Below are 125,698 nucleotides of genomic sequence, written 5' to 3' on the forward strand. Positions count from 1 at the left end.
CCCCATTGTTTCCTGTACTGAAGGCGGAGACCAGTAGTTCCGCACCCAAAGCCATTGTGCTGCAAGGGCTCCCTTTGCCCCAGCGGGGCACACCATGGCCTTGGGCTCCGTACTGTCGGTTCCCAGGGGTCCAGAATGCCTCATCTTGAAAGGGGGGTGTGGAGCTGCTGTGGTGAAAACAAAATTTACCTCTTTGCTCCTGACAACGAATGCCTGGAGCCTTCTGTGTTGTTCCGTGTCAAACAGCTCAGGTTAAACCACATTTTATCCCTAAGACAGAACTTTCAGTGTTATGGCATGTTAAAGGGAGTACGTAAGTGCAATATAAACAAACTGGATGTGAAGGAAACTTTATGTTTTAATTTGGTGGAGTGTTGTGTTTTATTTATTTATTTTTTTTTCAGTTTGGTTGACTCACAAACCTCAGTTATTTAGAAAAAGAACAAAAAGGAGCAGTTTCCTGATCCACTTGATAACAAATTCTGGGCCTCCACTCTCTTTCATGGTCCATGGGACTGGATTTAAATGCCAAAACACTAGGTTTAAAAATAAAAGAATGCATTTTTAAAAAGGCAAGGCAAGATTCTATTTTTTAAAAAAATGAAAGCCGAAAACTTGACTTGAAAGAGATTCCATGTGTAACGTTGCCTGAGGAAGTTTATCAAATTTTTATCCTTTGTTTTATTTTTGCTTTGGGCAAGAAGCAGTCCAGAATATGAATTTGATACCATCATTAGTTGGGACTTTGTATTCTCTTTCATCAACAAGCAATTTTGTTTTCTATGTAGTTATAACTTATTTATAAAGGGAAGTTTTATAGAGACCTTTGCTTACCAAGCATAGCTCGAGAGTACTTCACACTGTATTTCTGGAAACCTCTTGTTTTCTTATTAAGATCTGCCTAAGAAAGCTACATTGATGGATGTGAAAGACTTTAAACTTCATTATGGGTCATTTCCTTAGTGGGGAAAAAGAACTTTCTGTTGGAGTGATAATTTTACGTCAAAATCATCTTAACTATTTCTTTTTTTTTTTTTAAGATTTTATTTATTTATTTGACAGACAAGTAGGCAGAGAGGCAGGCAGAAAGAGAGGAGAAAGCAGGCTCCCTGCCGAGCAGAGAGCCCGATGCGGGGCTCAATCCCAGCACCCTAGGATCATGACCTGAGCCGAAGGCAGATGCTTAACAACTGAGCCACCCAGGTGCCCCTTATCTTAACTATTTCTAAGGGAATTATAGCTTAAAAGAGAGCAAACATCACATGAGTTGTCTTTATTAATATGGGGTTTCCTTTGTAAACATCTTACCACGTGATCTGTAAATAGTAGTGAAGTCATTTGTCTGTACCTGGCCCAGCAATATCGCATGGATGACATTTGCCTTTGTTGGCTTCCTAACATATTTTATAAACATTTTTCTCTGGTTGTCCGATTCTGTCAGGGAACCCCACCTTGGCGCCTCATTGCATCTGCTCAAGGCCATCAAAGCCTGTGACTTTTATGTGTATTTATTTGCTTCAGATTTGTTTAACCCTGACTTTTTAATCTCCTGATAAATATATGCTCATTAAAGAAAACATTAGAAAGTACAGACAAGCAAAATAAAAGCCACCTGGAAACCCATTCTTCAGCTGGGATGATGCGATAGGCAAGCCTTCAGCTGTGACGTGGTGAGGCTGAAGAAGTGGTTTGGCCGAGGGCAGGGTGGCAAGAGGGACTGTAGAGTCTCCCATCCCCCTCTGGTGACCATGGAAGCAGCTGTGTGTATGTGTGTGTGCGTGCGTGTGTGTGTGTGTGTGTGTGTGTGTGTGTGTGTGTACGTGTGTGTAGGGGGGATGCTTGGCTCCTAATAAGCTGGGGAAGCTCAACACTCGAAGGTAGAAAGAATCCTCAAGGAAGGGGTGTGTCCACCTGCCCAGAAGTAGAGCAATCAACTATACCCCTGTGACAGGATTATATTTGGGCCCCAAAGGGGAGAAGCCATGTTATGCTGTGTGTGATGGTGCCTGTATAGGTGTGTGTGGGGTTTTTTTTGGTTTTGTTTTTTAAGATATTTATTTATTTATTTATTTATTTGAGCGAGAGAGCTTGCAAAAAGAGAGGTCAGCAGGAGAAGCTGACTCCTTGCCTATTAGGGAGGCCGATGTGGGACTCGATTCCGGGACTCCAGGATCATGACCTGAGCAGAAGGCAGTCACTTAGCCAACTGAGTCACCCAGGTGCCCGGTGTATGTGATTTTTACTGAGGGTAGCCCATTAATTGGTGTCCAAGGCTATAGTTCAGGGAAACTTCACACATGAATGACAGCGCACAACAAAGTTTTGTTTTGTTTTATGAAATGGTTTTTCAACCGATTTCTCAAGTATTGAACTATTCTACTGATATGCCAGGCCCGTTCCATTCTGTCTCATAATTGTTTGGCAGGATAGAATGAGGAGAAAGGCCTATACACAGATATGCTGGAGAATTACTGAGAAAGGGAGCTCCTAGAGTCAGGGAAGTAATCAAGTTCCCAGAGCCACAAAGCCCCCAGTCTTTCCAGCCCAACCCCCGCCCTCCGCCATATGCTGTGGGCCTGGCCACCACTGCAGCCTCTCCTCGGCCACAGGCTGTTGTGTTTAGTTTTTCATTTGTGCTAAAATTTAAAAGCATTTCAAATGAAAACTTCCAAAGATAAACATAAGTAGAAAGAACAGTGTCATTAACTGCCAAGTACTCAGGTCCAAGAATGGTCAGTGTTTCATCTAGACCACCATCTGCTCCAAAAATTATTCTGAAGCAAATTCTAGACATCACATCATTAGATAGATGGCAGGTTGATCAGTTGATTGATAGATAGATATAGATCTTAAAAACAAGTCTGCTCAAGCTGTCATACAGTATGCTTATGGGACTGGGTGGCTTAAACCACAGAAATTATTTTCTCCTCATTCGGGAGGCTGAAAGTCCAAGATTAGGATGCTGGCTGGCTGGTTTCCAGTGAGACCTTTTCCTGACTGAGAGACAGCTGGCTTCTCACTGTGTCCTCGCATGACTTTCTCCTCTGGTGCACTCCTGTGTCTCTTCTTATAGAGACACCAGTCCTATTGGATTAGGACCCCACCCTATGACCTCACTGAATCCTAATTACCTCCTTAAAGGCTCCACCTCCAAATGCAGTCTCACAGAAGTTAGGGTTTCAACATATGGATTTGGGGGGACATAATTCAATCCAAACACAGAGATTTTTTTTAAAGACTTTTTAATTAATTAATTTATTTATTTGAGAGAGAGAGGCAGAGGGAGAATCGGGCTTTCCGATGAGCAGGGAGCCCTATTTAGGACTCGATCCCAGGACCCTGAGATCATGACCTGAGCAGGAGGCAGATGCTTAACTGACTGAGCCACCCAGGCGCCCCCAGAGAATTCTTTTAACATAAATATAACACAGGGCCAGTCAGTTGGGACTCCCAACTCTTGGTTTCTTCTCATGCTGTAATCTCATGGTCAGGAAATCAAGCCCTGCATCTACTTGAGGTTTTCTCCCTCGCCCTCTGACTCTGCCCCTCCTGCTCGTGCTCTTTCAGATAAATAAATAAATATTTATAAAAAATAACATAAATACAATACCATTGGGGCATCTGCGTGGTTCTGTCAGTTAAGCATCTGCCTCTGGCTCTGGTCATGATCTCAGGGTCCTGGGATAGAGCCCCGAGTTGGGCTCTTTGCTCAGCAGGGAGCCTGCTTCTCTCTCTCCCTCTCTCCTCCCCCTGCTCATGCTCTGTCTCTCTCGAATAAATAAAATCTTTAAAACAAATAAATAAAATAGATACTATACAATACCATTGTATTTACATTACATTATTTACAATGTATTGTAAATAGTAACAATAATCTCTTAAAATCAAATATTTAGTCAAAGTTAAATTTTTGCAATTATTCTTACAAGCATATTTCATAATGGCCTCAACGTTTCATGTTAATGATGATAGTCTGCGGGAACATCTTGTTCTTATCTTTAAAAATCCATCAGTGAGCGTGCATTTATTAAACACTTACTGTGTACTCAGCATTCGTTCTACTCATCATGAGATGCTAAATGCCCATGTCAGGAAAGGGTAAGTAATGAGTCAAGTAGTTAGATGGGGCCAGACAACAAATGATATTGAAAAGCATTAAAAAAAAAAAGCATTGGAAAATTTAAACTTGATTTGGTTAAAAATTGATAACCTTTGAAGATTTTTGAGCTTTGAGGTGACAGGAAGAACTTCCTCCTGAACTTCAGTATCTCCAGTGAATGACCACATGACAGTGACAATTTCCTTTATCTCTCATTATGCCTGACCCCTAGGCTGGTTGAAAGATCAAGTAAAATAATGAATGTTTTATATGAACTTCAGTTGTGATGATAAATGTAAAAAGGTCATATTTAGTTTACAGAAATTTGTCATTATAGTCAACTGATTAGAAAACAGATTATCTGCAAAGCAAGTCTGTAACTATGTATACAACTATATTTTAATATTCAATAAAAGATTTTAGTTAGCAGTTTTTAAATGATAAATAACCATATGAATAATATAAACAAAATCATTCTCAATGGCCAGGAGAGAGAGAATGAAAGAAATTATCTTTAAAGATATAGAAAATAAAATTTTCTGACATTTTCTAAATATGCATTTAAATTTTTTCATTGTATGAGTCTTAACCAATACTGTAAGAGCTAAGTACGTGTACAGGCAAATGCTATGTAAAGGAAATTTAACTCTAGTTATTTTTAGCTAAATGCATAATAAAATAAACCTAAGACCTCATTACAAGCTAAGTTTTTGCAAAGATATAAAAATGGAGCTATGGTTGGCAGGGATGCATGTGATAGAGTTTTGAAACGCTTGTAATCTATGAGTTAGTACCTCTGGAATGTTGGAGAAAAAAGAATGGCAGTAATCAATCCAAGAGGACACAAAGGCATGTGCTCTGTGAGCTGTTCCAAGTCTATTTTAGCAAGTGCACTTGTCTCCAAAATGAAAGATCCTCTCCAAATGGTGAAATGGCATCTGGATCATACAAGGGGATTTTTATTGTTGTTGTTGTTGTTGTTTGGTTGTTTTTCTTTTTTTTTTTTTCTTTCTTCTTTTTTTTTTTTTTTTAGTCATTTCAAATCCAAAGAGATTCTCCAAATTTCAGTAAAAGGAACAATTTTCAGCCTTTAGACTAGAGTTTATCATTAAAATACTGTCATTATTTGATTTTAGTATTATTAAATGAGGATATTCCACAAAAGCACATAATTCTGATTACTAAAAAAGCAGAAAATAGCACATTTGGGGCTTGTGTTTGAGGTTTGTGTAAGACTATTTTGTCTGGTGATTTGCCAAAAGAACTCAAAAGACTCAATGGCGGGTTATACTTAGGGCTAAAATTTATTACAGCAAAGTATCCTGAGCAAAAGCAGAAAGAAATAGATGTGCATCGGGGGAGTCCCAAGAGGTTCAGCACAGGCTTCCAATGTCCTTCTCCATCTGAGAACATACAGGAGCACATTCTCTCTGGCAGATCTATCTGGGGCATAGGTGAAATGTCTCTGCCTAGGGGAGTCCATCCGAGTGTCAGAATCCAAGGCCTTTACCGGGGACCGTCACGTAGGTAAAATCTACTACACAACCAGCCGTGGCAACCAAAAGCAAGACTCATCATCATTCTTGAGATTTTCAAGACATAACCTGACAAACCAGCACAGCATGGTCCATGGCTCCAAATGTATACAACAAAATGATCAATCATTAACATAAAAAAGATCCCAGGGACCACATTGGCCAGTTGGCCAAGGATCAATTACGGCTCATTTGGAGACCTGGAAGGAATAAGCATACAGACCTGCTGGTATTTGGTATGAGCCAAAGGGAGTAAGCTTGCAAGATAGTGTTACTTCTGAGAGCATGCCGTATACGCTCCAGCACTCTTCCTTTCCTGAAGTTTCCCCCCAAGCAAGACTGTCTTCCACATCCTCTCCTGTCTTCATTTCCAAATCCCAAGGCACTGGGACACCCACAGATACCCTTGCCGAGCTGGTAGCAAACATCCGTGCCATTGGTACCAGCTACAGAATTTGCAAAGCCTAGTGGAAAATGAAAATACTGGACCGGGGTGCCTGGGTGGCTCAGTCTGCCTTCTGCTCAGGTCATGATTCTGGAGTCCCAGGATGAATCCCGCATCAGGCTCCCTGCTCAGGAGGGAGTCTGCTTCTCCATCACCCTACTTGTGCTCTCTCTCACTTCTCTCTCTCTCTAAGTAAATAAATAAATAAAATCTTGGAAAAAGAGAGAAAATACTGGGCCACTTGTTCAAAAATTATTTGAAATTTCAAGACAGTGACAGGAAAGCTTTAAACCAAGAGAGAGAGCTGGCACAGAGCGCCCAGTAGAGCTCCACAGGTCGCACATCCATGAAACTCGTCCTGAGTGCAACAATTATCTTCCGGAATGTGTCTCTTCCCAGAGGTCAAATTACTGATCAAAAGATGACTTGATGATACCCTCTAGGTCCATCCATTTGTCATAAATGGCAAGATCTCATTTGTTTTTAAGGCAGAGAAAGGTAGATACTATATGATTTCACTTAAACATGGAATCCAAAAAACTAAGCAAATGCAAACAAAAAAGCAGAAACAGTTCTTAAATACAGAGAACTGGTGGTTGCCAGAGGGAAGGGGGAATGGGGGATGGGCAAAATAGGTGCAGGAGATCAAGAGGTACAAACCTCCAGTTATGAAATAAGGAAGTCACAGAATTGAAACATACAGTGGAGGGAGAACGATCAATAATACTGTAATAATGTTGTATGGTGACGGATGAACACTACACTTATCATGGTGAGCACTGAGTAATGCGTAGAATTGTCAGATCAACGTGTTGTACACCTGAAACTAATGTAACATTGTATGTCAATTACATTTGTAATTTAAAAAAAAAAAGACAAATAAAGGAAAGTGACTGCTGCCGAGAAGCTCTTCGGGCCCCCTAAACTCAGCGTGGTGGGTTTTCTACTGGTATTAGACAGCTAAGGAAAGTATGCTCACTTTCAAATCAGATCACTCAGTCCTTCTTGGCAGTGGGACATGGAAGTCACTTAGCCTCCCAGACTCTATTTCTTCAGGAATGACAATGACCCTGAGTCTATGCAGCGGCCCAGAACATTGAAAGAGATAATGTCCAGGGAGGGACTTTGTAAACCAAAGTGCTATGCAAATGTTATTAGCCTTCTCTCTGAGGTATCTCCTTCTAGATGATGAGTATTGGTTATTTCCTATTCCCTGGACAATACTCGAGACACACTGGGCAGTACATTTTTTTTCCAATCTTTTTTCCCAGACACTAATATTTCTCTTGTAACAGCCTTACAACATAACCTCATAAGGTGTTTCCCCAAGTCATAAAATACAGTGATCGCTGATCTGTCAGGAGACACAGATACATTTGTATCATCCAAGTTGAGTATCTTCTGTGGATACCTAATCTGCTTTACTTTATGTTTTGTTCCAATGAACTTCAAATTCAGAGAGTGTCATTTTCAAAACTCGTCCTAAAATGTGGGTCCATCACACTATACAATACCTGCAGTGGCCTATGTACAGACTACATGTGGCTCTTATAATCTCTGAGCTTCTTAATGACTGCTCTGTATGCATGAAGATCTTGATAAATATTGTGCTAAATGAATGAATTAATAAAGGAATGAATAAAGGGAAGAGAAGCTCAAAGTGTGGAGATACCAAAGGAATTAAATGCTGAAATCTGTTCATGATCACCAACATGATTTCTTCGATATCAGAAATAATTATTTTCCTAGTTGCTACCTAAAGACATCCAACACACGGAAATTCGTCATGGATAGTCACAGTCCTTGATCCCAGGAAAGATGCAGTCCTGCTGGGAGCAGGTGTCTGGGCTGATACGGAATGGAATGAAGTGAGATGAGTCACAGATCAGTCAGTTACACACCGGCCTATCCTGGATGGGAGCAGAGCTCCTGCTTTGGGGTTCTGAGTCTGTTTCAAAGTTGTCAAAGGGATCATCCTAGAAGCAGATATGGAAGTCTATGGTGCTATTACTCCCTAATTTTCCTCCTTCCTCCCCATTTCCCCACACTTCTTCCCCCACCATAGAACAAACACAGAATCATGGCCACTGTTGAAGTCTCTTAGGCCAGATTCAAACCATGAATCATCTCTAGGACTGTCCCTATTCCCATGGAATGCAGGAGTTGAACAGGTCTTCTTAGAAGAAGTATAGCGTGGGACTGAATCCTTGGCTCTGAAAAGACTAGACTAGCTTTTGGAAGCAGCTTAAAGGAAAGAAACAAATGGTTTTCCTTCCAAAGTTCTATTTTTTGTATGTCTTTGAGTGGAGTGTCTTGATAAAAACTCAATTAATGTGGGTGGTCATACTGAGTAGAACACCCGCTCCAGTCAGCTCACAGAATTGGAGCACACAAGTCCAGAATGAGACTGGGATCTCTCAGATAAGTCGCTTTGCCTGAGGATTTGGAGACTACCCAAAAAATTCCAATAAAAGTAAACTGCTTGCTCTGAAAATGGAGGTGTTCAATTTTTCATGTTATGAAGGAAACAATTGAATGACTCAGAGCATTTTTTAGGATGATTTAGAAACCCAAATTGGGGCGCCTGGGTGGCTCAGCCGATTGGGCATCTGTCTTCAGCTCAGGTCATGGTCTCGGGGTCCTCGGGTCAGCCCCATATTGGGGAGTCTGCTTCTTCCTCTCCCTCTGCTTGTGTGCTTCCTCTGTCTCTGTCAAATAAATGGATGGAGTCTTTAAAAACAAAACAAAACCAAAAAACCCAAAACCCAATATGGTTACAACACCAGCCCTAAATGAAGCAGAATCTTCTGTGAGCAAGTTAAAAAATCTTTGTTGCTTGTGCTCCCAGGGTCCCAAGAAAACAGAGTGAAAATGATTAAAGCATGGTTTTTGCAACGTGGGCAGCACTCATGATTTGGGAGGTGATCCTCAGCCTCAGAGAGCTCCAAAGCTTCAGCTATGTACCAGTTTCCTTAAATAGAATAATAAGTCAAAACGGGTTACTTTGGAGGAGTTAATGTTTCCTAGGGGCGGATTTAGTGAACAGAATTTTTAGCAGTTAGAACGAGATTTTTCCTTCTGGCTGTAAGGAGTGGGTTTTCTCAGCTAGACGATGATAGAAGTCCCTGCTATAGGAAAAGGAGGGTAGAGTAGTCACATACTATGTTAAAATGGAAGAATCAGAATGAACTCTGAGTTTAAAAAAAAAAAAAAAGACACATTTTCTAGCTCTAGCACTCTTACCTTTGCTCTCACCACCACGACAAGAGCAGTGGACTTACTCATCACAACTTTTGGTCCCTGATACTATTCTCCACTGAAACGAGAAAGGACTCATGCAGGGTATCTCATTCCACGTCTTGGGGCAAGAAAAATCAGTATGATTTTGGAACATCACATCTTGCCAAAAAGCAAGAATGCCTCTAAGGATTCCAGAAGCAGGCATAAAGGGCAACGAAACTTGACTAGTCTCCTGACATGAAATAGAGCCTCAGTGAACAATAACTGTTATTGTTAATATAATTAGGACAAGTTGAATCTATGAAAGGTCACGAATTTATAATACCCTAAAAGAAATATTAACATGTATTATACAAAAGGTGATTGTAGTACAGAAACAAGGAAGCAGAAGAGGATATGATTTATTTGTATCAATTTTAATAAATGAAAGTGTGTGAGTTTTCTTTCTTCCATTAAATTTGTGCATATTTATAAAGAATGGATATACACTTGCTTCTATCTGTGTGGGTAAAAACAGTGAATACAAGCAACTGTGAAAAGTCCCAGAAATTGTGGAGGCTATACAAGGACAGGAAGGGTTACTCATTTCTAGTGGTCACACATAAAAATGGGGGAAAAGGGGGCTTAACATCAAACCACTGCAGAAAAAAGGTTCAACAGTGATAAATGAGCCAAATGTCCTAAAGGGAAGGTACCTATGCCTCTTGCTGGTCCTACTAGTTATAATGAAATACCAGAAAGGAATTAATATCGTTTTAATAATGGTAACAGATGGGGCGCCTGGGTGGTTCAGTGGGTTAAAGCCTTTGCCTTCGGTTCAGGTCATGATCCCAGGGTCCTGGGATCAAGTCCCACATCGGGCTCTCTGCTCAGTGGGGAGTCTGCTTCCCCCTCTGTCTCTGCCTGTTTCTCTGCCTACTTGTGATCTCTGTTTGTCAAATAAATAAATAAAATCTTAAAAAAAAAATAATGGTAACAGACAAGGGGGATATATCATCATGGAAAAACATGTTATTTAACATTAGCCAAGCAGGGCTTTAAAAGTAAACCATTTTGCAGGAAGATACCAAGTTGTAAAAAAAACTAAAACATATGCTAAAAATGATCTTGAAAAGTTTTACTAGTAAGTGGAGCTGATCAGTGGAGCTTGACTGCAAGCAAGGACCTCTGTCCTGTTGCCCAGGGGCTCAGAGGGAACTCCCATGCTCTGACCAAGAATGAGATGATAAGCCCCATCTTACAAATGGTCTGGTTTGGGGAATATGCTTTTGGGTCTGCTAAGATCACTGCAATCCTGGGAAAGTGTCCAAACGACAAAATGAAAACCCTAGAAAGATATTGAAATAAAAATAGCTATAGCCCGAAAATAGTATAAAAACAAGCAGAGGGAAAAAATGAAGAACTAGGAGAGGGCCATTTTGTCAATGTCTCAGAAATAATTTCAGTGTGGGTGGCTCAGTGGTTTAAGCTGCTGCCTTCGGCTCAGGTCGTGATCTCAGGGTCCTGGGATCGAGTCCCACATCGGGCTCTCTGCTCAGCGGGGAGCCTGCTTCCCTCTCACTCTCTCTGTCTGCCTCTCTGCCTACTTACGATCTCTCTGTCAAATAAATAAATAAATAAAATCTTTAAAAAAAAAAAGGATTTGAAATGTTTTTTAAAAATCATCAATGCTAATACATAGGTCTGTAATTGTTTGAGAGAATTAATTAAATTGATCTTTAAAAAGATTTATTTAGGGGCGCCTGGGTGGCTCAGTGGATTAAGCCGCTGCCTTCAGCTCAGGTCGTGATCTCAGGGTCCTGGGATCGAGCCCCGCATCGGGCTCTCTGCTCCGCGGGGGGCCTGCTTCCTCCTCTCTCTCTGCCTGCCTCTCTGCCTACTTGTGATCTCTCTCTCTGTCGAATAAATAAAATAAAATCTTAAAAAAAAGATTTATTTATCTTAGGAGGGGACAGAGAGGGAGAAAGAGAGAACATGAGCAGGGGAGGGGCAGAAGAGAGGAAGAGAGAACCTCAAGTCAACTCTGTGCTGAGCAGGAAGCCTGATGGAGGGATCGATCTCATTACCCTGAGATCCTGACCTGAGCCAAAACCAAGAAAATCTGGATGCTTAACTGACTGTGCCTCCCAGACACCCTTAAATTGATTTTTAAATGCTCAAAAAATTTAGTTTTCAGTGATAGTTAAGTAGATATAGGCATTTAACAATCTGAGCATTAAACAAAATTTAAATAGTTCTGAGTATTCCTTTTCATGTCCCAAATCTCCTGGGCATTAAAGAACATAAGGATTGGGAGGGGTGATGTGTGGTAGCAATCACTTAGACCGATGGCAGTGCTCAGTGGGCAGAGGGCACTGGGATGGGGAGGGGGACAGGAGGCCTTCCTTGTACTACATTTACTACTTCAACTGGGCTTGTGGGCAAAGAGGAGTTTACAACATTATATTCCATACATTCTTCTGTGCTGAAATATTTCATAAAAAGCAAATTTATAATTATACTTGAAGGAAGAGAAACTCTCATAGGAAAGATGGTCTTAATCCAAAATGAATGGCTAGATTGGTTCAAATTACACTGAAAAATGTTCACACCTTGTAATCTTAACCCCGGAGGCAGAATTTTACAAGTCCAAAGCTATTTTAAGATATTGTAATAGCTATGCATGGTGAACAGATGGTAGTTCCACTTGTAGTGAGCCCCATGTAAGGTATAAACTTGTCAAAAAACTATGTTGTGCACCCGAAACTAATGTAATACTATGTGTCAACTATACTCCCCCCCCCCCCCCCCGGAAAAGGCCGTTTTAACAACTGGTCAATTTAGATGACTGCATTACATTTAGCTGTATCATTTGATTCTAATGGCATTAACCATTACATTTTTGTTAACCCATTACATGTCTTAGGTTTTCATGAGTTTGTTAATATATTTCCCAGGAATTAAGTCACAGTGCCTCTGCAAACTCTCGGCTCAAAAACTACATCTACTCTGTGGGAAAACATTTGCTGCACAATGTTTCATTTGTTGGCTTCAGCAAGCAAGTTGCCAATAAATTATTTTTAACTTCTAAAATTCCAGTATAGTTAATGTCCAGCGTTATATTAGTTTCAGGTGTACAATATAGTGATTCAACGATTCTGCACGTTACTCAGTGCTCACATCATGCTAAGTGTACTCTTAATCCCCTCTGTCTATTTCACCCATCCCTCCCCGCCACTCCCCTCCCCTCTGGCCAACACCAGTTTGTTCTCTATAGTTAAGAGTCTGGTTTCTTGTTCGACTCTTTTTTTTCCATGCTCATTTGTTTTGTTTCTTAAATTCCACTATGGTATTTGTCTTTCTCTGACTGACTTATTTCACTTAGCATTATACTGTCTAGATCCAACCACGTTGTTGCAAAATGGCAAGATTTCATTCTTTTTTATGGCCGAGTAATATCCCATTGTGTGTGTGTGTATATATATACACACACACACACACATACATATATATATATATATATATATATATATATATATAAACATTTTCTTTCTCCATACCTCTGTCAATGGACACCAGGGTTGCTTTCATATCTTAGCTATTGTTAATAATGCTGCAATAAACATAGGGGTGCATATATCTTTTCAAATGAAACAAATAGGTCTAGAGACAATCTGTACCTTTACACAGAACTTTACAGGGGGCCAAAGCTATCATATTCACAGGCTCAAAATTGTGGTCCACCTAGGTCACAGAGTGGGCTAATGGCAGCACCGGGAGTTTTGATACTAAAAGCTACTTAAAATGGGTTCTTCCGTAGTGGCCTTCAGAGGGAAACTCTGCCTAGAAGACATTGGCAGGGCTCATGCCTGAACCAAGAACTCAAAATCTCTGGGATTTTCTCACGTCTGGAATCAAGAACCCCAAATCTCTACCTTTAGGAAAGATTACATTGTTTCCTTAGTTGCCCCTGAGGTTTAGTGGCAAGGTAGAACCTGAGAGAATTCTTCACTCATTCCAATTGGATTGATTCCAAGTGACTATCCTTAATGCATGTGTATTGAAACTTTTGGATCATCATTTCAGTTAATCAATTCTGTATTTGCTGATTCCACACTTTCAGAAACTTCAAGATTTGATGTTTGTTATTTGATCCACACTGGCTCTTAAATATTTTCTTTTTTCTTGGTAACTTGTAGTATTACCTCTCTGTTTTACCTTGTAATAATCCTCCTACCTTTTTTTATTGCTAAACTCAATGATGGGGCTTGGGGACATTTCTCCTTATGGACATAGTCACTATTTGCTAAAAGTGAAAGCAAATAAAGGAAAACAGCACAGGTGTTTACAGCATCCCCCCAGGATGTCTCAGCTCTGCAAGGGTCCTGTGGTAGACAGGAGGCACCACCATGTAATCCAACACAAGCTGGGCTGGGCCTCTGGCTTCTGGCACTTGCTGGCTTTGTGACCTTCAGTTAACTATTTTCCTCCTCTGGGTTGTAGTTTTCTCAGTGAAAATGCTTAACAATACCTTTGTTAGTAGGGGTGTTGTATTCAGGGCCAGGATTAGGGGGAGGTGAGTACAAAGTACAGAGTGAGAGCCTTTCTTTACCTAAAAATGTTGATATTGGGGGGTGCCTGGGTGACTCAGTTGGTTAAGTGGCCAACTCAATTTTGGCTCAGGTCATGGTGTCAGGGCTGTAGGATCAAGCCCAGCATCAGGTTCTTCACTCAGTAGGGAATGGAGTCTGAGATTCTCTCTCTTCCTCTCCAACTGCCCTTCCCCTACCCCTCCCACCCTGCTCACACCCTCACTCCTTCCCTCTCTTTTTAAAAATAGATAAATCTTTTTTTTTTTTTAAGTTGATATTTGGTTCATCATGGACTTCTTCGCATTAATTTTGATTTTTAAAATAGTGCATTAAGGGGCACCTGGGTGGCTCAGTGGGTTAAAGCCTCTGCCTTCGGCTCAGGTCATGATCCCAGGGTCCTGGGATCGAGCCCCACATCGGGCTCTCTGCTCTGCAGGGAACCTGCTTCCTCCTCTCTCTCTGCCTGCCTCTCTGCCTAGTTGTGATTTCTCTCTGTCAAATAAATAAAATATTTTAAAAAAAATAGTGCATTAAAATGTATTATTATTTATTTGATTACTGAGTTTTTGTGAATCCCCCTTCATTTATGCCTGACAAGTGCCTCACTTCCTCACGCTGGTCTCGGCACTGGTTGCATTTGCTCTCTCTATAATTTGCACTGTCATCCAAGGCAGAATCCTGGGAATAATCCTAGATCCCTCATTCTGAATGCCCTCCTGCATCTAAAAATTTCCAAACTTCAGAGATTCTACTCTTCCTCTCTCTCATTGCTCCTGTTTTGTGTGTCATCACTTCCCTCCAAGATAATTGCAAGAGATTCTTAACGAGTCTGTCCCAACTAGCCTGTCTTCCCTCCACTGCACACCCCCAATCACGGCCAGTAATATCTTCACAGAAGGCAAATCTGATCACAGCACTCTCCTGCTTTAAAGCTTTCAAAGATTTCCTCCAGCTTTTAGAATAGCTTGAGCTCATTCATAGCCTGGACCCTGCCTAGTTCCGCAGCTCCCTTCCTGCCGTCGCCTACGTGTGCGACCCGTGCATTGTGCTGTCGTTTGTTGCCATGCATACTGTTTATACCTACTGTTTTCCCTCTCTAGAATGCCCTTACCGCGTCTTTATCCAGCTGACTTCAGATGTTTCAAATTTCACCTCAAGAATATTTACTCTGGAAAGATTTGGCTGCCAACATCATTGAATTTATTTACCTAGTTTCTGTGTTTCCAAAGCACTTAATGTGCCCATCTACTATCCCCTCCATCGTGCTATGCTGAATTCATTGATGTACTCGCCGTAATGACACTGTTAGGTCCTTACGAACAAGAACAATGGCTTTTTATCTGTTTCCCGTCTTCTAGCAGAGTACTGATGGCACCCAGTAAATATCTGTTGAAAGAATGAATGGATGAATGAATGAATGAGTGAATGAATGAATGAATTAAATAAAAGACATAATAATGCGTGGTATACAGTAGGTACTCAAAAGTGATGTTCTCCCTTTTTTTGTTTTTGCACCCAACTACCCTAATAATAAATTTATAGTTGTCATTCTCAATAATCATACTTTTTAAGAACAGATACTTTTCTTAAATAAAGAGTTCCAACGCATTTGTTGATTCCATCACCACTGGTTGGAGGCTCTGTTTGAAGTTATTCAACCTAACTGAAGAAGCTGGTAATGAGGGGTGCTGGTCCCTGTACCCTAAAGTTTGGATAAGAAATGATTCCTGATCAGAAAGTGTTCAATCTAATATAACCGAGTATGACAAATCCTCACATTATGCTACTAGAAGGTAAAGTGTCACGGAGAGCCATGCAGATACTACGGCAGTCACGTAACTCGTAGAATGCCCCATCCCACAGTGAAATGCTGGGAGAGGGCATTACATGGACATGCTGAGGTGGGAGGCCACAGCACATGTGGAAACAGAAAGCAGGCCCATTGGGCCACACGTAGGAGAGCTGAGGGAGCAAAACGTACAAAGGTGGTTGGGAATAAATTGCAGAGGGTCTCAAATACCGCAGTGAGGGATTTGTGCTTGACCTAAGGCAACAAGAAACCACAGAAGGTAGTTGAGCAGAATGTCATAACCAGAGACTTGCTTAAGGCAGGTTGTTTGGGTAGTAATACTATCATGGATGTTCGCTATCTAAAAGGGATCAAGCCACTGTGAATTACTTAAAAAAAAAACCCAAAACTTACAGGGGTACCTGGGTGGCTCAGTGGGTTAAGCCTCTGTCTTGGCTCAGGTCATGATCTCAGGGTCCTGGGATTGAGCCCCTCATTAGATTCTCTGCTCGGTGGGGAGTCGCTTCCCCCTTCTCTCTGCCTGCCTCTCTGGCTGCTTGTGATCTCTGTCAAATAAATAAATAAAATCCTTTAAAAAAAAATACAACTTACAAATACACTGAAAACAGTACCCCCAATGAAAAACTAAATTAATGTGAGAGCTCACACTTTAAGAAAAGGAACTATACACACTATATTTGAGTAATCCAAAAGCTTTTAAATTTAGGAATATTTGTTGTGCAAAATACTAGTTTTCTCAAGTTAGAAGGAAAGGTTGGTGGAAAACTGTTGCTCCTTGTTTACTGAGTTGGTGAATTTCCATTCCTCCTCCTCAGAAAGTGTGTGGTCTGGAGCCCTTATCAGTTATCCACCGAGATCTAACAGTCATCACGGAAACTGGCTAGAACTTGTCTCTTCTTTTCCACTGCTATTAAGACCCTAAATGTGGCAATCTCTGAAAAAATGAGAAGACCAAGTCAATTTCTAGAACCCAGAGTAACCGTTTTTTAGAATGTGATGTGTCCAAAGTACAGCACCAGTGTTGTGCATGAACTATTTGAAAATACATGTGTGTGGGTGTCACCTTAGGAAAATCTGACATAGAAATCTGAAGACAGAGTTAAATAAAGATGTGATTCTTCATCCTTATTTACCTTTGCATTTAAGACAGTTAGATGTAGCTATAGCTTTTTGAGAACAAATGAGTCATGAAAAAACAAGTCTTTTCATACTTCAGCTGTCTTAAAAATCTCAGGTTACAGGGGTGCCTGGGTGGCTCAGTGGGTTAAGCCGCTGCCTTCGGCTTGGGTTATGATCTCAGGGTCCTGGGATCGAGTCCCGCATCGGGCTCTCTGCTCAGCGGGGAGCCTGCTTCCCTCTCTCTCTCTCTCTGCCTGCCTCTCTGCCTTGTTGTGATTTCTCTCTGTCAAATAAATAAATAAAATCTTTAAAAAAATAAAAAAAATCTTAAAAAAAAAATTCTGTAAAAAGTGCATATTCCTGGGCCCCATCTCTGGAGACTGTCTCCATAGATCTTGAGGAGTGGAGGAGAGAAGTCAGTTATTTGCATTAAATACAAACACACGTCATTTTGATACCAATATAATATGGGAACCACTAAAAATAGGACTACTCATATCCGTGTTTCCCAAATCTCTAAGCACCCAGCTGTCTTTTTATATTTGTCTTTTTAAAAATATTTGTCTTTTTATATTTGTATTGTGTTTTCTAATGAGAATGCTTGCTTCAATCCTTTATGATTAGAGTAAAATTCTTCCAGATGGTTGAAATTCCAATATCTTCACATTCTTTCCACATTTTCTAATGGGCTGACATAGGCTCATGGAAAACTAAGAGAATAGAAATGAGAATAGAAATAGAACTGCCGTTTGGAAGATGTGTCAGTCCAGATGCACTGAGCAGCAGATACCAAGATGGGATGAAATATGTGAGGTTTTTATTAAGAAAAATGCTGCTGTGCAGTAAGTGGGGAGGGCTTCAAGGAAATCTGGAGAGCATTCAGCAGACATGCAACTCTGACCCCAAGTGAAGGAGAGAGAGAGTAAATTTTGCACAGAGGAATCTACCCCACTGTATAGTGCAAGGAAGGTTCAGCAGAGCTGCCAGGGAGTTCTCAAGGCAAAATAGATCCAAGTTTTGTTTTGTTTTGTTTTGTTTTTTTTCAAGATTTTTCTTATTTATTTGACACAGAGAGAAAGCACAAGCAAGGGGAGAAGCAGTCAGAGGGCGAGGGAGAAACAAATGGCTTCCTTGCTGAGCAGGGAGACTGATGAGATGCTCAATCTCAGGACCCTGAGATCACGACCTAAGCTGAAGGCAGACGCTTAACGGACTGAGCCACCCAGGTGCCCCAGACCCAAGTTTTTGAAAAAGGACTTCGATTTTATTTATAGATTCTTTCTACCTGTGTGAAACTCAGAATCTTCCCAGAAAAGGACCTTGAGAAATTAGTGGCTTTTGGGGCACCTGGGTGGCTCAGTGGGTCAAAGCCTCTGCCTTTGGCTCGGGTCATGGTCCCAGGGTCCTGGGATCGAGCCCCATATCGGGCTCTCTGCTCGGTGGTGAGCCTGCTTTCCTGCCCCGCCCTCTGCCTGCCTCTCTGCCTACTTGTGATCTCTGTCTGTCAGATAAATGGGTAAAGTCTTAAAAAAAAAAAAAATTAGTGGCTTTTAAGTTAATTGTATCTCCTAAAGAAAATTTCCAATTAACACCGATATCTTGCAGTATTAATTGTATCTCCTAAAGAAAATTTCCAATTAACACCGAGATCATCCCTGGAGGAGGGAGAATTATCATCATTCCATTAGAGATGCATACTCATTAAATTAACAGAGCAAACAAGGTTCTAGAAATGGCTCCTTAAATGCAGAGTGTTTTGATGTTAAGCGCTTTCCACTCTTCTGGCTATTACTGCTCTCTTAGATATTTCTGAGTTCATCATAGCCTTTGATTCTCGGGCAAATCCGAAAAGGACAGGCAGTGTCAATATCAGTGACTACTGGTCTCAATTCCACAGAGTTGACCTGTCTTGTTGTTTCAATTGTTTCCTGAGCACTCAGCAACATACCAGGATCTGCCTAATCCCTATGGTTTTTTTACAGCTTCCTTTCCCTATATGGCATCTATTTGTCCTCCACTGACATGGTGCTTAGCATTTCAGTCCGATGTTTCCAAAGCACTCTAGAAAGTGGCTAAACATAACTTGCATGTAAGTGGAAGGCTTTCTGCTCACCGTCTATACAAGCAGCTCCCACTTTGTACAGTTTCTGCGTGCGTGAATTTCGGTTACCATGGTTTAGGTAAGTACCACCAATTCTCCAACAACATAATTCACATTTCAGTCACCATACTTCACGGTGCGGAGTAACTGCATACACTGATGGCTACTAGGTCCTCAGTCCACAAATCTCTATGCACATAACAGATGGGGATACAATCGGTGGCCACAACAACACTTCTCTCCAAGTCTATCAGTTGTCCGTCGTTGCACATTCACTGTTCAGTTTTTGTACAAACAGCAAAGTGTGGAGCTGTGTAGCCTTTTTGTCTCCCAGCAATTAAACTCACATGACATTCTACAAAAATGGGTAATAAAGGGGTACCTGGTGGCTCAGTCAGTTAAGCCCTCGACTCTTGATTTTGGCTCAGGTCATGATCTCAGGGTCGTGAGATCGAGCTCTGTGCTGGACTCTGTCCTCAGTGGGGAGTCTGCTTGAGCTTCTCTCCCTCTTCCCCTGTCCCTCCCCTCCCCCAGCACATGCGTGCTCTCTCTTCTCTCTCAATAAATTAATAAACACTTTAAAAAAGTGAATAATAGAAGGAATCAGCAGAACAAGAGGAAAGTGCAGCGAAGAAGCAAAAAGAGATAAGGTAAAAGTGAAATTTAGAGCACCTAAGTTCTAGAAGAAGAGCTAACAGTGGGAACAGTGACCTTCCTCTCGGGGTCGCCTCTGGAGGTGCAGCCAGAGGAATGCAGTGAAGACAGCGTATCAACATAAATGGGGAAAGTGGTCGTGACGAAAAGAATGAAGAGGTACCAGAGGAAGTGAGGCTGGCAAAAAATTCACACTGAAGGAATTCACGGAGACACCACACCACACTGAAAGCACAAAGGATACAGTGTTGGAACCTGATTAGAACTTAGAAATGTGGCAATTTACCCAGGCATAGAAGAGTCGCTTGCTCCATATTGCAAGTTACGTGACACAAAGAAGGCAAGCATTTTCAAATTATTATTTTTTAAAAAAAGAGAGATTTTATTGGGTGCCTGGGTAGCTCAGTTGGTTAAGCGACTGACTTCAGCTCAATCATGATTCCAGAGTCCTAGGATCAAGTACCGAGTCAGGTTCCCAGCTCCGCGGGGGAGTCTCCTTCTCCCTCTGACCTTCTCCCCTCTCATGCTCTCTTTCATTCTCTCACTCTCTGTCAAATAAATAAATAAAAATATTTTATTTAAAAAGAGAGAGAGAGCACAAGCAGGGGGAATGGCAGGCAAAGGGAGAGGGAGAACCAGGCTCCCCAGTGAGCAAGAACCCTGATGTGGAGCTCAATCCCAGGACCCTGGGGTCATGACCTGAGCAGAAGGCAGACACTTAACCCACTGAGCCACCCAGGTGCTCCTATCTGAATTATTCTTGATTAATTGTTTACAAAGAAATAAAACACTTTAATCTTAATGTTTCTAATGTGCTAACTTACAATGTACTAAATGTTAGTTTCACTGATTTTTTTTTTAATTTTATATTTTTTTAAGTAGGCTCTTTGCCCAGTGTGGGGCATGAACTCACAACCCTGAGATGGAGAGTCATATGTTCTACCAACTGAGGCAGCCAAGCACCCCAGTTTCATTATTCGTTTTGTTTTCCTATACCTTTATAACTGATGGAGGTTTTTTTTTTAAGATTTTATTTATTTATTTATTTATTTATTTATTTATTTATTTGTCAGAAAGAGAGAGAGAGCACAAGCAGGCAGAGAGGCAGGCAAAGAGAGAGAGGAAGGGAAGCAGGCTCCCCGCTGAGCAAGGAACCCGATGTGGGACTCGATCCTAGAACCCTAGGATCATGACCTGAGCCAAAGGCAGCGGCTTAATCAACAGAGTCAACCAGGCCTCCCAGTTGATGGAGTTTTTAATGTTTTGACAAAGTTGCTTGGAGGTCTGGGTAGGGAGAAGGAATCACCTGTAAAGGAACAGTTGGTGGGAGGCAGAGGGACTATAGTGGTCATGGTTACAGGACTGCACACAATCACCAAAATTCATCAAACACTTTAAAATGTGTGAACGTCATTGTATGTAAATAATACCTCATAAAAGAGAAAAAGGTAATGGGAAGATGTTGAAAGTCTCTTAAGTTGTTGTGTAAGTGGTTGTGGAAAATCGTTTTAGCAGCAGGATAGAGAATGGTTTGGGGATGAGATCAGCACAGAGACGATTGCAGAAGTCCAGGCAAGAACAGGCCAGAGTCTGAACAAAGAGCTAGTGGGTTGACAGGAGGGATTTCAAACTACACTGGAGAAAGACAATGACAACTTAAATAGCTGGTGCTCACACCCATCCTCTCTTTTAATTCTCCAGTCCCTGAGAAGGAGAGGATATTGTCCTTTCTTTACGGAGAACAACTGACTTAGAGAAGTTAAGAAAACCCTAGGAGGGGCACTTGGGTGGCTCAGGTAATTAAGCACCTGCCTTGGGCTCAGGTCACAATCCCAGGATCCTGGGATCCAGCCGGGAGTCGGGTTCCTTGCTCAGAGAGGAGTCTGCTTCTCCCCCTCCCTCTGCCCTGCCCCCTGCTCATGTGCTCTCTCTCAAATAAATAAAATCTTTTAAAGAAAGAAAGGAAGGGAGAAAGAAAGAAAGAAAACCTTCGAAGCCTGGAGAGATGCCACAAATGGGCTGCTGGTGGGTATCAGGACACTTCTCTTCCTGTTAGAATTCATTCCAACTGATTTTCAGGTTTAAGATCATCCTTGGTTACAATATTTGTTTATGTTGTGAAGGGTGATAGTTACATAAGATAGAACAGTATTAGTTATCATGTAGTCTTCCACTGTAAAATTTAGAGACCGCAAATCTCCATAGCACCGTGCACATCAACCTCCAGATCTATAACACACCTCATACCCACATCCAGGGAAAAGAAAACCAAAACATGCCCAAGTCAGATATTGATAACAGGTTATTTAAAAAAAACACCTGATAAATGAAGATCTTAGATCTCATGCTTCTTTGTATCCCCCATAGTGTGCAGCACTGTGCATTATTCTTACTTGAAGTACAATAATTATTTCTTGCGATCAAGAAAATTTGCCTTGACTAGAGTCTTATTTATTTGATTTGGGGGTAAATGAAGGCATTTTCCTCACTGGAGCCCACTTTAATAATAACCACTTAAGTTATTTTGTTTTTAAAGATTTATGTATTTGAGAGAGAGAGGGAGAGCGAGAGAACACCTGAACTGGGGGAGGGCAGAGGGAGAGAATCTTCAAGCAGAACCCCCTTCCACTGCGGCTGAGCATGAAACCCAACTTAGGGTTCGATCTCATGACCCATGAGATCATGACCTCAACCAAAACCAAAGGTCAGAAGCCCAACTGACTGAGACACTCAGGTGCCCTGAAGTTATTTTTTTTTAGTAGACAAAGTTACTTTTTTTCAATAGATGCCACTGTAAGAATGAAACATCTCAAGGGAAATGGAACTTATTCTCATTCACATGAGTCAACAAATAAAATGTATCTGTGCACACACATGACTGAGTGGACTGCTTATTATATGAATCCAGAATAGCTCTAATATTTATGGGATGTCTATTTATCTAACTATTTCTTTTAAAGCCTGTATTCCTCACTGGAAGGGGAAATGTCTGTGTTATTTACTGTGGTTACAGACAGGTTTAGGAATCAATAAACAGCCACTGATTAAATGTGCTTGGTATTTCCTAATGAGGCAGGCATTTTCTGTGTTCTCTCACTGAATCTTCTCAACAGCCTAAAGGGTAAAGAATCATTCTCATTGGACAGATGAGTAAATTGCTGAGCTTCGGGGACTTGCTCAAGACTCTACAACAAGTAAGCGGCTACACCCAATAGGGATTTGAAACCAGAGCTACACGGTCTTGCAAACGTGGGCTTTTTCCATTGATTAAAAGTAGGGAGCCACCTAGGTACTGTATGTGTACCTGGAAAAACTATTAAACCCTTTGCTTCTTCTACCCTTTCCCTCCTTCCCTCTTTAAAAAGCCCCACATGCATACTATTTTCAGCCTCCCACTGGATAATAATTGTAATTTCACATTTAGATTTTAACTCATGAGCTATAAGCCAGCAGGTTGCAGACTGAATCTGATCCTTCAACAGGCTTTGTTTGGCAAATAATTTTTTAAAAACCTGAATTTTTCGCAGCTCCCACCAGACCCTGTGGCCCAGGACTAGGCCATTTGGCTCATTTATGTCACCTGCTTAGCCCCCTGTAGGCAGCCTAGAGGGGTTAAATGAAAACTGAGCCCAGTTAAAATGCTAATAACCCTGACAGAGGTAATCCTTCCAACTGTCTAAGATTATAGTTTGTGCCTTACTGTGACTACATTCAAAACCTCTACCGAGGAGAGATTTTTGGAAAGCTAGATCATCTAAGTGATGAAAGCAGAGGAGATACATGGGAGGTAGAAGAGAGAGAAATCAGAGGTTTTCCATATTTTCCCCATAATCCTCTGTCCACCTCTCAAAGCTTTCCTTTGTTTTAGCCTCAAGTAGGAATCCCTAACCAATAATTTCCTGCTAGTTAGTGTTCATTTAATAACCACAATAATTACCAAAGCAACAATGTTCTGTGGTAATCCATAACTCAGATATGCCTAATGTCTCAGCCTTGCAGGAGCTCACTCCCTTTTATGTCAAAATATGAATAGTCTGAGCCTCCATCCTGTTTGACTGATGGATGGCCAGTATTTTTATTAATAATAATTAACTTTTATTGAATACTTATTATATGCCAGGTACTTTGATCTTAGTTTAAGCAAGAACGCACGCACGTTGTTTATATATATCTGCATGAATAATCAATAATTTTCAAGGACAGAAGAAGCAAATCCATATTTAAGAAGGAAGGAAACATTATCCTAAAGAAATAATAATTTGCAGGGACATAACTCCTGCAGTGTAGACAAATGTTGGAAATACCTGTGAGAACAGTATTTCTTCTCATTTTCTTGGATCTTTTTTACTACAAAATAAAATCTTTACCAAAAATCCCATCAACATATTTTTTCTAAAAACAGGGAACAAGGGAATCATCTGCTCTCAGAGATGTTTAAACTTTCTCCTCACAACATGAAGCTAAATCTTTGACGTTATAAGTCTCTCACAGTTTTAAAGATCCCAGAACCCAGATAATTAGGGTGAAGTTATCCAAGCGCCCCTCCTTCGATTGGTCAAGAATTAAGAGCCCAGCCTTGAGAGGGTCATAAGCTCTTTATCCCTGGCTAAGCAAGTCTTCAAGGTTCTTTTTCATCATTTTAATAGGAAATTATTTTAAAATATCAAAATTCTTGAGATACACAATTGAAAATTTCAGTTGTGATAACAGTGAAACTATATATTTACTGTATAATTATGATTTTTTAAAAAATGTGTTTGACAGAGAGAGAAACAGAGAGTGAGGAAACACAAGAAGGGGGAGTGGGAGAGGAGAAGCAGGCTTCCCGGTGAGCAGGAAGCCTAATGTGGGGCTGGATCCCACAATCCTGGGATCATGACCTGAGCCAAAGGCAGACGTTTAAAGACTGAGCCACCCAGCCACCTCTAGTTAAAAATAATCTTAAAGGACAGTGTTGTACTTAGGTAAAAGTGTACTGATATCTGCAATTTAATTGGAAATGCACCAAAAAGATGGATTAATGGATAGAGTAATGGATACTGAATGGATACATGATAAAGTATAGTGAAATGTTAATGAATGTGGAATCTAGATGATAGGTAAACAGAAGTTTGCTACGAAATTCTTTTGACTTTGCTGTAAGTTTAAATATTTTTATTTTTTATATTTTCTGTAAATTTAAAAATTGAAGGTGAAGGAATACACAAATAGATCAATAGAATCCTTAATCATAGAGAGCCCAGAAACATACCTGTGGCGGTATAGGATCTCTAAATGGAAGTAGTAATATAAAGTAGTGGGGAATGATTAACCATTTAATAAATAGTGCTGGGAAAAGAAGTTGTCCGTAAAAAAAATTGATTCTTACCTCAGTTAATTCTATAGCCTTTTCTAGTGAACTAATCTATCTCTATTTTTTCTTTCTATTTCTATTTCTTTCTATTGTAACTTCTACTGTAAACTGATGTTTACTAGGTGGTCAATAAATATTTGTCACATGAAGAATAAAGGAATGAGGGCCTCAGACCTGGAAGATAATACTGTGGGTTGTAGGATTCCTGTAAGCTGTGCTGTGGCCAAGGGTTGGCCGTAGAAACCAGAGAGCTGAGTCTTGGGCCTGTTTCTCATCAGCTGAGCTAAAACAACTGTCATACCAACTCCTGACTGCAAATAAGCAAGCTCAAGGATGAGTTCTGAGGTTGCCCTAGACTTCATTCAGTGACTGGTAGAGCTCCCTTCAAGACCTGCAGGAACAGAATTTGTCTCTATTTATCGTTCCTAAGGCTATAACAAGTGGGACAGGGGAGTAGGATTTGGCTTGAGGAGAATGAGGAGGAAATAATAATGTAGACATAAATGACTTAATATAAAAATTAATAAATGACTTAATATCAAAGTTATAGATTATATATACATAAAATATATATCACAGATATGTGTATTATAGATGTATGTACCTGTGTTGCATGTACCTGTGTGAATGTGTGTGTGTGTAAAGAGACAGCAAAGAATTCTATCATGAGCTTAGCCAGATCTTACCTTTTCCTTAAAGTCCTGAAAAAGGACAGTGAGTTATTTTACAGTGAGTCAAATTTGGCAAAAGATACTTTAAACTACTTTCCTATATTGACTTGAAGATGTTGTAGTCAGGACACACATTGTACTCTGATGCTGGTAAGTCATGTACTTATTGTCAGCACACCAACGACAAAATGGAAAACCTGCATGTGAATTATAGATACCCTACTTAGAGTTTCCATTTGACTTGCTAAATCAATCAAAGTGTATTTTATTCCATTTTATCAAAAACATTAGTATTTATATTTTAGTATAGTTTAACATTTTTGTAAGTTGACTAGATCTTGAAAGTCAAAGAAATAACCCAAATAAAAGTGCTCTATAGATCTGCAGTTTTTCTTAATTATAACAACACATTTTCTTTCTAGTGGTTTCCTCACTCATCAATAGTAAAGACAGCTCTTTATTTTCATGAGCATTAGAACCACCAACCTCAAATGTGCTGAGTACAAACGACTTTTAGAAACAACGAACAAATACATCCATTCTAGTGTGAATAAGAGGTTTGGTGCCTAACAGTTTCATCTAGCAGATAAGCTATTATAACAGTATTTCACTGCCAGCATGACTTAATTACTCCCCATAAATGATATATTTACAGTTCCAGGGTCTCGAAAAAAGACCACAACCCTTACTAAGATTGTGTTTACACAGCTTTGCCATAGTAAGCAATTGATTATGTTGCATATTTGTACAGCTGAATCCCAAAGGTGAGGCTGCCATTGTCCGGATTAAAGCAGAAGGATTACCTGGAACAGACATGTTACGACATGATTAGGATGAGGATGACAGAAAGTTCACCTTCTTGACTGGAAGAGTCTTCTGCTTCCAGCCTGTCTATAACTGAGGCCTGTGATAAATCATCAGACTATATTATTAACAATTATATTATCGATAATACCTCAGGTCCTCCAAAATAAGAGAATTTTTCATTACCTTTCTAAATAAGCTTTGTCCTGCCTTTAAATCTTATGGAGTGATAGTAATGGACAGAGCTGAGAGGTGAGTGGGCAGTGGTGATACACGTCAAGGTTCAAGCTTTCAAAGGTTCGACATTAAGAAACACATTTAGAAGGAGTTTATTCTGCCTGCAAGTTAGAAAAGCTGGAAGTGCCTGAACTCTGGGAAGGTGTTCACTGAAAATGAATTTTAAGTTGCTTACCTTTCAATTCAGCTCTTAAGACTTTGGATTTTTGTTTTGTTTTTGGTAAAGAAAACAGCAGTGGATGAAAGGTCATAGGCTTACAGTTCTTAGTCTATTAAAAATCAAGGGGTGCCTGTGTGACTCAGTCAGTTATGCATCTGCCTTCGGCTTGGGTCATGATCTCAGAATCCTGGGCTTGAGTCCCGCATTGGGCTCTCTGCTCAGCTGGGAGCCTGCTTCTCCTTCTTCCTCTGTGCTCTCTCTCAAATAAATAAATAAAATCTTTAAAAAAAATCAAGTTTGTGGCACCTGGGTGGTTCAGTCATTAAGCATCTACCTTTGGTTCAGGTCATGATCCCAGGGTCCCAGGATGGAGCCCTGCATTGGGCTCCCTGCTAGATGGGAGGTCTGCTTCTCCCCCTCCCACTCCTCCTCCTTGTCTTCCCTCTCTTCCTTTGTCTCTCTCTGTCGAATGGATAAATAAAATCTTTTTTTATAAAAAATCAAGTCTTTGCAGAGATACACAATATAAAGACTTCTTAAGTGACCTCCAATATTGGTCTAGCCGATTTTGTGACATGCCACTCAACCCCCAAATCCCCCATTTATGATGAAGGCTGGTGGTGACCCCCAGCCTCCCTGGGAATTGCCCTTCATGGAAAAGAACTGTCTTCCTGAAGATCATGTCCCTTCACCAGTGATAGCCAACATCCAATGACTAGTCTTTTCTCTCAATTAGAACAACTCTAATAGGTCATCCTGCTCTGGAGCTTTCCCATAAAATCATTTGAGGCTACAACTTCATCACGGTTCAACTTCTCTGCTTAATGCTGCTTTGCACATTTTCCTGCAGGCGGTGTTGCCAAGAGCACACTCCAATTAACCTTCTGCAAGCAAATTTCAGCCTTAAAGACTTTCCCATCAAACCCAACCCAAGACATATGGCAAAAATTTTTGGCAGACTTAAAAAGAACTATTTTTATGTCATTGTAGGTTATTGCTCTATTAATTTGGTTTGAGCAAATGGACTGGCTGCAGTAAAATTCTAACTGCTCTTCTTGTGGATCACCCTACTTATTCTTAGGGATAGAGAACTGGTTGCATATATATATATATATATTTTTAATATTTTCTTTATTTATTTGACAGACCGAGATCACAAGTAGGCAGAGTGGCAGGCAGAGAGAGAGAGGAGGAAGCAGGCTCCCCGCTGAGCAGAGAGCCCGATGCGGGGCTGGATCGCAGGACTCTGAGATCATGACCAGAGCAGAAGGCAGAGGCTTTAACCCACTGAGCCACGCAGGCGCCCCCCCTTTTTTTCTAATTTTTTTAAAAATATTTTATTTATTTATTTGACAGACAGAGATCACAAATAGGCAGAGTGGCAGGCAGAGAGAGAGGAAGGGAAGCAGGCTCCCCGCTGAGCAGAGAGTTCCATGTGGGGCTGGATCCCAGGACCCTGGGATCATGACCTGAGCCGAAGGCGAGGTTTAACCCGCCGAGCCACCCAGGCCCCTCATGGTTGCATATACGTTTATTTAAAAGGAGTCTGGGGGCGTCTGGGTGGCTCAGTGGGCTAAAGCCTCTGCCTTCGGCTTGGGTCATGATTCCAAGGTCCTGGGAGGTAGCCCCACATTGGGTTCTCTGCTCAGCGGGGAGCCTGCTTCCTCCCCTCTCTCTGCCTGCCTCTTTGCCTACTTGTGATCTCTATCTGTCAAATAAATAAAATCTTAAAAAAAAAATAAAAAAATAAAAGGAGTCTGAAAAAATTTAAAAATTGTAGAAAATACACGTCTGGTTTTAAAAAAAAAAAAAAAAATTGGGGCGCCTGGGTGGCTCAGTGGTTTAAGCCGCTGCCTTCGGCTCAGGTCATGATCTCAGGGTCCTGGGATCAAGCCCCACATCAGGCTCTCTGCTCAGCAGGGAGCCTGCTTCCCTCTCACTCTCTCTGCCTACCTCTCTGCCTACTTATGATCTCTCTCTGTCAAATAAATAAATAAAATCTTTAAAAAAAAAATAAAAAATAAAAAATAAATTAACAAGCTTGCCAAATCACAGTAAATACATGAATAAATAAGAAACTCTTTGAGTTTCTACTTTCTCAGTTATGTGCTGTCTCCTTATAATTGTGATGGTTATATATGATATATATTATTTTATGTATTAAATATATATTATTATATATAATAGTGGATCTTCGCTGAATAAGAATGAAACCTTGGGCATTGGAGACATGACCAGGATAGACCTGGTCAAACCACAGTACATCCAACCCAGTGTTCTGTATATGAGCGACAGATTTTGGATAAGATCTTGACTGTCATCCCTGATTTCACTTTTAAAAGGTCAGGGAGTTTCTCCAAAACATCCATTTTTTGTGCTCTCATGGAACTGCTTTTATAGAATCTATCCCTGTGATTTATACTTATTTTAACTCTTCCACTAGAGTAGGACTTCCTCAATGAGAAATTACCCACATTTGTATCCCACCACCTCTTGAGCAGAGCACCATAATTAATAGTCACTCACTGAATTCCAATTTCAAACAGTACAGAATTTATTAGCACTTATGAGATCTTGGACACTGAGCTAAACATTGTTGGAGAAAATGAGTTACACTTACTGCTTTGGAGGAATTTATTATATTCTTGGGGTTAAACATACTTAAACAGCTAGAGTAGCCTTTTAAGTTTGGCAGGTTGAATATTAACATTTACCTTTGGTCCCCCTAATGCTCCATTAAAATAATAGTAAAGAAATACAAAAGTCCTAAAGCCACAACTGAAAAGAAAACTTGAAAGAAAATCATCAGCAAACAGGATTTCAGCAAAGTGTTAAAAATGTGTAACTGCCTAGGGGCGCATGGGTGGCTCAGTTGGTTGAGCATTTGCCTTCTGCTTAGGTCATGATCCCAGGGTTCTGGGATTGAGACCCGCATCACTGTACAGGTCTGCCGGCTTAGCAGGGAGTCTGCTTTTCCCTCTCCCTCTATCCCCTTCCTCCTACCCCCTCCCCCCCACTCATGGTCTCTCTCTTTCTCAAATAAATAAATAAGATTTAAAAAAAAAAAAGTGTAACTGCCTAAATAGGCTGGGGAATGCTAAAACCTAAGCTTGCAGGGCAGAAAGCCGGAAAGTAAGACTGTTCTTCATAGAGAATACAGAAAGCCTCAGGAATTGTAGACACCAGGAGGGAGGGGTAGAGCTGAAAAATAGAAATATTTAGTTGAAAGATTATACAGGCGGTGTTAAAATGCAATTGCCCCCCTACTAAAGTGCCAGAAGATTGCCTCCCCTGCCCCCAGCACAACAGAAGGAAGAAAACTTACTCCCCAAAGAAGCTGAATGGGAGAGGCTGTGGATTCACGAACACCAGACACAGCTGATGTTTAAGGTGAGTTGCCTTACTGAAAACAGGGAGATGAAAGTGTACAAAATGAAGGCTGAGATCAGCCAGCCAGTCCTATTCATTTCAAAGAAAACTGGCCACCAGACTAACGTTCATTTTGCAAAAACTTGGACAATGCCTCTGTGGGGAAACTGACCAGTCCAAAAGAGATGTTTGTGCAAAAGACATTTATAATTTCCCTAAGGAGGTTGCTAGATCCTGCCTGATCACAGGGCAGTGAGACCCATTAACCTACAAATACAACCTACATGCACAGAGCTTCCAATAAGTGTTTTAGTTTTCTACTCAAAGATGTTAGAACACCCCAGGTCACCACACATTTGAGGAGATGCTCTAACATGAGTGAGAGAGATCAAAACGAACCACAGAGAAAATTTACAAAACAGAAAAAAACTAAAATATAAACAAAATAGTTCCTCAGAATGATGAGAAGATATTGTTCTATGAAGCAAGAACAAATTTAAAACATTCATTTAGAGAATACAAATTCAGAAAAACATACACACACGCTAACACATATACACATATGTATACACACACACATAAATTTCAGTTTGGGATCAACATACCAAAAACATTAGCATATCCAAGAAATTTTATCACATATATGTGTACATGTGCACATAAAATAACCAAGATAAGACTTAAAAATAAACATGAGGGGTGCCTGGGTGGCTCAGTGGGTTAAGCCTCTGCCTTGGCTCAGGTCATGGTCTCAGGGTCCTGGAAGCGAGCCCTGCATTGGGCTCTCTGCTCAGTGGCGAGCCTGCTTCCCCATCTCTCTGCCTGCCTCTCTGCCTACTTGTGATCTCTCTGTCAAATAAATAAAATCTTTAAAAAAAAAATAAAAAATAAACATGAAAGAATCTTCCAAAAAGAAGAACAAATCCCAAAGATGTCAAATAAGAAAGACAAGAGAAGTATAGATAAAAAGAAACTAAAAGCTGCCTGGAAGAAAAATGCAGATCACATACAGATGATCAGGACCAGAGGGAATCAAACTTTTCAACAACAATAAGAGAAGTGAGAAGACAGTTTAAAAAAAAAAAAAAAGTTGCAAAAGAAAGGCAATGTAATTATAATGCACAATTTAGCTAAGCTGTGAATAATAATTGCTTAGAATATAAACACTGGGGGTGCCCAGCTGGCTCAGTCAGTGAAGTGAACAACGGAACACGGAACACCAACTCTTGATTTCAGCTCATGGTCTCAGGGTCATGGGATGGAGCCCTGCATAGGGGATTTTTCTCCCTCTCCCTGCTCCAGCTCTCTCTCAAAATAAAGAAATAAAATTAAAAAAAAAAAAAAGAGGAATGTAATTGCATGCTAATTAACTAACAATGGTGATGGAAATATATTGGAAAGATAAGGGGAAGAAAATTGTGTTTAGTCAGATGAGGGGCAGTATAAAAGAGTTATAATTTTATTTAAGAAGAATAATAAATCAAAAAGTAGTAGTAAAAAAATGTCATTTAGGGCATGGAGATAAATATCAGAAAAACTGCTACAAGAGTTAAAGTGATTGCTCTGAAGAATAGAAATGAGGACTAGAGCAGGGGAGCAAGAACTTCTGTTTTTCATTGTTGTAATTTTATTTTTAAAACATGGATGTGTGTTATTTTGATTAAAAACATTTTACAAGTATGTTCTAAAGAATTAAAATATGGTAACAAATAGAGTGCACAGGTTTTCTATCTGATTTGTGAAAGAATTCTAGTCTGGGAAACCAACTGCTGCAAGGTGAGATTTGAGGAAAAATAATAGGATTTGGATGGACTTAAGGTAAAGAAGTTCAGGGTGGGATCACAGGACCTTGAAATTAGCAAAATAAAAGGGGCAGTGAAAGGGCCAGTTGCCTGGTGTCAAGAAAGTAAGATATTCAACAGTGTGAAAATCCTACTTAAGTAAGGGAAAGTCAGACGATAAAAGGCATCAAATTCTTCTAAGCAGAAGAATTTGAACTTCTTTAAGTAAGAAAAAGGTTCTTCTGTAGGTTCTTGAGTAATGAAATGATGTAATAAAAGCAAGGTTTTAGGAAATTTAATGTGAAAATTATTGTACATGAAATAGTGGACAGGGCGGGAATTGTCTGGTTTCTTTCACTATTGTATCCCCAGCACATATCTCAGTGCGTGGCTCGAAGTAGGAGCTTAATCCATACATACTGAATGGTCAAATGGGAAAGAGGCTGGGCACTGTTATAGTTATCCATGAACGTAGTAGTAAAGGCTGGGACTAAGAAGGGGTAACAGAAATGGAAAGGAACAAGTGTCTCTTGTGCACATTTTTTTTCTTTTTTCAGAGAGAGAGTGTACATGCTTGTATGTGTGCTTGCACATGAGCCAGGGGGAGGGGCAGGCGTAGAGGGTGAGGGAGAAAGAATCTTAAGCAGGCTTTATGGCCAGCACAAACTCATGGTGGGGCTTGATCTCATGACCCTGAGATCATGACCTGAGCAGAAAGCGAGTCGGTCGCTTGCACATTTCAAAAAACAAGACTATAATTTCCCATTCTAAATGCCCATTTAAAAAGTCATTTCACATTAAATTAAAAACAAATTTTCTTATAATAATAATGTAATAAACAAGGGTTATATTCTTAGGCCCCCTCCAACTATAATTAATCTAAAATATAGTCTCATCTAAGTATATATACTATGTATAAGTAACATTCTATAGAGTCATTTCCAGGAGATAAATTTTTAGCTCTAAGTTGTGGGTTATTATGCCAGTTGTCTATTGCCATGTAGCAAATTTCAAAACTGAGTTTCTTTAAACAATAACCATTTTATGACATCTCGTGATTTTATGGGTGAGGAATTTGGGCAGGCCTCAGCTGGGTGATTCTTCTGTTCAAGGTTGTCAGTTGAGATTACTCACTGATATTCATCTGTTGGGTGTGCTGGTTTGGATAGTTCAAGGTGGCCTCCCTTACAAGTCCGGTGCCTGGGTAGAGATGGTTGAAAAGCTGCGATAAGCTGGGACTATGGGTTAGAGGACCTACATAAGTATGGCCTCTCTAGCATGGCATTCTCAGGGGAGCTGGTCTTTTTATGTTGTGGCTTAGACCTCCCTGAAAGAGTGTTTCAGGAGACCTAAGTGGAAGTTATTAAGACTTCTTCTCACCTTATCTAAGATAGCATGCAGTGTGTCACACTTCTGTCACATTATATGGTTATAAGTAAGTGAAAAGGCCAGTCTTCAAGGAGAGAGGTCTGAACCCAGACATGCATGGTATACTGGAGGACCATTTTTGGTGGCTATCTTCCACAACTGAGATTCAGTGTTTGAAATCTGTATAGGATCTTAATTTCTATTCTTCTCAAACTATTCCAAAAAATACAAGAGGAAGGAAAACTTCCAAATTCATTCTATGAGGCCAGTATCACATCGATACCCAAACCAGATAAAGACGCCTCAAAAAAAGAACTACAGGCCAATTATTTCTCATGAATATAGATGGGAAAATCCTCAACAAGATAGTAGCAAACCAAATCCAACAATACATTAAAAAAATCATACACCATGATCACCTGGGATGCAAGGTGGTTCAATATCCCCAAAACAATCAATTTGATACATCACATCAATAAAAGGAAGGCTAAAAACCATATGATCACTTCAAAAGATGTAGAAAAAATAATTTAACAAAGTTCAACATCCATCATGATAAAAATCCTCTGCAAAGTAGGTTGAGAAGGAATATACCTCAGTATAATAATGGCCTTATATGAAAAACCTATAGCAAACATCATACTCAAACCTCAAACTGAGTTTTTTCCCCTAAGGTCAGGAATAAGACAAGGATATCCACGCTAACCACTTTTTTTTTTTTTTAAGATTTATTTATTTTTGAGAGAGAGAGTGCATGTGCTTTCTCATATGTGCGGGGTCGGGGGAGGAGCAGGGGGAGAGGTAGAGAATCTAAAGCAGACTCTCTAATGATCCCGAAGTCAGGCTCAATACCATGACCCTGGGATCACAACCTGAGCTGAAATCAAGAGTTGGACACTCAGCCAATTGAGCCATCCAGGCGCCCCTCTTACCACTTTCATTTAACATAGCACTCGAAGTCCTAGCCATAGCAATCAGACAACAACAAGAAAAAAAAATAATTAAAAGGCATCCAATTGACAAGGAAGAAGTAAAACTCTATTTGCAGGTAACATGATACTATATAGAGAAAATCTGAAAGACTACTAGAACTAAAAAACTACTAGAAAAACTACCAGAACTGATACTTGAATTCAGTAAAGTTATAAAATACGAAATCAATGCACAGAAGAAATCTGTTGCAGGACACCTGGGTGGTTCAGTCAGTTAAGCATCTGCCTTTGACTCAGGTCATGATCCCAGGGTCCTGGGATCGAGTCTTGTGTTGGGCTCCTTGCTCAGTTGGGGAGCCTGCTTCTCCTTCTGCCTGTCATTCTCCCTGCTTGCGTACACGTGCGCTCTCTCTCTTTCTCTGACAAATAAATAAAATCTTAGGAGGGGAAGGAGGAGGGGGAGGTAAGAGGGAGGAGGGAAGGGGGAAGAGGAGGAGGAGAAAGAATCTGTTACATTCCTGGGCATCTGGTTGGCTCAGCTGGAAGAGCATATGACCCTTGGTCTCAGGGTTATGAGTTAGAGCACCACATTGGGTATAGAGATTATTTGAAAATAAAATCTTAAGTAAAAAAGAAAAGAAAAAAGATCTGTTGTGTTCCTATACCAACAACGAAGCAGCAGAAAGTGAAATTAAAAAAACAATCCATTTACAATTGCATCAAAAACAACAAAAACAATTTGTTATTTGTTATTAACAAATAACAAGTTAATCTAGAAATAAGTTTAACCAAAGAGGATGACTTTCTTTCTTCAGTGTTTTATAGAAGAAATTCACCATGCTGTAAATAAATGGAAAGACATTCCATGCTTATGGGTTGGAAGAGCAAATATTGTTAAAATGTCTATACTACCCACAGCAATCTACAGATTTAATGCAACCCCTATCAAAATACCAATGTACATTTTCAGAACTAGAAGAAACAATCTCAAAGTTTACATGGAACCATAAAGAACTTGACCAAAGCCAATCTTAAAAAAGAAAAACAAAACTGGAGGTATCACAACTCCAGACTTTAAGTTATATTACAAAGCAGTAGTAATTAAAACAGCATGGTACTGGCATAAAAATAAACACATAGATCAATGTAATACAACAGTAAACCCAGAAATAAACTTACAATTTTATGGCCAATTAATCTTCAACAAAGGAGGAATGAATATACAATGGGAAAATGACAGTCCCTTCAACAAAAGGTGTTGGGAAGATTAGACTGGATACTTTCTTTCACCATACATAAAAATAAACTCAAAATGGATTAAGGACCTAAATGTGACACATGTAACCATAAAAATCAGAGAGACTGGCCATACCAAAAATTTTTCTAGATGTGTCTCCTGAGGCAAAGGAAATAAAAGCAAAAATAAACTATTGTCAGTACATCAAAATAAAAAGTTTCTGCATAGTGAAGGAACCAATCAACAAAACTAAAAGGCAACCTACTGAATGGGAGAAGATATTTGCAAATGACATGACAAATGCAAATGATAAAGGGTTAGTATCCAAAATATTTAGAGAACTTATACAACTCAACACCCAAAATACAAACAATCCAATTTAAAAATGGGCCAAAGATAACAACAGACATTTCTTCAAAGAAGACATACAGATGACCAACAGACACATGAAAAGATGTTCAACATCACTTATCATCAGGGAAATGCCAATCAAAACTACAATGAGATATCATCTCATAACTGTCAGAATGGCTAAAATCAAATATACAAGAAATAACAAGTATTGGTGAGGATGTGGAGAAAAAAGAACCCTTGTGCTCTGCTGGTGGAAATGCAAACTGGTACAGCCACTGTGGAAAACAGCGTGGAGTTTCCTCAAAAAGCTAGGATCATACAGATGTAGTGATCCGAAGGGGCATGTGCACCTGAATGTTTATAGCAGCAATGTCCACAATAGCCAAACTATGGAAAGAACCTAGCTGTCCATCAACAGATGAACGGATAAAGAAGATGTGGTATATATATACAATGGAATATTACGCAGTCATCAAAAGAAATGAAATCTTGCCATTTGCAACTCATGGGTGGAACTAAAAGGTATTATGTTGAGCAAAGTAAGTCAGTCAGAGAAAGACAATTATCATATAATCTCCCTGATATGAGGAATTTGAGAGGTAGAGTGGGGGGGGGTTGGGAGATAGGGAAGGAAAAAATGAAATAAGATGGGATTGGGAGGGAGACAAACCATAACAGACTCTTAATCTCATGAAACAAACTGAGGGTTGCTGGGAGGAAGTGGGTATGGAGAGGGTGGTTGGGTTATGGACACTGGGGATAGTTTGGGATATGGTGAATGCTGTGAAGTGTGTAAGCCTGATGATTCACAGACCTGTACCCCTGGGGCAAATAATACATTACATGCTAATAAAAATATTTTTTAAAAAAGAAAAAAAAAAAAAGCTGGGGTGATGACCTGATCTGACAGCAGCCACTTAACTGACTAAGTCACCCAGGGGACCCTATGAAAATAATTCTTAAAGCCTATTGTTTAAAACCACTATTCCTCACTAATGTGACAGGACAATTTTTAGAAATATTTTGTTTTTCACATAGTATTTTTTTCCTTCTTGGTCCTGTGCAGGGTCAGGATCTTTATGCTTCCTTGCCCAGAAAAAGTTATGTATGTTAAAAGACACTTCCCTTTCTGGATTTTGTTTTCATAAAGTCTGAGCTTCCATATCTGCTGTGAGGAAGGAAGGAAGAGGCTAGAGTTGCAACTGAAGTGCCTTGCACAGCAGATATTTCCAGAGCCTAATTCCTTGGCCCTTCCATCAATCTCCTTTCCTTCCCCATATCATGAAATCCCGAGTTACCTTTTTTTGAATCCTTACTCCACGGAGAATTTGAAAATCACTGTTCTGGACCAATAATTCCCCAGATCTTCTGAGGTGAAGACAGATGGACAATGCTGGAATCGAAGCTGAGGAACTTTAGAGACAGACTACCATATTTCTGTTCTTCATGTATAGAAGACGAAGTAATAGTGGAGTGATAGGTGACTGGAACTGCTTTAACCTGGAAGTATAGAAGAATGCTGATGCTGATAATCAAACTGGAAAGTTGAACTGAGTATTGGCAGGAAGAAGTTTGGTCTCTGGAATGTCAAATTTGACATTAAGGTAATGCATCCTAAACAAGGTAGCCTGTAAGCAGCTAGAGAGATGGCAATGTCAGGTCTGTAGATAAGAAGATAAGAGAGTCAAGCAATTGTTGAAGAAATGGGCTCAGAGAAAAGAGCAGAGGGAAGAGGAGAGGGTGTTCAAGAGATCCTGCAGCAAAGGTAGAAAACTAGCGGCCCACGTGCCACGACCTCCTTCTTGAGTGACTGCTATTCTCTTGTTCACTCAAAACTTTGTCCTCTAAAATTATAGACTCTCAGAATATAGTTTATATTCTGATATAGTTTATAGAATAAAGTTTGAAACTTTATCAGTATAAATAAAACATCCTACTCTTGCTTGGAGGATCTAAGACCTAGAGAAGCAGCCTTGACTGACTTTCAAGCCAGGTGCAGAGCTTTGGGACAGAGGTTTCAGAAGACAACATTCCACATCTACCTTAACTTTGTAGCTCCCAGGGAAACAGGACCTAAGATCCACTTGTAGTCTAGACATGATGTCAACACTCTGCTTTATTTAGAGCCTACTGAAACACAACTTCATCAATCTTTTACCCTAACTCCACACTTCCTCCAGAGCTGTGTAACTCCATCTTTTCCTTTGGTGAGCTGCCCCCCAGTTCCTCAGTTGTGAGCTCTTTATTGCTGTGGATCAACAAACCTCTATCTGTTGAGCTATGGGTTAATTTCTGGAGGTATGTCTTGGGTGAAGACAGAGAGTCCTGGAGGTTTTTACAATGCAATCATTCTTTCTACAAACTATAAATGAGACCCAGACGAAGGGTTCCTGATTGTCTTTGCAGTTCTCCTTTCACAGTACCTCAGAGCGACTTCCAGTTGAGAGCCATTGTGGTATCCACCGTTCTAAAAAACCACTTCAGCGGCTGAGTGGTTTCCCTTAGACACGTAATCCACAAATTTATCCAGGCCTTTTATCCAGGAATGACTCAGGTCAGTCATTCCTCCGGGGTTGAGTTCCATATATTTATTACCAGAGAAGTGGGACCTCTGAATGACTGAGGGCCTTCTCCCCGCTCACCTTACTTTTCACCTTTGTTTAGTGATCTTCTTCATTCCTTAGGATAAACTTCCTTTTTTCTTTCTTGACTCGCCAGTCCACTCTCTCAGGAAATAGTAACCGCTTCAACTGGAGAGCCATGCGTCACCCTTCATTCAAATCTTTTCTCTGGCAAGGCACTCTAATAAGGTGGACTAGGAACCAATTTTATCTCCAGACCAAATAGAAAGCAAACACTTCCTTATTAGGAATATAGTTCTGTATTTAAATAAACTATAACGTAAGTTTTAACAAATCCCTTGGCCCCTGAAGAAAAGAAAGCTAAGCGCGTCTGCCTTCGTTCTGGGAAATTCTGCGGTCAGGTCAGGCAGCAGGGTAACCGAAGGCACCTCTGGCAGTGAGCGTCCGGTAAAACTTGAATCCGCGACCCCTGGGCGAAGAGTGGCGGCAGGGCGGTGGCGCGGCCGGGCGAGGACGCGGATTGGTTGTCAGGGAGCCGGGACCCGCCGCGCTTGCGCCATGCTCCTCGCGGACCGCCCATCCCGACGCCCAGTCGCCGGTCTGCGGCCTCGGGAGTGATCGGACGGCTGCCGGCGAGCCGGCGAGCGGACAGCCGGGCGGGTAAAAGGTGTGCCCGGCCTGCTGTCTCCGAAGAAGTAGGGGGCGACTTTCCGGGGGTCTGGAATTCTCTTGAGCCCCTGTAGTTTGCCCAGGCCGAAGAGAGAAGCCGAGGAGCTGTGGACTCTCCACCCGTGCCGCCGCCGCCATGGCTGCCATGATGGATCGGAAGTGAGCTTCAGGGCGACGGCTACCGGCGCCGGTGCTTCGAGTCCGGGTTTCCCGGCCACTCCCGCCGGGGGAAGCGCGGCGCTGCAGACTGCTGACTCTCTCGGCCTTCGCGACCCTTACTTTCAGCTCGGGCCCGCTTCCTTCCAGACCGAGCGGCGGGGAGTGGCTCCCGGCCTCCGGCCCCAGCAGCGAGGAAGATGGCGGACCCGGCCGAGTGCAACATCAAAGTGATGTGTCGCTTCAGACCTCTCAACGAGTCTGAGGTGAACCGCGGCGATAAGTACATCGCCAAGTTTCAGGGAGAAGACACGGTCATGATTGCGGTGAGTGACCCCAGTCCCCACTCTCCGTCCCGCTCCTTTGCGCCTGGCTGGGCCCGGAGTTCTGGGAAGTGGCGGGGTGCAGAATTGAGAACGGGCAGTGGTGTCCCCAACCCCGCCTCCCGGTAGAGTTTGCCGGTTCAAATAACCCTGGGGAGGGAGACTGCGCAGCTCCACGGGTGTTCCTGGATCGCCCTCACCCGGTCTTAAGTGCGGAGAGAAGGGAGGCGCCTGGTCTCCGTCTGGGACACTCCCCCACCTGGGGCGCTGGAGGAACTTTCTGTGGAGAGTTTAGTGCATATTTGCGTGTGTTTCTGCTTGTGTGTGCGCACTTGCTGTTGGTGTTTTGGACTGCCCCCAAGTTTACCATTTGTAACACGTGCAGGATTAAAGTTCAGCTAGGAATGTTGAGGTTCAGGACCAGCCCTACTGTGCCTTAAGTAGTAAACATACCTAGTTGTTTAGAAACAGAAGACACAACTACATGATGAGCCATATTTCTCTTTCGGGAGGAGGAAAAATTATCGAGCGACAAATATACCTGTATCTCTTGCGTTCACCCACCCGTCCTTTGAGTGATGAATGAATGCTCATGTTAACTATTACAAACTGCAATCGACGACTGTAAAAAGACAGTTCTCTTTTGAAATAGGAGTGATCAATTTTCTTCAGTTTTCTAGCTGATCTGGCCAACTCAGACTGGGTCAAATAGGTGCCCAGAATGACCTGTATATACTCTTACTGGGTTTTATGGGGTAGCAGTATAGCAGAGAGTGTTAACTTTGTATCAGGGTATTACAAACGCAAGCTTTAAAAAGAAAATAAATTTGATCAGTAAATTGGATTTCTTGTTAGTACTGGATCCCTACTTCTACCTTGAAGAAAAATTGTTTTTGATAAATCTCAAGGATGGAGAAATAGTGTCCTTTGTGGTATAAAACATGACCAGAGTTGATTGATTATTGTCAGGGAAACTAGAATGTAAGGTTGATTTTTTTTTTTTTAACTTATTTTATTTTAGGTCTGATCTCTGGTATTGAAAGGTGTCTGCAAATATTTTACAACCCCAGTTCAGGAAGCTTAAAATGGGTAGTAGGACACTGCTTACAGAACAGTGAATTGTGACTAAAATAATTAAATTTATCTTTTTTGGTAACGCCATTGTGGCAGAATTTTTTCTACGTTGCTATCATGGTACAAAAATCTAAATGTTAGTTTTTTTTTCTCTGATGGCATTCCATATTTAGCATATTGTTTGCACAGTTTAGTTTGGAAAAATGACAAAGGGGGGTCATAGGAGATGGGACATTGATGGTGAAGAGCATTGACATACAAGACAGGATTGAAGTTCTTTTAAGAATTTTTATGTGAAAGTTTGCAAAGTTCAGCTTTAGAAATTGAATGTCATAGCTCTTTGTTGCTCTGTAGGCTTTTGGCAAAGAAGTCATTAGATTACCAACAACTGCCAGCTACTACTGTGTGAAGACTGTGGGCTGGATTTTTTGTTAACAAGTTCATGAGAAAAACGATAAATGACATTGGTAACACTACAAAGTTAAGTGCAGTAGTCATCCTTTTCCTTTAGGATATCTCTGACGTGGAATCAGAGGAAGCTTGCAAGGCCTGGGTTAGTTGGCGAACTGGCTACTAGTTTCTCATAGTTTTTGTGATTATTCAGCTGCTCAACAGTGATTGATACATCAAAACAATTTTCCTTTTAGACTTGTATAAGGAATATCTTATTTTTGCAGATTTTTGTGTGCGTTTAGGCAAATCTATAAGTATTACCAAGATTCATTTGTTGGCATGATAGGATTCACAAAATACATTGAGAAGGCAGCTTTCTGCCCAAATAAGACATAGGAGGAAAGAGTTCAAAGAAGACAGTTACCACAGTAAGCACACTTGTATTCTAGGTTGTTTCCTTTGGATAAAGTTCTTAAAAGTTCTTATTTAAGTTTCCTGAACAATGTAAATAAATGTAAATGGTAATAGAAATAATGGATAAGTGATTGAGTTGTGAATCTATAATGAACAGCTGGCCTTTAGGTAAACTGGTAAGCATTTTTATTTATTTATTTTTTTAAGTTTAAGCAGAAATACAGCAGAATCACATAGCCTTAAGAAATGTAAGGTAGCATGTTTACCTCATTATTTTCAAAAGCTAATCTTCTGCACATGCTAAGTTATTGGTTACAAGACGTCTCAATTTTTTTAATGAATTTTTTCAAAGGCTGCTGAAAATTTATGAGGGATAGCTGGGAGAGTAAAATTTTAAAATTTTAAAAATCTCTAGATTTGTTTTGTTCATTTTATTGGCTCCTGATTCAAAATGAACAGTTTTAAGAAAGAATTGCTGCAATGCGGCATTTAAAACTAAATTATTTTAAACGTGATCTTAAAACATTTTGTGTACGATCTTCTGGTTAAATCAAAATGTAAAAGGGTAAGTATTTTAGTTTGTAATGTGATTGAATTATAGATATAGTCTGTGCTCCTGTAGAAAATAATTTCTAAGGATTCTCATTTTCATCTAAGTTCTTTTGTCCAAACTTTTTATTCCTGTTACATCAGTGACTTTAATATAATATGATATTTATATTTATAAAGTATATATACTTTAATATAATATGATCCTGTGGCAGGCAAATCTTGTAATCCTGTAGTGTTTCTCTATGTTTTATACACATTTATATCTTTATACACATTTTTTGAGTATTTAAGTCCTTGTTGAAAAAGTATAAATACCACATCACAAAAATGAAATAAGTGAATTATTTAAGGAAAACCTTTACTTGATAAAAATAGAGTTTGCTTTAAATAAGAGAACTTGAGGGGCGCCTGGGGCGCCTGGGTGGCTCAGTGGGTTAAAGCCTCTGCCTTCGGCTCAGGTCATGATCCCAGGGTCCTGGGATCGAGCCCCGCATCGGGCTCTCTGCTCCGCAGGGAGCCTGCTTCCTCCTCTCTCTCTGCCTGCCTCTCTGCCTAGTTGTGATTTCTCTCTGTCAAATTAAAAAAAAAAAAAATTTTAAATAAGAGAACTTGTTATCCACAAAAGAGGACAAGGGTAACACCTTATGTAGTTGAAATAAGCCTGCTGCAAACTCCAGAAAAAAAAGCCAATAGAAAAAGTTACTCTTTTATGCATTGTAAAAGTGGAATGTGCATATTTGTATTGTTAAGTATCTTGACCAATCATGGTTCATTATATGGTATACCGTAGAGACTGTCAGAACCAACAACAGGCTGTTGCAGTTCATTGAAATTAAAGGAAAGTAAAACCTAATTAGATCATCTTGTCTAGTTCCTTGCCTATAGCTCAACAGGATTTCTCTTTTCAAATGAATGATGTTATGGTGTTTGATCCTCATTTCCAGAAGAGTGAAAATTAAAAGAGAAGAAGCCAGTCTAGCTGGCTCTTGTTTTCAGCTCAGGTCATGATCTCCTGGGTCCCAAGATTGAGCTCTGCCTCAGGCTCCACAAGGTTCTCTGCCCCTACCCCTCCCTCAGGTTGCATGAGCATTCGCACATGTGCATGCATGCACAGGAGGGCTCTCTCTCTCTCTCTCTCAAATAAATCTTAGAGAAGAAGCCCTCATCACATACCTGTACAACTGGGGTATGTTAACTAACAATCATTGTCAGACTAAGCACAGTCTTGTAAGATACAATCCCATGTGATTTGAGGGTCACTATTCAGAATTCCAGAGAAAGGTATATTCCTGCTAGGAGGGTGACCTTTATAACCAGATTTGGTGTTCAGCCTGGTCTCTCCAGATGTAGACAGGAACCACTTCACTTAAGAAATCTAAGATATAGCGTCCCTGGCTGGCTCAGTCAGTGGATCTTGTGACTCTTAACCTCAGGGTTGTGAGTTCAAGCCCTATGTTGGGCATAGAGACTACTTTAAAATAAAATCTTAAAAAGAAAAAAAAAAAAAACTAAGTTATGGTTGCAGTTCAAATAAGCTTATTCCTATTTGGTTTTGTCCCTTTGAAGTCTGTCAGATGTGAATGTATTTTATGAGTTGGAGTATCTTTGAAGGTTAATAGAAATAAGACTACATAATATACATTTCAAGGCCGAGAACCAGGTTTTTAAGATATGGATGTCCAGATCATGAGTTTTCCTTCTTTAATTTATTTGAAAAGTTTTGGTTAAGAGATGTCCCTTAATTGTAGACTATTAGAAGTAATTTTTATATTTCATAAGTCTTGTTTTTTATTCCAGAAAGCTATTATCAGTTAGTAATTTCATGACTAGATCTCTAATTAAACATTTATCTTACATAACAAAATTATAGTTTAGTTTTGGAATTAAAAGATTTTTGTGAACTTAATGCATAGCACTTAATTTTTGATTCAATAGTGATAACACTTAATCCCAGCTTAGTTATTTTTTAGTTTGCATATTTGCTGTAAGGAATGCCATAGTAAACATCTGCATAAAGTACTTTTTAGGCAAGTTTTACTGTTTTTTTTTTATTTTATTTATTTCTTAAGAGAATGTGCACAAGCAGGGAGTACCTCAGGCTGAGGGAGAAGCAGGCTCCCCGCTGAGCAAGGAGCCAGATGTGGGACTCTATCCCAGGATCCTGAGATCATGACCTGAACTGAAGGCAGATGCTTAATTGACTGAACTACCTGGGTGTCCCTATTACCAATTATTTTTGGTATATTTTTTTCTAAATGGTTTGCAACCACTCTTTTTACTGATGTAATAATGGGATAACTTCAAGCTCAGTAGTGTTTGTTCTTTATATTTTTTAAATGTTTATTTTAGTATGTTATTAGTTCTTTTGGAAGGATACAGTTGTCTTCATGCTATTGCCTATTTTCTATTGATTAATTTGCTTCTTGCAAGCACAGTTTGAGTTAATAATTTTTTAATTTTTGTTTTCATAGTATATTTTTATACATTTTTATTAAATGTGTATTTTGGCTAGTTGCAGTCTGTTCTTGACTCTGCCAGATTGTGAGTTCCTTAATGCTAGAGGTTGTTTCCATTTCAGTTCTGTTAACATTACTCAACCACTTGTATTCGATCCTATATTATACAGTTTCTTAGTTTTATATTCAAGATTTTTTTCTTTTTTAAGATTTTATTTATTTATTTGAGAGAGAGAAAGCACAAGCAGGGGGAAGGGTAGAGGAAGAAGCAGACTTCCTTTCGAGCAGGGAGTCTGATGTAGGGCTTGATTCCGGGGATACAGGACTGGATTCCAGGACCCTGGGATCATGACCTGAGCCAAAGGCAGATGCTTAACTGACTGAGCCACCCAGGAGCCATATATTCCAGGATTCTACCCAGTCTTATTTTCTGTTCTTTGAACCCTATAATCTGTCCTAATTAAATAACATTTCTAAAATTCTTTTACTCATTTACAATGTCTGATACCTTACAGGTGCTAAATAAATGTTTGCTGGATACATGAAAAGGAAAATTTATTTTCTTTTCACATAGAAAAAATTAGCGTGGTTTATCTCTGGCTGGTGATTGTTATTTTGAATGTACTTGTGTTTTAAAAAACACACAAATACGTCGCAAATACGTCTTGTATAATCACTAAAAGAATAGATTGTCTCTTTTTTAGTTGTACCTATAAAATTGAAGGTTAATGTCTTTGTAGAATTTAGCAAAAGGACACTTTTAGGGGTGCCTGGGTGGCTCAGTCGTTAAGCAGCTGCCTTCGGTTCGGGTCATGATCCCAGGGTTCTGGGATTGAGTCCCACATTGGGCTCCCCACTTGGTGGGGAGTCTGCTTCTCCTCTCTGGCGCCTCCTGCTTGTGTTCTCTGTGTGTCTGTCTGTCTCTCTCTGCCAAATAAATAAATCTATCTTTTTATTAAAAACACTTTTGTGTTTGTCTCACAGGCAAAGAACAGTCAGACATTAAGATGCCAACTTTTAATTGATGCCAAAGTGAAGTCATCATAGTATAGCCTTTTTTTTTTTTTTCTAGATTTTATTTATTTGACAGACAGAGATCACAAGTAGGCAGAGAGGCAGGCAGAGAGAGAGGGGGAAGCAGGATCCCCGCTGAGCAGAGAGCCCGATGTGGGGCTCGATCCCAGGACCCTGAGATCATGACCTGAGCTGAAGGCAGAGGCTTTAACCCACTGAGCTACCCAGGTGCCCCATCATAGTATATCCTTTAAGAATGATTTCTGCTGCAGAGGGCAAACAAACAACAAATAGTGGTTTAAATAAGAAATTATTATTCACACATGTTAAAAGTCTGGAGAAAAGCCACTAGTGCTGCTGCTTACTGACTCTGTTATCTATTGTCATCCTTAAGCTATTGATACTTCTTCATGTTTTTAAGACGGATGCTACAGCTCCATCATTCCAGAAAGGAGAAAGGGCAGCTACAGCTGAGATGGTCCTTTTTATAAAAAAAAAAAACCAAAACCCTTTCCCAAGACCCCTCAGCAGACCATCACTTACTTTATAGTATCCAGTAATGGGTCATGTGGCCACTGGTTGCAAGGAGACTAGGCTATCAGGTAGTTAGCTTCCCAGCCTATGTAATGGGAAAGCTGCAAGGGGAAAGAGAATTATTAATGATTTTGGATAGCCATTTAGGAGTATCTGTTTCATTGTACTTTTCATTGTAACTGTTATTTCAAGTTTTGGGGAAGGAGATTGTGAAGCATAATTCCTAAAAAGTAAGGTCTTTTTTAGCAGAGGCGTAGGAAGTATTCTGTAAAGTTAAGGATTTTTTGGATGGTCATGATTGTTTTGTATATAAGGTCCAGCTTCCTTCCTTTCCTTTAAGAAAGGGTAGAGAGCAAGCTTATACTTTGAAATACTAGACCTCCTTGCTCTCCTCTTACATCTGTATATGTTATTTTTTCTTTTAGTTTACTAGGTTGTTCTGGCCAACATTTAAACTTGCTCAGATCTTGTCCTTTAAAAAAAAAAAAAGGAAAATGAAAATCTTTAGACCCACAGCCAGATATCTCTACTTAGTTACGTCCCATTTTTTTAAGGATTTTATTGATTTACTTGTCAGAGAGAGACACAGCAAGAAAGGAAACACAAGCAGGGGGACTGGGAGAGGGAGAAGGAGGCTTCCCTCTGAGCAGGGAGCCCAATGGGGCTTGATCCCAGGACTCTGGGATCATGACCTGAGGTGAAGGCAGATGCTTAAGGACTGAGCCACCCAGGTGCCCCTATTTCCCATTCTTTTTTAATCTCTTTACACTCTAACCTTTTTTTTAAAAAAGATTTTATTTATTTATTTTGACAGAGAGAGATCACAAGTAGGCAGAGAGGCAGTCAGAGAGAGAGAGAGAGAGAGAGAGGAGGAAGCAGGCTCCCTGCCGATCAGAGAGCCCGATGTGGGACTCGATCCCAGGACCCTGAGATCATGACCTGAGCCAAAGGCAGCGGCTTAAACCACTGAGCCACCCAGGCGCCCCTACACTCTAACCTTTTTTAATGGGTATTTTTCAGTTTTGCCTTGGCCTCACAGCTATATTTGACACAATCACTCCCTCAATTTTTCCTTGACTTGCATGGATGCTATACTCTTTTCATTCCATCCCTCTGGCTCATCTTCAGACTGTGTCAGTTCTCTAAATGAGTCCCCGGGATCCTTTCAGGGGACCCACAAGGTCAGAACTTTTCAAAATAATATTAAGATGTTATTTGCCTTTTCACCGTGTTGTCACATTGGAGCTTTGCTCCATAACTTCCAACTTAACTTTTGGTTTATTGCATTCTGCAGCCTCATTTCTGCCTTAGGATCTTTTTTTTTTTTTTTTTTAAGGTTTTATTTATTTATTTGACAGAGAGCGTGCACAAGTAGGGGGAGCAGCAGGCAGAGGGAGAGGGAGAAGCAGGCTCCCCGGTGAGCAGGGAGCCTGATCCTGGGATCATGACCTGAGCAGAAGCAGCCGCTTAACCAACTGAGCCACCCAGGCGCCCTCTGCCTTAGGATTTATGCGTCCAATACCTAGGGTACTTCCTACACTCACCCTCCCATGACTAGTATTAAAGAGGCAAGCAGTGAGCTAGGTGCTACTCTTTTTTTCAGTTCTTAAATATCCCTTCTCCAGAGTGGTTCCCTGGCATTCTTCTGCCTTCTCCCAGATTCAGCTTCTTCTCTTATATGCTCTCATAGCATTCTGTTGCACGAGTCAGAATTCTAGTAACTTAATTATTTGTCTAATGTCTGTCCCACTATTACTTAACCTCCACTAAAGCATGTCTCTGTCTTGGTCATCATTCTAGTGAGATGTATGTCTAGTATATCGGGCATCCCATAAATATTTGTTAAGTGAATGAAATGATTGAAAAGCTATTGCAGTAAAATGAAAAGCCTAATGGGAGTAGTGGAGAGAGCTCTGAATTGGTGGGAGATTTGAATTTAAATTTTAATTTTGTCATTAACACCTTTTTTACAGTTCAGGATTCTAGTTTCTTTATCAGCAAAATGATATTGTTATTAAAAATATAGTCTTAGTACTTGCCAGAGTAGACAGTCATTAAATAAAATTCACTCAGCAATATATGAGTGCCTTTTACAGTAGTGGTAAGCCCTGGAAATAGAACAAAGACAAAAATAGACATTTTTGGTTTTGTGGATGGAGTTCATTCTAGTGGATTTGTACTTTGTGATCCATAAGGTCCTTTCCACAAGATTCCGTGACACGAAGTAATATATATAGTAGGTACCCTATTTAGAAGGTTAAATATATGATGACATCTTTAAAGGAACTTAGAAGTGTCCATTCACCTTTACTTTGTGTAGTTGAAATCTTTGTTTCTGTTTTTCAGTCCAAGCCGTATGCATTTGACCGAGTGTTCCAGTCAAACACTTCTCAAGAGCAAGTGTATAATGACTGTGCAAAGAAGATTGTTAAAGGTAAATATATTTAACATGCTATTGTCTCAACAATAAGTAAAATTTTGTGATCTTTTCCATTACCCAATTTTTTCATTTTTAATGCACTCCTTTTTTTAGTTAATTGTAGAAGACAGTTGTTTAAATAATGAAAAGATCAGATACAATTAGTAAACACATTATTGTTCAAATTCCATCATCTAATTTTTTTTTTTTTTTTTAAGATTTTATCTATTTGACAGAGCACAAGTAGGCAGAGCTGCAGACAGAGGGAGAGGGAGAAGCAGGGTCTTCTCTGGGCAGGGAGCCCGACGTGGGGCTTCATCCCAGGACCCTGGGATCGTGACCTGAGCCGAAGGCAGCTGATTAACTGACTGAGCCACCCAGGCATCCCTCCATGATGTAATTTATACACAATACTTAGTGAAAGGTAGTATAAGAATATTAGCATTACAGGGGTGCCTGGGTGGCTCAGTGGGTTGAAGCCTCTGCCTTCCGCTCAGGTCATGGTCTTGGGGTCCTGGGATCAAGCCCCGCATCGGGCTCTCTGCTCAGCAGGAGCCTGCTTCCTCCTCTCTCTCTGCCTGCCTCTCTGCCTACTTGTGATCTCTGTCTGTCAAATAAATGAACAAAATCTTTAAAAAAAAAAAAAGGAATATTAGCATTACACACTTGTTCTTGGAAGATGCAGTTCTATTAGATATTCCCAAGAGAGTTTTTAAGGTAGCAGTTCTGGAAATGCAGCAGTTTGAGAATGATTACAAAATGGTTAGATGGGTTTCTAAAAAGTAGTAGAAAATGGTAGCAGTTGGTCATTCTTCCATTCCATTGTTCTTTCTTCCCCAAAGACTCCTCTTGTGTTCAACAGAAAAACACTTGAAGAATTTAACAGAGGTTACCAAGGTTGAGAAAAGTACGTACGTTCCAGTTAATACTATTAATTTATCCTAAGCTTTTTCAAGTTTATACTTTCTAAAACCATAGAACCCTGGAGCTGAGAGGGTGTGAGTGATTATCTGGACTTCCAATTACTACATAAATCCCTTTTGTCAAAGGGATCTTAGAGTTAAATAGCCATTACTTTGTGATATAATTTATTCTACTTTTTGTCAGCTCTAATTGTTAGAAAGTACTTCTTAGAGTGTGGCAAAAACCTGTCTTGTAGCATTGCTTAGAGTGGAGGGGATGGAATTCAGTATAAGGGTGGACAGGTTAGGGTTAAGTAGGGGCACAAACAGTTCATCCAGAAAGAGGAGAAAAGGTAGAGTTTTTGGGTAGAACTAAGTCTATAGGTGTGATGGAAGAAAATACAGATATTCTCTTCATATTCCATTTTGTCTGTGATTACGGGTACAAAGTTAGCCCAGAATGAAGATGGGGTAGGCAGTTGTAGGAGAAGGAATGAAGTTGTCTGGCAGTAGAAGGGAATGGATTAAAGAAATGTGGCAGTATTGCCAGGCAGCATTGCCAAGGGCCCACTTGAGGTTAGCTGCCAGAAGAACTGAATTTACCGAGTTGGGGTTTTGCCAGGCGATTATAAAAGAGGGGGAGAAGGGCAAAAGAATTGAGGATGAATCAAGAGAATGATGATAATAGTGAACCGTGGAATCTAAGGTGAATGAGAGGAAGGAGAATACAGGTGGGGGGAATGGGTTTGAGGGACAGTGAAAAGAAGTGGTAAGATTAGTTTGTTACAGTCTTTGTGGGCGCGAATGTTTTTTGAACTCAGGGTACTAGAAGGAATAATAGGAGGTAGGTACTTAATTAACAGGAAGGCAGTGTAGGTAGTAATGAAAAGGTCTAGAAGTTAGTTGGCATCTGGAGAAAACTAGGTATTTTAGTAGGATCATCTGCTACATGGACACTGGAACCATCAAGAATTAGAACAGGAATGGCATTAGTGAAAGACAGTAGACTGGATGTTGAAAAACTCATAGAAGCTGTTGGAGAGTTAACTTGATTCTATAAATGATTGCAACAAAGAGGAACAGGCAGTGTCATCTTTTGTTTCTAGGCATCAAATAGTTTTCCAAGTGGCTCTGTTACGGAACACAATTATATTACATTCTTCGTATTTCGATGTACTTTTTTCATCACTACAGGCTAAGATTTTAATATTACTTTTTTAAAAATACTAAGGTATTGATTCATGAGCTCAAGAGCAATTTTAAGTGTTTAAGGTCTTTTTCACATCTGCTGGAGCCAACATTAAACCCCATTCTATACTTGAATATTGGAGTTTTTTAAATTTGACTGTAAGCTTTTATTTATTTTTTTTTTTAATTTTATTTATTTGTTTGACAGAGAGACAGTGAGAGAGGGAAACAGGCAGGGGGAGTGGGAGAGGGAGAAGCAGGCTTCCCACAGCAGGGAGCCCAATGTGGGGCTCAATCCCAGGAACCTGGGATCATGACCTGAGCTGAAAGCAGGCGTTTAACAGCTGAGCCACCCAGGCGCCCTTGACTGTAAGCTTTTAAAGTGTGGATTCCCTGTTGTTCATTTTAGCTCTTGATTATATTTTGAGTTTTGTTTTTATGGTTATCTTATTAGGGATATGTGTTGGCTCTAGCATATTTGGATTATTGAAATTAATCCGAATCCAGCAGGATTTTGAAATTCTGCTAAACTCCTTATTTATAGACATTGTTGTTTGAAAAATATTACTCTAAATCATTTATAAGATGCTTAATGGGCTGTGGCCCTTAACCTAGTCTTATAAAAACTCAGTAAAGTTTTTGGGAGTTAATTAAGTCGCACTGGGTAGTCAGCCAACTTCAGATTCTCTTGTACAGTTCTCTGGTTTTTAGTTTTGTCAACACGTCAACAAGAATATGATGAAAAACTTGGGTCCTTTTATGAAGTCATGGTACAGGAAATGAGGTTAGTTCAACTGTAGGTTTTCTTCAGTGAAATTTTGGTGTACCAAAAATAATCTATCATTTTTCCTTTTTGAAAATGAGTGTAACATTTACAAGTTAGTCATCTTCTGTTGCTTTTGTTCTCCGTGGCTTTTAAAAATCAGCTATGGTAGGGCGCCTGGGTGGCTCAGTGGGTTAAGCCGCTGCCTTCGGCTCAGGTCATGATCTCAGGGTCCTGGGATCGAGTCCTGCATCGGGCTCTCTGCTCAGCAGCGAGCCTGCTTCCCTCTCTCTCTCTCTGCCTGCCTCTCTGTCTACTTGTGATCTCTCTCTGTCAAATAAATAAATAAAATCTTTTTTAAAAAAAATCAGCTATGGTAGCTGGGAAATTTTTATCTATGAAATATTTCTTATAACTAGAAACTTGAACTCACTTAAAACCGTTCTTTTCATTGTCTTACCCACCTTAGCCTTAAAGTCTCTCTTGACAGTGTTTATTCTGTTGTTTCATTTTCAGGATAATATTGTAGAAGGTGTTAATAAAATGGGAATACCCTCTGTCTTATATTGTCTGTTAACATTTCATTTTCTGGGCAGTATAGGTCTACTCAGATATTAGTCTTTTTCTGAATATTTTATAAGCTTGTGCCCCATAGTCTCTTAATAATGGTCTCATATCTTCCTTTCTTAGAACTCTTTGAAATCTGTTGACGTTATTCATTTAGTGAAATTTCCCTCCTCAAAATTCAGTTCCTTTTACTTCACAGCAAATTCCTGCTTTACTGTTTGGAACTGAATTCTGAAGAGCAGTTCCCTTTTTTTTTTTAATTTTATTTATTTGACAGACTTGTACCCACATTTACTCCCTCTCCCTCTGCCTGCTGCTCCCCCTACTTGTGCACGCTCTCTTGTCAAATAAATAAATAAAACCTTAAAAAAAAAAAAAAAAAAAAGATCCTAAGGCAGAAATGAGGCTGCAGAATGCAATAAACCAAAAGTTAAGTTGGAAGTTGTGGAGCAAAGCTCCAATGTGACAACACAGTGAAAAGGCAAATAACATCTTAATATTATTTTGAAAAGTTCTGACCTTGTGGGTCCCCTGAAAGGATCCCGGGGACTCATTTAGAGAACTGACACAGTCTGAAGATGAGCCAGAGGGATGGAATGAAAAAAAGAGTATAGCATCCATGCAAGTCAAGGAAAAATTATTGAGCGAGTGATTGTGTCAAATATAGCTGTGAGGCCAAGGCAAAATTGAAAAATACCCATTAAAAAAGGTTAGAATGTAAAGAGATTAAAAAAGAATGGGAAATAGGGGCACCTGGGTGGCTCAGTCCTTAAGCATCTGCCTTCACCTCAGGTCATGATCCCAGAGTCCTGGGATCAAGCCCCATTGGGCTCCCTGCTCAGAGGGAAGCCTCCTTCTCCCTCTCCCAGTCCCCCTGCTTGTGTTTCCTTTCTTGCTGTGTCTCTCTCTGACAAATAAATCAATAAAATCCTTAAAAAAATGGGAAGTAACTAAGTAGAGATATCTGGCTGTGGGTCTAAAGATTTTCCTTTTTTTTTTTTTTTTTTAAAGGACAAGATCTGAGCAAGTTTAAATGTTGGCCGGAACAACTTAGTAAACTAAAAGAAAAAATAACATATACGGATGTAAGAGGAGAGCAAGGAGGTCTAGTATTTGAAAGTATAAGCTTGCTCTCTACCCTTTCTTAAAGGAAAGGAAGGAAGCTAGACCTTAAGAGATCACAAGTAGACAGAGAGGCAGGCTGAGAGAGAAGAGGAGGCAGGCTCCCTCCTGAGCAGAGAGTGATGCAGGGCTCCATCCCAGGACCCTGGGATCATGACCTGAGCCGAAGGCAGAGGCTTAGCCCACTGAGCCACCCAGGCGCCCCAATGAATAGCAGTTCCTTTATTTGCTATGTGAAATCAGATAAACCTAGATTGGAATTTAGGTTCTGCCACTTCTTAGCTCTGTGACTTTTGGGAAGTTATTTAACCTTTCTATGTCTGTGTTTCTTGTTTTGCAAAATAAGGGTCTGTGAAGATTTAAAAAGAGGATTCATGAAAAAGAACTTTACCCAGGGCCTGGTATGAAGAAGCAAGCACAACAGATACCAATTGCTGCTTGTTTCCTCTCTTCTGGGAGAAGAAATTACTTTTGTGATTTAATCAACAATAATTGTGCTTGGGATAATTCATAGCCTACAGTGTTTTCACTCTACAAAATTAGACTTCAAGGAACTATTGTAGTAGAAAGCTCTGTCACTGTCTCCAGCTTCTGTGGCAGCTTTGCAAGTTATATTAGAAAAGTATCACCTGACTTACTCCTTTTGTCTCCATCCAAATGCTCTCTACCACTTTGGAGGAGACTGGATGTAGTAGGTAGTGGGACTTGTCCAGGACAAGATTATGAATGTGGAGGAGTTACCAGTAAATAAACATAGATTTAAGGAAAGAAATGAGGTAAGTGGTGGGTTCCTGGTGAGGTCTGAGGATGGGAAACCAATTAAATACATGGCAGGATGGAGTTGGGGCAGTCATTGGCAAACAAACCTGTTGGAAGACCGAGGTTAGAAACTTCTGGTAGGCAGCGAACAGCAAAATGATGGGTGAGTAGGTGTTTCTTCTGAGATGTAGATTTGATGAGCAAGCTGCCAAGGGTGACCTAAAGCAACTGGTACTGTCTGGGCTCCTCTGTCAGTTGGCTGAAGGACTGTTTCATAAATTTCTGTAAAAGTTTGTGTGTGTGTGAATATATATATATATATGTTCACACACACACACACAACTTTATTTTGTACAAAGCTATTCCTTTTTCCTTTCTGTAGCTTCATTAGATAAGTTTTCTTTGTTTTGAATGAGGCTAACCCACTGGTATTCTCTAGTGAACTCCAAATCTGAGTGATATCTTTTTATGTCCATGTATGAAGTAGTTGTCACTTACTCAGTACTTGCTGATGCTACCCATCATACCAGGCCTTCATAGATTCCCCATCATACCAGGTCTTCATAGATTTCCTACCATAGCTTCCTGACCTGAACTGGCTGCCACAGCATTTACTTTTAATTTTTACAGATGTGGCCTGCCATATATTTATTTTAGTTCCTGTGTTCCTTGATAGTACAGTGCAGTGGTTACGAGTATGTCCTTAAAACCAGGATTGTCTAGGTTTGCATCCCACCTCCATCTTGCTAGCTGTGGAAGTAGAGCAAATTAATATCTCTTTTCTCAGTTTCATCACCCATAAAGTGGGACTGCAAATAGTATCTTTCATAGAGTTGTGAGGATTTAATACATTAATATATGAAAAATTATAAGAACCTGGCACATTGTATGCTCTCAAGTGTTAGCAGTAATAATTTTATATGAGGACTTCTAATTTTCGTAGCCTTCTCTTAATTAAGCCTTCCCCTTTGCTGATGAGGACGTTTCCTCATGAGGAAGTTCAGAGAGAGAGGTGACTTTTCGAAGGTGTTATGCTGTTGTCTTGCTTACTAAATGTTTTTCTTTTTTACAAAGTATGAGAGAAGTAATACATACCCATAGTTGTCCATCTCTCTTTCTCACAAGAACAGCAAAAGTGTATTTTAAAGAGGGAGGGAGGCTTTAGAAAGATGCTCTGTGTTAGTAATGCAGTAATCATTCAGCAAGCATTTGAGTTCCTCCTAAGTGCCAGGCACTGTGCTAGGAGTTAAGCACAGTCCTGGCCTCAAGGAGTTTAAAAGCTGGTGAAGAAGGCAGATAAGTAAATTGATAGTTGCAATATGCAACTATAAGTATAATGTTTAAATGTAGATGCTGTAAGAACACATAGAATGAGATGACTGGTTTATATAGTTGGGTTGGAGGAAAAAGCAAAGCCTAAGCTATCTTAAAGGATGCACAGAGTAAGAAGGAAAGGAAGTTGCCTTCCAGGTAGAGATGACACATGGACCAAAGCATACCCACATGAGAAGAGTATCACAATATGGGAACAGCATACATTATGGTGTAACTGAAGTTGAATGTGAAATTGTCAGATTTGATCATTTTGACCAACACAAAACAGCAGTGTGAGAGGAAGGATGGTGGGAGGTGGCAAACGAGAGCCAGGACAAAAAGTGTCTAATTTTACCTGATTACAGATGTATGCTCTCTAGGATTTTCAAATAGATGAATATAATTTTTTTTCAAGATTCATGCTTAAGATAGGTACATTTCATTGTATATAAATTTTACCTCAGGAATAAAACTGGAAAATGAATCCTAGTTAAAGATACCTGCATGGCGAAGTATTTAGGGGAAAGTGTACTGAAGTCTAGTTTACTTTGAAATACATTAAAACATGAGATGAATGAATAGATACATGATTAAACAGTAAAATTATAAAATGTTAATGGTAGAGTCTTGGTGGAGGTTATAGGAATGTACACTGTAAAATGTATTCCCTTTATCTGTATGTTTAGATTTGTTGGGAATAAGTCAGTGTAGAAAGTAAAGTCAGGGATGGATTTGAAGGTAGGCAAAAATTATTTTCCTAATTGATAAAAGTGTTTGTCAAACTACTTTAGTGATAATGTGGCATTAGGAAATCACCTGATCTGTTGTTGTTAATATCTCTTGCACCGAGAGCAGAGTGTAGATCATGGCAGGTGCTCAGTAAGTATTTGAATGTTGAATATTCCATAATCTCTGTAATCATGTTTAAGGTTATGCTTGAAGTTCCCAGAACAAATGTATGCATTTGCTGTCCTTGGTGCCCTCATATAATATAGTTTAACATAACCATAGGTATACTGTAATATCCTAACTGTAAATATAGTATACTATAAGGCCCTCATATAATATAGTTTCACATAACTATAGGTATACTGTAATATCCTATACTATAATATAGGTATATGCTACTAAATGTTGATCTTGAGAGAGTCACTTGTTAATTCACCCACCAGTATTTTATGGATATAAAAAAAAATTGGATTTTTTTCCTTAGGTTTTATTTGGTTGATAAAAACATCCTTAAGCAGAAGGTATGACATTGATACACTGAGAACAATTATGTGTAAGGGAGTGAATTGGAAAGGGTCTATACTTCGTTCTCCAGATGATTTCTTGTTCAGAAATACTGCAGTTTTTTTTTTAAGAGATTTTATTTATTTATTTGAGGGGGGGAGAGAGAGAGTATGAGAGAGAGCATGAGTGGAGAAAGGTCAGTGGGAGAAGCAGACTCCCTGCCAAGCAGGGAGCCCTATGTGGGACTTGATCCCGGGACTCAAAAATCGTGACCAGAGGGGCGCCTGGGTGGCTCAGGTCATGATCCCAGCATCCTGGGATCGAGCCCCACATCAGGCTCTCTGCTCAGCAGGGAGCCTGCTTCGCTTCCTCTCTCTCTCTCTCTCTCTCTCTCTGCCTACTTGTGATCTCTGTCAAATAAATAAAAATAAAATCTTTAAAAAAAAAAAAAAATCGCGACCAGAACTGAGGCAGTTGCCCAACCAACTGAGTCACCCAGGAGCCCTATTTTTTTTTTTTTTTTATGTGAGTTGGGGGAGGGGTTAGAGGTGGAGAGAAGAGTCTTAAGCTGACGTGGGGCTCAGTCTCAAAACCCTGAGATCATGACCTGAGCCCAGTCAAGTCGGATGCTTAACCTATTGAGCCACCCATGTACCCCCCAATGCCTCCTATTTTAAATGTGATTTGAGTTCTCTTAAATTTTCCCAGGGAAATAAGTACCTTCTTTTTCTCATTAATAAATGTGCCTGTAGGAAATTTGTTAATATCTAGTTAGTTGTGCCCAGTGTTGAGATCCTTCTTTTTCTTTTTTAAATAATGAGTTTTAAAAAAGGATTGGCCTGCTTACTAATTTACTTAGCATGTGCTATTTCCAACAGAGGTTTCTCTTTTTACTTTGGCTTCCTCTGGAATACAATGTAATTTCATAGTACCTTTTTGTCAACAAAACCAAAACAGAACAAACCAAATCCCTATAAACTGAGAATCAGAAGGTCACCTTGTTACGCATTTTTTTTCCCTTCAGCCTAGTAAAGGAAGATAATTAAAGATAGATCTTGGAGTACATACAAGGACTAGAACAGTTTTATTTTTAATTTCACAGGTATTTTGAAAATTTATTTTTGAGGTACAGCTGGGCTTGATGCTTGTATAAGGAGGACTATTGTGTGGGTTTGTGAGCTTTAACTACCAGTTTACCACTAATCAGCAATCCTGTTTGTAAAGATGAATTCATATCTGTATGTAAATTTGCAGAAAATTTTTCCTTTGAGATCACATAAAGCTTTGGAATACAACGTAAAGACATTTGAGATGTGCACTTATGTAAGAGATGATCATAAACAATGGAATTTAAAATTTGTGTTTCATTGACCACAGAAAGTAATCTGGGCTGGAGAGAAAGTAATTGCTTAGGTGGATCATCTCTAAGAAAATTACTGTTAGCTTTTTCGCAACGGGTTTGCCGCCAGAACACAGGTGTCGTGAAAACCACCGCTCAACCTAAACCAGAATGGGGAAGGAAAAGACTCATATCAACATTGTTGTCATCGGACACGTAGATTCGGGCAAGTCTACCACTACTGGTCATCTGATCTACAAATGTGGTGGAATCGACAAAAGAACTATCGAAAAATTCGAGAAGGAGGCTGCTGAGATGGGAAAAGGCTCCTTCAAGTATGCCTGGGTCTTGGATAAACTGAAAGCTGAACGTGAACGTGGTATCACCATTGATATCTCCCTGTGGAAATTCGAGACCAGCAAGTATTATGTGACCATCATTGATGCTCCAGGACACAGAGACTTTATCAAAAACATGATTACAGGCACATCTCAGGCTGACTGTGCTGTCCTGATTGTTGCTGCTGGTGTTGGTGAATTTGAAGCAGGTATTTCCAAGAATGGGCAGACCCGTGAGCATGCCCTTCTGGCTTACACACTGGGTGTAAAACAACTAATTGTTGGTGTTAACAAAATGGATTCCACTGAGCCACCCCACAGCCAGAAGAGATACGAGGAAATCGTTAAGGAAATCAGCACCTACATTAAGAAAATTGGCTACAACCCCGACACAGTAGCATTTGTGCCAATTTCTGGTTGGAATGGTGACAACATGCTGGAGCCAAGTACTAAATAACATGCCTTGGTTCAAGGGATGGAAAGTCACCCGTAAAGATGGGAATGCCAGTGGAACCACACTGCTTGAAGCCCTGGATTGCATTCTGCCACCAATTCGTCCAACTGACAAGCCCTTGCGTCTGCCTCTCCAGGACGTCTACAAAATTGGTGGTATTGGTACTGTTCCTGTGGGCTGAGTGGAGACTGGTGTTCTTAAACCTGGCATGGTGGTCACCTTTGCTCCAGTCAATGTTACAACTGAAGTCAAGTCTGTTGAAATGCACCATGAAGCTTTGAGTGAGGCTCTTCCTGGGAACAATGTGGGCTTCAATGTCAAGAATGTATCTGTCAAAGATGTTCGTGGTGGCAATGTGGCTGGTGACAGCAAAAATGACCCACCAATGGAAGCAGCTGGCTTTACAGCTCAGGTGATTATCCTCAACCATCCAGGCCAAATTAGTGCTGGATATGCACCTGTGCTGGATTGTCACACAGCTCACATTGCTTGCAAGTTTGCTGAGCTGAAGGAGAAGATAGATCGTCGTTCTGGAAAAAAGCTGGAAGATGGTCCCAAGTTCTTGAAATCTGGTGACGCTGCCATTGTTGATATGGTTCCTGGCAAGCCTATGTGTGTTGAGACCTTCTCTGACTATCCTCCTCTGGGCCGTTTTGCTGTTCGTGACATGAAACAGACGGTTGCTGTGGGTGTCATCAAAGCAGTGGACAAGAAGGCAGCTGGAGCTGGCAAGGTCACCAAGTCTGCCCAGAAAAGCTCAGAAGGCTAAATGAATATTATCCCCAATACCTGCCACCCCAGTCTTAATCAGTGGTGGAAGAACGGTCTCAGAACTGTTTGTGTCAATTGGCCATTTAAGTTTAATAGTGAAAGACTGGTTAATGATAACAATGCATCGTAAAACCTTCAGAAGGAAAGGAGAATGTTTTGTGGACCATTTGTTTTTTTGTGTGTGTGTGGCAGTTGTAAGTTATTAGTTTTTAAAATCAGTACTTTTTAATGGAAACAACTTGACCAAAAATCTGTCACAGAATTTTGAGACCCATTAAAACAAAGTTTAATGAAAAAAAAAATTACTATTAATATATTCTATTTCTCTTCAGTCTTTATAAATCTTTCATGAACTAAACTTCAACTTTTATGGTGTCTTTCATATTCATATAAAGAAAATCTGAATCTTCTTCATCATTCTTCCCACAGATATTTTCTTTTCTTTTCTTTTTTTTTTTTTTTAAGATTTTATTTATTTATTTGACAGACAGAGATCACAAATAGGCAGAGAGAGAGGAGGAAGCAGAGAGCCCAATGCGGGGCTCGATCCCAGGACACTGGGATCATGACCTGAGCCAAAGGCAGAGGCTTTAACCCACCTGAGCCACCCAGGCGCTCCCCCACAGATATTTTCTTGTGCATATTTTATTATGCATGGGTGAGAAATAGAGTTAATATCTATGTGAATTTTTTCAGTGTTTTCTAAGACTCTTAAGTAATTTCTTACGACACTTTTTTAGAGGAAAAAAAAAAATCCCCTGAGGTATAAAACCTCTTATTTTCTCATAGATGTACTTGAAGGATACAATGGAACAATATTTGCATATGGACAGACGTCCTCTGGGAAGACACACACAATGGAGGTAACATTTTATAATCTGTCTTGCATGTAGTTTGCAGAATAGAGTGTGCATTCATTCATTATTTATGAAATTATTTCATCATGCTTAAACATATTTACTCTTTATTGGATTCTCTGGTACATATAATATATAGATAACCTCATTGTTGCAATCTAATCAGTCCTGGAGTTGAAATAATGACATTATGTACTTGAAGTCCTATCTTAACTTTGTTTTATTAGCATAACCACAAAAAATGAGCATTTTAGAATTAATGGAAATTTCCTGTTACTTTATAATGGAAATTTAAAATTTTAAATGTTTCGTATGTTTTCATTTCTATTCAGAGCAATTAATTCTCTCCAAATATCTGCACCTCTTTAATAAGAATGTCTCCACAGTTTTTGGTGCTGTTATTAGTAAGATGTGGTCCTGCCTAAACTTTCATCTAGAAAACAGCCTATTTGTTATCTTACGCTGCTGCTACAAAGCATCTGCTTTTATCATTTATCTGAGCATTCTAAAATGACTGCTTATTTTAGTGTAATTCATATTACTTATTCCATAAAGTTACAGAGAACAAAAACATTTCTAGCATATATGTTGATTTGACTTGAAGGAACAATAAAGACATGTGGAAGAAACAGACTAAAACCTCTTTCGAAAATTTTATTGCACAAGCATGGAAAATCTAAATCCAAAATAAAAGGCTTAGAACCACTGGTAACCCTTATCGTTGACATGCAGTATTTATGCATAAATTACCAATGCGTAATAGTTGAGTTGGATTTTTTGGGGGTATTTGTAGAGCTGTTTTCACCAAAAAATGGCCACAATTACAATTACTGTCCCTTGTTTACTGCAAATTGTAGATTGAAAATTTTTACTTTTAATTCATATTTCTTGAGTCTCATTTCGTTTTCTGTTTAGGGAAAACTTCATGATCCAGAAGGCATGGGGATTATTCCAAGAATAGTGCAAGATATTTTTAATTACATTTACTCCATGGATGAAAATTTGGAATTTCATATTAAGGTATAAGACTTGGGGAAAGATTGAGTTCTGTTTTACACCTAGAATAATTTTACTCTGAGAAATAATAAATGTTCTTTTTAAAAAATATTTTAAAAGTTCTTTGGACAGTTACAGTGGAAAGATAATTAGGGTTAGTAAGCTGGGGTTCTTCATACCATTAGATGATCTTGAACAGGGTCACAGAGTCTCTTTTTTGTCTTCACCTCCTCTATAAAAGTGAAGGAGTTTGTTACTAAACTCAGAGGTTCTTGTTGTTGTTGTTCTGGTAAAGGGTTTATTTTTAAGAGAGAGAGTAAGAGACCACAAGTGGGGATGGGGCAGGGAAGCAGAGGTAGAAACAGACACCACCCTGCTGAGGCCCTGGGATCATGTATGACCTGAGCCAAAGGCAGCTGCTTAACTGACTGAGCCACCCAGGTGCCCTAAACTCAAAGGTTCTTACTGTTCTCATGAGTCTAATTCATTTTAGATGAAGATACATAATGGAAATTGCTATTTAGTTACATGAGCAGTTTAGAGAATTCATATCTTCCTGGTAGAACATGAGCTATGGCTGAGTTGTTGATAACTCTGCCCCCTAGTCTGGATCCCAATAACTTTAATGAACAAGTGAATAAATTATTTTAAAATTTTAATCTTTTTTCCTTCATTTCTTTACCTTCAGGTTTCATACTTTGAAATTTATTTGGATAAGATAAGGGACCTGTTAGATGGTAAGTTACAGTTTTGCTCTTAGCATTTTAAAATAGCATGTTACCTTTTTTTAATAGTAGATATGAAATCATTTCTAAGAGACCTATATGAAATTGACTTAAATTGTAGGAAACAGGTATATTTTAAAGTTCTTTTAAAGTTAGTTGAATGCTTTTGACTTGTTGAATAACTTACTTAAAGCACATATTTATGGGTGTTTGTGTTTCTTAGGTAGTAATTAGAGAATTGAATTACAGTTAGAGGTCATGAGTCCTTGTCTTCTGTCAGCTGTCAGTTAGATTCACTGCCCTCAGACAGACTATTAAACCACTCTGGGTTATTGTTATTTTCAAATGTGTGTGGTAGAGGTTGCATTGGACTAAAATTCTATATTGCTCAATTAGTTTGTATTTAAATCTACTGTTTCTGCAGTCTTTTTTTAATAGCGATATGTTGTATTCTTAAAATTTACCTATTATTAGGTCACTTGGGAAAGGAAACAATCAATTGAATAAGCTATTTCATAGCTAGTTTTCGAGTTGAGGAGAATGTTGCTGATACTCTTCATTTTTCTTTTTCAGTTTCAAAGACCAACCTTTCAGTTCATGAAGATAAAAATCGAGTTCCCTATGTAAAGGTACTTATAAAATAATAGAGAATGCTTGTTTAGAAAAGCCCTGTGATAAACAATTTTAAGGCTATTGACATACTTCAAAAACTATTTTGTAGGGGTGCACAGAGCGTTTTGTATGCAGTCCAGATGAAGTTATGGATACCATTGACGAAGGAAAGTCCAACAGACATGTAGCAGTTACAAGTAAGTAGGATGTTTATTAACACTAGTTAAGGTACAAAGCCGCCTTAAAATGTCTTTATGAAGTTGATTAACTTCATTAGATTTCTTTGTAAAGTAATGCTTTAGAAATTATTAGTAAGGGAAAACCATGTTTGCTTACAGTTGTTTGTGTTATTTCATTGCAGATATGAATGAACATAGCTCTAGGAGTCACAGTATATTTCTTATTAATGTGAAACAAGAGAACACGCAAACAGAACAAAAACTGAGTGGAAAACTTTATCTGGTTGATTTAGCTGGTAGTGAAAAGGTAAAATCTTTATATTTTGGTATATACTTAAGCATTTTTAAAAACTTTTGCTTGAATTTGGACTTTGACATTATTTGTTGTTAACATGTTAAAAACTATAAAATTGGATTTGCTAATATTTCTGAGAGTTAAAAGCTTTGATGACCATGCTTAACCAGTTCCAAATTACTGTCATTTGGGCCATAGTCCAGTTCAGTCAATAGGTGTTACCTTTGACTTAAGGTGTATGATTTTATTGAGGATTTTGTTTAGCATATATTGTTATAAATTTTATTAGGTATCCTTTTCCTTAATTTTGTTACCTGTTACCATACTGGCTGTGGGCTCCCTGTGAAAACTGGTAACTATCCATTAGTCTTCTCTGGTTTGGTTGTACCCCTTTCTTTCCTTGGTTGATTATTTAATAATTACAGACTATACCATATAACAGTCTGATTCTAGTTTATGCGAAGATTAAAATAAGTTCAAATATTTTAATAATTGATCTCTGTACCCATTTTGGCCGTTTTGCTAATTTTTCTTCTGATTAAAATGACATGGCTGTTCCCTTTTACTTAAGTCTTAAACACATCCTTCAAAGCCTGTCTTTGATTTTTGCGAATTCTGAGAGGTGTTTCTTCGGCCAATATTGTTAACATACTATTTTATTCTATCTTTAATATATGTATTTCACATCTTTTAAAAAGAAGTTTGCTTTTATATTTAAATACAGTCTGTAATAGTTACAGTATCCACATTATACTTTAGCAAATGTTAAAAGCTTCCCCTTTTTTAATGAAGCAAAGGGGGTTAACAAATAGTAAATGGCAAATGTACATATAAATTTGTTATTTTCAAGAGCACAAATTTGAAATAAAATTTGTTAACTACTTACTGACATTCTTGTCATGCACCTAGTTACTTGACCAAGTTCTCAGAAGTCTAATGCTCAAGAAATAGTGATAGTTTAGAATAAATACTTGGCAAATAAAATCATGAAGGTTTTCGTGTTGTTGTTTGTTGGCTATTGATGACCTGAACTTTTTAGAAAATTTGAAGAGCTTAAAATTTTGTTTCATTCTTTTGAAATCATATATGTAGGTTAGTAAAACTGGAGCTGAAGGCGCTGTGCTGGATGAAGCAAAGAACATCAACAAGTCCCTTTCTGCTCTTGGCAATGTCATTTCTGCTCTGGCTGAGGGGAGTGTGAGTGCACATTCTTCTCTTTCCTTGTCGTTGTCTTCTGGGGATCCATATGGTAGATGCACGGATGTTTGAGTGAAAGATTCGGTGTGTTTGAATCAGTGTGTGTGAATTAGTTGTCTTACAGGAATTTATAGTATTAGTATGTAGATCTTAGTTCTCCTCTTAATATTAATCTGTTAAAATAACCAAAATCCCTTTGTAACTTACTTAAAGTGTAACATATTTCTGTAACAAATTTTATTCCTTAGAAACCCATTGGTCTTCTATGTTTTTTATGTTCATAGACATATGTTCCATATCGAGATAGTAAAATGACAAGAATCCTTCAAGACTCATTAGGTGGCAACTGTAGAACCACTATTGTAATTTGCTGCTCTCCATCATCGTACAATGAATCTGAAACAAAATCTACACTCCTGTTTGGTCAAAGGTTAGTTGTTAAAATACAAAGTGTAAATGACAGGTCTTTTGTTTATTAAGTCTAGGAAAATGCGGGTAGGTATTACTCAAATCAGTGCATTTTGTAATATGCTAGACAACTTTTTAATTGAGAGATAATATAAACAAGGTCCAATTTTAAAGCTGCTTGGATTTGAATTAAGTTTTAGTATATATCAAAGGCAAATGTTAACTTCAGTCAAATTTATATGAGAAGCAGGGCACCTGGGTGGCTCAGCGGGTTAAGCCACTGCCTTTGGCTCAGGTCATAATCCCAGTGTTCTGGGATCGAGTCCCACATCGGGCTGCTTGCTCAGCAGGGAGCCTTTTTCTCTCTCTGCCTCTCCCTGCCACTCTGCCTGCTTGTGTGTTCTCTCTCTCTGACCAAAGAAAAAAATTTATATGAGAAGCTTTAATTTAGCATTAGAGAAAATAAGCATTTAAATCAGATAATAAAGAAAAGCTTGACAAATATAATCCTGTATTAGCCTGTTGACATACGTGATAGGTTCACATAACGAGATAGCCAAATATGAATTGCTTAACCTAGGAAAGTCGGTAGTGGTGTTTTATCTTTGACCTTCAACAGTAATTTTTTTATTATTATTAATTTATCCTTGCAAATGAATTGGGAAAATAGGGGCCCTTGTTTTTTTATCCTCATCAGGTTTTTTTGGTTTTGTTCGTTGTTTTTTTTTTAAGTTATTCACAAATTTGAGAACTGACACAAATTTATTTAGCTTGTGAATAAGCACTATAGTAATTACAGTTCTTTGTATTTAGTTATAAAGATAATTAACAAGAATAGTCAAATTGCATAGCCAAAAATACATATATATGCACACACACCCCCCTTCATATATATGTAACACGTATGGATATCAATTGAAAATATTTAATTCTAATTACATTTTTTTTTTCCTGCAATTACTTCTCTTAGGGCCAAAACAATTAAGAACACAGTTTGTGTAAATGTAGAATTAACTGCAGAACAGTGGAAAAAGAAGTATGAAAGAGAAAAGGAAAAAAATAAGACCCTGCGGAATACCATTCAGTGGCTTGAAAATGAACTCAACCGATGGCGTAATGGTAATAATTTATGAATATGTCATTTGGAGTTTGTTGAATATGAATGTAAAGCTATTTTATAAAATTTGAGGCTAATAACAAATATAAATAAAAATTATAAACCATATCCATTTTTAGTTTTTAAGAATTAGGGATCATCAATTAAAAATTAATAAAATCTTTTAAATCCTAATTTTATCTGTAATGATAAATAGAGGTACAGAGGCCATTTTGGAAGCTATAGTAGTCACAGATGGCAAGGTTCCTACAGTAGGGTGGAAGCAATAAAATTTATAAGATTTAGTGACTGGATTTAGAAGATGGAGGTGAGTCGAAAGTAATTGCAGCTTCTCAAATCTCAGACTGAGCTGCTAAGAAAGTTGGTGAGAGCTGTTGAAATTGAATAAAATTGTAATTCATTTTAGACAGGTGGATAGTTTATTAATTATGCTTTCTCTTATTTTAGGAGAGACTGTGCCTATTGATGAGCAGTTTGACAAAGAGAAAGCCAACTTGGAAGCTTTTGCAGTAGATAAGGATATTACTATTACCAATGATAAGCCAGCAGCTACAATTGGAGTTACTGGAAACTTTACTGATGCTGAAAGAAGAAAGTGTGAAGAAGAAATTGCTAAATTGTACAAACAGCTTGATGACAAGGTAGGTATTGTTCATGTTTTAGTTTGTTTTAGAATGTTATGGCATAGGTATTTTTATTTTTAATTTTAATTTTAATGTATATAGGTCCCTTGGACCTATATACATCTTCTTTGGTTTCTGTTAACCTTGTGAAAATCATTGTAAAGTTGACCCTCAGATAACACTTGTTTGAAATGCATGGATCCACTTAGATACGGATTTTTACAATAAATACAGTAATATACATAAATTTTTCTTATGATTTTAATAACATTTCTTTTCTCTAGCTTGCTATATTAAAAATATGAATTATATTTAAATATAAAATAAAAATTTTATATAAGATATATAATTAACTGTAAATACAAAATATAAATATAAAATTAAAATATAAATAATTTAAAAATATAAATATATATAATACATTAACAAAAAATATGTATTAGTTGTTCATTGGTAAGCTTTCCATTCAGCAGCAGGCTAGTAAGAGTTAAAAAAGTTTTTGGTAAGTCTGAAGTTATATGTGGATCTTTAACTCTGTTGTGGGGGGGCGTAGTCAGCATCACTAACCCTCAGGTTATTCAAGGGTCATCTGTATTAATAAAAATACAAAATTACAGTTTCTGTTTTAGTGCAGAAACTGTGAGACATAATTATTTTTTCCCTTTAGAAGAATTTTCAAGAGGAAATTCGGCATTGGGTCATTGGAGAGCCTAAATGAAACGATTTCTTAGAATCAGGGATCTAAAGACTCAAAGGTGATGCAGGAGATTAGAGAGGGAACAAAATAAAGTGGAAATAATGTTTTCCTGTTTTGATTATGTCCGTTAGTAGTGTGAAAAATAAATTATGAACCAGAAAAAGAAGGGGAAAACAAGAGCAGTGGAGAGATTGGAAGTAAATAGTTCTGGTTTTGGTTTTAGGTGATATTTTATATGTATTTTAAACAGATACGGCAGTTTTGGAATAGCTGCCTGGCCATAATTTTCAGTAATAGATTTAAACGTTTTTTGTTTTTGCATTTAAGCTATTTTTTTATAAACAAGCCTTTTTAAATTGGGTGATGTTACAATTATTAATTGAAAGAAATTCCATCTATTTCAACTTTTTTCTAGGAGATTGAAATAAGCTATGCTGAATTTAGAGAAACAGTTTTGAAATATTTTGGTCGGGGGGATAATAATCTTACTATTTGTATTAGAAAATAGAATTTGGTTGTGAGCTACTTTGTTAATTTATTACTACTTTAAAACTCTAGGATGAAGAAATTAATCAACAGAGCCAGTTGGTAGAGAAACTGAAGACACAAATGTTGGATCAAGAAGAAGTAAGTTGAATACCTTACATACTGCTTTCAGAAAAACTTTATAGTTTGTCACTGTTATTTAAACATAAAAGGACCTACAGAGCTTAGAATATACTGGATTACATCAACAAGTTTTTTTAATATTCCTGTGCTTCACTGAGCATATGATACATCATTGGATTAAAGCAAAGATTCACTTCCTCTTAAGGTTTTTCTGTTTTTTCAGTTTGAGTTCTAACTGGAGGGGAGAGGAAACTTTTTTCAGTATTCTATTCATATAGTTCTACTGGAGTTTTTAACTCTGTCTTCTACTTTCCTTGCTTGACATACAGTGCTGTTTTACGTCCTTATTCTCCCCCAAAACATGTCTTACTAATTCTTGAGAAAGACTTATTACACTGAGCTGGGATAACTTGAGACTGTTCCTCCCTTTATGGAGAGTATTTCCACATGTAAATGAAGGAAGAAATATTAAAAACACAATGTTGTATTGTCATTCCTCACTTAAACACACATACAGGTTTAAAGGGATAATTAAAGAAAGAAAATAACTGATCTCTGAATTGCTTGGACCTGTCTCTAATAATTGTATAATTTAAGGTATGACTTACTATGGGATTGAGAATGTCATTGAATGAAACATTTTTTATTCCTCTCTTACCATGTCTACCTTCATCATACCTGTTCATTTTTGCCTTCTTTACTTTGATAATAGTCCTTTCAAGTTCCTCTTTAGTTTGTCACCTAGTTCAGACCCTCAGTTTATCTTATCTGGCAGAGCAGGAGGATAATTAAAAAATGGTACTTCATTCAAGGTTTGTTTTGGAGATGGGGGCAAAGATTATATAGCTTCAATAAAGAAGAGATAGCCACCATCAGTCAACTTAGTCCTGGTCACATCATCTTTGTACTTCAGTTATGGCATGTTTTCTCAGAAAGGTCACTAGTAAACATCTTACACAATTCTTCATTATAATATTCTGTGCTGTGTGTTATAGTACATTTAGCATGCCTGGCCCCGCTTCTAAGTGCCATTAGCATTCTGCACCATTAGAAAAAGTCCTACAAATTTCCAGATGCCTCTCCCTGCTTAAAAGCCACTGACCATAGACGTTTGCAGTATTCTGCTAACTAGCCTCTTGGCTTCTCTGCAGTTCAAAATTTGTATGTTGATGCTAAGTTTTCCTGAGGCATAGCTCAGGTGCTACCCCTTTTTGACCAAAGAAAATCTAAACTTTAAAGCGTGTCTTCTAAACATCTACTAATTTCTTTTTCTATCTTCATTATTCATGAACCTAGTATGCCTTTTCCTTTCCATTAAATTAATTTGTACATGACTAAAATTGGCCAATTCTTGCCACCTTCTTCATGAATAATCTACAGAAATACTCTGTTTTAAATACTACCAAGCATAAATAAATACATACATACGTACTGCCAAGCACTTTGTCACGTCCTCTCCCTCCTTTATGGCTCTTAGTTAACATTCCGTCATGTATTGCATCTATTTATGTACCTTTTTTTCTTCTACTAGATTCTTCAAAGACAAAGTCTTTTTAATTTTCTTGCTGTCTCCCACAGTGTCTATCACAGTGCCTGCATGTAGTAGTCAGTAAATCTGTTGAATGAATAAGTGTTCACACAGTTAATAGCATCCACATTTTATTCTTTGTTAAACTTGTATACCTTTTTAAAACCTGTATACTTTTACTCTTTCACGTAGCTTTTGGCATCTACGAGAAGAGATCAAGATAACATGCAAGCTGAACTGAATCGCCTGCAAGCAGAAAATGATGCCTCTAAAGAAGAAGTAAAAGAAGTTTTGCAAGCCTTAGAGGAGCTTGCTGTCAATTATGATCAGAAATCTCAGGAAGTTGAAGATAAAACTAAGGAATATGAATTGCTTAGTGATGAACTAAATCAGAAATCGGTAGGTTATAATTCTGTTTTCTTAATATTTTAATAAAAGTATTCTTAATTGAAATTAACTAGCTTCTTTCTAGTAAGCTTAATACTGATAGTATCTGTTCTTAAGGCATTCCAAGCCTCAACTTCAGTTCCTCCTTTATATAAAACCTTAGAGGTGAAGGAAGAGAGTTATCTTTTAGTTCCTGAAGATCTGTTAAAAGGTAGTTAAAATGCCATTTGAAGGGCACCTGGGTGGCTCAGTTGGTTAAGCGACTGCCTTCGGCTCAGGTCATGATCCTGGAGTTCCAGGATCGAGTCCCCACATCAGGCTCCCAGCTCCACGGGGAGTCTGCTTCTCCTTCTGACCTTCTCCCCTCTCATTCTCTCTCTCTCTTTCTCTCTTTCAAATAAATAAAGAAATATAAATTAGAATATATAATTATATATTGTTTTTTATATATATAAATATATATTATATATTTATATCAATATGTAATATAATATATTATTATATTATATGTTATATAATATATTGATATAAGTATATGTATATATAAATATATAATTTATATTTATACCTAATTTCTTAATATTTTATGTATTTATATTTTATATATAAAATAAAATATATTTTCTATATTATGTATAATATATACAAATATATATAAAATAAATATAAATTAGAAACAAAATATATATTTAAAAATGCCATTTGAAGACTTGTTGGCTGTTCCTAATAGTCTTATGTTAAAGGAAAAATAAGTTTAACTTCTAATTGTTCAGTAATGTTATTAGATGACTGTTAAGTAAGAAATGTGCACATAAAAATAAGAGAAGGAGACACAACTTCTGTAACCTGGGTTTTGTTTACTGTTACATTCCCAGCGCCTGGTGTAGAGCCTACCTAGCACAGTGAAGGCTCTTCCTTGCAATTCTGCAATAAATAAGCATCTTTATTTGTTATCATTGCTATAAGACAGGATTTGCCACCCTCCTAGAGTGATCCCAAAGGTAGTATATAACTGTGATTGTGACTACTGTACTTGCAGTAGCATCATGGAAGAGCTCTCTTACTAATATTTTATTACTATCAATACCAACTTCTTGTCCAGAAACCACATTTAGAGTTGAACTCAGTGTCAGTGCACTACTTATTTCCCTATTCGTGTTCACCTATTTAAAGAAAAGCAGTCAATACTATTTTTAAATGTTTTCATGCCCCTGATGAGAAATTCATTTTTCCCTGTTAATCTCCAAAGTAACAATTTAATAGCATGGAGGTCAAGGTGCCCCTATAACTCTTACTGAGTTCACATTATTAGCACATCAAATTACCGTTTGGAAGAACAGCAGGAATTTCTTACAACTCTAAGCTGTAAGTTGGTCTTCAGTCACCAATTTCAGTCTTTATGACAGTTCTGTCTGTGTCTCAGTTACAAAGCTGAATCTGTCAGCACTACATTGTAGTAGAAGTTAGAAATCTTACAGTGTTCTGTATCTTTTTATATGTGTACAACATTGCTACTCATTTGTTAGAGAAAGTATCTGGTGATTTAGATATTAATTCTCGCTACCTTATGAGACTTAAGATATGCCTGGTATTTTAGATTAAACTGGGTGGGCACACTACTGGTACTCAGAAACTTAGGGAAATGTCCGGAAGAAACAACAAACCGAAATAGTGGCATCTTTATTAAAAGCAACTGCATTTTTTAAAAAAGATCTTATTTATTTATTTCACAGATAGAGATCACAAGTAGGCAGAGAGGCAGGCAGAGAGAAAGAGGAGGAAGCAGGCTCCCCACTGAGCAGAGAGCCCAATGCAGGCTCGATCCCAGGACGCTGGGATCATGACCTGAGCCAAAGGCAGAGGCTTTAACCCACTGAGCCACCCAGGCACCCCAAGCACTGCAGTTTTTAATTCAACTTACTGACTTTTACTATCTGACATGTGGTATAATGATTAGTTTTAATGTGGCCAAATTGGGTTGGACTTTTCAAAATTATGGTGACTTTGTTGCTGCTAAAGCAGCTGTTATTTTAAACTTAATTAAATTCAGTAATGCTGCTTCATCACTATCTCCTAGATATTTGCTTATGTCATAGTATCAAAGAAGCAGTAATTATCAAGTGGACTTTTCCAGTGACTATGTATATAGAAAATAGATAAAAACATACAAACCATCTAGAAAGTTCAGTACTATTCTAACATTATTTTGCTCAGACTCTGTTTTCAAAGATAAGACATACTATGGTAATAAAAGAAAATTCAATCTAATTATTTTGGAAGTTTCTCACTTCTAGGTAGAAAACATAACCCAGTCTCAAAAATTAGTGAAATGGGGGGATGCTTGGGTGGCTCGGTTGGTTGGGCGACTGCCTTCAGCTCTGGGGTGGAGCCCCATGTTGGGTTCCTCCCTCTGCTTCAGCCGCTCCCCCTTCCTGTGTTCTGCTCTTTCATTCTCAAATAAATAAATAAAATCTTAAAAAATATATATAGTGAAATGGTACAAACTATCTGGTTTTCAAAGAGCATAATCTGGCTACTTTATAAAGTCTGTTAGGTCTAAAATATTTTCTAAGTTTAAACTGGGAGCTATCCCAGAACTCAGTAGATCAGTTAGTTCAAAAAATTGAAAGTAGAAAATAATGCTTTTGTGAGTCCTGGGTGAACTGAAATACCTGTCAATATTTGAAGTAATCTTTCACTTACTAGGTTTAACTGTGCCTTTTGTCTTGGGTTCTGTTAGGCAACCTTAGCAAGTATAGATGCTGAACTTCAGAAACTTAAGGAAATGACCAACCACCAGAAGAAACGAGCTGCTGAGATGATGGCATCTTTACTAAAAGACCTTGCAGAAATCGGAATTGCTGTAGGAAATAATGACGTAAAGGTAAGTATACTAACCAAATACTAAGTATGGTTATCAGTAGAGAACTCATACTTCTGTTTACTGCTTAACTTTTACAAGGTTCTTTTCATACCCATTATCTTATTCAAAATAACAATGTGTGGTAGATGTAGGTATTAATTTCATTTTAAATAGGTGAGGAAAGAGGAAGAGAGTAAGAGATGCTCAAAAGCAGTATCATTTATTTGGATCCCATGTTTGGTTCTTTTCTCTACCATGTAAAGATTTTTCGTTTAGAGATTATGTTAAATTACTGTACATCAAAGTGTGTAACTGGGGCAACAGTGAAGATTAGCTCAGGGAGTTAATTTGTAAATGAATTGGCCTGTGGTTGCTTTTAAATGTTTGAAAAGATAAAAAAGATGAGCACTACTAATTTTAAAGTTCTACTATGAAAAATTTCAGACATGTGACAGTAGAGAGAATAATACCTTGAACTTCAGAGTTACTAGTAATCAAAATGTTGCAGTACCTATATGCCTTTTATTCTTTCTAATCTTTTTTAGGGTACTAACATTGGTTATGTTAGCACTAGGCATGTGATAAGAAGAAAAGATTAGTGACCTAGTAAATTTTTAAACTTAGAGCAAAAAAAGCAAACTAAAACTCTTAACTGCAAACACATGTATATAATATGAAAGATTTGTATGTTGCAGTAGGTATTTGTTTGGACTTTTTCTTCTGGATTAAAGTTTAATTAGTAACAAAGAACAAACTTACGCTAGGGTTTATTGTGACAGCCTACTAAGAATAAGATGCCCAGTTTAACAAGATTTGAAAATGAAATAAAAGTTTCCAATATGGAGTACACGTTACTAATGTTAGTTGTTATTTAAAGCTGCTGTGTGTTGATGGAGACAAGGATTCGTCTCCTAATACATCATTTTTTAATGTTGTCTCATGCCGTTGAGACAAAAGAAAAATGGTAAATACTGGGTGACTTGACGTACTCTTTCTTCTCTCCAGAATGTTCCATCTGAACATTGAGGGTGAACTAATGTGATAGAGCTATATGGGACTCCTCGGGGATGGAAAAGTAAATTTACTTCATATCATTAAACATGAGATAGGTGTTCAAAATTTGTTCTATAGATTTGTGTCTTCTTTTTATTTTTTTATTTTATTTTTTTAAGATTTTATTTCATTTGAGGGACAGAGAGAATGAGCAGGGCAAAGGGGAGAAGCAGGCTCCCCGCTGAGCCAGGAGCCTGACAAGGGGCTCATTCCCAGAACCAGGGATATGACCTCAACCAAAGGCAGATGTTTAGCTTTCTGAACCACTGATGCGCCCCAGAGGTTCTTTTTAGAAAAGTCTTTCCATTTTATGTTCAACTAAGTCTTAATTTAAGTGAAAAAGTGGTAAAGAGAAAAGAGAAGGAATTGTTTATTTTCGGTAGCAGTGCCATTGATAAAATACAGTTTCCTTGACTCCCTAGACTGGTTTTTTTTTGTTTTTTTTTTTTTAAAGATTTTATTTATTTATTTGACAGAGAGAGATCATAAGTAGGCAGAGAGGCAGACAGAGAGAGTGAGAGGGAAGCAGGCTCCCTGCTGAGCAGAGAGCCCTATATGGGACTCGATCCCAGGACTCTGAGACCATGACCCGAGCTGAAGGCAGCAGCTTAAACCACTGAGCCACCCAGGCACCCCCCTAGACTGTTTTTTTCACTATACCATTATAGCATTTTGATCCAAGTCAGCCTTGCAAATAGGTTCTTAAAAAAAAAATGGATTCTCAGTATTTTTTGTCATTTTTATGTAATTCTTTTTCTCTTAACATGATCATTAAGCATTGCTTGAGCTTTATTAACTTTGTGGTTTTTACATTATGATTCACTCTTTGCGTCGTACGGTTAATGGATTTTGACAGATGCATGATACAGAACCACCATTACAGTATAGTTATATATATAGAACAGTTTTACCTCCTTTACAAATCTCTTGTGCTTTTTGCCCTATTAACCCCTCTCCCCTGAACAACAGCCAGTGTGATCTTTTCAGTATAGTTTTGCCTTTTTCAAAATACCATATAGTTGGAATCATACAGTATTTTTCATTTTCAACTGGCTTTTCTTAGCAACATGCAGTTAAGTTATTTCATGGCTTGATAGCTCATTTCTTTTATCACCAGATACTCCACTATGTGGATATACCAGTTTATCCATTCCTCTATCAAGGGCCATCTTGGTTACTTGAGGTCTTTGGCAGTTACACATAAAGCTGCTATAAACATTCGTATGCAAATTTTCCTGTGGACATAACTTTTCAATTCAGTTGGGATAAAAATAGCTAGGAGCGTAATTGCTAGAACATATGTTAAGAGTTGGCTTTATAAGAAACCCCCAAAGTGGCTGTAGCATTTTGTATTCCAGTCAGCAGTGAATGAGCACTCTTGTTACTTCACATGCTGACAAGGATTTGATGTCATCAGTTTTTTGGTTTGAGATGTATAGTGTTATCTTATTGTTTTAATTTGCAGTGGGATTGTTTGTTTTCTTATCTTGAGTTTTAAAGAGATCTCTGTATGTTTTGGGTAGCAGTCCTTTATAGGTAAGTGTTTTGCACATATTCCTCCCAATCTGTGGCTTATCTTTTCATTCTCTTAACAGTGTCTTTTACAGAGCAGAAGTTTTTAATTTTAATAAAGTTTAGCTTACAGATTTTTTCTTTCAGGATTGAGTTTTTGGCATTGTATCTAAAACTTATGTCCAAACCCAAGGTCATGTAGATTTTCTCCTGTTTTAGAGATTTTTGGTTTTATGTAATTTACATTTAGGTCTATGATCCATTTGGAGTTTTCTTTCTTCTGTAAGGTATAAGGTCTGTCAAGCTTTGTTATTTTATGTCTGGATTGATAGTTTTTCTGTGACAGCTCATTGAAAAAACTGTCCTTTGTCCACTGAATTGCCTTTGCCCCTTTGTCAGAGATCAAATGACCATATTTGTGTGTGTCTGTTCCTGGGCTCTATTCTGTTCCAATTACCATCTGTTATTTTGCCAGTCCCACACCATCTTGATTACTCTAGCTTTATAGTAAGTCTTGAAGTTGAGTAGTATCAATCCTCTGACTTTGTTCTTTAGTAGTGTTTGGCTATTCAGGTTTTTTGCCTTTCCGTTTAAACTTTAGTGTCTGTTGATAAACTTGCAGGGATTGTTATTAAGATTATGTTAAATCCATAGATCAAGTTGGGAAGAACTGACATCTTAATATTGAGTCTTTCTATCCATGAATATGGATTATCTCCCATTTTGTTTAGTTCTTCATTGATTTGTCATACTGATTTTATACTTGCTATGTTACATCTATGCCTAAGTATTACTTTTTTCTTTTCATTCTAATGTCTGTGCCACTGTTTTTAATTTCACATTCCTTTCTTCATTGCTGGTATAAGAATGTGACTTTCGTAAGTTAATCTTGTATTCTGCAATATTAACTATAATGGCTTACTATTTCTAGACGTTGTTTGTTTTTTTTTTTTTTTTTAACGTTGTTGTTTTTTAAACAATCCTATCCTCTGCAAACAAAGGCAGTCTTATTTCTTCTCAAACTCCACTTAATTTTGACACTGAATACTGTACTGAAATTTTTAATGAAACTTAGGGAATGTACAGTCACCACGGTTCTTCTTTATTGAAATTAAAAGTCATCCTGTCTCTGTCCCTAAACATCATTACTAAGTTTTATACTGGGCTTACATATGATTATCAATGAAGAGGAAATCTAAAAATTGAAAGAGGCAGTGTCTTCAGTTTGTTTTTAGGTTGCATTTGTTTTCCTTTGTAAGCATGTATTAACATTAAGTTTTAGAAAACAAGGAAAGTAGAAATTAAGCTAAGTTTACTTGCCCTTTATTAAAAACAATATTTAATGAAAGAAAAGCTCTATACTTTTTATGAATATTGGGTAATACTTATTTTGTTAAAAGATTTTGGAGTCTAATTAGGTAACCACAAACTGGACATTTTTGTTTTTAATTTTTTATTTTATTTTTTTCTTACAGCAGCCTGAAGGAACTGGCATGATAGATGAAGAGTTCACTGTTGCAAGGCTGTACATTAGCAAAATGAAGTCAGAAGTAAAAACAATGGTTAAACGCTGCAAACAGTTAGAAAGCACACAAACTGAGAGCAACAAAAAAATGGAAGAAAATGAAAAGGAATTAGCAGCATGCCAGCTTCGTATCTCTCAAGTATGTATAACAGAACAAAGTTTCTTCACTTTGAACAGCTATGTATACATTTTATTGATTATAAAAATTTTAAGGAAAATGACCTATGGGTTATTTTGGGTAACAATAAAAAGGTCAATTGGTTTTTCCTATGTTCACTGCAGTATATGAGTGAATTTAACTGGGTTATATTTAGTGACATGTATATGTTATATATAGAAGTTTGCTAGAAAATGTGACTGATGTGGCTTTTGAAAAATCTAAAAGAATTCTGGGGTAGACAACTGCAGAACCAGTTTTCTGGCTTTGGCAACTGAATGGATGAGGCCATTCACCAAGATAGGAGTTGTAGAAGTAGGGAAAAAGAGAGTAATGTTAGAGATACTAGTAAGGATATCGCATATTTCAGCCTTCAGTACCATAGTTTGCAAGTGTTGTAAGCTATACAGGGGACCATTTCCTTAATTAAATTATCATTGTAATATTACATGTTTAGATATACAGAGAAAACCTGCTAACTTTCAGATTATCCCTAAGAACAAAATGTGTGCATGAGATTTTATTTTTTGGCACTTCATATCAGTATATTTTTCCCAAAAGCATGAAGCCAAAATTAAATCATTGACTGAATACCTTCAAAACGTGGAGCAAAAGAAAAGACAGCTAGAGGAATCGGTGGATTCCCTCAGTGAAGAACTAGTCCAGCTTCGAGCACAAGGTATTAACTTTTGACTTTTTTATGAGTTCTACGTATATTCTTTCTTTAGTATTAACTGTAGTAAATTAAATTTACACTGAAAATAGTGGGAATATGGATAACTTAGAACAGAAATAATATATTTTAAAATGGTTTTGAAACCTATTTTTAAAATTGTGTTTGAATATGGAAGTGGCCAATCTAGGAATTTCCCACAAAGTTATGAGGGGTGTGTGTGGCGGGGGATGGGGCGGTGTATAAATCTTAACACAGGGGATAGAGAAAGCTATCTTAGCCCCTATCATGCCCTAACCCATCTGTTCCAGGATTAGGCAAAGAAAATAAACTATAATATCAACATAAAGGATATAACTATATTATTAGTAAACATGTTCTGAGGCCGGAGAGCAAGATTTACTATGTAGCATTTAGATAATTTAAAGTCAGGTACTGCCAAGCAACAGATCCTTGATAAAACCTTTGGCTCCTTGGTTTATAGGAAGAATTTTAAGGCTTATTTCTTCCCTGTTTTCTCTCTACCCAAACAGAGAAAGTACATGAGATGGAAAAGGAGCACTTAAATAAGGTTCAGACTGCAAATGAAGTTAAGGCAAGTTTGCTGTAACGTTGGATTCTAATTACTTTAATCCACTGTTCTTATTCTTAATCTTGATTAATCTGATTTAAATCCTTTTCTCCTAATAACTTCAGCAAGCAGTTGAACAGCAGATCCAAAGCCACAGAGAAACACATCAAAAACAGATTAGTAGTTTGAGAGATGAAGTTGAGGCAAAAGAAAAACTCATCACTGATCTTCAAGAGTAAGTATACTTTTCTTCCCTCTGAGATAGTAGAAGCTAACTCAGAAAGATTGACTGTTTAGCAAGAGGAAATAATATCTTTTCAGAAGTCTCCATTTTTCATTGAAAATTTTCGTTTTGCCTTGCACGTAAAGAATCTTTTTAGTTAAGAGCATATCTTCTAAGTTCCGGGTGAAATTTTTAAAAATTGTATACCTGGTTGGCTCAGTTTGACTCAGGTCATGATCCCAGGGTTGTGGGATTGAGCCCCATGTCAAGGCTCCCTGCTCAGTGGGGAGTCTGCTTCTTCCTCTCATTCTCCCTCTCAAATAAATAAAATCTTAAAAAAGAAAAAAGAATTTTAAAAATTAACTTCCTTCTTAAAAATTTCCTAACAGAGAAAAACTTTTGGAAATGTGGATTTTAGAAGGTTGGGTTTTTTTTTTTTAAGTTTTTATTTTATTTTAATTCAAGAACTTTTAAAAAAAATAATTGTATTCTTGGTTTTTCATTTTCTCTGTTTCCATAGCTGTATGTATACATAGCCTAGAATTTATCAAAATTGGAGGTCTGCAACTAAATCATGATTTGAATAGGAACCAGAGGAGAGTAACAAAAAATGACAAATTTTGATATGTGGGTCTTAATGTTAATGCCTTAATGATAAATACAGAATGAGATTCATAGCTTTAAACCAAAATATGAGAAATATTTCATGACTGAAAGTAGCCAGGTCCTCTTCCTTCCCCTGTGGGGGACAGGATAACAGGTGGTCTTGAGTATTTCAGTAGCGAAATGATGGAATTTAAGAATTTGAGAGAATTTTAATGGTGCCATTCAGAAAATTGATACTGTTTTTTTGATATTGATATTGTGCTACGTTTTTTCTTTTGTCAGCCAAAACCAGAAAATGATGTTAGAACAGGAACGTCTAAGAGTAGAGCATGAGAAGTTGAAAGCTACAGATCAGGAAAAGAGCAGAAAACTACATGAACTTACGTGAGTAAATGTTTTAATTCAAATTTAAAAACTAACAACAGGGGATATGTGATTGGTTCAGTCAGTTAAGTGTCTGTCTTCATCTTAAGTCGTTACTGTGCTTGAGCCCTGTGCCAGGCTCCCTCTGCTCAGCCAGGAGTCTGCTACTTGCTCTCGCATGCTTTCTCTCTCCTCTCACTATCTCTCTCTCTCAAATAAGTAAATAAATAAAATCTTAAAAAAAAAAAACAAAATCAAAAGTAAATTAGAGGACTGTAGGCATTGCTCTTGGATATATCCAGTGGACACATTTTTAAGTTTTTATCGGCTAAAGGATATTTTTCTTAAACCTTCTGAGTTTTAATATATACCTTAAAATTTGCAAGGTCCTATATTCTTCACTGATGGCAGGCTCAGACTTCTGTCAGGATTTTATTATAAAAATACACCTTAAATATCATTAAGTCATTTAGAAGATTTCAGGATCTGCCACAAAAGCCTTCTGTGAAATTTAAAAAGAAGTGTCCCTCATTTACTTTACCTGGTGTACTGAGAGTATACTCAGTACTCAGTTTTCTAGAATCTCCGCAGGTAGAAAACTCATGACTATAACTTCTCACTTCTTGAATTTATGACAGATGATTTATAAATGGAACTGCTCTTATTAGTACCGTCACATGTCAGGACCAGCTTTCAGAGTTGGTGTTACACAAACTGCCGAATCTCAACCATGGTTCTGTTTAGAATAATTTTAGTATGAAATACATAAAATGTTTTAGTCTTCAATAATTTATAATTCCCAGTTTAATCAGAATTATTTTGGATAAATAGTAATTAGTGTGTTCTATGTGGTATATTCTAAAATATAAGAACCATTCCTTCCTAATTCTTTGAATTCTGCTACATTTTATTTCATCTCTACACTGCTGTAGTAGTAGTTTTTTTTTCCTAATAAACTATAGATTTAGAAGGAGATTGTAAGGCATGTAAAATTTATTTAAAAATAAAACTAACTTCATGGAATCAGAGTTGAAAATATGTATATTCTGCTGTTTAGAGTCATGCAAGATAGACGAGAACAAGCAAGACAAGATTTGAAGGGTTTGGAAGAGACAGTGGTAAGAAAAGCTCGAAAATAAATAAGACGGTGGGATGTTTAATGGGTTTCCCCCTGGTTATACTAAATATTTAAAGACCAAATTCCAAAAACATTGCTGTTCTTAACTCAAGGCAAAAGAACTTCAGACTTTACACAACCTGCGGAAACTCTTTGTTCAGGACCTGGCCACCAGAGTTAAAAAGGTAATAAGATAATACTGAGGTGGGTATTTATATAAATGGTGCTTACTATGTCTAATTATTTATATCTGTAAGTGAGGTAGTTTTACATTTTCATAACAGTTTTTGCATAGTTAGGGTTAGAACTTTTTAACTTTTAATGTTTTCATAGTATTCATTGACCTTCTTTTCTTAGAGTGCCGAGATCGATTCTGATGACACTGGAGGCAGTGCTGCTCAAAAGCAAAAGATCTCCTTTCTTGAAAATAACCTTGAACAACTCACTAAAGTGCACAAACAGGTAACAAAGAATCTATTTTGTAGGTAACTGCAAAATTATAAGAAAAAAATTGAGGAATGGCAAGTGTTTGAGTATTTCCAACGCCTAAGGAATTTTCATGCCCTGAGCTGTTCTTTTGCTTTATCTAGCAATTATATAAATAAATCACTAGCAATTTTTAGGGAAGTTAATGTTTTTAACAACCCTACTATCAAGAGGCCAATGAAAATGGGTAATATTTATTTTCTAGGATTTCAGGCATGTCAGTTTTTCGCACTTATTCATGATAATTTTTAAATCTTTAGTAGATAGGACTTTACAGTTAAAATATAATATTATTTGTCTGTCATTTAATGCCCCAGAGTGTGAACTATATGAAATAATGAGGCAGTTCATTTTTTTTTAAAATTGTGCTTATCGTGTGGGTCTTTGTTTTTGTTGTTTTGCTTTTTTGTGGCTTGGTATGTGATTTAATTATTTTTAAAGTTTCTTAGCATACGTAATTGCACATCTTTGTTCATATAAGTGTGATGTTTGTACTAGAGTAAAGGGAATTTTAGCCGTTTTGCTTTCCACACTTATTTTAACACTTAAAATGGTATTTACCAGATTAGTACCTTATTGAAGAGGCCTAACACTGTTACACCTTATTGTCATTGCCTAGTGAGGAGACAGAATAATTTCCCCTTGCCCCCCCCCAAATTGAGTGAAATTATATCTGTGAGAAATGCATATATAGATGATATGCATGGATGTATGTATTCTTTTCATGTTGCTGCCTAAGTTAAATTAGCTAAATGGAAAATGTTAATATAAAATGTAGTTTTACTTTTTTTTTCTAAAGAGAAATTATGAAATGTTTGTATTTTCTCAAATCATCTTGTTAAAGCTAAACTACTTATTTTCTTTATGTACCCGTAGTTGGTACGTGATAATGCAGATCTTCGCTGTGAACTTCCTAAGTTGGAAAAGCGACTTAGAGCTACAGCCGAAAGAGTGAAAGCTTTGGAATCAGCACTGAAAGAAGCCAAAGAAAATGCATCTCGTGATCGCAAACGCTATCAGCAAGAAGTAGATCGTATAAAGGAAGCCGTCAGGTCAAAGAATATGGCCAGAAGAGGACATTCTGCACAAATTGGTTAGTAGAACACATTAAAACCTTTTAAACTTTGCTTGCTTTGAATGTTTTTATTTACTTGAAAACATAATCTGATTGATTATGTGTCATGGAGGTATTTGTATTTCTAATTTACCAAAGAGTGGCATTGTTGGGCATGAAGAGCAGATTGAGGGATAGCTACATTCACAGGACAAGAAAATAAATAAGAACTAGATGGGCATGCAAGAGTGGTCAGAAGAAGTGAAACTATATAGAGAGCATTCCTAAAGCAAAGAGAGACTTGCAAGAAAATAAGTTGTCGGTAATAATATTACATATTTTAGAGTAATCATTCATATAGGAATAAGGTTTTTAAGAGGCTGGGGACTATATAGGTCCTGGTGAAAAGTTTATAACCAAAAAGAAAATTTTCTGAGGAACAGAATGGGAAAGAAAAACCACATTTGGGAATTGTGAATGAAGAGAAGAGACCTAAACTGTCACTACAGTCATGTAAGATGTTATTCTAAAGTCAGTTCTTCTTTTTCATATTAGCTAAGCCTATTCGTCCCGGGCAACATCCAGCAGCTTCTCCAACTCATCCAAGTGCAATTCGTGGAGGAGGTGCATTTGTTCAGAACAGCCAGCCAGTAGCAGTTCGAGGTGGAGGAGGCAAACAAGTGTAATCTTTACACATTACTACAGGTGTGTAGTTTAAATCTGGCTTTTAAATTATAGCTCTAAATGGAAATGTTCAGCCATTGATTATTAAATACTACTTTTTTTGTATTTTCATACTAGTTGGGTTTTTTTTTTTAATGTGTAAGATACTAAGATACTGGATTATTTTTAAAAGCTCTTATATTCTGTCTAATGGATATACCATGGTTTATAACTATTCCCTTTTATTGGACATTTAAATAAGTTGATATTTTTCTATATTTTCAAATGTCTCATATTTCAAATTTCATATATGGAAATTTCTATTTGGAAAATTTCAAGTGTGAAATACCTTTTTGTGTCCCCTCACCTTTTAGATTATTTTCAGAAGATTCCCAGAAGTGGAATTACAAGGAAGTGTGAACTTTTTTTTTTTTTAAGATTTTATTTATTTGACAGTGAGAGAGATCACAAGTAGACAGAGAGGCAGGCAGAGAGAGAGGGAGAAGCAGGCTCCCTGCTGAGCAGAGAGCCCAATGGAGGGCTTGATCCCAGGACCCTGAGATCAAGACCTGATCTGAAGGCTGAGGCTTAACCCACTGAGCCACCCAGGCATCCCAAGAACGTGTGAACCTTTTTAAGGCTCTCAATACATTTTAATACATGGCTCGCCAGAAAGATTAGGCCAAATTGCATCTTAGCCCAGGATACTGTCCATTTTGTTGCATCTTCGCCAGCATGAAATATTAATAGTTTTTTTTTTAATGATTTTATTTATTTATTTAAGAGAGAAATGGGAGAGGGAGAGAGAGTGCACACACATGAGTGGTGGGAAGGGGCAGAAGGAGAAGGAGAAGCAGGCTGAGCAAGGAGCCGGATGTGGGGCTCAATCCCAGAACCATGGGATCATGACTGGAGCCGAAGGCAGATGCTTAACCAACAGAGCCACCCAGGTGCCCCTGAATATTAATAGTTTTTAAGCTTCTGTTTTCATAGTACAAAATAAACATCTTGTTGATTTATTAAGAACTCAGATTGTTTTAGGGGTGCCTGAGTGGCTCAGTGGGTTAAACCTCTGCCTTTGGCTCAGGTCACCATCTCAGGGTCCTCTGCTCAGCAGGGAGCCTACTTCCCTACTCTTTCTGCCTGCCTCTCTGCCTATTTGTGATCTCTCTCTGTCTGTCAAATAAAATCTTTAAAAAAAAATAAGAATTTGGATTTTTTTAGTATATTTATTGGTTCATTTATATTTTCTTTTTTTTTTTTAAGTTATTTCTTTGTCCTTTCTATTTATCTGTTGCAAATGATTTTCCTAACAGATTTGTCTTAATCTGTTTCTGATCACATGAGTGATTGTTCCTGGTAGGAGGATAAAGACTTACTGCAAAGTAGGATATATATATATATTATCCAGAGATACTATCCAATACATTGTATCTTTCTGGTGCTTTCTTTGCATATTAGAATATTTAAATTAATTTTAAGGGACACCTGGGTAGCTCGGGTGGGGAGCCTGCTTCTGCCTCTCCCTCTGCCTACTGCTCCCCTGCTTGTGCTCTCTCTCTCTCACAAATAAATAAGATCTTTTAAAAATTAATTTTAAACTGTTGATGAATACTCTTCTACTACTCCTAATACATATGTTTCTTTGTAACCTGCTCTTTTAATTTTTATTTATTTTTTTAAGGATTTTATTTTTGTGACAGAGAGAGACACAATGAGAAAGGGAACACAAGAAGGGGGAGTGGGAGAGGGAGAAGCAGGCTCCCCACTGAGCAGGGAGCCTGATGTGGGGCTCAATCCCAGGACCCTGGGATCATGACCTGAGCTGAAGGCAGACACGTAACGACTGAGCCACCCAGATGCCCTTGTAACCTGCTTTTTTAACTTAGTAATATGTTCTGAACATTTTCTTGAACAACACAACTAGGTAATAAGCTGCTAGTATTCCATCGTATAGCAGAAACTCTGATTTTTTGTTTAGAAAAGTCACAGTTTGAAGCCCAACTTTCCTATTTTTATGAACTTCAGCATATTACTTTTTATAGTATTTAATTCTTTTTTTTTACTCCTTTAAATTTCTTAAGCATGAAAATAAATTATGTATTTATTGTCTAAAACTAATGTACCTATAAAACATTTTTTCCATAACCACAATAACATTGCATGCAACAAAATATTTTTAATATTATCTAATGCCAGTCCATATTCAGATTTCTCTAATTGTTCCCCCCCCCCCAAGTCCTTTATAGCTGGTTTATCTAAACCACGGTATAATCATGACCACTGTTTACATTCAGTTAGACCTCTGAAGTCTCTTTTAATCTAGAAAAATCCCCCCTTTTTAATGACATTGGTTTACTGAGGAGACTAGGCCAGTTATCTTGAGCATATGCTTCCTCTGGGTGTGTTTCTATGTGTGATAGCCTTATTTCTCTATTCCCTATATAATGAAAGCATTTACGAGGTGGGGCATAAGCATCTTTAACAAGACTACCAAATAAAGTAATATGTGTTTAATATTGGGTCACATCCGTAGACATCCAGTAGCTTGCTTTCCTGCCAATTAGAGACAGCCTCTGGTTTTTCCCTGTTTGGAGTAATGACTTGCTGAGCCCCTTTGTTAGTGAAATGAAAGTCACTTTTGAGAATTATGCAAGTTAAAATGTTGTTACCTAGTACAGAGCAGCTGTTCAGTAATAGGCAGGCTGCCTTTTCTGGAAGCGTAGGTGGGCAAAGGGATTTTCACAGTATAAATAGAGATACAGATAAAAGTTTATTCCTTTTGGATATTGTCCTTACTTTAGAATTCACGTGTAAACTCTGAACTTCTGTCTTGCTTGCAGAGAGGATAGACCAGGGCCTTTGTTAAATATAACTTGAGTTTTAGCTAGAAAGTAGAATGCTGATCCCAATGTAATGACAGCAGTTTAGCACATGAGGGAGATAGCTAACCTAGCCAGACTAGGTTTTGAAGACTTGAAGTAGTAATTAAAGAAGTATAGTTGATTACAGGATTGTTTCATTGCTGGTCCAAAAGGATAGTGGTTTTTATTTTTTAAAGCCTTGGATCATTCAGTCTTAAACCATGATTTTGGAGTATATGAGCTTCATAAGTGATAAACTGTTGAAAAGTTGAATAATATGTAGAGAAATTTTAAAATTATTTTTACTTATTAAGCAAAACATTTCAAAACACTGGGTTTATTTCTGGGGAAGACAACAATGTGTTAATAATACCTATTCTGTTAGAACCCAGGTTTACATGTCTGGTTGTCTATCTTTCATAATACTGTCAACAAGTTGAGTTTTCCTAAACACACAGGTAAATAGGTGGCTTAATACAAGAATGCCTCCTGGTGACAACAGCTGGAATTGTTTATTTCACTGCTTCTTTTCCTACTGTATCTATCTTGTTTTTACCTATCCCTCTCTCCAACCCACACTTTTGGGTTTTTTTTGTTTTTTTTTTTTTTACAGCTACCATGAATATGGTCTTTGGCTTAAGAATGTCACTGACGGGCGCCTGGGTGGCTCAGTGGTTAAAGCCTCTGCCTTCGGCTCAGGTCATGATCCCAGGGTCCTGGGATGGAGCCCCGCCATCAGGCTCTCTGCTCAGCAGGGAGCCTGCTTCCCTTCCTCTCTCTCTGGCTGCCTCTCTGCCTACCTGTGATATCTGTCTGTCAAATAAATAAATAAAATCTTTAAAAAAAAAAAAAGTCACTGACACTGTCCACTGACTTCCATTTTATTAACTCATCTTTTTTTTTTTTTTTTTTAATGTAATTCCTACATATGCTTACTCATAACTCTCTTGGGGAGGTAAAAACAAAGAGCTTCCAAGCAGAAGCTAAATAAAAAGAAAAGCAATCAAATCATTTAATTATTGCCATCTTTTTAATTGGGGGGAAGTGGTCTAAGCTATGGCTAAAATGTTTTTAAATATATTGGTATGTTTTATTTACTTGTCTCATTCTTTTCATGATTATTTTAAACTAATTTTATATAAATAATTTTTTTGCATCTATTTTCAGGTGTTGAAAATAATTGAAGAATGAAGAGGACATAATATCAAGCAAAGTCATTCAGTGACTATAACCTCTACCCCCTGGGAATTGTACAATTATAACCCTTTTTTAATGTATAAATTATACCTGGCCTGTACAGCCGTTTCCTACCCACTCTTCTTGTAAACTCTGCTGCTTCCCAACACAACTAGAGTGCAATTTTGGCGTCTTAGGAGGGGAAAAGATGACAGTTTACAACTGTGGTTCTATTTATTACACAGTTTGTCTTTTGTGTCTTAAATTTAGTCTTCACTGTGCCAAGCTAATTGTACCATATAGGATTGTGCTTTTTGTACTTTTGTTTGTTTGTTTGTTTGTGTTTGTTTTTTAATCTCAGTTTAAGTTACCTAGCTGCTACTGCTTCTTACTTTTCTTAATAAAATGTCTTCCTTACTTTAGGGAAAATGGAACATTTAGATTAAATGTCTTTAATTTCACCACCTAAAACACTACATGCCCACAAAATATATCAGGTCAGTACTGTACTTTAAAATCCCTTGAAACGATTTCAGAGATAAAATTATTTGGACTGTGTCTGAAGTTTGCTTCTGAAAACTACTGTTTGAGCACTGAAACCTTAAAACTAAGTAACAAGGCATTTGAGACTGAGCACGGCTAATTAATTGTCTTCATGAAATGCCTGTTGCTGAATTATCTTGAATAGAAATATTTTATAATATCAAAAGCAAATCTCCATTTAAGAAAGAGGATTTGGAAAAGGAATTCTATTTCTCTTCCCAGTTCTATAATCAACATGGCATGGTGGAATGAAAATACTCTACTTCATTCTGGTGAGCCTGCTAATTAATATAAGAATTGGACAGATATGATTTGTCATCTTCATATAGTGAAATGAAGTAAGATACTACAGGATTAAACAGCATTTATATTCTTAACTACTGTATTGGTTGATCTAAATTTATAGCCAATGGAAATTGAGAAAAATTGTGGAGAACTTAATGGTGAGCTTATAAATCTGTAGGTGAATTTTGGTTTGAAATCCCTGAGGTATTTTTAACCTGCTACATTAAGTCATATACTCTAATTTCTTATATAGTTAGTCTAGAAATAGCAAAGTGCAAGTCACTAATAATCCTCAAAGAAATTTTGTTGGCTATAGCCCATAATTTGGTAATTTGTACTAAGTGTATCCGTTTTTGCCACTTCTTCCTCAGCTTATCAAACGACGTCAAAAGTTTATTTTCAGAAGTTCAAAATGTAGTAGGGAGGGAGATTTAAATATTTGCTTCATCTGTGTGTGTGGGGTGACTACACCTGTATTAGCAGAAATTTGCAGATAATGATGATTTAAGGTGATTCATTCAATAGAGAAAGTCGGAAAATTCTGTGTTAGGATCTGGCTGGCAGAATTAACTTTTTGAAAAAGTTTTATACACAGATATTTGTATTAAATTTGGAGCCATAGTCAGAAGACTCAGATCATAATTGGCTTATTTTTCTATTTAACTATTGTAATTTCCACTTTTATAATAGTTTTGATTTAAAAGATAAATTTATTTATTTATTTTTTTAACAGTCAAAAGTCCTTGCTGTTGTAGTCTGCAACCTTCAAAATGATGGTGTTGCTTTTCAGATTGGTCAAAAGAAACACTCCAGAAATTGAGATGAAAACTTGGTGTGCAGCAAGATTGAAGTAAGACAGTTAACTTTAAAAAAAAAAAAAAAAAAGTGCTATAGCCATTTATGGTGATAATTTTCTAAATGGAGAACTGTTGGGCTGCATTTACATAGACATTTGTATTTGGTTTCAAAAGAAAGCTTGCTTCTTTGGCAGTATTCTTAAATGAAGCAGAATTTTTTTTCTCTTTTATCTGAACATTATGGTAGTTTCATTCTTGTAAGATGTATCATGGGTATTGGTGCTGTGTAACAAACAATTGTAATTAGCATGTGGTTCAGAATTCACAATGTTAAGGTTTTTTAAAATATCGAAATGATTCTTTTCTATTTATAATTTCAGACTTTCACAAAGTGTACAAAGAATTTCATAAATTAGTTTTCAGTGAACTGCTCTTTTTGCTATGGTAGATCATTAAATAATATTTACTCTTATAAAATTTCTGATCATCTAGAACATTGACACTTGTTTCAATTTGCGGTGTCTTTTTTTTTTTTTTTTTTTTTGACTGACTATTAACGTTCCTCTGAATGGTTTTGATAAATGGTTCAGAAGAGAAACTCAATGAAATAAAAGAGTAATATTTATTCATGGTGATCAATTAAATTATTTGTCTAATTTAAGCAAGCTACTGTTCATAACTTTCAATTTGATATAAGGTGACAGAAAAGAATCTGAATATACCTGTGGAATATGTTGGTTTATTTTCAGTGCTTGAAGATACACTCAAAGATAATTGGTTTGGGAAGACGCCATATAATCTTTTAAGTTTTAAGTTAACCTGCATGCTGTAAATGTGTTTTATGTTTAAATAAAGAGGAAAAATTTTTTGAAATGTAGTAACTTTCTTAAAACTTACTTGGTGAAGTATTAGCTTGATTTCATATGACTGAGTGGCCTTTGTCTTGCAGGTGGTCACTAAAATGTTATATTCGTGTATATTTTGTTTCCTAATGTATTGCATATTCTTTGGACAGTGGGTATTAAGTATGTAGGATAAAAAATAAGAACCAGAAATGAATCCTCAATCTCACCTGTTACTTTACTGTAGCCTTACCTGTTACTTTAGTGTAACCTTCCTGCATGGTTCTGTTCATCTGAGCCCGATTGTTTTATTAACCTGTTTAAGAAGTGTTTGTTTTTCAATACTTACTCAGTGGTCCCTAATGGTCATTCAGGCCTAGCTGGAGAAAACTAAAGAAAGACTATTCATGAATTCTAGTGGTGATTTGGCTTTTTGTTGGGGGTGGGGGAGAGGGATAATAATCTTAAATTTTTTGTTATAGAAATGTTTAATCACATATAAAAGCATATAGTAAATGATGAAGATCCAAGTACCTATCACTCCATTTCAACAGTTAATGGGCTCGTGGCTAATCTTGTTCCATCCATAACCGCACTTGTGTGTCCCCTCCCCCCTTATTTTGACGCAATCCCAAATGTCATATGCATTTATTCAGAAGTATTTCAGCATATATATTAAAATACGTACTCCTTAAAACACACACACAAAAATTTGCTAAACAAAAGTTCAATGTTTATAAGCTGAATCAAGACCCAATTATAATCCATATACTAGAGTAGTGTCCCCTCCATTTCTCTTTCTCATTTTTCCCCCTTGTAATTCCCCCTGTTCAGATTCAGATTGTTGTTTTTGTTGGCGTAGGGGGCAGCATTATTTCATAGGTGGTGGTATTCCATCAGGTGGCACAGCATGTCTAGTCTCTTGCTGGATTAACTGCCATTGATGATCAATCCCTTTATCAATTTATTAGGGGTTACAGAACAGCAGTATTCTAATTTGATAATTATTTGTTGTCATAGAGAACTTTGCCTTCATCTACTATTTGGTTAATCAGTGGTATAGTTTGTATAGGAAAAATGGGGTAAATGATTGATTCTTTTCCTTTACTTGAAAGTTTCAAAATTAGCATTTCATTATCATCTTGATAGTGGTGACCAGTTGTGCCTTTTTTCCTTGTTTTTTGTACGTTATTTGGTTATTATCTTTTAAGAGTATTCTATGAGCCTCAAGTCATTTTTCCCTTTCATGGAGAGATTTAAATGGAATCAGATTCTTAATAAGGTTTATCTCCCACACTGGTCGCACTGATGCAGTCTGTCTTATCAGGGCCTCTGTGTGCTAGCCACTTCTGTCTCATCCAGCTCAATAAGCTTAACAGTGTCGATGTGATGTTCTGTGGAATGACCAGATACTCAGATTGCTTCAAACTTAGAAGGTAGGAGAGTTAACATGGGCCTGGAGCAAAATTGTACATGTACATTGTCTGCTACATGTGAATGTAAACTGCTTTTGGCCCTCTTGTAATCTGAAAGGAGCACATTGCATACTGATTTGGCTGGTAGGTGTGGGAAGGAAGGGCACAGCAGATTCAGAGGCTTCCGTTTGGCTTCTGGCATGGCCAGTGTCCTGCAGGCCAAAGTTGCATGTGGGGAGTCCAGCCACTTACAGAATATGTCAGTTCTAGTTACACTTGAAAAAACAGGGAAATGACCCGAGGGTCGAGTCTGCAGAGCATATGCCTTTTTTTTTTTTTTAAACTATTCTGTACATTACTTTCTTCCTCTTGATAAGTGTACTCTTTAATCCCCATCACCTCTCATTAACCTCCCCTCTGGTAACCCTCAATTTGTTCTCTGTAGTTAAGAGTCTATTACTTGGTTTGTCTCACTCTAATATTTCCTTGTTTCATTAGTTTTCTTAAGTTCCACATATGAGTGAAATTGTACTTGTCTTTCTCTGACTGACTGATTTCGTTTAGCATTATACTCTCTAGGTCCATCCATGTTGCAAATGGTATTTCATTCTTTTTGTATGGATTGGTAATACTCTAATATACATACATACACACACGGTATCTTCTTTATCCATTCATCTGTCATTGGACACAGGCTGTTTCCATTCTTTGGCCATTGTAAATAGTGCTGCAATACATAATAGGGGAGCATTTATCCTTTGAGTTACTTTTTTTGTAATTTGGGGATAAAAACCAACAGTAGTTACTGGATGATAGCACAGTACTATTTTTAACATTTTGAGGAACCTCCACACTGTGTTCTACCATGGCTGCACCAATTTACATTCCTACCTACAGTGCAAGAGCATTCCCTTTTCTCCACATCTTCACCAATACCTGTTTTCTTCTGTCTTTGAGTTTAGCCATTCTGATAGTTGTGAGGTGATCCCTCGTTGTGCTTTTGATTTGTATTTCCCTGATGATGAGGGATTTGAGCATCTTTTCATGGGTCTGTTGACCATTTGGATGTAAAGACAAACTTCTTTGTGTTTTTAAGTTGGATTATTTCAGTGTTATATAGGGTTGTGTTTGTTTGTTTGTTTAAGATTTATTTTTAGAGAACAAGCAAGTGGGAGGAAAGGGGCAGAGGGAAAGAATCTCAAGCAGACTCTCCACTGAGCACGGAGCCCAGTGTAGCATGCGATCTCAAGATCCTGATATGACATGAGCCAAAATCAAGAGTCAGACACTTAACTGAGCCACCCAGGTGCCCTGTTTCGATTCTTTATATATTTTGGATGCTAACCCTTTATCAGATATGTAATTAGCAAATACCTTCTCCCATTTAGTGAACTTTTAGTTTTGTTGACTGTTTTCCTGTGCAGAAGCTTATTTTGATGTAGTGCTAAAAGGTTTTTATTTTCCTTGCTTAGGAAGGGAGACTTAACTCCCTTGGGAGACTTAACTAGAAAGATGTTGTTATGGCCAATGTCAAATTACTGACTGTACTCTCTTTTAGGATTTTTATGGTTTCATGTCTCACATTTAGACCCTTAATCCATTATTTTATTAACATATAATTTATTATTTATTTCAGGGGACAGGTCTGTGAATCATCAGTCCTCCACAATTCACAACACTCACCATAGCACATACCCTCTGCATTGTCCATCACCCAGCTGCCTTATCCTTCCCACCTGCCTCCTCTCCAGCAACCCTGTTTGTTTCCTGAGATTAAGAGTCTCTAATGGTTTGTCTCCCTCCCTGGTCCCATCTTGTTTCGTTTTTCCCTCCCTTCCCCCACCCAGGACCCCCTGCTCTACCTCTTAAATTCCTCATATCAGAGAGAGCATATAATCATTCTCTTTCTCTGATTGACTAAATTCATTTAGCATAATACCCTCTAGTCCTAGCCATGTTATTGCAAATGGCAAGATTTCGGGGTTTTGATGACTGCATAGTATTCCAGTGTGTGTGTGTGTGTACACACCACATCTTTTTCCATTCATCTGTCGATGGCCATCTAGGCTCTTTCCATAGTTTGGCTATTGTGGACATTGCTGCTATAAACATTGGGGTGCATATGCCTCTTCTGATCACTACATTTGTATCTTTAGGGTAAATACCCAGTAGTGCAATTGCTTGGTCATAGGGTAGTTCTATTTTCAACTTTTAGAGGAACCTCCATACTGTTTCCCAAAGTGGCTGCACCAGCTTGCATTTCCACCGATGGTGTATGAGGGTTCCCCTTTTTCTGCATCCTTTCCAACACCTATCATTTTCTGACTGGTTAATTTTAGCCATTCTGACTAGTGTGAAGTGGTATCTCACTGTGGTCTTTATTTGTATTTCCATGATGGCAAATGATGTTGAGCACTTTTTCATGTGTCTGTTGGCTATTTGGATGTTTTTGCAGAAATATCTGTTCATGTCTTCTGCCTATTTCTTGGTTAATTTGTTCTTTGGGTGTTGAGTTTGATAAGTTCTTTCTAGATTTTGGATACTAGCCCTTTATCTGATGTCGTTTACAAAAATCTTCTCCCATTCTGTCAGTTGTCTTTTGGTTTTGCTGACTGTTTCCTTTGCTGCGCAGAAACTTTTGATCTTGATGAAGTCCCAAGAGTTCATTTTTGCCCTTGCTGCTCTTGTGTTGGCGATGTTTCTAGGAAGAAGTTGCTGTAGCTGAGGTCGAAGAGATTGCTGCCTATGTTCTCCTCAAGGATTTTGATGGATTCCTGTCTCACATTGAGATCTTCCATCCATTTTGAGTCTATTTTTGGGTGTGGTGTAAGGAAATGGTCTAGTTTCATTCTGCCTGTGGCTGTCCAATTTTCCCAACACCATTTGTTGAGGATGCTGTCTTTTTTCCATTCAACATTCTTTCCCACTCTGTCAAAGATTAGTTGACGAGGTTCTATTTCTGTGCTCTCTATTCTGTTCCATTGATCTATGTGTCTGTTTTTGTGCCAGTACCATACTGTCTTGATGATTAGATCTTTGCCCTAGAGCTTGAAGTCTGAAATGGTGATGCCACCAACTTTGGTTTTCTTTTTCAACATTGCTCTAGCTATTCGGGGTCTTTTCTTATTCCATATAAGTTTAAGCATATAATTATGGATTTATTTCTGGGTTTTCTGTTCTGTTCCATTGATCTGTATGTCTGTGCTAGTGCCATACTGTTTTGATCATTACAGCTTTGTAATATAATTTGAGGTCTGGAATTGTGATATCTCCAGTTTTGTTTTTCTTTTTCAAGATTGCTTTGGCTATTCTAGGTCTTTTGTGGATCCATACAAATTATAGAATTGTTCTAGCTCTGAAAAATGCTGTTAGTATTTTGATAGGGATCACATTACATTTTGTAGATCGCTTTCGGTAGCTAGACATTTTAACAATATTCTTCCAATCCATGAGCTTATGCAGTTATAATATGAGCACTTATATATACACTTATAACTTGGCCAATACTTATTTTTAAGTTATTATTACTGTGCCTATTATTACTTATTAAGTTATTACTGTGCCTATATATGAACCCCTCCCTCCCACCATGATGATGCTTCAGATTTCTGGGTGTCAGTATCAATTCCTACCTGTGTCTGATAGCCCTCCCTCAAAATATGTGGGTATCCCCCTTTCTCCATTGTACAGTTCTGAATAAATGGCCTTAATTCCTTTTGGCGCCAGATAGGCAAGTGTTTTAGTCTGTGCATGCTATGTTGTTGCCAGGTCCTTCTTGATGGGTTCTCAACCTTTTGTGTGTTCTGAGTTGGAAAACTAGCTTGGCTAACTGGGGAAGGGATTATGACTTTATTAGGGCAACTACCCTCAGCTTCCCTGTCATCTTCCATCATTAATATTCTGATGGTAAAAACTGCCCATATACATTGCCCTACACATACTGTATTCTATTAGTCATATCTGTAATTCTCTGTGAGTCCATCTCCTTGGCTGCCAGGCCAGCCCCCTGTTGCACAGTATGATAATTATATCCATCTGTCTTATGGTAGGCACCACCACCTGGCATTTATATTGGAGAAGATGGGGAGGATTTTATCCCCTTTGTTGCTACCAGAGAATCTAGTTCGAGGACAGGTATCAGTCCTACCCTATAGAAGAGAGCCACCGTTGAACTTTTTACCTTAACCAGGTGATTGCCAATGATACATGTGGGTATCTTGTACTCCTCATATGTGAGGAGGGCACTTCACCAGGGTTATTATCCCCTAAAACTCCTAAACCCAGTCTAATTGTGAAAAGAACACCACACAAACCAGCTAGAGGATCATTCCACAAAATGCTAACCAGTACTCTTCCAAAGTGCCATGGTCATGAAAAGCAAGGAAAGACAAACTGTCACAAATCACAGGAGACTAAGGAGACTTGACAACTAAAAGCAGTGTGGTATCCTAAGACTAGATCCTGGAACAAAAAGACATCAGTGGAAAATCTGGTGAATAAGTAACATACCAGTTAATTTCTTAGTTCTGATGCACTGCTGATGTAAGATGTTAACATTAGGAGAAACTGGGTAAAGGGTATAAGGGAATTCCCTCTATTACCCTTACAACTTCATAAATCTAAAATTATTCTGATATAAAAGCCTTATTTAATAACTTATAAAGCCACAAGAAATGGAGATGACAGCAATAACATTCTAGAAGCTGGAAAGCAAAACTTAGCAGACCCTAAAAACCTGACTCCTAAGCCAACAGTGGGGAATGCCAAGAAGCAATCCAATATCCCCCCATGGAACTCCCAAATGTTCATGAATATGATACCAGGTGCCAGCAGAAGGAGCCTGAATATAGGATTAGTTGAAAATATTTAGGACTTTCAGTTTGATACCCAGATGGGGCCTTCAGTACTACACAGTTTGGCAACTGCCTCTCCAACATCCCTACACAAGCCTGTGTGTTCATTTAGAAGGGGTGACATGGAGGGTCTCTATACTAGGAAACACCAGGAAGAGTTGAGGGTAAAGTGACCTACTGAGAAGGAGTAAGGAGCATGCCACATATTAAATTATTGCCTCTCATCCCCATATTCACCCTTAATTCACCCAATTCCTATGTTAAAGGCCCAACCCGTAGTACCTTAGAATGTGACCTTACTTGGATGATGGGGTCTTTTCAGAGGTAATCAAGTTGTCTCTAATCCAATATATCTGGGGCCCTTGTAAAAGACTAATCTGACACAGAGGGAAGATGGTGTGAGGAGACACAGGAAGAACACAGTCATTTGCAACCCAAGGAGAGGCCTGGCACAGATCCTTCCCTCGGCCCTCAGATGGACTCGACTCGTCAACACCCTGATTTTGAACTTCCAGACTCCTCAGTTGTGAGACCATAAATTTCTGTGAAGTCAGGCTGTGGGACCTTGATTATGGCAGCCGTAGCAAACTAATAGAACTGGCTACACTACAATATTGAGCTGGACCCTTCCCGTGTTTCTCCTTTTCTCCTTCCTTAGCTGGCATGCCTTAGCTTGCTTTTCCTTGTTAATACCACCCAGTTGTTAGTGGTGTGTTTGTTGTGGTTTTGGGTGGAGACATCCAGTGGCTCGTAGCCGCAGGGTGCGAAGTCTCTAAGGGAGCTTGCAGCCCTGACCACATGACTGCCTCTGGCCAGTGGATGGGCTTCCAAAGCCCTGACTCCCTCTGTGAACCTACCCTTCAGCCTCATGGAGAGGCACTTCCTACTCACCTAGCCTCCTGAGTAGGGGTGTTCTAGGCTCACCCCTCTTATATCCCAGTGATACATGGTTCTTCTCAGTCCCAGTCATGTTCCCTGGTTGCCAGCCCTGTCCTGACTGCAGGTCAGGATGGTTCCTGCTTGCCTGGGAAGCCTAGCAAACTTCACCATCCAGTGGGCTGCAATCACACCTTCACCTATGAGATCTGAATCCCAGACACGGGGGTGCAGGGAGGCCTTCTAAGTGTGTTTCTTTTTGGGGTACTCTCCCTTAGCCCTAGAGTGTTCTTTAAAGTTGTCTGTACCTGTTTATACTTAATCCCTCTGGACCATGACTGATACAGAAAGTAATATGAAAGTTTATAAAAAGAATATTTAGAACTGGGCAACTGAGTGGCTCAGTCCTTAAGTGTCTGCCACGGCTCAGTTCATGATCCCAGGGTCCCGGGATCAAGCCCTGCATTGGGCTCCTTGCTCAGAGAACCTGCTTCTCCCTCTCCCTCTGCCTGCTGCTCCCCACCCCCAATGTGCTCTCTCTCCTCTCTATCAGATAAATAAAATCTTAAAAAAAAAAAAAGAATATTTAGAATTTCAGCCCTTTTCCCCTCACTTGGCTACCTGAATGCTGGCAGCCAGGCTTATGGTCCCCATCCAGAAGATAAGATTCTTCTGTGAAAAATTTGACAGCTGATACTGGGGATACCCAAGGAAGCAGTTTTAGAAATGTCAGTCAACAAATCCTACTTACATGAACCAATTGCTTCCATTCAGCTTCTTTGTGTCCCCATCTTAAATATGTGCAGACCACCATGGATCATCAGCATTCGAGAAAAGCCTTTAAAATGAAAGAATAAAAAAAAAATTAAAAATAATAGGGAGAAAAGTGGGCCTATGAAGGGAGAAGAGAACATTTTAAAGAGCTACCACTAATATTCTCCGGTTTTGAAATAGTAAAAAAAGTTTATCTCCACAAAAACATGAACAAAAAGGGGCACCTGAGTGGCTCAGTGGGTTAAGCCTCTGCCTTCGGTTTAGGTCATCTCAGGGTCCTGGGATCGAGCCCTACATCGGGCTTTCTGCTCGGTGGGGAGCCTGCTTCCCCCCGCCCCCCGCCTGCCTCTCTCTCTGTCAAAGAAAAAATTTGTGATCTCTCTCTCTGTCAAATAAATAAATAAAATCTTAAAAAAACAAAACAAAGGGACCATAAGAAAGAAACAGTCAGAAAACAAAAAGTCTTACCTTACTGAGAGGAAGAGGATTGAGGGTGTGTGTGTGTGTGTGTGGTGATGAAGAGGGTTCATGCCTCATCTTCCATAGTAACAATTGATAATGCTTAACCATGAATTGAATTATCAAGAAGCAGAGATTTGGAGATGAAAAAAATGAAAGTGGCTGCTTCTGGAGTGGAAAACAAGAAAGGTGGGGCAGGGACCACTTTTTAGTTTTATTTTGATTTGGGGGTGTGAGAACTACCGCTTTTTGAAACAAGTTTTCTAGAGCACGTTTGACTTTTCAGGGCTCAGCTTGGTATTCTGAGTGGCTTGACCACTCAGAACCAGAATTCTGACCTAACAGAATTTAACTTGCTCATTTGTAGAACAATGAGTTGTCATTTGAAAACCTCAAAGGTGACTCGTCCATCTCTTATTGCTCTAACATTCTTTGATCCCAAGTAACTTTTTCTAGACTTATGAATATAACATCGGCCTGCTTCAGCAGCACACACGCTAAAAATTGGAACAATACACAGAAGATTAACACGACCCCCTGCACAGAGAGTACATGCAAATTCATGAAGCATTCCATATTTTTAAGTAAGATGTTCCTCCTAGTTCAAATAAATATATTATATATACAAATATAAATAGATATATACATATCTCACACATGAAGGGTTTATTTCAAATTAAGCCTTCATAATCACGGACTGTATCTATAAAAACAAATCCACAAGTTCTCTCAAATGGAAGTAAACATTTATTGAAAGTACTTCCTTATTAAATAAATGCTTCCAAATTTAAAAAATTTAGAAGTTTTTTTAATTGTAAAACTCCCATAAAATTTAACATTTTAATCATTTACCATTTTAATCATTTTTAGGTGTATGATTCAGTGATATTGGAAGAGAAGTGCTTTTCAAAGAAAATGTATGTAAAAATTAGCTCAGGATTGGAATTGTGTCATGTTCTATACCAAAATATTAATTTAGTGTTGCTCATTTCATATTAGCTTCATAAAATAAAGTTAACATTATAAACTTTCAAATGTTTCCACTGTAGGTAAGATTAGATGACAACTATTTAAAATATTCAAGAAATTAACTCATTTTTTTCACCCACTTTACAGTTGGGAGCCATTTGAAAAAAAAAGTAATGTAACTAAATCTAAGCAATCCCAAATAAATGCCCATTGTTTCTTGAGAGAGAAAGACAAGACATTGCCAGTATGAGCTACAGAAAACACCCACATTAACATCTTGGATATATTATTTTCTCGCTGAATAAAAAGTTAGGCACACAGCTTTTCTATACAATAACTGGAATTGTGCACAGTCCCTCTCCACACTGCTCTGAAAATGAACTTTTGTTTTATGCAGATGTAGGCGAATTAGAATGAACAAAAGGCACACATTTGAAGGCTGAGAACATTCAACTGAAAAGGAAAAACAGAATTTTCTTCCATGAGACAGGAGAGCAGACAACTGGTTTACAGACTGATGTGCAGCGGGCAGGTTAGAAGGTTCCAGCTGTCCTGTCTTTGAAAGTGGCACCCCATCAGCAAGTATTTTCTAACTGCTCCTGCCAAGGTTGACGACAAGGCCTATCTGAAAGAAAAAACAGGAAGAAATGGAACCTCCTTCTGGTCTCTCTGGCCCAGTATTAGTGTCAAGGACCAACATCTTCCCACGGCCACTATCGCAATAGCTCGCTCACGTTAAGGTCTGAGCCACAAAGAATGGGGCCCACAGGGAGCTAATGGGGCTGGGAAAGTGCTGCAGACCCTTTCACAGAACATTTATGGGAGAGGAAGCCTGTGTAACCCTTCTTAAGAAGACTGATGGAACGATACTGGGTTGTTAGGAATGTTGAGGCCAGATCGCTGAGCCTGGACACAGAGGCAACCATGAGCCCTTCCTGCCTCATCCCCCACACACAGGCTAAGTTCAGTCTAACACCCAACAATAACTCCACTGAGACTATGAAGTGAGGAAAGAAACTGCACTGTCTTCCATGGCCACCATTGTTGGTCACACTCCAGAATGAACGCACCTCTGCTCTGTTCAATTCCTGCTTGCTTCTCCATGCTTCTTCATTCAGCCCTTAAACACAAATGCCCCTATTTCTTTTCTGGCAAAGCATGGTTTCTGACATGTGCTCTCATGATTCTAATGCAATCATCATCCATATACTGATAAATCCAAAATCTCCTTCTCTAACCCTAATCTTTGTCTTAAATTTTAACTCCTATATCCAACAGCATGCAGACCTTATCCAGTGGAAGACCTCCCAGGCACTAAAAACCTTCAAACATGATGTGTGTAAATAGACTGCCTAATCTTTTTACTTGAAATCCCTGGGGACAATTATTTCCTGGAGTTTAGAGTTTTACCAAACTTAGAAAAGGTAATACATAGTACAAAAATACCACCAGTGAGGTCTAGGCCTGTGTCTTAGAATCAGTTTTTTTCTTCAGCAAAATGTACCACTGTTTCCATTGAGTGGAATATACAAAAGCTAAAATAGTCTTATGTCAGCTGAGGTCACATTTTGTTATCAAATGAGTTTGCACCAAATTGACAAGAAACTTAAGAGCTTCTTAGATGTTGGAATTGTGAATGAGTGATTATTGAATTTTATGTCACACATATGACACTGAAGGGCTATTATCCCTAATATACACAGAGCTCTTAGAAATGAATAAGAAAAAGAGAGATGAAACCCAGAAGGAAATTGGACCAAGGACATGAATAGACCATTTAAAGATAACATTTTTTAAAATGTTCAACCATACTAATTGCAAGTTGCCAAGATATGCAACTTGAAATTGTGAGATATTTTCTGCTTCTCAGATAAGGAGGAATAAATAATAATTTAGCAAAAGTATGGAGAAATATGCATTTGCATATACTATTAGTTAATATTTGTAAAGACCTTAGAACAGTTGCCTAGCACATAGTAAACTTCACATAAGTTCTTCTTAAATAAATATTGGTAGACATTTTTATTGGTAAAAACTCAGGGGAAGACCACTTAACAACAATTGATATTAAAATTTCAAATGTGTATATTTTGATGATATCCAGCACCTCCAATTCGAAGAATTCCACCGAAATACTCAAGAAAAGATATATTATGTAGAAAGATGTTTGTTGAATTACTGTAATCATGAAATTTAGAAACATCACTGCCATCTTTGGTGGTGTGTTTCTCCTCAAGCTGGTAGGAAGGTGGCCACGGCAGACCCAGGCATCACATCCAGACACATCAACATCCAGAGGAAGAAGAGAATGGCTTTCTGGGGCTCACTTCTAGGACTAGAAAAACTTTTCCCGGAAGCTTCCCAGTAGACTTCTCTGTTCTCACTGGACATTTCTGGGGTCCATGAAAACTTCCCACACCAATCCCCAGCAAAGGGAATGACATTACCCCAGGCCAGTGGTTCTCAAACATTTTTTATCTTGGAACCAATTCAGGTGCTTAAAAATTAAGGATTTCAGGGGCGCCTGGGTGGCTCAGTGGATTAAGCCGCTGCCTTCGGCTCAGGTCATGATCTCAGGGTTCTGGGATCGAGCCCCGCATCGGGCTCTCTGCTCTGCAGGGAGCCTGCTTCCTCCTCTCTCTCTGCCTGCCTCTCTGCCTACTTGTGATCTCTCTCTCTGTCAAATAAATAAATAAAATCTTTAAAAAAAAAATTAAGGATTTCAAAGGGCTTTTATTATTATGGGTTGTATCTATTACTAAAATTTCTAAATAATTATTAATTTAAAAACAACAATAAACCCACTGAATGTTAACATAAACCCACTGAATGTTAACATAAGTTAACATAACTATATTTTCCAAAGCAAAAGCGTTTTTAAAATAAAAAGTGTGTGTATTTAAGGTGTACAACATGATCATTTGATATACATGTAAGTGCTTACTACAATCACACTCATTACTTGTCCTCACATAGTTACCGTGTGTGTGATGAGAGCACCTGAAACCTGTTTTCTCAACAAATTTCCAGTATTCAATACAGTATTTTCAACTGTAGTCATGTTGTACGTTAGATCTAGACTTACTCATCCTACATAACTGCAACTTTGTACCCTTTGGCCAACATCTCCCCATTTCCCCCACTCTAGCCCCTGGAAACCACCTTTCTACTCTCTGCTTCTACGTATTTGACATTTTTTAAGAGTCAACATAGAAGTGATATCATGCAGTTTTTTTCTTTCTGTGTCTGACTTATTTCACTTGGTGTAATGTGCTCCAGGTTCATCCATGTTATCACAAATGGAGAAGTTTCCTTTTTTTTTTTTAAGGCTGGAGAATATTCCATTGAATATACATACCACAATTTCTTTATCAATTCATCCGTTGACAAAAACTTAGGTTGCTTCCATGTCTTGGCTCTTGTGAATAATGCTGCAAAGAACAGGGGGATTGCACATATCTCTTCAAGATACTGATTTCATTTTGGGGGGTGTTATACCCAGAAGAGGAATTGCTGAATCATATGGAAGTTCTGTTGTTAGCCGTAGCAAAAGCACTGAATGAGAACAGTGGCCTTGCTTTCCATTTTTGCAAATACTTTACTATTTGGCTTAGTGTTAAGACAGCTGGATTCTCATACATGCTTTTGCATTCATTCGATCTGTTGGAATCTGTTGGTAGAAGTAAGTATTTAAAAAAAAAAAAATCCAGCCTCATTCCGATACGTAGCCAGAAAAGGGAGAAACTCACAGACCCCTGAAAAGGGTCTCAGAAACGCCAGCGTCTCTGGCTGCATTTTGGGAACCTCTCTGCCTTATCACCAAAGGAGGGGCTAGGTCATTTTCTCCTAGAGCTTCCAGCTGTTAGGAGAGGGAGAGGAAACATACACTAAGTCATAACCTGCTAGGAAGGAGAGAGGAGAAGGCAGATACGGTCAGGAAGAAGGAGGGGTACTGATGGGTCAACCAGCCACACCCCTCTACAAACTTTTATTGAGAACACACTTAGAACTGGGGTAAATTTTCCATTTTAACCATTTTTAAGCATATGGTCCTCTTCTCCAACCTCATCTCTGACACTCTCCCCTTGCTCACAACCCTGCAGCACATGAACCTTCCTGTTTTTCAAATATGCCAAGAGGTTTCCATATCTCAGACTTCGCACAGCCTCTTCCCTCTGCCTGAAAACCCCTGGAAACCCCTATCCTTCCCAAGGCTGGCTCTCTCCCCTCACTCAGGTCCCTGCTTAAATGCGGGTGTTTCCTGCTGCTCCCAATCATTATCATATCTTGTTCCAAACTTTTCACAAATACTTCTTGAGCACGTACTATATGACAGGCCCTATTCTAACTGCTGGGGATAGAGTGGTGAACAAAACACGCTAAAATCCTTACTCCTGGAGTGCCTGGGTGGTTCAGTCAGTTAAGTGTCTAACTCTTCGTTTCAGCTCAGGTCATGATCTCAGGGTCATGGGATCAAGCCCCATGTAAGGCTCGCACTCAGCTCAGGCTCTGCTTGAGACTCTTTCTCCCTCTCCTGCCCCCTGCTTCTCCCCCCACCCATGCTCACACACACACACACACACACACACACACACACACACACAAACACACTCAAATAAATAAAATCTTTTTAAAAAAATCCTTACTCCTTCGAGGTTTATATTCTGGTGACTGTTTACAAAGCACTAATCACTACTGCAATTATCTTGTTCATTTTTTTCAATGTTTATTTCATCAGCTGGTCATTTCAGCATCATTTATAAATCAAAAGCTGGAAACAACCCAAATCCCTGACAATGGGAACTGGCTTAAAAATTTATGTCCTTATAATATAAAGCCGTATGTCTGTTTCAAAGAATGAGTGGGCCTATATGTACTGCCATGAAAAGATGACCAAGATATACTTGTATCAGACACACCAATATTTGCCTTCCCAGCTCCCTTGGCTCCAGCTGCCTGTCAGACCCTCAGCTTCCTGTTCTACCTCAGTGCATAGTTCTACCATCAGGGCCCAACATAGTCCTGCACCTAGGACAGCAAGGCTCTCTCTTGCTGCCACTACGTGAACAGGCAAACCACATGCCCAGAGTTTCCACCTGCTCCTGCTCCTTCTGGACTCAGATGAGGCCACATGGCAGAGCACTGGGTTCTGACATCCCAAATGGCCACACAAGAGGACAGGCGATGCAACTTGGAAGTGTGAAGGTTAACACCCCATGGGGAATGTTTGCCCTACTGAGTATTTCTAAAAGCTTTCCTTCACATGGTTTACAACTATCCACAGTTATCATGTTTGAAATTAAAAATGAGAAAATTTCGAAGTATTCGTCAATTGATTTTAGACATCAATAAAAACTCATTCTTTAGATGCAAACACAAATAGCGTATTTTATATAAAAGCAAATATGTTTTCTGGACAAAAAAATCAAGCAAGAAGAGTGGTATTGCTTTACACATTGGCAGGTCTCTTTAAAACCTGGCTTAACAGAAAGGTCAATTCTCCTAACTGCTTCTGCATTCAGTTTATTGCAGCATCTTGTTTTGGTTTAAGTTTAGGAAGCTAATCTGGCTTCATACTGAGTGTAGTTGGAAAAGGTAGGCATAGCATTTTCAGATAACTGGATGTTCTTCTTTGATACTACACCAAAACTTAACAAGTATTAATTTCTGAAAGGTTAGCTGCAGTGTGGAATCTGAAACCATATCAATGGGCTCTTTGTCCTCTGTTATGTTAAAATCTATTGTTCAGGGTTGCCTGGGTGGCTCAGTTGTTCAGCATCTGCCTTCTGCTCAGGTCATGATCCCAGGGTCCTGGGATCAAGCCCCTCATCAGGCTCCCTGCTCAGCAGGAAACCTGCTTCTCCCTCTCCCGCTTCCTCCTGCTTGCGTTCCCTCTCTCACAGTGTCTTTCTCGGTCAAATAAATAAACAAAATCTTAAAAAAAAATCCATTGTTCATTTGTACTTTGGATGGATATTTCACCCATGTGTAATATTGATCTTGCAGACACCTGAAAAAGTCTTAGTGATTCTCAAAAGTCCATGGACCACACTTTTGTAAGTGATGACTTATTTATTTACATGTTTATAGTTTGCTCCTCCCAACCTTCTCCTCCAGAAAGTAAGCTTCATAGGAGCGGAACATTGTTCCTCTTGTATCTCTTGCACCTGGAACAGGGTCTAGCTCATTGAAGGTTCCCAATAATCACTGGTTCAATGAATGCACTTCAGTGATTCTGTAAGAGAGGCATCCCATAAAGTTATCTTATCATTTCGTGGGAGTGGTTCATGGATCTATATGACCTTGAGACTACATTAAATTATTTTCCCAGGATTTAAAAAATTGATGTCCTAAAGATAAATTAATTTAAAATTAACTAGTGTTGTTTTCAAGTTTTTACTTAAATTCTAGTTAGTTAACATATAGTGTAATATTGGCTTCAGGAATAGAATTTTGTGATTCATCACTTATATACAACACCCAGTACTCACCACAACAAGAGCCCTCCTTAATACCCATCACCCATTTAGCCCATCACCTACCCGCCTCCTGCCATCAACCCTCAGTTTGTTCTCTATCATTAAGAATCTCTTATGGTTTACTTCTCTCTTTTTTTCTCTTCCCATATAGTCATCAGTTGTTGTGTTTTTTTTCCAAAAATTTCACATATTTTACTTGAGTAAAATCATATGGTATTTTTCTTCCTCTGACTGACTTATTTCACTTAGTGTAATACATTCTAAATCCAGCCACATCATTGCAAATGGCAAGATTTCATTCTTTTTGATGGCTGGCTGAGTAATACCCCTTTGTGTGTGTGTGTGTGTGTGTGTGTGTACTGCATGTTCTTTATCCACTCATCAGTCAATGGACATTTGGACTCTTTCCAAAATTTGGCTATAGTTGGTAATGTTGCTATAAATATTGGGGTGCATGTGCCCCTTCAAATCAGTATTTTTGTATCCTTTGGATAAATACCTATGGTGCAATTGCTGTATCATGGGGTGGTTCTACTTTTAAATTTTTGAGGAACCATACTGCTTTCCACAGTGTCCTCACTAGTTTGCATTCCCACCATCAGTGTAAGAGAGTTCCCCTTTCTCCTCATGCTTGCCAACATCTGTTGCTTCTTGTATAAAACTAATTAGCTTTAAAATTCACAAATTTTGCCCTTAGGAAACAGATTGTGACTTTCAATAATAAATATTTATTTCTATAAACATTAAATAAAATACACTATAATACAATGCCAAGCACCCTTTATGAAATATGTGGTACAAAATTCTACATGTGAGGGATAGATCTACCTAACCAAAGCTTTATGAAGCAATTCTTCCTTCTTTAAGGGTATTATGGAGAAAGAAGAGTAAATGAGATTAGGCTAAAAGAATGTTGTAAGAAAAAAAGATGAAACCAAAATAATAATAAGGAAAAATTGCATGTCATCTCTCAAGAATATCCAAAATATTCATGTATGCTTGTATGTGTTTTCTGTCTACTTCTGAAACAACCCAAAGAATCTACATAATAAAATTTGGCTTCATGAAGTAGTCTAGACACTTCCTACTTGAAGCACAAGCTTGTGTCAGCAGCTCTGATATTTTCTGGAAGTTAGAAATGAAAAGTCTCAGGCCCCACCAGGCCCACCACACAGATATTTTCCAAATATAGCCTCTACAGTATGTTCCATTCCACATTTTGTGAAGTTGACCCTTCTCCCACCAAATGGTGGGGACAATGTCTCTTTCTTAAAATTTGGGAAGACCTTTACAACTGCCTCTACCAGTAGATTATGGTAGAAGTGACACTATGTGATTTCTGAGGTGATGTCATAAAAATGCCGTGCACTTTCACCTTGCTTTGTTGGGACACTTGGTGAAACCCAGCCACCATGCTGTAAGGAAGCCAAGCACTATTTGGAAAGGATACATATGAGCTTTCTGATCAAGAGCCCCATCTAGGATCTCAGTCAACAGCCAGCATCAACCATCAGACTCATGGTTTCAGCTCCCAGCCATTAAGTTATCTTCAGAATCCAACCATCTAAGCAGATATGGAGACAAGCTATCCTTACCAGGCCCTGCTCAAATTGCAGCTTTGTGAGCAAAATAAATGAGTAATCATTTAATAGCTGTTTTAAACCACTAAGTTTGGGATGATCTGCCATGCAACAGATAACCAGAATACCCACTGCATCATTTTAACAGCACCCCTCAATAATTCATATGCATACTGAGGTGCCTGGGTGGCTCCGTCAGCTAAGCTTATGTGACTCTTGGTTTCAGCTCAGGTCATGATCTCATGGGTCAAGAGCGAGCCCTGCATCAGGCTCTGCACTCAGCCTGGAATTTGCTTGAGGATGCTCTTCCTCTGCCCCTCCCCCACTTGCACATGCATTCATTCTCTCTTCTAGATAAATAAATCTTAAAAAGAATAATTCCTATGCATATTAAAATGTGAGAAGTATTGATTTAAAGCAAAATTGTGTAACATGTAATTTTTCCTACTGCCTTTAACAGCACCGATTACAAATATGAAAAACTGCATACTGAGCTAAAATTATGTTTAGAATAATGGTTCCCAGAAAGCTAGGTAACTGTTCTCTGTTAATGTGCCATATTGTCTAGGTGTTAGAACTTGTCCAAATCTTGGGTCTGACTCACAGTTGCAGGGTATTTTCTCCACAAGAGATAGAGAAACGGACTAAGTAACTGAGGCAAGTCAAAGGATTTTGGAAACCAACACTCCCGAAATGTAAAGAGGAGGACTGAGGATGTGTGACTAATACCTAGCAAACTTACTCATGCCAAGGGCAGCAATCATTTTAATAGCAGATGACATAAGGAAAACTTTTGAAAACAGATGGTGTCATGCTACCAAAATTAAATGTAGATGAACACATGCAGATGTTTGCGATTGTGAAAGTCTAACAACAAAGCTGTAATTCATAGCATTCTCCTGGGGTCAGCTTTTAAAAGTGTATTAGCTAAAGGTCTATGGTTTCATAATCATATAGGGTATAGCTTTTGTTTCCGTTCGTCTATGTGGCTGATTATCAGTATGTCTAAGGTGTTTGTTCAGCGAAGTTAAACATTTCACTCATGCATAGTGTTCTAAATTTTAAGTCAATGCAAATCACAAAGATCGGTGAATAACAATCATCAGTTGTCACATGTCAAACAATTGGATATTTGGGAACATCTAAATTTTTCGATTAGTTTGTCTAGTTTCCAACCCGATATTTGGCATCCTGTACCAGAGCCAGATCATTTAGCATTTCCTCTTAACCAGGTCAAATTCATCTGTGTTTAGACTATTCCTGTAAAGAATAGCCCTTTGCATTAAGTGCAGCTTGCTTGGTTCACTTTCCAGTTATGAAAAACAAGGTATAAGTAAGAGCTCCTGGTTGCAAGCAACAGAAACATATTCTGGCTAATGTAAGCAAAAAAAGGATTTATTGAAAGACTAATAGGGGCTCATGAGCACACTGAGAGGAGGAGTTCCTGACTTGGGAAAGGGGCAGGGGTCAAAGAAGTCCTAGCCCAGCCACTTCCACACTGGCAGTGCGACCACCACACTAAGACTATCTTCCAAAAGATACCCCATTCCTGTCGCACGGTGTCCTAGGTCAAAGTCCTCCTGGTTTCCGTAAGTGCCCGGTGGGTGTGAAGTGGGTGAGCTAAAACTTGCCCTCCTGTCAGGATTCTTCACGGAGGGAGACTCTTTCCCACAAGAAGACTGGGATATTATAAAAAGTGGGATGATGCTGGGCATCCAAAATCTTATATACGTCTGCTATAAATATGTAGGGCTTGTTTAAATTATAAAATAATGCATGTTCATTGCGGAAAATACATAGTATTGTCTTTCTACATTTTTTCCGAAATCGGAATTATTATTGAATGTACTATTTATAACCAACTTTTTTTCTCCCAACATATTGTGATCATTTTCCAATGTCATACAACTATTCATCTGCTTTTCAATTTTGGTTTTCTTTTTTTAATCTGCATTTTTAAAATTTAAATTCATTTAATTAACATATAATGTATTCTTTGTTTCAGAGTTACAGGTGTGTGATTCATCCGTCTTATATAATACCCAGTGCTCATTACAACATATACCCTCCCTAATGTCCATCACCCAGTTACCCCATCCCTCCACCCCGTCCCCTCTAGCAACCCTCAGTTTGTTTCCCATGAATAAGAATTCTTTACAGTTTGTCTCCCTCTCAGTTTTGGTTTTCAATGTTTGTATATTATGTCTCCTCTGCTTATATTTTAATCACTTAGGTAATTTTTTTTTTGAGATTTCATTAACTTATTTGTCAGAGAGAGATGGCGCACAAGCAAGGGGAGCAGCAGAGGCAGAAGGAGAAGCAGGCTCCCCGCTGAGCAAGGTACCCAATGCAGGACTTGATCCCAGGACCCCAGGATCATGACCTGAGCCAAAGACAGACGCTTAACTAATTGAGCCACCCAAGCGTCCCTCAGAGGTGGTTTCTCGTCTGCCTTTTACCATTGTAAATAATGCTGTACCTAACATACACTTCTTTTTTTCTCTCTCTCTCTCTTTGGCTGAAGTCGATTGAAGGCTTACCATGTATCAGGCACTTTGCTAAGTGTTTCATGTGCGTTTTCTCATTGACTCCCCACAGTGCCCTGTGTGGTAAATCCTATCATTATCACCATTTTAAAGCAGATGAGGAACATGCTGCTTGAAAGTTATAAAAAACTTGCCCAAGATGACACAGCGACGGATAGTCACTAATTAAACTGGGGGTCACAGCTAGCAGATGGTGGAACCCGCCTGTAAATCTACAGCTCAGCCTCTGGACCTCTTAACTTTCCTCTCACGTAGAAATTGTTGGATAATCCATAAACATTTCCTTACGATAATAAATCAAGAGAAGTGGAATTGAAGGAGTAAAGGCTTTTGATACGTACTGTCAGCTGCTCTCCTGAGGGCACGAATTCATACAGCCCCAGAGAGAGACTAAAGGGCCTATTTTCCCACACCCTTGGGCCACACCTCTAGGTTTGCCTTTATCAGAGGACCTTTGTCAATCTACCGGGTGAAAAAAGATATCTTGGTTTTTAAATTTTGCGTGTGTTGTATTATATATTTTTTTAAAGATTTTATTTATTTATTTGACAGAGAGAGAGATCACAAGTAGGCAGAGAGGCAGGCAGAGAGAGAGGAGGAAGCAGGCTCCCTGCGGAGCAGAGAGCCCGATGCGGGGCTCGATCCCAGGACCCTGAGATCATGACCTGAGCCGAAGGCAGCGGCTTAATCCACTGAGCCACCCAGGCGCCCCTGTTGTATTATATTATAATGGTAGCTTTGTTTTATGATTTTTTACTATGTGTCAGTTAAATGCACCCTCCAAGAGGGTAAAGACAGCTGTCGTCTTGTTTATTGCCTTATCCCTAGCACCAAACAGGGTGCCTGTACACAGCAGTCACTCAGTAAAGATTTTTGGAGTAAAAAAATAAATTAGTGAATTATGCCAGGGATTGACTTTAGCCCTTTAAGTGGGTTGTCTCATTTAGATCTCATGACACTCGATGTCTTAGCTGGTATTTATACCAGTAATACTTTCGCTAGTATGTCTGACCCAATAGGCACTCCTAAGGCCTTGCTTTAAACCAGTTCAGGTGCGATACAGTAGGACTGCCCAACTCTCTTGGTTTCTCCCCACATGGATTCCTTGTATGATACATGAGTTGTATTTTAAGTCAAATCACTCCAAATCACTCCAAACTTATTGAAAATATGCCCATTCATTTTCCATGTTGTAGTAAAGGAAGAAACTTAATTTTTGTAGGAGTCTTCTGACTTTTTTTTGTTATTTAGAAAAGGTCCATTTTGGGGTTGCCTGGGTGGCTCGGTTGGTTAAGCATCTGCTTTTGGGTCAGGTCATGATCCCAGGGTCCTGGGATCAAGCCCCATATCAGGCTCTCTGCTCAGCGGGGAGTCTGCTTCTCCCTCTCCCTCTGCTTATTCTCAAATAAATAAAATATTTAAAAACATATATAGAAAAGATCCATTTTTAAATCTAGCCTTCTGATTCCGTACTTGTGCCTTCAACACTTTCACAATGATTTTCTGCCCCTCAATAAGAAAAGTACTCTTGATCCTGTCATGGACACGTTTTGCAACCATGGAAGCACCATGGGCTTGGATGACCTGTTTTTTGGTTTTAGACAATCTCATAAGAACTTTGGCTCTCAAGGTACAAACCCCTTGAAGTTGGCCTGGGCACATGGCACAGGTGGATTTAGTACTGTCCCACTTTCTTGCTATAAAGGTAAACAATTCTAATGCCAGGGGTTCAGGGCAGCCTAGTTTTGTTGGACGCTGTATTGTAAAATAGCTTATGGGCTATGTCAAATGCTGGACCATTTGAATGCCTCTAGATTATCTCCAAAAGGGAAAAAAATTTATTTATAGAGGTTGGAAAGAACTCTCCATGTATTAAAAACATTACCTCTAATCCTTTGTCATATAGTTTGCAAATACCTTTCATTATTTTTTTTTGCCTTTTAGTTTTATTTATGTTTTTTTAACTTGTAAATATGTTCCCTTTTTTGTAGCAAAAGCTATAAGACTTCCTGTTTATATTTTTTCTTTGCTATTATATATAGAAGTCTTTTCTACTTTAAGTAGGCTAATAATCATACATAATAACCATTTCTTGATGGAATGATGTGGATGTAAAATAAAAACCCTGGCTTTCCAACATGAAGTCATGATGGTGGTGCACAGAATCCCTCTATTTCCCTGTAATAGAATTAATTACTGGAATTAACTGGATTAATTTTGCAACTGCTCCAGGGCAATCTAAAACACCCAAGGGCCTGCGATGTCAAAGTTCTTCACTCTGGGAGAGAAGATGGGAGCATCAGTTCTGTTTCTTCTCCAGATCCTACAGACTGGTAACATACTCTCTGAAAAGCATCTATCATCACAAACACTACCTGGATTCAGTAATTTTGTGTGTGTTGAAAAAGAAACATTAGGATTCCAAAATGGAACCACTTGTGCTAAACCCCACATCAGCAAGCCAAAAAGAGTTAATACCTAAGAGAAGTTTCAGCCCCTCCCAGGATGTAGTTTTTTGGTTTTTTTTTTTTCTGTTTTTAGATTTTTTGTTTGTTTGTTTATTTTAGAGAGAGAAAGCAAGCATGTTCTAGGGGAAGGAAGGGCAGAGGGAGAGGGGGAGAGAGACTCTCAAGAAGACTCCCCACTGAGTGCAGAGCCCAATATGGGGCTTGATCTCACAACCTGGAGATCATGACCTGAGCTGAAATTAAGAATAAGACACTTAACTGACTGAGCTACCCAGGTACCCCCCCCCCCACCACCAAGGATGTAATCTTAACCAGTCAGTCTGGAATGTCCTGATCAGTACTAGTGATGTAATTTATCTGGTGGACCCTTTTGTCTCCTAAATGAAATTGACTGTACCTGAAACAATCCACTCTTTTCCCTCTTCTGCCTATAAAACCCTTCCATTTTGTATAGCTCCTTGGAGGTCCTTTCTGTTTGCTAAATGGGATTCATGAATCATTGAATAAAGCCAATTAGATAATCAAACTTACTCAGTCAAACTTTAACAGTATAGGCAATACGAAGGCAATACGAACATGTGTATATTCACACAGTTTTCCTCATAAAGTTTCAAAGGACTGAAAACAACAGTAAGTTTAAATAACTTTAAAGTTTAAACTTTAAAGTTTAGATAACTTTAAAACAGTTCTCTACAGTAACAGAAAGTTATATAAGGAGGAAAAAAAACCTCAACCAAATGTAATATATATTAAAACAGAATTTTCTATGCACGTGATTGAGAATTGTTTAGGATGAATGAATTTGTACCATCCAATGAGTTAACTGGTAGCAAGCAGTGAATTCCAATGAATTCCAAGTAAATTGTCTGCTTCCAGTCCCTTGGGAGAAAACCTGGAGCCTGAAGATGGCAGCCAAGGAAGACTCCGAACTTGCCTCTTTCCACAGACAGCAAATATACAGCTGTGTATGGGATAATTCCAAGAGTACGGAAACCTGGCCGGACAGCTCTCTCCACAACAAGGGATAAAAGGACTGCACTGAGACAGGTAGAAGTGGCAGAAACAATCTCACCAAAAACCACATCCCTGTGCAGCAACTCACAATAGGGAAGGATCTCACAGTTCTGAAGCCTCTTCCTAAAGAGTGAGAGGTTCATGCCCCATATCAAACACCCCAACCCTTGGGATCTGGACCAGAGACGAGATGCCCAAAATATCTGACTTTGGAAATCCAAGGGGCTTACAACTGGGGAAACTGGGAGTCTGGGGAGATCTGAGATCTTCCTTATAAGGGGTTTGCATGCAGACTCCCTCATCCCAGGAACCAGCGCAAAGACGGCATCTTGAGAGGTAACTGGATTTCATGTGAAGGACATTCATTTGCTAACCATAAAGGATCTGCCAGAGGGACAGGGATGAATGGGGACATTCTTTGGGGATGGAGGCACTGGCTAGTGCATTTTCGCACTCTCCCTCTACCTTGCCAGCACTGGCAGACATGTGTGAACACAGCCTCACTAAAGCCACAGGACAAGCTCCACGCCCAGTGCTCCCACATCTCCTTAAAGCTGTGGACATGCCTGGCCCTCAGCACACTCATGCAGCCCTCTCAAAGCCAGTGTGTGAGTGTAGTCCAAATAGGGGATGCCCCTTGATCACTTGGCCCTGGTGGCCTGAGGAACTCTTGTTTCTGGATCCCACAAGACTATGCCAGTTAGAAAGATGGTTCTGGACAGGCAATAACACCAAGGGCACTGCACAGATAGCAAGCTGAAATGTATTCTCAGTGTGCCTGAGAAAAAGGCCCATCTACTTGTCCTGGAGTTTCATTTGGAGGGACAACCTTCAAGTCTGCCCCACATTAGAAGCTACAGAGGCACGCTCAGGGAACATAGGCAGGAAAACACCATTGTTGATCCCTTCCTTCTCCCAAATGAAAGAACAAGACAAAACTTCAGAAGAAGACCTTAATGAAATAAAAATAAATAATATACCTGATAAAGAGTTCAAAGTAATGGTCATAAATATAAATCACTGAACTCAGGAGATGAAAGAATGAACACAGTGAGACCTTCACAAAGAAACAGAAAATATAAGAAAGTAGTCACAGTGCCGAAGAATACAATAACTGAACTGAGAAATACACTAGAGCAGTTCAGGAGCAGACTAGATGAAGCAGAAGAACAAATTGGTGACATGGAAGACAAGGTAGCCCCACTCACCCAAAGAGAAGACTAAAAAGAAAAAGAATAAAAATGTGAGGATAGCTTAAGGGTCCTCTACGGCAACATCGGGCAGAATAAGGTTTGCATTATAAGGGTCCCAGAAAGAGAAGGGAGATAGGGGTAGAATCTTATTTGAAGAAACAATGACTGAAATTTTTCCTAACCAAGGGGAGGAAACAGACATCCAGGTCTGGGAAGCAAAGACAGTTCCAAGTAAGATGAACCTAAAGAGATACACACAGAGGCACGTTATAATTAAAATGTGAAAAATTAAAGAGATAAAAAGAATCTTACAAGCAGCAAGAAAATGCACCCCTAGGTGTCTCAGTTAAGCACCTCTCTTCAGCTCAGGTTGTGATTCCAGGGTTCTGGAATCAAGTCCCCCATTGGGCTCCTTGCTCAGTGGGGATCCTCCTTCTCCCCCTGCCTGCCACTCCCCATGCTTATGTCACTCTCTTTCTCTGACACATAAATGAATAAAAAAATTTTTTTAAAGCAGCAAGAAAGAAAAACAACTTGTTATTTACAAGGGAACCCCAAAAGACTATCAGCTGATTTTTTAGCAGAAACTGCCAGCCAGAAGACAGTGGCATATACTCGAAGTGCTGAAAGGAGACTATTTCCAAGCAAAAATACTCTACCTGGCAATGTTATCATTCAGAATTGTAGGTGAGATAGAGTTTTCCAGACAAGCAAAAGCTAGAGGAGTTCATCACCACTAAACTAGCCCTACAAAAAAATGTTAAAGAGACTTTTTAAAAAGATTTATTTATTTATTTTAGAAAGACAGTGAAAGAGAGAGAGAGAAAGAGCTCACATAAGTGGAGAGGGACAAAGGGAGAGGGAGAGAGAGAATCCTCAAGCATATGTCCTGCTGACTGTGGAGCACAACACAGGGCTTAATCCCAGGACCTTCAGACCTGAGTCAAAATCAAGAGTCAGCTGCTTACCTGACTGAGCCAACCAGGCACTTAAATGGATTTCTTTAAGCTGAAAAGGCACTAACAGGGAAATACATGAAAGTAAAAATCTCATGGGTAAAGGAGAATATACAATAAAGGTTTTGGATTAACTCCTTTTAAATCTAGCATGATGGTTAAAAATCAAAAGTAGAAAATTAACTACAACAGCAATTATTAGTTAAGGGATACACAAAATAAAAAGATGTAAAATATGACATAAAATACACAAAATGTGGGTTGGGGGAGTAAAAATGTAGAGTTTTCAGAATGCATTCAAATTTAAGATACATTCAATTTAAAATAGAGTGTTATATGTATAGGCTGTTATTTATGAACTTCATGGTAACCATACAGCAAAAGCCTACAGAAAGTACACAGAAGACAAAGAGAAAGGAATCTAAATATAACACTATAGAAAAGAATCAAACCACAAGAGAAGAGAACAAGAGAAGAAGAAAGGAACAGAGAGGAACTGCAAAAACAGCCAGAATGAACAAAATGACAGTAAGCACATACCTCTCAATAATTATAATTTAAATGTAAATGGGTTAAAATTTTCAATCAAAAGACAAAGTGGCAAAATGGATAAAAACCAAGACGCATCTATATGTTGCATACAAGAGACTCATTTTAGATCTAAGGACAGTCAAACTGAAAATGAAGATGTAGAAATGTATTTCATACAAGAAACCTGGTGTAGACAAAATATACCTTTAAACAATACAAAGAAGGTCATTACATAATGATAAGGCAGTCAATCTAGCAAGAGGATACAGAATTTGTAAACAGGTATGTACCCAATATAGGAGCACCTAAATTATATAAAACAAGTATTAACATACCTAAAGGGAGAAGATGACACCAATATAGTGGATGATTTTAATACCTCACCTTCATTAATGGGATAGACCATCCAGACATAAAATCAATAAGGAAACATTAGCCTTAAAAGACACAGTAGATCAGATCCACTTCATAGATGTATACAGAATATTTCATCCAAAAGCAGCAGAACATACCTTCTCAACTGTATATGAAATATTCTCCAAAATAGATCACATGTAAGGCCATAAAATCAGTATGCAAAAATCTGTTGCATTTCTATACACTAATAACAAACCAGCAGATATCAAACATTTTTCCTGACCACAATAATGTAAAACTAAGGATCGATTACAAGAAGAAAACTGAAGAAAAAAAAAAAAAGACAAATATGTGCAGAATAAGCAGTATGTTACTGGACAATGAGTCAATGAAGAAATCAAAGAGGAAATTAAAAAATAGCTTGAGACAAATGGAAATGGAAATACAACAATCCCAAGTCTGTGAAATGCAGGAAAAGCAGTTCAAAGAGGAAAGTTCATAGTGATACAGGACTACCTCAGGAAACAAGAAAAATCTCAAATAAGCAACCTACCTGAAACAAGAAAAATCTCAACTAAACAACCTACCTTTACACTCAAAGGAACTAGAAAAGAAGAACAAATGAAGTCCAACATCAGGAGAAGGAAGGAAATAACAAAGATATGAGCAGAAAAAAATGAAATAGAGACTAAAAAAAAAGAAACAATCAAGGAAACTCAGAGCTGGTTCTTTGAAAAGATAAACAAAATTGACAAACTTTTAGCTAGATTCGCTAAGAAAAAAGCAAGAAAGCTCAAATAAGTAAAAATAGAAATTAAGGAGAAGTAGCAACTGATACCACGAAATACAAAGGATCACAAGACTATTATACACAATTATATGCCCGCAAACTCAACAGCATAGAAGAAATGGATAAATTCCTAAAGACATATAATATTCCAAGACAAGGTCATGATGCAGAAAATATGAATAAACTAGTTACTAGTATGGAGATTGAATCTGTAATAAAAAACCTCCCAATATCCAGAAGTCCAGGATCAGATGGTTCACTGAGTGAAATTTATCAAACATTCAAAGGAGATTTAATACCTATCCTTCTCAAACTCCACCAAAAATTGAAGAAGAAGAAAGGCTTCCAAACTCATTATAAGGCCAGCATTACCTTGATACCAAATCTAGACAAGGATACCACAAAAAAAAAAAATAAATAAAAATTACAGGCCAATATCCCTGATGGGCACAGTTGAAAAATTCTTCAACAAAGTATTAGCAAACTTAATTCAACAATACATTCTTAAAAGGATTATACACAAAGATCAAGTGAGATTTATTCCAGGGATGCAAGGCTTGATCAATACCCACAAATCGTTCAACATGATACACCACATTAACAAAATGAAGGATAAAAATCATACGATCATCTCAATGGATAATAAAGGGGATATATGACAAGCCCACAACTAACATCATACTCAGTGATAAAACACTGCAAGCTTTCCTCTAAAACCAAGAATAAGATAAGGATGCTCACTCTTGCCACTTTTATTTAACACAGTATTAGAAGCCCTAGCTGTAGCAATTAGGCAAGAAAAAGAAAAAAAAATCATCCAAATTGGAAAAGAAGAAGTAAAACTATCACTTTATGCATATGACATGATACTATATACATAGGAAACCCTAAAGATTCCACCAAAAAATTGTTAGAATAAATGAGTTCAATAAAGTTACAGGATACAAAATCAGTGTGCAAAAATCTGTTGCATTTCTATACACTAATAATGAGCCAGTAGAAAGAGAAATTAAGAAAACAATCCCATCTATAATTGCATCAAAAACAACACAAAGATACCTGGCTGGCTCCGTTGGTGGAGCATGAGACTCTTGGTCTTGGGGTCAAGAGTTTTATTTTATTTTATTTTTTATTATTATTTTTTAAATTTCTTTTCGGTGTTCCAGAATTCATTGTTTACGTACCACACCCAGTACTCATGCAATACGTGCCCTCCTTAATATCCACCACCAGGCTCACCCAACCTCCCACCACCACCAAGACCCTCATATTCTTTTTCAGAGTCCACAGTCTCTCATGGGTCATGAGTTTTAGCTCCTCATTGGGTGTAGAGATTACTTAATAAGAAAAAAAAGAGTTAATTCCTAGGAATAAATTTAACCAAAGAAGTGAAAGACTCATATAAGATGAAAAACACTGATGAAAGAAATAGAAGAACACAAATAGTGTAAAGATAGTCCATGCTCATGGATTGGAAGAATTAATATTGTTAAAATGTCCATACTGCCCAAAGCAATTTACAAATTCTACGAAATCCCAACGAAAATTCCAATAACATTTTGCACAGAACTAAAATAATTCTGAAATTTGTATGGAACCACGAGTAATCCTGATAGCTAACACAATCTTGGGAAAGAAGAACAAAGCTGGAAGTATCACGCTCCCTGATTTCAAACTAGACTATGAAGTTATAGTAACCAAAACGGTATTGTATTGATATAAAAACAGACACATGGATTAACAGACCAGAGAGCCAGAAATAAACCCACACATGTATGGTAAATTAATTTGTCACCAAGGATCCTAGAATATACAATGGGGATAAAATAGTCAATAAATCATATTAGAGAAATTGGTCACATGCAAAACAAGGCTATGCCACATACAAAAATTAACTCAAAATGAATCAAAGACTTCAGTGCAAGACCTGAAACCATAAAACTCCAAGAAGAAAAAATAGGCAGTAAACTCTTTGACATACTGGTATTGGCATTAACATTTTGGATCTGACTCCAAAAGCAAAGACAATGAAAGCAAAAATAAACAACAGGGACTACACTAAACTAAAAACTTCTTCACAGCAAAGGAAACCATCAACGAAATGAGAAGGAAACCTACTGAATGGGAGAAAATATTGGCATATCATAAATCCAATAAGGGGTTAATATACAAACTATATAAAGAACTCAAACGACTCAATAGCCAAAAACCTGAACAATCCAATTTAGAAATGGGCAGAGGATTTAACTTGACATTTTTCCAAAGAAGATATAATGATGGTCAACAAGAACATAAACAGATATTCAATATCACTAATCATCAGGGAAATGCAAACCCAAATTACAATGAGATATCACCTCGCAACTGTTAGAATGACTATTATCAAAAAGACAATAAATAAGTTGACAAGGTTGTGGAGAAAAGGGAACTCTTGTACATTCTTAGCGGGAACATAAATTGGTGCAGCCATTGTGGAAAACAGTACGGGAAAAAATTAATAATAGAACTACCATATGATCTACCTATTTCACTTCTGAGTATCTGAAGTGAATGAAAACACTAATTTGAAGAGATCTAGGCACCCCTAAGTTCATCGCAGCATTATTTGCAATAGCCAGTGCAAATAACGGAAACGTACGTCCAGCATTGGGTTCCTCACTCAGCAGGGAGCCTGCTTCTCCCTCTGCCTGCAGCTCTCTATGCTTGTGCTCTCCCTCTCTCTGGCAAATAAATAAATAAAATATTTTTAAAAAATAACTTCAATGTACATTAATGCATGAGTGGGTAAAGATTATATATATACATATATATATGATTTTTTGTATATACAGTAAGTACTAATCCACTGTGTGTGTATGTGCGTGTGTGTGTGTGTCTACACAATGGACTACTACCCAATCATAAAAATGAAGGAAATCTTGCCATTTGCAACAACATGGATGGACCTTGAAGACATTATATTAAGTGAAATAAGTAAGACAAAGAAAGACATTTCACTTATATGTGGAACCTGGTGGTTATCGGAGAAGAGAGGGGCGGGGGTGGGTGGGTGAAATGGGTATAGGGGGTCAATCGTATAGTGAAGGATGGTAACTAGATTTATTGTGGCATTCATTTTGTCATGCAAACAAATAAATCATTATGTTGTTCACCCCAAACTAACATAATGTTATATAGCAATTACACCTCAATTAAAAAGAAAAAAAGATAGGGGCACCTGCGTGGCTCAGTGGGTTAAGCATCTGCCTTCAGCTTGGGTCATGATCTCAGGGTCCTGGGATCGAGCCCCATGTTGGGCTGTCTGCTCACCAGAGAGCCTGCTTCCCCCTCTCTCTCTGCCTGCCTCTCTGCCTACTTGTGATCTGTCTCTCTCTGTCAAATAAGTAAACAAAATCTTAAAAAAAAAACAAAACGATAACTCATAACCTATAAGAAGATGGCAGGCATATTTTAGGCTCACTTTTGAGACAATGATATTGCAAAATATAATCAAATCAACCTTGTTTTGGGTTTTACATTGAGCATCCTATTATCTGGATACAGGTGTATCTTACAGAAATAATAGCAAAGGTTGTGTTGTTCCCTGTGTTATATAATTACCAGAACTTGTTGGAGCCTCCGTCTGTCATATTTGAAGAAATGAAGTTACAGCTGCAGCGTGGGGGCTGTGTGATGACAGGGTAGCATGGTAATTAGTTACTAATTAGAATTTCTGAAACATTAGGGCAATCATCATAGGAAAATCCCACTCAACATTCCATGTAAGTTAAAATGCCCCCAGGGTAGCTAGTAACATCTGAAAATAGTAGCAGGTGTAAGTACTTCGGTTGGGGGGAATCAACATTTCCATTACCAACTCAGTTTTCAGAGGTTACAACTTGATATTTTTTATTTGTCTCCATCAGTCTGGTGTTCATACCCAGGTGTATAGACACATATACTTTAAAATATCTTTTATTTTGTTGTAAAGCTGCTGCTAATGAAAATTGGCTTTAACAAACATCTTTTTTAAATTTAAATTTTACTTAGTTAACATACAGTGTGATATTGGTTTCTGGAGTGGAATTCAGTGATTCATCACTTACATACACTTACACAACACCCAGCACTCATCACAAGTGCCATCTTTAATACCCATCACCCATCTAGCCCATCCCCCACCCACTCCCTTCCATCAACTCTCATTTTGTTTTCTATCATTAAGAGTTTCTTATGGTTTGCTGCCCTCTCTTTTTTTCTTTACCCCCTTCCCTAATGTCCCTCTGCTTTCTGCCATAAAATCCACATGTGAGTGAGATCATATAGTATTTGTCTTTTTCTGACTGACTTATTTCACTCAGCGTAATACACTCGAGCTCTGTCCACGTTGTTATAAATGACAAGATTTCTTTTTTGATGGCTGAGTAATATTCCAATCCATATGCATATTTATACCATATCTTCTTTATCCATTCATCAGTCGATGGACATTTGGGCTTTCTCCATAGTTTGGCTACTGCTGATAATACTGTTATAAACATTGGGGTGCATGTATCCTTTTGAACCTGTGTTTTATATCCTTTGGGTAAAGACCTAGTAGTGCAATTACTAGATTGTAGGGTCATTCTATTTTCAACTTTTTTTTAAAGATTTTATTTATTTATTTGATAGGCAGAGACCACAAGGAGGCAGAGAGGCAGGCAGAGAAAGGTGGAAGCAGGTTCCCTGCTGAACAGCGAACCCAATGCGGGGCTCGATCCCTGGACCCTGGGATCATGACCTGAGCCGAAGGCAGAGGCTTAACCCACTGAGCTACTCAGGCGCCCCTATTTTCAACTTTTTGAGGAACCTTCAAACTGAATAAACATCCTTTTGATATTAGACTTAGTTCTCTTTTTCACTTGGAGGGTGTGTGTGTGTGTGTGTGTGTGTGTGTGTGTGTGTGTGTTTTAGACTTTTCATCAGGGAGAGAGGTACTTAGGTAACCTACAAATATTAAGACATAAAAAGAGCTCAAAGACAAAGTCACTTTGACCTTATATGGTTCTTAACCTCATGATGATTTATTTCAGATCTTTTAAACAATGAGTCAAAGGAGACTTGGCAAAATGGTTTTTTAAAATCTCAGATTGCAATTGAAAACGTCATTTGAATGACTAAAAAATTAGAAAAATTGCAAAGAACAAAGACAATGAAATCTAGGCTTTACCTACTTATAGAATGCTATAATTGCTTTATCTCCGTTTAAGACTTAAATTTAGGGGTGCCTGACTGGCCTGTGAGAGGATGCAACTCTTGATCTCAGAGTCATGAATTTGAGCCTCACATTGGGTATAGAAATTACTTAAAAAATAAATTTTATAAATAAGCTGTAATGCAGCTACTATGTATCCAGTCTGTTCATGGATACAAATAATCCCTGATAGTTTCTTCTAGGGGAAGAAAGTTCGTTTTCTTCACATTTAACATAGAAAATATTCAAACATGACAGAAATAACATTTGACATTTTAACAGGTTTTCTTTGACCTTGTCCTGTATGTATTTATCTATTTTTGGTCATTTGTACCTAAGACCACAAATATTGCCTTCTTATACCAACCCCAGTGTATTTCTTAACTATTTCTGTTTAACAATTGCATCAAACTTTGTGGCTTCTAAGAACAGAAATTTATGATCTCTCCATTTCCGTGGGTCAGGCATCTGGGCACCACTTAGTTGGGTGCCTCTGGCTCTAGGTCTCATGAGGTTGCAGGTAGAGGCTAGACGGGAGAAGGACCACTTCCAAGCTCGCTTACGTGAGTTTCTCCATGGGATTGATTCAGCATGATGACTGGTTTCCCCACAAGGTGAGCAATCCAAGAAAAAGCGAAAAAGGGTCAGAACATCCAAGATGGAACCTGCAGTCTTTTATAACCTAACTCAGAAGTGACATACCATCACTTCAATCATACTCTTTTCTTTAGAAGTGAGTCACTAAATCTAGCCTACGTTTGAAAGAGAGGGAATTACAAGTGCGCATGCACACCAGAAGGTGAGGATCATGGCGGAGGGAGTACCTTTAAGGCTCCTATTATAACTAATCAGTCTATGGTGATCTTTTAGAGAAGGAGGTAGTTGTTCTTGCTTGTTTTTTGTCTGCCTACCATCTTTCTGGGAAATGACTTCTTCCTCATTCTCAGTCTGTGTGGCTCTGAAAGTCTGACTACTCCCCTTCACCCTAACTTTTGTGGGAGGCACTGTGGTGCCCTGGCCTGGCCAGTAAGAATACTTCAAATTCTTGGCCACAGTGAGTGGTTCAAGGATGGGCCATTTGGTATGTCTTTTCAGGAACTGACATGGGGGCTGGGAGAAAAAGGATTTCTTAACATCATAGATGCAGAACATTGAAAACTGGAATTTCTTCCATCTCCCATACTTAGACACAGGCTACCTTTGCTCTATGAGAAAATATTCTTAGAATGAAATCAGACAGGAAAAACAGAGCTGAGAGGCAAAAAATGAATGAGCTACACCAAGTTCTCCTGACATCTCCTGCCTCTCAATACCCGGTTACCCCTGAAGTCCAGTTTACCTTCTTTTTTTTTTTTTTTAAGTTAGTTTTGATTTGAATTTTGTCACTTCCAACAAAAATGGTCTATTTAATACACTAATATATCCAGATGTTACAGTTGGATGTTACAGTTGGAGCTCCAAATATCCTAAGTTACCTTAACAATATCAACACAGCAGTGCCTTTTTTTTTTAATTTATTTATTTTTATTTGTTTATTTACAGCATAACAGTGTTCATTGTTTTGGCATCACACCCAGTGCTCCATGCAGTACGTGCCCTCCCTATTACCCACCACCTGGTCCCTCAACCTCCCAACCCCCCCACCCCCCCGCCGCCCCTTCATAACCCTCTAGTTGTTTTTCAGAGTCCATAGTCTCTCATGGTTCATCTCCCCTTCCAGTTTCCCTCAACTCCCTCTCCTCTCCATCTCCCCATGTCCTCCATGTTATTTGTTATGCTCCACAAATAAGTGAGACCATATGATACTTGACTCTCTCTGCTTGACTTATTTCGCTCAGCATAATTTCTTCCAGTCCCGTCCATGTTGCTACAAAAGTTGGGTATTCGTCCTTTCTGATGGAGGCATAATACTCCATTGTGTATATGGACCACATCTTCCTTATCCATTCATCCGTTGAAGGGCATCTTGGTTCTTTCCACAGTTTGGCGACCGTAGCCATTGCTGCAATAAACATTGGGGTACAAATGGCCCTTCTTTTCACTACATCTGTATCTTTGGGGTAAATACCCAGCAGACAGCAGTGCCTTTTATGAAATTATCTAAATATCGAGACTTTAAATTTTTCAACCTTGTCAGCTTAACTCTTAGAAACCTAAGCTCCATGTGAACTACTTCCTTTATTCACCTTAAATTTACTTTTCTCAAGATTCAGGAAAAATCTTTTTACTGTATTTAGGTTTTCTAAAAGCAGGGAGAGGTGCCTTCTTAATTATTAATTTCCTCCCCAAATTGTGGCATAATATCTGGCCACATAATTGATCCTAAATTAACTATTTAATGAGTGAATGAGTACATGAATCTCCTCAGCACAATTTAGAGTATTTTGATCTAAGTTCAATACTTTATTTTTGCCCATTCAATTCAACATTTTCGGCCTGCTCACATAGCCTCATACTAACTTCAGGTTATCCCCACATACTTAAACTTTTCATACTTTGAAGAACTTAGTGTCATTATGTCTTCCCTCCTCCAAATAACTAATAGAAATATTAAACAAAGCAAGTTAGAGAAGAATGCAATGTTTACACTTCTTCCTCAAAGAAGCACCCTTTTATCCTAAACCATTGTTTCTTGTCTCTAAGCAACTTCCCTGTGCATTACACCAGTCTCCATCATACAATGATGACTCAATTTTTAAAATAGCCTTTTGTGTGGAATTTTGTGAAAGGCTTTTTGAAAATCTAAAAAGACGCCATTCATGAGCTTTTTTGCCCATCTGCATTTGTGCCCTCCTAAAAGAACTTTAATAAACTGATGAGGCCTCATTTCCTCTTATGCAAACCATACATTTTTCTCCAGCTCCTTCCTTGCCTCCCCCAGTTACATTGCCATACAATTGTCTTTTGGGGGGAAAAGCTTTTCTGTTGGTCTGTTCTGATTGAGTTTTTAATCCTTATTAGGCGTTGTAGAATAATGTAGTGTTAAGATAGCCTAAATAAAACTATCCCAAAGAGATTCATAACTATGGTTAAGTTAGCATGTTGAGGTCAGAAACAGGGAAATATGGACTCATATGTGGTAAATATGGGCAGAAAAAAGGAAGTAAGCTTAGAAATGTAGGTAGCCAACCAAGGGTCAGGAATGTTATAGGTCCTTCGGGAAATTGACACTGTTACTTATTTCTCTTTTCTTTAGATTCTCCCTTCCTTTGATTTTCTCAACATCAAGGTCTTACCTTAACTCGGTAAACATTCTTTCTCAGAGTCTTTCCCTGGAAGCTCTTTTTTGTCTTTTTAATATGCTTGTTTTCCAGGTTCCATCATTGGTTTTGTGTCCTCTTCTATATATTCTCTATTCTTGATTTCATATAATCCCTGGGATTTAGGTAAACTCCTACAGATTTAGGTGCTCTATTTATTCTATAGAATCAAAATGTAAATTTGGGACACCTGCTTCTTCTCTGAGCTTCAGAAAAGTCTATTCACCTACCTTGTTGATATTTCACACCAATATTCCACAGACACTCCAAACATGCACCCACAAATCAAATGCATCATCTCTATATATTTTAAGAACTTTTTTCATTATGTGTGACAAAAACATATCTCATGGAATCTAAGAAGCAGCTGAACAGATAGGGATACAACTAGACTCAGAAACTACTGGACCTAGGACCTGGAAAACTTGATGATTTCTCTCTCCAGACTATACCTCTACTTCCCTCTGTAAGTCTCTTTTTTCCCTTGTTACAGACTAACTTCTGCTTGTCAGTCTACCTGGTGAGAAGCAAGGAAGATTTCTATGTTCTTATTTCAGTCACACAGAATGAGACTGGCTTGATTCGCTTTGGGTTCTAAATCCAAAATTCCAAGGAAGAAAGTCCTTGGTCAAGGTGTCTACCCATAAACCAATCAATGTTGGCCTCAGGTACAGAGTTACAATGTATGCAGCTTGAAGTTGTCCCATAACTCACTGATGCTCTGGTCATTTTGCTTTTAACAGTTTTTCTCTATTTGCTTCATTTTCGATAGTTTCTATTGCTATGTATTCAATTTAACTACTCTTTTCTTCTGTTGTCTAATCTGCCATCAGTCTGATTCAGTATATTTTTCACCATAGATGTATTTTTCAAGTTCCAGTTTTTTCTGAATACCTTCCATATCTCTACTCAACATGCTCAATCATTCCTTTAGATTCTTGTACTTATGGAATAACATTATAATAACAGCTTTAATGTCTTTGTCTACTAATTTTATCTTCGTATATTTTGATATCTGCCTCATTTCTGGGTTTGTTTCTATTGATTGATTTCTTTTCCTCCTATTCTTTTCTTTCCTATTCTTTTCCTCCTGCTTGTTTGCATGCCTGGTCCTTTTTCACTGGATGCCAGACATTGTGAATTTTACCTTCTTAGGTGTTATTTTTTTTTAATCTCTATAAATATTT

General features: G+C 38.2%; 1 protein-coding gene, 1 non-coding gene and 1 pseudogene across 2 annotated transcripts; all 3 read left to right on the forward strand.

The window, feature by feature from the left end:
- Nucleotides 1-39,025: 39,025 nt before the first annotated feature.
- On the forward strand, nt 39,026-88,814 carry KIF5B (kinesin family member 5B). Its single transcript, XM_046011711.1, has 26 exons — nt 39,026-39,573; nt 48,354-48,441; nt 59,966-60,039; nt 60,949-61,053; nt 61,718-61,766; nt 62,328-62,383; nt 62,476-62,563; nt 62,728-62,852; nt 63,933-64,037; nt 64,322-64,467; nt 65,416-65,564; nt 66,010-66,203; nt 67,441-67,509; nt 69,212-69,418; nt 72,147-72,290; nt 76,310-76,498; nt 77,078-77,195; nt 77,723-77,784; nt 77,886-77,995; nt 78,872-78,973; nt 80,010-80,070; nt 80,183-80,254; nt 80,427-80,531; nt 81,432-81,648; nt 82,165-82,314; nt 86,304-88,814. The coding sequence occupies exons 1-25, from the start codon at nt 39,448-39,450 to the stop codon at nt 82,293-82,295; spliced, it is 2,892 nt and encodes a 963-aa protein (XP_045867667.1). The 5' UTR covers nt 39,026-39,447; the 3' UTR covers nt 82,296-82,314; nt 86,304-88,814.
- On the forward strand, nt 57,707-59,304 carry LOC123946261 (annotated as a pseudogene).
- An 8,819-nt stretch (nt 88,815-97,633) lies between the features above and the next one.
- On the forward strand, nt 97,634-97,738 carry LOC123947795. The gene has a single exon (XR_006819831.1). It is a non-coding gene; the product is annotated as a U6 spliceosomal RNA (small nuclear RNA).
- Nucleotides 97,739-125,698: the final 27,960 nt, after the last annotated feature.

This window comes from Meles meles, chromosome 7 (assembly GCF_922984935.1).
Source record: "Meles meles chromosome 7, mMelMel3.1 paternal haplotype, whole genome shotgun sequence".
Lineage (NCBI taxonomy): Eukaryota > Metazoa > Chordata > Mammalia > Carnivora > Mustelidae > Meles > Meles meles.

Coding starts and splice junctions, on each gene's coding strand:
- KIF5B (XM_046011711.1), top strand. CDS start 39,448: ATGGCGGACCCGGCCGAGTGCAACATCAAAGTGATGTGTCGCTTCAGA. Junction 39,574..48,353: donor AAGACACGGTCATGATTGCG/GTGAGTGACCCC, acceptor TCTGTTTTTCAG/TCCAAGCCGTATGCATTTGA. Junction 62,564..62,727: donor CAGACATGTAGCAGTTACAA/GTAAGTAGGATG, acceptor ATTTCATTGCAG/ATATGAATGAACATAGCTCT.